The 144,179-nt window shown below is 48.4% G+C and overlaps 1 protein-coding gene and 1 pseudogene across 1 annotated transcript; both read left to right on the forward strand.

Moving 5' to 3' along the window:
* Positions 1-18,213: 18,213 nt before the first annotated feature.
* LOC142458102 (large ribosomal subunit protein eL21 pseudogene) lies at positions 18,214-18,687 on the forward strand (annotated as a pseudogene).
* Positions 18,688-31,813: 13,126 nt separating this feature from the next.
* TSPAN14 (tetraspanin 14) lies at positions 31,814-111,457 on the forward strand. Its single transcript, XM_075560987.1, has 9 exons — positions 31,814-31,914; positions 68,358-68,455; positions 100,742-100,792; positions 102,238-102,384; positions 103,328-103,498; positions 105,611-105,736; positions 106,451-106,495; positions 107,697-107,816; positions 110,020-111,457. The coding sequence occupies exons 2-9, from the start codon at positions 68,375-68,377 to the stop codon at positions 110,089-110,091; spliced, it is 813 nt and encodes a 270-aa protein (XP_075417102.1). The 5' UTR covers positions 31,814-31,914; positions 68,358-68,374; the 3' UTR covers positions 110,092-111,457.
* Positions 111,458-144,179: the final 32,722 nt, after the last annotated feature.

Consider the following 144,179-nt stretch of genomic DNA (forward strand, 5'->3'; position numbering starts at 1 on the left):
TGTGAATGTATTAACTAATCAACATTTTTAGCAAAATAATAAAATTAGCATGTACATTTGTGTATAAGCTGGGTTTTTCCAGCACATATTTAATGTAGTTTTTGTGGTAAAATTAGGTGCCTTGGCTGAGATTGGGGTTGGCTTATACTCGAGTATATACAGTAATCCCTCTAACATCCCAGATGACAATAATAAGCATCTGTAATACTTATACAACTTCACTTCCACAAGTCATCCCTCTGAGGTTGAACATAAAATGTTCATTTACTAATAAATGTTAATTTACTAAGTCTACTTTTGTCATACAGTGGCAACCTCTCAAACGTCTAGGAAGACTAGATGTTGTAAAATTAGGACTCATCCTGTGTATACACGTTTACACAGCAAAGTTATACAACGACACACCGAACACATGGGACTATGGTTCAACTTGCCGGAGTCCTCATTGCCTGTAGAATAAAGTTAGCTTGCTGACACCTCCAAATATTAATACTACTACTACTACTACCACATGTTATGCTTTGTACAAGAATCAAGAGGCAGTTGTGCAAACAACTTAAAAATCAAGAAATCTGCGGGGAGGGAGGGGAAATAAAAAAGAGGAGCTGATACCAAGGGCTTAAGTGGAGAGCAAATGTTTTGAGAATGATGAGGGCAATGAATGTACAGATGTGCTTCACACAATTGATGTATGTATGGGTTGTGATAAGAGTTGTGTGAGCCCTTAATAAAACATTTTAAAAAATCAAGAAATCTGTGTGTGTTATGACTGTATCCTCTCACCATATTTACTCACCCTCTATGTTGAGCAAGTAACCAGAGAAGCTGGATTATATGAAGAATAATGAAGCATCAGAATTGGTGGAAGGCTTAACAATCCTCTCTATGCAGATGACACAACCTGCTTGCTGAACGCGAGGAGGACTTGAAGCACTTACTGGTGATGATCAAGGATCGCAGCCTTTAGTATTAATTGCAACTCAATGTAAAAAATAAAATAAAAATCATCACAACTGGACCAGTAGGTGACATCATGATGAACCAGGAAAAGATTGAAGTTGTCAAGGATCTCCTCTTGCTTGGATCCACAATCAGTGCTCACGGAAGCAGCAGTGGAGAGATTAAAGGACACACCGCACTGGGTAAATCTGCTGCACACAAAGTCTTTAAAGTGCAGAAAAGCAAAGCTGTTACCTTGAGGACTAAGGTGCCCCTGGCCCAAGTCATTGTATTTTCACTTGCCTGCTGTCCAGGTGCAAGTTAGACTTTGAATAAGGAAGACTGAAGAAGAATCGATGTATATGAATGATGGCTTCGGCAGAGAACACCAAAAGTACCACGGACTACCAGAGGGACAAACAAATCGGTCTTGAAAGAAGGACAGCCGGAGTGCTCCTTGGAGACCAGCATGGTGAGATCTGTCTGGCGTACTGTGGACATGTTGTCGAGAAAGCCCAGTCCCTGGAGAAGGGGGTCATGCTGGGTAACGTCGAGGGCCAGCAGAAACAGAGGAAGGTCTTCCACAAGCTGGATTGACACGGTCACTGCTACAGTGAGTTCCAATGTAAGACAAATCGCAAGGATGGCACAGCACCAGGCAGCCTTTTGTTCCGTTGTACAGAGGGTCGCTATGAGTTAGAACTGACTTAACAACAACCACCACAACAAATGCTTACTAAACCTCCCCTGCCAGCCCAGTGGCCGGTTCTTGCGTCCTCACTCCCCTCGACCGCGAGAGAAGGTAGTGTTAGAGACAGGCCCAAGGTAGTGTTAGAGACAGGCCCATGTAACTCAGGCCCCATCGAACTATAGACAGTCCATATGGTGGGCCTCATGGGCCGCTGAGCCTGGGAAGGGAAGTGACTCCAGCACTTCTTGAGCCCGTGGATCCCTCCTGACTCTGGGTCCCTGTCTTGAGAGGAAGGCAGTTATGCTGCCGGACTCTTGCTCAGCACCAGTCACCAGCAGCAGCAGCAGGAGAAGGAGGCTCTCACCCCCTCTGACAGGAAGAGCTGGGGAAGGAGACAGAGCCTTGCAGTGAAGCAGGAAGCCTTTGAAGCCGGAGCCAGGGTTCTGGGCTGCCCTTATCTGGCTCTCATCACTTCCCCAGCCTTTGTGACTCAAGAAAACATGGGAGCAATCTTGGCTAGCAATGAACCTTTCACTTCAATGGGCTGGAGGGGTTTGAGACACCGGGCCCTGCCAGGCTCTCCTCAAGCTCCCCCTCTCTCACAGCCCGTCTTAAGAGGGAAGGAAAAGGCCCACTGGCTCTGTGGGGGGTCTGGATGCCCATCCAGGGGTGTGCGGGGCCTGTAAGTGACACTGGAAAGAGCGCCAGCCTGTAGACGGTGAGACTTCCACACCAGGATCTCTCCTTTACCTACAACTGAACAAATCATTGAACCAGTTAACACCATCTCCGGCCCGGGGGTTGCTTTCTGTGCAAAGTGGCTTGAGGTCTGAAGTCATTCGAATGGCGGATCCACTGGAGTGCTTCCTTGCTGGGAGAAAGGGGACGGGCAGTACCAGCATCTAGAACACGCCCCCTCCCAGCACGAGCCCAGCCGGGGCAGTACACGTGGTTAGTGTAGTGTGCAAAGGACAGCGTACTTAGGAGAAGCACAGGGCCCTGTGTCAGGGAGTGACACTTCTCAAAGAAGCATGGGAAGCCCTGGCCGGTCTGGAGGCAGGGAGGGTCTGCAAACAACCAGGCACGAGCTAGAGGGAGGAGTGATGGGGCTCTAGAGGGCTGGCAATTCTGGGATCAAGTCCCTTCCACTCTGTCTTTCCAAGGGGATCCTTGAACCCCAAGAAGGCAAGGGACGGCTCAAATGGCAGAGCACAGAGTGGTAGAAGTCAAGTCATGCCAGCACCCACTCAGGAGGTCTGGATTAAGGCCCGAGGCCCGCCTGCTGGGCGGTCCCCTCAGGCTGTTCCTCCCCTCAGGAGAAGGGTGGCTTTCAGAGGACATTGGTTCCCTCAGCTCATCTCATTATGTACGAAGTAACTCTTTTATTCCACCCCCTAAAAGAAAGTTCCTGAAGCCCTTCCTGTGCTGGATATAAAGGGACTTGGGAAAACCCCCTTCTGGAGCATGGTTCTGGCCTTTGGAGCAGCTCACTCACTCTCCAGAAGCCCTCTAGGCAAGGGCGGACTCACTGGGAAGCAAAGGACCATCTAAACCATGGACCTGCCCTTGAACACACCTTTACATATGTCTTAGGTGTCTGCTCTGTGCTTGGCAAGACCTGTCCAGTGTCAGCAGTGACCTTCCTTTGATGCATACCCTCTTTGAATCCAGCTTGTGTTTCTGACTGGGACTGTCAAGGGACTGCTGGAGCTATTTAAAAATTATCTTTCAGGATAATTTTACTTTCATGTGCAATGAATGGTATTGTTTGAATAATTCTATTGGTTTCTTAAATATGCACAATATGGATCTCTTATTGGCCAAGTAGGCACTTTCTGAATTTCTTGGTATAAACCAGTGAATCCTTCCAGTGCCTCATCAGCCTGTTGAAACATTTCAAGTGACGTTCTGTCACATTTCGGAGTCTTGATTTTGCCTACTGCCTTCAGGGCAGCTTGGATGGTTTCCCTCAATATTATGGGTCCTCTAATGGTTTTTGTCCTAAATAATTCTTCTTTTTAAAAATGTATTTTCTTGTGAATTGGGTGAAGGTTTACAGAATCGATCATCCAGTTCATCAGTTCTACAAGCAAAAATTCATACATATTTGGCTTCCACTCATCCATTTTTAATCCCGCTTCCAGGAGCCCTGGTGATGTAATGGTTACATTACATTGGAAAGACCAGCAGTTTGAAATGGAAAGATTGAGGGATGAGGGAGAGAGGGGGTTGTCTGAGATTGAGGGATGAGGGAGAGAGGGGGTTGTCTGAGATTGAGGGATGAGGGAGAGAGGGGGTTTTCTGAGATTGAGGGATGAGGGAGAGAGGGGGTTGTCTGAGATTGAGGGATGAGGGAGAGAGGGGATTGTCTGAGACTGAGGGATGAGGGAGAGAGGGGGTTGTCTGAGACTGAGGGATGAGGGAGAGAGGGGATTGTCGCCACCGAATGCCAATGCTAAACGAAAATTAGCTGGTCATGCCACAGTAAAGGGGTTGCAAAGAAATCAAGCACACGTTAGACACCTATGGGGATGATCCAAAGCTGGGGATGCTCTGACCAAGGTCACCTAGACACAGGTGAAAGTCAGCCTGGGCACACACACTAGGCACCAGCAATATCACGTCACAGGTGTGTCTGAACTCAGCCACTAAGAATGGTCAATAGGCTCAACCAATGCCCTCCACCCCCGCCAAGTAGGTGGGGATAGGAGGGGGTAGATGGCACAGAGAGGGCAGGTCCCTCTCTTGCAGGTGGGAGGGCAGGATCCCTCCTGTGTGCTTGACTTTCAGGAGTGTCACCCCAGGGTCCCCACACTCTCTCCTCTTTTCAGCCATTTTTCCCTCTCCCTTGAAGCAGTCATTTTTGGTTGTAAACTTTCCCACGTCCCCCCCACCCTGACCCCCCGACTGCCTTGCATGCTTTCCAGGGACAGTGTGTACTAGCGGAGACTATACTTCCCGAAACGTCCCTTTCCCTCGTAAAAGTGACTTGGATTACACAAGTGCTTCTGCCGCAGGAATTCTTTCAGCATTGAGAACCAAGAACTGAGGCAAACCATCCCACAAACCGAACTGAACCAGCAGCCACTGCTCTGGAGAAAGACGGGCTTTGTGTTCCATTAAAGCTGGGTGTCAAACTGGAGGCCCGCGGGCCACATGCGGCCCCAGAGGTAATGTTTTCTGGCCCACGATGCTCTGAAATAAAATGAAAATAGAAAAAAATGTTATGAAGAAAATAGCGCTTAGGGGAGATAGAGGCAATACCATACACACAATTCCCTTGTTACATTTTATTTCAGAGCATCGTTGGGCCACAAAAATTATCTCAGGGGCCGCATGCGGCCGCGAGCCACCAGTTTGACACCCCTGCCTTCAAGAATAATGGTCTTAGGCAGTTAGTTCTACTCTGTCCTGTAGGGTCGCTATGAATCGGCATCAACTTGATGGCAGTGAGTTCAGTTCATCCCATTTCCTTTCTGTGTTTCCCGTTTATATTCCTTCTCCTTTCCTGAACCCCTGAACAAAGTCCAGGGTATATGCTGTCCACTTGATATTAAACGGTTGCTTATTCTAGCAGCAGTGAGTTTAGTTCCAAACTGGAAGGGTGCCTAACAGCCATACTCAGGAATCCGTCTCAATACAACCAGTAGGCCTGATCTCCCTAATGACCTTGAACCCACATTTCTATCCCATTCTACACAGGACCTTCGAATGCGAGCTTTCTCAGTGGTTGATAGTGGTAGCCAGGCTCCATGCACCATTTCCAATCTCGGGCTTGGGGAGGCTGATGTTTGCAGGGTCTCTATTGGGATCATAGTGCCCGTGTGTGGTTTGACATGCATCCCTCTCCTTTCCTCTGAACAAGAAAAGACCACTAGTTGTGGGAGGGGTCTCAGGTGGGTACTACCTCCGTTCTTGGCTTCTCACGAGAAAGAATTCACACCGAAGCCTGGTTTGTAATCCAACTGAGTTTTTGTGAAGGACGGGAGACGGTTCAGGTTTTACAGTCTCAACACGCTTTCAGGGAAGCACGCCAAATCACGTGCAAGCTGCGCTGGGGCGCACAACTGAACATGGCCAACCGTGTGGGACTGCGCGCCCACACGTGGTGTACAGAGGCCAGAGGGAGCGCAGGAGCAGGGTCAAGGGAGAGAAGGGCCGCCTGACCTACCCAGGGTATTTCAAACCTCTGACTGGGAGGGGTGGTTGAAAGTACTGGTTGACCCCATTGGCTGAATTAAGCCCACCTGGGCCTCGTTTGCGCTGTCCAGGTGTACCGCCCACCTGGCTTCAGGCCTGAATTTGAGCATGCCCAGTTAAGGTCTTCATAGGTGCCTAATGCTCTCCTGATTCTTTCTCAACCTTCTCCTTGGGAGCCTTGTAGGTATGGGGGCTGGGGGGGGGGGCAGGGAACCTATACCTAACAGTTGCAATAATCAGTTCCTGAATGTATGCGACCTCTTGAAATGGTTGAATGTATGCGACCTCTTGAAATGGTTGACTGTCTAACCAATTCTTTTTGGTACAGTGACTGTGTATTCCTTGCACCTTCATCTTTTCATGCAGCATCCATCGTTCAATATTTTGTCAATAGTGTTATTTAATATTAATATTTAGTATTATTTAAATTATTTAATATTTCCAACTCACGGCTTGACTTCTTCCTTTAGTTCTTTCAACTTGAGATATTCAGATAGAGTTTTTCCTTTTGGTTTTTAAGCTCTAGGTGTTTGCTCGTGCCATTATAATGCTTTATATAATTTATCATTTTAAATCATTTGATTAGGGGCTCAGACAACTCTTATCACAATCCATACATACATCAACTGTGTAAAGCACATGTGTACATTCGTTTTCCTCATCATTCTCAAAATATCCTCTCTCCACCCAAGCCCCTGGCATCAGCTCCTCATTTTTGCCCCTCCATCCCCACTCCCCCTCCCTCATGAACCCTTGATAACTTACAAATTATTATTTTGTCATACCTTGCCCTGTCCAATGTCTCGCTTTGCTTTGTTTTCTTGAGTTGCCCTTTGAAATTTTCGGTACAGTTCTTTTACTTCATCATTGGTTCCATTCACATTAGCTCCCCTTAGGTTCGAAAGCAAGTTTAAGAGTCTACGTTGACATTTCTTTCTTTCCTGTCTGCTTAACGGCATTTTGTTCTCTTTATGAGGGCGTATTTCATCATCCCACAACTCAACTACTCTTTGGCCGTCAGTGTCACTCAGTCACATCTGTTTCTGATGGAAGGAATTTGACAGAAGGCCTCAATGGCAAGAGATGTTAGAGAAGTTCACCATCATCAGTCAGTAGAAGTCAGGGGCAGACAGTGGAACAAACCACCAGTTGCTCGTCTGCAATCTACGTTGTCCAAAAAAAAGAAAAGTATTTTCAATGAAGAAGTCGTTTGGTCTTGCAAAATTCTATCGTGTGATGTCTAGCTTTCTTTCTACTGTCATGGCTGTATATTCCAACTTCTGTTCCGTCTTCTTTGTTTCTAACTTTTGCGTTCCAATCGCCAATAATTATCAATGCATCTTGATGGCATGCATGGTCAGTAAGACTAAAGACAGTGCTAGGATTCTTCAGTTTCTTCATCATCGGCTTTAGTGGTTGGTTCATACATGTGAACAAGAGGTGTATTAACTGGACATCCTTGTGGGCATATAAATATTATCCTGTATATTTTTATAATAAGTACATACATATTTATATAATAAGTATAGCATTATACTTCCAGATAGATCTTGAAATATTCTTTTGGATAACATGATGCCATTGCTCTTGAATTTGTCACTCTTTGAATAGTAAACCAGATGATTGTCCATTTCCAAATTGTCAATACCAGTACATGGCAGCTCACTAAGGTATCAATCTGCGTCTTCCCATTTCACTTTCGACGATTTCCTAGATTCATTCTTTGTACATTCCTCAGTTCAAGTTATTAATGTGGCCCTGCAGCTGTTTCTTCTCAGTTTGATTTGTGCCCATCAGCAAACGAAGGCCCGGACGGCCTGGCTGCCTCCATGTCATCAAGCTGACTCTACCCCGAGGAGGCAGATTTCCCATTGTATTTTGAGTACTTTCCAACCCAAGGGGCTGGTCTTCTGGCACCGCATCAGAGAAGATTCTGTAGCTATTTTTAAGGTTTCAGTGGCTAATTTTTCAGAAGTGGACGGCTTCTTCTTCTTTTTTTTCCCCCCTCCCTAGTCTGTTCTTATTTTAGAAGCTCCACTGAAACCTGTTCACATGGGTGACCCTGCTGGAATTTCAAGTATTGCTGGCATAGGTCCCAGCCTCACAGCAAACTGGAAGCCCCCACGGTATAACAAACTGACCGAAGAGTGGGGAATTCCACTTTTAGGGTACCACAAAATTGAAAACAGACACTCATGGAAATCAGGTGCACAAATGTTCATAGTAACACCATACACAACAGCCAAAGGTGGAGGCAGTCCAAATGTCCATCAACAGATGAGTGGATAAACCGTGTTATATCCATCCAAAAGAATAATAGACAGCCACAAAAAGCATGAACAAATCCTGTAATGTGGAAGAACCTCCAAAATGCTGAGTGAAAGGAGCCAAACACAAAATGTCCCAGATTGTATGACCCTGTGAAGATTAATTTTACATGTCAGCTTGGCTATGGGTTAGTTCCCAGTGGTTTGGTCAAGCAGTACACTACATGCTGTTAATGTAATCATCTTTCATAATGTAATTTATTTCAATCAATTAATTGAAAGGGTGGTTTGTTTAGGATGTGGTCTGTCTCCTGACTATAAATGATTATTTGGGCAAATTTTACACGTGCATAATTCTGCACTCTTGTCATGCAGGGACACTAGCCTGCAGAATTCTCTAGACTGTCGTTGACCTACCGATTTGGGACTTGCTTCTCATTCCTTACCACAGTGCTGAGTTAATTCCAACTCACAATGACTCTGTGTCACTCAGTAGAGGTGCTCCATAGGTTTCCAAGGGTTTAAATCTTTACAGAAGCAGCCTGCCTCACACCCAATGGCGAGTGAATTTCAACAGTTGACCTCTCAGCTGCCTAATGCTTAATTCACTGTGCAACTAAAGGTTCTTTTGAATTTGTCAGCTCCCACAATCCTGTGAGCCAGTACCTGTTGCCTCATCTCCTGATTTTGGACTTTCTGGTTCCTACATTCATGTGAGCCAGGCCCTTAAAGTTGTTGTTCAACTCACTGCCTTAGGGTTGATGCTGACTCATAGTCACCCTCTAGGACAGAGAGGGCTGCCCCCTGTGAGTTCCTGAGACTGTAACTCTTTAGGGGAAGAGAAAGCCCCGTCTTTCTCCTGTGGAGCGGCTGGTGTTTACAAATTGCTGACCTGGCAGTAAGCAGCCCACCAGGTAACCACCAGGGCTTCTAAAGCTAGTTCTCACCCAATTGGCTCCAACTCATCGCCGCCTATCTCTAATGGAAGGCAATGTGGCCTGGCCCCAGGCCATCCTCACAATTTCTCATCTTTGGGGCCACGGCTGCACTGCTGTGGTCAAGGCACCTCATGCAGTGCTTCCCTCGTTTTCCCTGACCCTGTACCAAACACGAGGTGCTTTCCTACCGACTGATCTTCCCTGACAATGTAGGATGCTGTCCAAAACAAGCAGGGGGACGGCTCCAGCCAAGCTTGGAAGGAACCTTCTGGTTACGTTTCTTCTAAGACCCATTTGTCTGGTCTCTGGCAGTCCAGGCTATATTCCTTACTTTTGTCACTTTGACTACATCGCTTGAATGTTTAAATATCAAATGTTAAATATTGAAATGTTAAATATTTCTCTCTACACACATCTCGCTGGTTGTGTTTTTCTTTATTTAAAAAAAATCATTTTTATTGGCACCTCATCCGCATATCATACAATAGTTTAATGATTCAATCATATCAAGAAGAATTGTACCATCATGACCACACTAATTTTAGAAAACTTCCCCCTCCCCCACCCACCCCAATTGGTTAAGTCGCCTTATGGAGCCTCTTTTTCTAAAGAACACTGACTAATTCCATTCATGTATGATATGCTCAGAGGATCAGAGGTAGACAAAAGGCACATGAGGTTTGGGGAGAAGGGTGAAATCGGGAGTGATTGCTTAATGGCTAGGAAGAGCATTTCGAAACTAAAGCTCTTGAGCTGACAGAAAAGGCTGGCTGAAGTTGAACTCAAATCTGTGTCACAAGTAACTTCATTTGTGACCGCCTTGTTATACAATGAAGCCTGGCATCTCCGGAAAGAGTTCCCGTTGCTCCCTCAACCCAGGAATAAACACCTGCTATTGAAAAACGTGGCATCCTTATTTCTCTTTACCCGCCCTTATTCTCCCTGCTTATTTCAAGTCTATGCTAAAAAGATGATGCGAAGAGATTCAGCATCAACAAATGTTAGACATGGGGTCAAAGCAGATCACATGGCTAACCTGGGTCCTAAGACACCCCCATCTTTCAAATTATTTTTTGCATATACAATCTTCAAGTTGTGTAATTGGCTCTATCTATTCTTTTCCAATTTTTTTTGCCACCCCTGCACCCAACCTTCTTATCTAACCTTTGACATGCCATGGTCACCTTGACCCCACAATGCTCAAGGCAGACATACTTTACTACTTAAGCTAGTGTGTGGTTAAGAGCTGACTTCCAGGGAAATGTTTTGGTTTGAGGTTTAAGGTTTAAAGATTACCTCAGAACAAGAGTTTTGCATGTTCATCCAGCCTCAGTGGCTCCAGAATTCCAGGTTTCTACAGAGAATGAAAGTCTGTTCTTTTCCCTTTTTTTTGGATTAGAATTCTCCTACAGGTTTAAGTCAAACCAGGCAGAAGTCGTAGGTTTTGGTTTCATGGCAGAAGAGGCAGAGATTCACAGTGGCAACATTTTCATCACAAATTTCTGGCCCTCTTTCTTCCTCTGTTACTGGGGATAAACGGAGGCCGACTGTTGGAACTTGGACGGATGCCAGGAAGTTTTAAAGACTCAGGCAGGATGGACAAACAAAACAAAACAAAACAAAACAAAACCCTAGGAGGTAGAAATACTGAAAAACAGTATTGGGCCAATTGATGTGGAGATTCTGCAAGTACATGGCCCTAAATCTCCGAGCCCAAGCTAACAAATCTCTCCAGCAAAGGGTGGAGAGCAACAGGCTTGTCGTTTTCACTCTGCTTATTTGTGTGACCTGTGTTGACTTGCCAGGCATGGTCCTGCCTTTGTAAACAAATGTTGCTCAAAGTATTGCTTTATCTCCTCCCCTTCTGGTTTGTGCATTTAGTGTTTCAATGTTGTACAAGTTAACAATTCATGCATTGTAGTCTAAAAGTATGTCCCACAGAAATAGAAATTTCTTTCCTCAACAGTGGTTTAAATTCTATACCATTGACTAAAGTAATGACATTATCAATGAAATTGTCTTAATGCCCTACAGGGATAATTTATGATATATGCCAATAAAATAATAAAGATGTTACTAAAGAGAACCAGGGACATATATAAACCATGGACGTATGAATTTTGAGCTCCCGTTTCATTGTAGCCCTAATATAAGAACAGTTAGTTCTTGGGAACATGGCCCTGCTCAGTACTAGCCTTCAAGAGATCACTGAAATGAGGGTGCTATTGCAAAGTGTGGGGAAGAAATCAGAGGGTACACATTAGAAAAAATAGTGTCAGGGGTCTTAAAAGCTTGTCTTAAGACAGCAACCATCTAAATGAGGAGTCTGCCAAGTCCGCATGGAAGCTCAGCAGCCTGTGTGATCCAAAGATTGTAAAGAACAAAATCCAAATCCAGAGGAGGGAGTGGTACCTAAACCCTAAATACCCCGTTTGGGGAGGGTTGATGACAGTGGAAGTCTCAAATCCATTTGTCTGGGTCCCCACGTGATCGGCGCTTCAGTAAGTTCCCACCCACCACAGTCTAGGAGTGTGAACGGCCTGAATATGAGACAAAGAGCGCAGCAGATTTTAGCAGCTGTGGTTAGGTTGGAATGTAACACTTTGTCAGAGCTATCCCTTTGGACCCGTATTTAATGTAGTCTGAGTTTTTAGTCTTTTCTGCTTTCTTTTTGATTGAGGTTTTTCTGTTTTATTTGGTCATTGTTGCTGGGTCCTATTTTTTTCTTCTTTCTGTTTTATTTTTTCCGTATATGGAAGTCAGGATGGGTGGGTCTATGAAGACAGCAACAATGTTATTAATAATTACCTGGGGACACAGAGGGGAAGTGGAATGGGGAATGAATAGCAATGGGTAGAAGAAGGAATAAATGTTCCAAAGTTGATTGTGGTAATGAATACACAAACCCTTTTAATATGATTGTACTATTAAACTGTATGATATGTAATATATTGCAATAAAACTATTTTTTAAAAGAAAGAAAAAGAAAACAAATCTCAATGGTTTGCTTTTGGTATAGTTTTTAATTGAATTATAACATTTATAAAATAAAATTTTAAAAAACCTTAAGTATATATTTTGATGAGCTCTGGTGGCATAGTGGATTATGTGTTGGGCTGTTAACCCCAAGGTCACCAGTTTGAACTCACCAGTCACTCTATGGGTGAAAGGTGAGGCTTTTCTGCTCCTAAACATATTTACAGCCTAGGAAACCTTGACTTTGTCCTATAGGGTTCCTATGAGTCAGAATAACTTGAAGGCAGTGAGAGGGCCACATCAATTGAAGAAACAGATTTTTTAAAAAAAGAAACAGATTTTATAACCCTTGAAAGATCACTCATCCCTACCCCAAGTCAACCATGTCCCTACCATCACCCCCAAGGTAGGCACAATTCTTATCTTGTATGGATTAGTGTTTCCTGATTTTGCATTTTATATGCAAAGGAAATAAGCCCATTTGCTTTACTTACATATCCATGCTTATCCCTTTTGGAAGCAAAGAGGACTTGAAGCACTTGCTGGTGAAGGATCAGTGACTTCAGCCTTCAGTAAAGAAATCAAGAGCACTCACAGTGGACCAACATGCGATATTGTAATACATGGAGGAAGGACTGAGTATGTGAAGGGTGTCATTTCACTTGGGCTCACAGTCCATGCCCATGAAAGCAGGCGTCAAAAGTTTGAATGACTAACTGAACTTGGCAAATCTGCTGTAGAAGGCCTCTTTTTAAAAAATGTAAAAAGCAAAGTTGTCACTTGGTGGATTAATGAATGCCTGATCCAAGCCACGATATATACGCATGCAAAAGTTGGGACAACGAATAAGGAAGATGGAAGAACTGGTGCATTTGAATTATGGTGTTTGTGAAGACTATACCATGGACTGACAGAAGAACAAACAAATCTGTCTTGGAAGAAATACAGCCAGAATGGTTCTGAGAAGCGAGAGGATTGTGAGATTTCATCTCACATACTGCGGACATTATATTAGGAGGCATCAGTCCTGGAGAAGGACTTCATGCTTTGTAAACAAAATGGATTGACACGGTGCCGGTCGGTAACAATGGGCTCAAACATAATCAACAATTTTTAAGGTGGTGCACGACTGGGCCATGGTTCCTTCTGCTGTCCATACAGAAACCAAACAAGCACCACCATTGGGTCAGTTATGACTCAGTGACCCTACCAGACAGAGCAGAGCTACCCTGGTGGGTTTGAGACTGTAACTCTTTATGGGGGTAGAAAGCCTCATCTTTCTCCCGAGGAGCGGCTGGTGGTTTTGAACTGCTGCTGACCTTGTGGTTAGAACGTAACCCACTGTGCCACCAGAGCTCCTGTGTTGAACATAGGGGTTGCCAATATAACACACACACACACACACAAACGGAATCACAAAGTATGAACTCTTGGGCCCGGCTTCTTTTGCTCAAAATACATACTGTTTCATATTCGTTCTCACTGCTTCCCATTATTTCATCGGATATCCCTCAATTTCTTTATCTCTTCTACTGTTCACGGATTTTGGGGTTATTTCCAGGTTTTTATTTTATTTATTTTTTAAACATTTTATTAGGGGCTCATACAACTCATCACAATCCTTACATACGTCAATTGTGTAAAGTACATCTGTACATTCTTTGCCCTCATAGTTTTCAAAGCATTTGCTCTCCACGTAAGCCCTTTGCATCAGGTCCTTTTCCCCCCCTCCCTATCCTCATGAGCCCTTGATAATTTATAGATTATTATTTTGTCATATCTTGCCCAGTCCGACGTCTCCCTTCACCCCCTTTTCTGTTGTCCATCCCCAGGGAGGAGGTCATATGGAGATCCTTGTAATCAGTTCCCTTCCAGGTTTTTATTTTACCAAAATACTTCCAGGATCACTCTTGTCTATATCTTTGATGATCAAGTTGATATGTTCCACAATCCAAAGTGGAATCGCAGGACCAGAGAGGGTGGGCATACTTTAGTTTTATTAGATATTTCCAGTTTTCCAAAATGGTAGTGCCAATTCCTACACCTGCCTGCAGCATGTGACCATGCTGGCTGCTCCGCATAGTCTCTGGTGCTCTGTTTTCCACATTTCACCTGTAAGTCTTCAGAAAGGTGTGTAGGGATAGCTCATTGCGCAGCTCAAGGTGTAATTTACACGACAAATCACCCCAAATCGTATACAATTTTTTTTAAGCAAATTTAGAGCTGCAAAGCCATTGCCCCACCCAGTTTTAGAAACATTCCATTGTCTCGAAATGATCCCCTGCCTCATGGCCATTCTATTTCTGGCGCTAGGTTAGATTAGAACCACTAATCATCTTTCTGTGTCTGTAGATTAGCTGATCATAGGCATTCCATATTCAAGGACTTCAAAATGGTTCATGGAAAAAAGGAAATGACAGGATAAGAGAATTTTCCCACAAATTTTAATGCTCTCTTATCGATGGAATCTTACAGTATGGGATCATAATGACTGGCTTCTGTTATTTAGCCATATGTTTTTTGAGGTCTGTCTGTCGTTCCTTTTGTCAATTGCATGCACATACCACAGTTCATTTTCTCAACCACCAGTTGATGGACATCTGGATTTTTAAAATTTTTCTGTCTACGATGGATAACAGTGCTGTGAACTTGAATTCAAGTTTTTGTATAGACGCATTCTCATGTCTATTAAGTAGATCCCGTTAAAGCAACTGCGGAGCTGTCGTGTAAACTTAGGTTTAACAGTTTGAGAAACTGCCCAACTTGTCCAGAGCAGCTTTGCCACTTACATTCCTTTAAGCCATCTGTGCAAGCACAAGTTGTTCTGCATCCCTGACAATGCTTGTGCAGTGCAGTGAACTATTTTATCCAACTTTTCTAGACGAAGTCTTTGTAACTCTCACTAAACAACTGGATGGGGTCATGCCGATTGGGCGCAGTATCTGTTTTCCTGGTGGATCTCACTGGGTAAGAGAAGGTAGGGAAGATGCTGATAGGTATGACTCAGTTGTAATGATTACCGGGGCTAATTGTGATGGTAAAAACTTGGAACTCTGATCTGTGGATTGATCAGTTTTACCACCCTGCTTGGTATAAAATGAGTCATCACAGAAGCGGGAGGGGGTGGGGATCTCACTACCACCAAAGAGAGAAGCTGGGAGGGGAGTGTGTCCTTTGAGCGGCACCCCAACAGAGACATGGCTGGGGAGTGGCCACAGCAGAACCAAGAGCACGTAACAGAGTAGTGTTTCCTGCTGAAACGTCTGAGGTTGAGGATGGGGCATGCCTGATTTTTGCTCATAGGAGTGGCTTGGGCTGGTCTCGAGTTTGATTCTCCTTCCCCCGGGCGAAGGCAGAAGTCTGCTTTTCCGCACTATTTTTACAACTTTTTAAATCACATCGATTGTTGTGGGTGTGTCGTGGCGCTTCATGTAGTGGTGCTTCATTTGGGTTTTAACTTGCATTTCCCTAGAAGCAAGGTTGCATTCCCTGGACACAATCCCTTGAAAACTATGTTTGGAAAGATCTTCTCATCACTTGGTTTTCATTTCTCAGTCTTTGAATAGTGTCATTAATCAAAGTGACTACTTTATTGTTTACGTCGTCGAATTTATCGCTTCTTTTATAGTTGGTGCTTTGTACGTCTGTGCGTGGGAAAGCTATCACTACTTCTCAATTATAGAGATTGCCTCCCGTTTGCCTCTAGAAGCTTCTTTGTTTTTGCTTTCTACTTTAGATCTATGACCTGCCTAAAATTAACTTCTGTGCATGATATGAGGGCAGGATAGATGTAGTTTCCTAATTGGATATCTAATTGGTCCAGCACCATATGTAGAGAATGTCCACGCTTCCGATCTTCTTTGTTTAAAACCTTTTTATGGTGAATTGGGTGAAGGTTTACAGAGCAACTGTGTTTCCCAGTCACTAATTCATGCATGGTGTCTCATGTCATTGACTGTAATCTCCACCAATATGACGTCACTTACCCCCGCTTCTTCCTGGTGTTTCGCATTTCCTGCCCCCTCCCCTCTGAGCTTTGTTCACCGGTAACTGCTGCCCTGGTGATCTCAAATGGCCGGTTAGTCTCAGGAGCACCACCTCTGTATTATGACAGTTTCCTGTCAGGATGATGACTGAGTCAGGAGGCGCCCTGGGGAACCGGAAGTTCAGCGGTTTGAAACCAATAGCAACTCCGGGGGAGAAAGACGAGGCTTTCCCTCTGGTCGAGTTACACGGGCAGCTTCCACTCCGGCAGTTTGCCTGTCCTATAGGTTATCTATGGCCCCTTATCGTCTGTGGTTGAAAATTGCACCACGGGGGTGAGTTCAGTCCCAGACCTGAAAGGCCTTAGTCTGCGGAGCGCTTTCCGCGTTCTTATCACCCGTTGTCTCAGTTCATCACCAATAAAACCAAGCAGCTGCCTTCACTCTGGCTCTGACTCATGGGGGCCCCATGTACGTCAGACCAGAGCTGAGCTCCCTGGGGTTTTCAATGGCTGATTGTGGGACTCGCCCAGGCTTTCCTTGGGGGTGCCTTATTTCTTTTTTTTTTTTTAATTTTAACAATTTATTAGGGGCTCATACAATTCTTATCACAGTTCATACATATACATACATCAATTGTATAAATCACATCTGTACAGTCTTTGCCCTAATCATTTTTTTCTCCTCTTTTATTTTTTTACATTTTATTAGGGACTCATACAACTCTTATCACCATCCATACATATACATACATCAATTGTATAAAGCACATCCATACATTCCCTGCCCCAATCATTCTCAAGGCATTTGCTCTCCACTTAAGCCCCTTGCATCAGGTCCTCTTTTTTTTTCCCCTCCCTCCCCTTTCCCCCCTCCCTCATGTGCCCTTGGTAATTTATACCTCGTTATTTTGTCAGGGGGTGCCTTATTTCACCGCAAGCCCCCACCCCTTTGGTTAGCAGCCAAGCACATGAACCGTTGGTACCACCTGGTGACTCTACTTTCCCAAAGGATCCTGGTTGAAAGGAGCTGCAACGGCACCTGTCACAGGTGAGTCCTCACTGGGCCTGGCCCTGACTGTCCTGACCCTTGAACTCTCATGACCCTCAAAGCAGATCTTATCCTAAGAATATCCTGCACAAAGAACCAGACACGTGGGGCACAGTGGAGGCTGTGGGAAAGAGTTTAGCAAGGGCTCCGAGACAGCCTGGTCATTCACTCCGGGAGTCCAGAGCAGAGATTGGCAACCTTCGAAGGGAGATGGCTCTTACTACTTCTTCAGGAGACCCTGACCCTCCTCTGACCCAAGTATGGCTGTAGAGCAGAGAACAGGTGAGCCTCTCCCCCAGGGCCTCGGTCACATTAAGTACTGCTCTCTCAACTGGCTCCTGCAGTTCATCAGGCCAGCAGGGCTTGGTAACTGGGCTGGGGCGGTGGTGCCCTGTGCATAGAAAGAAACAGGGCAGCTCAGTACCCTGTATAACGTTCAAGTCAGTAAGTTCAAACAAATGAAAAGGTCTCTAAGTGAGCGCCATCCCTTTGTCACCCTGTGGTGGCTTTGCATGCTACGGTGATGCTGAACTATGCCACAGGTGTACCAACGCCAGCGGGGTCATACATGGCCAACTCCTTTCAGCAGAGCTTCCAGACTCAGACACGCTAGGGAAAAAAAGGCCTAGCAATCTACTACGAAAGACTAGCCAACGGGAAACCTTAGGGATTTAGCAGGACCTGCTGTGAGCACATCCTGAGGAGGGGCTGTAGGACATCAGGGGGCCTGGCAAGGGTGTGAGCCTCCCTCGCCAAGGGGTGGAAAACAAAGTCACTCTGGAAACCGCCGCCCATCTGACAATGAGAAGTGTTTTTAATATCGGAAGCACGGCTTTTTCCATGTGACACAACAGCGAACATCCAGCACCAGTGAACTCAAACACACCAGGGACAGAGAGGACGGTGTGAGGCTGGGCAACACCTTGTTCTACATACACAAGGCTGCCAGTGGTCAGGATTAACTTGGTGGTTGTTGTCATCTAAATATTCAAAAATCACACCTATAATGAATAAATCACAATAATTCGCCCAAACTTCCCAGTACAATACACCTGCTTAGACTCTTTTTTTTAACGGTTTAGTTGGCACATAATGTACATATCATACAATTCAATAGTTCAATTGTCCACTCATGTCAAGAATTGTGAAATCGCTTTTCGGCCGGAACCGCCATCTTGCAGTGACCTGCCAAAATGACGAACACCAAGGTAAAGAGGAGGGGCACCCGCTACATATTCTCCAGGCCCTCAGGAAGCATGGCGTTGTTCCCCTGGCCACGAACAAGAAAGGTGACATTGTGGACATCAAGGGCATGGGCACTGTTCAGAAGGGGATGCTGCACAAATGCTACCACGGCAAAACCGGACGCGTCTACAACGTGACCCAGCACGCTGTCGGCATTATCGTGAACAAGCAAGTCAAGGGCAAGATCCTCGCCAAGAGAATCAACATGCACATTGAGCACATTAAGCACTCTAAGAGCCAGGACAGCTTCCTGAAGCGTGTGAAGGAGAATGACCAGAAGAAGGAGGCCAAGGAGAAGGGCACCTGGGTGCAGCTGACGCGCCAGCCTGCCCTTTGTGCGGACCAATAGGAAGGAGCCTGAGCTGCTGCAGCCCATCCCCTATGAGTTCATGGCCTAGTCTGAAACAAAGCTGTCCTGGAAAAATAAAAAATAAAAAAAGAATTGTGAAATCATTACTATATCAATTTTAGAACACCCCCCATGGTTAAATAGCCTTTAAAATAAGTTGTGCAGTCAGTCAGTTCTAGTGCTCTCTCCCCCCACTCCTACCTTCATTTTTTTATTCCTGAAATCTCCTTTCCCTCCCTATCTCCTAGCCCCACCCCTGCGTGCCCTGTCACCCCTTGTCTCAGTTGTTATCACTATGCATCCACTCCCCCGGTGCGTCACAAACTGGGAAACCCAACAGAAACAATAAAAGGCAAAATGGAAATAAGGTGGTAAGGATAAAATAATACCATACTGACAAACTCTTCCCAGTTCCAAAATGTTGCAGGATTTCACGTTTCAAGCACCTTAAAAAGAAATCTACAATAACGATATAATCAGTACAAACTGAATTGGAATACGCATGCTAAAACGGGTTACTAAAATGGTAATGCGTGGATCTAAATTTGCTGCTTCACTATTTCTATCAGCAGTCCTGGGAGCACGCAGGACAGGCAGTGGGCTTCATCTATGTGCACCACTGACCCCTGCTGGACACCACGGGGAACTACTAGCCTCTCCTAGCACCTCTGAATATAAACATCCTGCTCTGAGCAGAACTGAACTTTGTGGGTGTTGGACCCCAACTCCGGCCCTCGCAGACCAACCAGAAGCATAAAGACCTGTCACAGAAGTTCTGCCCAAGAAGGGATGTGGATGGTGATGCTGCTCAGAGTCACCAGAAGCTTGCTGTCTGAATCAAGAGGGAAGTTGGGGTAACCTCCATTGTGGAACCTTGAGTGGGAGCAAATTGGCTAGAAGTGGGAGCGATGACCGGGGGGCAAGCCTGCAGCTCTGTCCTCCTCAAGTTTTCCACTGCACGTGGTTTTGTATGGCCTGTGTGTCCACATAAGGGTACAAGGCAGGGCCAAGGGGATGCTCAGGCGAAGCCAGCACCTATGCAGAGCAGAAGTGCAAAGGAAAGAGTAGCTGACCAAGAGGGGTGTGTAGGAAGGAGGTCGTGGGAGAAATTGAAGCCACTAAGACCATGGCTAGGAGGTCTCAGCTGACCCCACAGGGAGCGCTGGTGCAGGACCATTCTTCTGTTGTCAGGAAGAGAGTGAGGCAAGGCAGCCCTGTCTGCTATCAGGCTACCCCCCAGCACGCCCACCTTGATGGGCAGGGTGGGGCAGGGCTTTGGGCCGGCAGCTTCCTTCTATCCTGAGCACTCCTTCTGAAGGTCTGTGAGGCACCACTTCTTTGAAGGGCCGCCAAATGCGTTGGAGGCCTGTGGTCAGAGGTGTAGTTGCTGAGTGGTTAGGTTCTCTGCAGAAGCCGGAAAGGAGTTTGCATCCAATGAACCAACCTCCAAGGGTTGGTGAAGGGGGGGGTGATGTGATCAGATTTTCGTTCTAGATGGGCTGGGACTTCTGAGCGATCTAGGCTGGCAATAGGGACGGTGTGGTCAGTACATTAGGAAGGACTCTTCCACGCAGGAGTTGTTGAGACCTCGAGGGGGAGCTCAAGGGAATTTAGCAAAGAAATAAGGAGGGGCAATGGCACTGGCAGGGAGATCTGGAGAGCAAGCTAGCGGGGGTGGGGGAGAAGCTAGGTACACAGCAGGTGGTTCCGGGTGGGTGAGTAGGACAGGAAGTGGTAGAGCAGAGGGCGCTACAGTAAGAGGAAAGCAGCAGTCACAAAAAGGCAGAAAACCACCCCAAACACCCACCCACTCACCCACCCACCTATTGGCCTGATAAGCTCAGTATTTCAGCAGACTGCTGCACAAGACCTTTAGAACACTGAAAAGGAAGGATGCTACTTTGAAATTTAAGGTGTGCCTGACCCAAGCCAAGCCATGGTATTTTCCATGGCCTCATATGCACGTGAAAAGTTGGATGGAAGAATCAATGCATTGGAATGGTGGGGCTGGAGAAGAATATTGGAAGTACCATGGACTGCTAAAGGCCAAAGCAGTCTCTCTTGGAAGAAGTATGACCAGAGTGCTCCTAGAGGCAAGGCTGGCCAGGGTTGGTCTTACAGACTTCGGACATGTCAGAAACCTGTTTGGTAAAGTGGAGGGGCAGTGGAGGAGAGGAAGGGCCTCAAGGAGATGGAGTGCCACAGCGGCTTCAACAGTGGACTCGGGCATGGGAGCAACTGTGAGGATGGGGCAGGACTAGGCCGTATTTCATTCTGTGGTGCATAAGGTCACTATGGGTCAGAACCGACTCAAAGGTGCTTAACAACAGCAGCCCCTAGGTGGCACTGTGTGCCTGTGGGTCCAGCTCAAGGTCCCCAGAGCTGCAAGAGGACCAGAGGCAGCTGTGAAGCCTACGGCATTCACCTGTGCGCAGCAGTGCCTCAGGTAGGTCGGGATGGGGCTCTTTTCATCTCTTAGGGTGACATCTTTTAGGAAGGCTCTGAGCCTAGAGTCCCAGGGGCTCAGCCTACCCAAGGATCCCTAGGCTCATGGCTCTCGAGGGACACCGTTTGGGGCTGAGATCCAGAGAAGCAGGCGACTCAGGTCTGCACCTGGAGCAGACTGTCCTGGCCCGGGTGACTCCCGGAAGCCCGTTTCCTCATTGCTTTTGAATGCCTGTTTTGTGGAGGTCAGCTCACATGAGATTATCCCAGAAGGCTGTACACACTGTGAGGGGCCTTTCACATCCAAGGTTCCCCCAGAGCTCCTATCCCAAGCAGACATGAGCAGTTTTCCAACCGAGTGGTCCAGGCAGCGTCTCAGCCAGACTGGCTGACTCCAGAGCCCATGCTCTCTCAACCCCTTTGATCTGCTCCTTCCCTGCAAGGTCTGATTTGTTCCCATCTGGGCTTCCTTCTTTGGTTTGTCTCTGGTTAGAATAACTCAAAAGCTTTCTCCATGACTCACAAGCATTTAGGGCTCCGAGGGCCCTGGAGACCACACTGGACACGTTTGCACTCTCCCCCACCTGCATTGTCTGAGGGGGACACCGAGGTTAGAGAAAGGACAGTGGCCCTGGTCACTGCTAACAGCGACTGATCCTCAGGAATGTTCTCCCCTATGCTGGCTGTTCACACAGCCTCCCATCACAGGGCGGAATCTGAACAGGCGTGGACTGGATGTCGTCTGCAGGCAAGGGGGCCATGGCAGGGGCTACAGAGGTCAAACAATTAGAGACCCATGGTAGTTCCCAGTGTAACCTGATCGCTACACTCTGACCATACATGTTCTCTGCCCTTATCAAGGCCCTCCAGTCTCACCTCCATCTCACCTTATCTTCTAGAATCTTCTCCATGTGTCAATTTCCACCCTGCCAACCAGGTCTCATTTTAGAGCACTTCAAACGGTTTCTCCCCGACATGCTAGAATCCACTGTTCTTCTATCACGCCCTCCCTGCAAAACCTCTAACGTGTCCGCTGCACCCAGCCCAGCGTACAAGCCCAGATGAAGACAGTCATGCGCCTGACAGGGTTGTGACTGTGACTCTGGATTCCATTCTCAGCGAGGCTTTCAACTCCTGCTCCTATCCCGCCATCCCTCACTATCTCCCAAGTCTGGAATCCCGCCAACTCCTGGACAGCTACTAACTTCCACCTGCCTTACACAGACAGGCCATTACGCCACATTCCTGAGAAAAGACAGCCTTCGCCTAGAAAGCCCTATCACGCCCACAAGCAGCACCACCAGTTAATCTCTCCTCCTTTTTTCCTGTCTTCATGGGATCCCAGCGCTCCTTCAGTTTCGCCCTGGCTCAGAACCTTCTCCTTCAGTAATGTTCACTCTCTCCCCTTCCACGGTTTCTTCCTGCCAGGCATCATCCTCGATCTCTCCCTTGTTCATAAACCAGACCAAGAAAACAAGCATTCCCCTTGAAGCCCTCTCCATCTCCCAGTGAACACCTTCTTCGTTCTCAGTTTGGCTTTTAAAATCCCCCACCCTGCCACCCACTGAAGCTGCCTCTGAAGCTGCAGCCACCTCCAATGGTCACTGTGGGTGCACTTCTCGCTGGTGACCACACCTTCTTAGCACTTCCTTCCCTGACTTCCTTCTGTGTCACCCTTGGCCTTTCCCTTACTTCACTGACCACCTGCCTAGTCTCCCTGCTCCCTCTCCTTTCTCAGCCTGCCTTTCTTAAAATTTGGAGGATTCTGCCCTGAGTCCTTTTCCCATCTCATCTCCCATCCCGAGAGAATCCCTCCGTTATTTGCACCCCCTGGGGTGCTACTCCTTGCTCTTCTTTCTTTCAACAGGCCCAGGGTCCCCATTCTGGGGCAGCTTTGCTTCCGGAGCACAGGCCCCGCTCCTTTGTCCTTCCTCCTCTCGCTGAGAAAGTAGGTGGAGGCTGAGGCTTGAGCAGCTTTGTAGGGCCACAAGCCACGTGAGGATGAAAGTTACGCAGGAAGAAGAGTCAGAACAGACAGACAGACAAGGTCTGGGAGCCAAGGACCCTGTGGAGGTGCAGACCCGCCTTGCCCTGCATTGTCTTCTTGTTAAAGGAGAGCTTTCTCAACCGCTGGCAGCAACAAAGCCAACTGGCTTCAGGAAATGGATTGGCCTGCCACTGCAAAAAGCTGACTGGGACCCCAAATGCAGAGCTTCTGATTGGATGCCATTCCTGAATGCCAAAGGGCACACGGAGGGCTCCCTTCTGCTCTGGAGCCCTAGGGGATCTGGAGCGAATAGTCTGCCTGGTACCGTTGGAAGCCAGTGGCTGATCCGTGTGAGAAAGACGGGGGAATCTTGCTTCTATACAGATTTATAGCCTTGGCAACCTTTGGGTCAGTTCTACCCTGTCCTACTGGGTTGCTATGAGTCCAAATGGACTCTACAGCACACAGCGGCCACCTCCGACAGGGCACTTTAGAGAGGGACAAGTCGTCACCCTTCACAAGACAGACACAGGGCTGCACGGTATCCTTGATCATATCTTCCTGATATCAGTTACAACTAATATCAACTCTACTTCCTAAATGTGTCTTGGATCTGTCCCTCTCTCTCCCATTCCATCTTTTTACTGGACCAGCACAAACGCTTCCTTCTTAACTCAAGTCTGCCCTTCTCATTGCAGCCAACAGGGTCTTTATGAAACACACTTGCAACAATGCTACCATTCTACCTTGATTCCTTTCAGGCTTAAACCTGGACACCTGGAATAGCTGGCATTCAAGAGTCTGCTAAGAGAGAAGATCCCCTACGTCCACCAGGAAGAGAACGAGTGAGCTGCTAACACCAGAAATGGGGCAGGATGGCTAACAACACTGGCAGAGAAATGGCAGCAAAAGGACCAGCTTCCAAACCTAAAGGGCAAGGAGGTTACACAGTTCAGTGACTTCAGGCAGGGGTAGGGTATCCCCAGGCATTTGTCAGTGAAACTAGATTTGTGACCCCGAAGTGTGTGAGAGGCGAGCACCTTTGCGCTGAGGCGTACTGGTGGAATAGCATGCCCCTGGTCATTTATTGGCAGCACCAAAGAGCTCTGGAACACCTGAGGCCAAGAGCTAGGAAAAGGTCTATCTGTGAGCATGGCTGAGAGGCTGTTCTGACCAAAGAATTTTATCCTGAGCCATACCTGATCCTGAATTAAAACATGCTATGTCTCTGATAACCCCCATATACGTGTACATTGTATGCCAGTTCTGTGTGGTCACGTAATACATTATAGAGCCCAAAAGAGAAGGACATGTCATGGGGGTAACTGCTGGTGTCAGAATTGACTAAGTTTGGAGAGAGGAGGTACACTTGACCTTGTCAGCATGGGAATCAGCCTTGAGCTGTTGATGCGGATCCTCCTCACTGCCCTTATGATTTTGGGAGGTTCGACACTGCCATTGTACAACAGAGTGACAGAGGGAGAAGCTTCTAGTCTGGGTGACCCCTAGTTCCCAGGATCTCACCCCCGCCCCCAGTTTCCAGAGTCACTCTATAAAAATAGCAAGAGGGAAGGCAGTCTATGCTCTCCTCTGGCTTTGCTATTGCCACAAGGCATACCTTCATGCCCCATCTTTCTTTACTCTATCCAAACACCATCTGTTCCTCCTAGAGCATCCTATTTTTCTGTGGGGTTCAATGATGAACTCTAATGGCCACTGTGTTAGGCCAGGTTGACTAGAGAAACAAATCCAGAGACACTCACACAATTAAGAGCTTTATATCAAGAAGTAATTGTATATAAAGAAAACATCTCAGTCCAATCCAACTCAAGTCCGTAAGTCCAATACCAGTCCATAGATCCCTCATCAGACTCACAGAGCCACGATGCAGGAAGATCACAGGCAGGTGGGTGCAAAGTCTTGTGGACCCAAGGGTGGTGTCCATGCATCTCCAGGGCTTGCGCAGGTCTCAGCATGACTCATCCAAAGGAAGGTGAAGCAGACAGAGGGAGGGCTCCAGGACCCTGATTGACAGGCTAGACTCCGCCCCTACACTTCAAGTTGACGCGAAGTTCTGTCACTACCACAGTCACACAGAACTCACGGACAGTGCTCACAATGTAGGGGTTGATTAGGCAAGTTAATGGGGTACAAGTCAGGATCAGTCAACACGAAGGTTAACTCATTGGTTAAGTCTTCCCCGTCAGCATCCAAGTCTCTCGTAGTCAGTCTCTCAGCCATGGGTGCAGAGAGGAGGGTTCTGCGCCCATGGGCCAGGAAGCCAGCCTGCTGCTCTGCCTCACCATCTCAGAGTCTTGGTGCTGTGCCCCTGTTGTCTCACGGTTTCCTGGCCTCAGCCTCCGGTCTCAGCCTGGGTCCCCTGGTGTGCCCCATGGTCTCTGTGCTGCAGCATCTGGTGCTTCTGGTCTTGGCCTCCGTCGCTTCCACACAGAGATCTGGAAAGTGCTCCACTGGGGGCTCTTTCCCTGATGGTCCTGGGCTCCCCCTGTCTTCGTGTTCTGCTTACACATCACGGAGTGGCTTTGATGGAGGTGTGGTTTTGCCTTTCATGTCCCAAAGGAAACGAAGGGTAGTGCCTTGGTTCAGGCTACTTTACCGCTCTCCACCAGCATAGAAGATCTCTCCCTCCAAAACGGGATTAGAACTACAGGCAGGGAGGCTAGAATTTATAATACATCCCACCCGGGATGATGGCCAGAAGGGCCGTATTCATTGACTTTATCTCACTGGGGCTGTAAACTCATTCAATTCTGTGAGCAACCCCAGCATCCTTCAGTAATTCCACCCCGTCCTTCCTTTGGGCCAAGCTCCTTCGAGTGTAGATTGCTCCAATGTAAATATCCATGGCAGCCTGCCCCTTCCGGAGCTATCATTTGGCAGTTAAAAAACCATCTCATTGATTCTTGCTCCAAGCTCGTGAGTGGGTTTTATGTCTGTTTCTCTGGCTTTACAAAGGAGTAAACCAGGGCTCAGAGATAAAGTGGTTTGCTTAAGATCAAGCCACTGAAAACAAGGAGAGTGGAGGCACTGTATGCCTCCCAACACACGCGGTGCTTCCCAACCACTGAGGTGGGGAAGATGGCATACCAGCATGGGGTCAGGCTTGGGTGCTGTGGAGTACAGTCCAGGGTGAGAGCGCAGTGCGTTTGGGAGCCAGGAGAAAGCCAGAAAGAAGGTAAAGACAGAGTTCTTCATTTCAAATTTCAGCCAAACTCCAGGTCGGCCAGCTTCTTTCTCTCCCTACCCTGGGTAGAGTTTTGTTCCTACTATCTATCTGCCTTGCATTGTCTGAGTTACACTTCAATTACGTTCTTTGCAAATGCAGTTCCATGGGCTAGCCTAGAAACTCACCCACTCACTGACCATAATAAAATCGATGTCAATTGTTTTTTAAAGCAAAATAAAAACAGACCTATTATGCTTTTGAATATCACCCATGTCCTAAAAATCCACCCTACTTTGGTAGAAAAGGGGGGCGGGGTCAGAAAAAGCCTCCCGGGTCTCATAAAGCTAAGTGGCCATGGCAGATGGGTGTCACAGGTGGGTCAAAGGCCGCTGGGGTGCAGGGTAGAGAAGGCAGGGCTGGGCTTGGACTATCTGCTGCCCACCCTTCAAGCCCTACAGTAGTGTGCTCGTGGTCCCTTAGGTGTCACATGGGCTTGCAGGATCTAGGACATCACCTAGTTCACAGGTTGTATCAATGGCCTCCTTTGTTCCAAGAACTTGACTTTCCTCCCACCCGGAGTGAAGGACACATCATTATCATTTCCCCACCCATCTCCAGCTCTCACTGGAAACCGCCTGTCTCCACACCCTCTGCCTCTTCTATCCTATTAGTGCCCATTTGCCTTCCTTCCTGAATCATTCTGATCACTGGGCCTATTTTCATCCAGCCCTCAGTAGGCATTGGCATTGGAGGCGGCTCTGAGTGCCTTGGTGGTGCTGGGCTGTGATCCCCGAGGTCAGCAGTCCCAAACCACCAGCTGCTTCACAGGGGAAAGATGGGGCTTTCTACTTCCATTAAGACTTACAGCCTGGGAAACTCATGGCGGGCAGTTCTCCCCTTTCCTTCGGGGGTGCTGTAGGTCAGCATCGACCCGATGGCAGAAAGTTACTTTAAAAAAAAAATCATTTTATTGGGGGCTCGTACAATTCTTACCACAATCCATCCATCCAACTATTGTGTCAAGCATACTTGTACATTTGTTGCCATCATCATTCTTTAAACATTTGCTTTTTTTGGTATTTTGAATCATTTTATTGGGGGCTCATACAACTCTTATCGCAATCCATACATACATCAATTGTGTAAAGCACATTTGTACATTCATTGCCCTAATCTATCTCAAAACATTTGCTCTCCACCTAAGCCCCTGGCATCAGCTCCTCATTTTACCCCTCCCTCCCTGCTCCCCCTCCCTCATGAACCCTTGATAATTTATAAATTAGTTATAGCTTACACTGTCTAACATCTCCCTTCACCTACTTTTCTGTTGTCCATCCCCCAGAGAGGAGGTTATATGTAGATCCTTGTAATTGGTTCCCCCTTTCTACCCCACCTTCCCTCCACTCTCCAGGTATCGACACTCTCACCACTGGTTCTGAAGGGGTCATTTGTCCTGGATTCCCAGTTCCTACCCGTACCAATGTACATCCTCTGGTCTAGCCAGATTTGTAAGGTAGTATTGGGATCATGATAGTGGGGGGAAGAAGCATTTAAGAAGTAAAGTTGTATGTTTCATCGTTGTTACCCTGCAACCTGACTGGCTGATTTCCTCCCCGTGACCCTTCAGTAAGGGGGTGTCCAGTTGCCTACAGGTGGGCTTTGGGTCTCCATTCTGCACACACCCTCATTTATATGATTTTTTGTTGTTTGATGCCTGATACCTGATCCCTTTGACACCTCATGATCACACAAGCTGGTGTGCTTCTTCCATGTGGGCTTTGTTGCTTCTGAGCTAAATGGCCACTTGTTTATCTTCATGCCTTTAAGACCCCAGATGATATATCTTTTGATAGCCGGGCACTATCAGCTATCTTCACCACATTTGCTTATGCACACATTTGTCTTCAGCGATCTTGTCTGGAAGGTGTGCATCATGGAATGCCAATTTAATAGAACAAAGTGTTCTTGCATTGAGTAAGTACTTGAGTGGAGGTCCAATGTCCATCTGCTGCCTTAATACTAAACCTATAAATATATGCATATAGATCTAGTTCCCCATCCTATATAAATATATTTACATATGTAAATGCCTCTATTTAGACCTCAATAAATATCCTTTATCTCCTAGTTCTTTCCTCTTGTACCATTATCATGCTCAGCCTTCATTTGGGTTTCAGTAATTTCTCTCGGTTACATTGCCCTTACCAGGCCTCTCACAGCCTCCTAGCTACTAATTTTGGATCACTTGTTGCTCCCTTGCCTCTGGGTCAGTCAACACCACCTCCTTACGTCCACCTCCCCCTCTCCCATGTCCCCCCAGAACCATCGGTCCCGTTGTTTTCTCCTCCAAACTGTTCATCCAGCCTATCTTATAATAATAATAAGCACCCCAAAAACAAGGCACCCCATATTATTATCTTATAATAATAATATGCACCCCAAAAACAAGGCATAGCAAGACAAAGCGACAAAAGTGAACACAATGATGACAACAAAGAAAACCAATGACCCAGAAAAGAATAACTTAAAAAAATTTAAAAATAAAGAAAAACCTGTAAATAGATCAAGGTCTGATTTTGAACTCTAGGCGTGTCCTCCAGTCAAGTCTGATGGGTTCTCACAGTCTGCCCCCCGAGTCCATCCTTTGCACTCCCTCAGGAGCTCCTGGCTCTGCCCCTACCCCCACTTGCTCATGCCTTTAGTGTTTTGCCTCAGTGTTGTTTTTTTTAACTGATACACAGTCACAGGGTAAGCGCCCAGGACAAGTGTGGTGGCTTCCCTAACATTAGGGATCCAGGCTCATTCTCACATGTTATTCTAACACCCAGACACATAGTTTCTACTTTGAGGTCCAATATTGCTGCTTGAGGGCCAACCACGTCTCATCTCTCTATGTTAGTGAGCATCACAGAGGACTGGGTGAGGAAAGCATCTCCCTTCCCTTTCAAAACACCCCCAGGGCAGCACGTTGTTGTCCGTGGCCAGAGCTGAGTCCCAGGACCAGATTTAGCTACAGGGAAGGCTGAGAAACCACTCCCATTGTTCTGGGAGGCCGTGTCACTGGCTAGAATTGGAATGTCTAATTTGAAGGAAAAAGAGGATGGACAATTAGGAGCGACTGGGAACCTCTACTAAATCCAGTGGCGAGTCCATTCTGACTCACAGCAGTCTTATAGTTTTCGAGACTGTGACATTTTATAGGCGCAGACCTCAAGATTCTCCCATGGAGCTGCTGGTCGGTTTCAACCTCCACACCTGTCATTAGCAGCCCAAATGCTTAACCTACTGTGCTACCAGGGATCCTCATCTGAAGCATGCCTCCCACTATTCCACAACCTATTCTGTGTCTCATTTCCCCGTCCCCTTGTTAAACATTCGGTTCAAATATGAGACGTTCCACCAGGGCCTGTCGCCAGGGACACCGCTCTATCATGACCATCATTGATTCTCCAGTGTTAGAGTCAGTAAGTCTTCCCTGATTTCTGAGCAGCACCGAACACAGCTGATTGACCACTCCTTTCCGGAAACGCTCTTTTCTCAGTCTCTGGGGTCTGGCTTGCCCTGGTTCTCCTCCTGCCTTCCCAGTTGCTCTTTCTTCCTTTTCTTGTCTGGTCTGGTTTTCCTGTCAATTCCCCAGGTTCCTTCTCAACCTAGGTAACCTCTTCAAGGTTAATCATGACCATTGTCGCAAGGTGCCCCCCAAAGCATCCACCTCCCGTTCAGGCCTCTCTCCTGAGTATCCAGTAACTGGACAACCCAGATTCTCTGACCAGCACCTTCAACTCAGCCTGGTCAAACACAACTCCTGATGTTCCCCCTCGAGATGTGATTTCTTTTAACCTCGTTACCCCACCCAGTAAGTGAGAATTTATTGCACATGGTTGTCCATGTGAAAACCCGAGCCCTCTTTGGTTTTCTGTTCCTCCCATGTCCACTATCCACGTGTCCAATGGAGCCCATGTCTAAATTAGCATCTCTCATCTCAGCATAGCCACCTCTTGTGTCCAAGCCACCCGACCCATCTAACTGACCCCATTGATTCTTGCCTACCGCCCACCTAGCAATATTATTTCCTTCACCTAGCAATAAATCAGTACGTGGTACTCTGCTTTGCAAAAAAACTTGTCAATATCTTAAATCAAAACTCTGCATCCCTTGGCATGTATACCAGGGCCTCGGGGTACCACCCACCTCTGCCCACCTCCCCACTTTGTCTTGGGCCTCTCCTCTACACATCGTTTGATATAGCCAGACCGTTGCCCTTTTTCTAGGCCTCAGCACTTAATTGCTTTCTGGACCAGGCATGTCTCTGCCCTCCTTGCCTAAGGTGAACTCCTCACTCTTTTTGGACATTGCCATGTTGCCTCCTCCAAGCAGCTTTCCCTGACCTCTCCAACCGAAGGATTTCCTAGTCTGTCCCAGCCACTTGCTTTTGTCGCCCCATTTACTTCGGTGTTGTTAGAGGGCCTTGAGTCAGTCCCAACCCAGAGACCCCGAGTTCAACAGAAAGGAAACGCTGCCTGGCCTATTGCCATCCTCACAACCATCCCTATGCTGGTGCCCGCTGCTGCAGCCACAGGGTCAATCCATCATCACGGTGAGGGTTTTCCTCGCCTAGTTTGTGATCATTTGATTTGCTTGTCTATTCTCGATTGATAATAAGTTTAATGGAAAAAAAATAGTAGCCTCAGATTCAAGTTTCCCAGGGAGGCTCTTAACTAACTGGGGTGCTGCAGACAGGCAGGCTGGAGCTGGGAACAGGCCGCACTGTGTCTTTAAATTGTCCTCACTGCCATCGGGCTTAACTAAACTGTGGGACAACCAGCCGCACAGCTCTTTGGTGGAACCGATCCATGTTTTCTGTTACTCAGCAGGACCACGTTTTTCACCCCGAATCCAGCCCTCACCTCAAGATGTGTGCCAGGCACAGATCTCAGCAGGTAGTGCCAACAACGCTCCGTATTTTCCGAACCAAGACTGGAAGGGAATTCTTACCTTGCCATTTGCTGCGAAAAGAAAAATCTTAAATGCCAACTCCCTCCTCTCCCCTCTCCCCACCAGCCTGCAGGCACCACCGGAACGCCTTCTATTTTCAACACAGCCATTTTCCCAAACTCCTCCGCCCACTCTACTCCAGAAGCCTCCGAGGATGTGGCAGCCCTCGGGCCCCACGCTCTACCCCTGCCTGGCAGGGCACTGGGCGCCGAGTGGCATCCACGCAGCACACCTCCGCCGGTGGACGAGGGCACCAGGGGGCCACAAGCGCCCGCTGGATCCCGTCCTCGGCCCGTGTTGCACGCGCGCTGGCACGGCGCTCAGCCCCGGGCTCCGGAGTCGCGCCCAGGGGGGACAAAGGCGGCGGCGGCGGCGGCGAGCGGGCCTCGGAGCGCTGTGGGCGCGAGCGCGAAGGCGGGGCGGCGGGGGAGGGGCCCCAGGAAGGGCAGGGGCGGGGCCGGGGCGCGTGGGCAGCGCCAGCGACGCCGGGCAGAGGCGCCCCTCGCTCGCAGCCCCGCGCCGCGTCCCCGCCCCGCGCCCGCGCGCCCCGCCCCGCCCCGCCCCGCCGCCCGGACGCTCCGAGTCGCGCCCTCTGCCCCCCGCCGCCCAACTTACTCCAACTTCTCCGCCGCAGCCGCGCCGCGCCGCGCCTCCCGACCCGGGTGAGTGGCTTCGGCGCCCCGCGGCAGCGCGGGGCCCTGCGCCCTCATTGTCCGCCGCCGGCCTCCCGAGCCCCTTTGGGCGTCGGGGCGGTAGCCGGCTCCCGGGCTCGGCCCTCGGACGCCTTCCGTCCAGCCCGGGGTGGGCGCCGGCTTTGTCTGCCCGCCAGGGGCTGGAGGCCTCGGCGCTGAGCCGGCGGAGCCCAACTCTTGGGGCGCGCGGCGGAGTGGGCGCCGCCGGCTTCGGGGCGGGCGCCCGGATCGCACTCGCGCCGGGGCCGGAGGGGCCGGCCGCCCTGCGCCCGCCCCGGCCCCGGCCCTCGCCCTGCCCTCGCCCGGAGCCCGCTTCCCCGGCGTGTGCGCGTTTTCCGGCTGGGTCACAGGCCGAGCGAGGCCCTGGCACGGTGCGCGCCCGCGCCGCCGCCCCTGGGCCCTAGGCCGCCCGCCGCGGGAGCTTGGGACGGCCGCCCCGTGGGCCTGCCGCGCACGCCCGGGCGCGCTCCGGGCCCCGTCCGCGGGCGGCTGTGCCTCCGTGCCGCGCGAGTTTGGGGCGGTCGGAGTTGGAGTGGGTCGTGACCTACCCGCTGCTTCGGCCGCGTTGGGTGCCCGGTTGGCTACGGAGTTGGCTGGTCCCGGGCCATCGCTGCTCCCTGAGATAAGTGGGTCTGCGGTGCGTGAGTGGAGGGGGCCTTCGACTCCAGGTTTAGGGCACACTCAACTGAGATCTAAAGTCGATCTGCCCATAGCGGCCCGGGCTGGGGGAGTCGAGGAAGTCGGGAAGTCGCCGCTTGAGCGCTGGCCTGGTGGGTGTGGGGCTCCGGGAGAGCTGTGGGGTGGGCACCCCTCACCTGCCCCTGGCGCTGGAGTCTGGGGAGTCTCAGGTCTCCAGGCAGTGCCTGCAGAGGAACTTGTGGGGGTCTCGCTCTCTTAAGATGCGATGCGGACACCCACTCGGGCGTCCTGGGGGTGTGGGAGTGAGTCCAGCCGCCTGCCAAGCCGTCAAAAAAAGCCTTGACCTCTGACTCCCAGGAGAAACCTGGGGTGTAGGCTGCCGGGCATCTCTGCACAGCAGTGCCGCGCTACCCCGCGAACATTAAAGAACTCACTGCCATCGGTCAATTCCGACTCCTAACGACCCTAAGGACAGACTAGAACAGCCTCTGTGGGTTTGAGACATCAATTCTTTATGGGACTATTTTTTCCCACAGAGCAGCTGGTGGTTTTGAATTCTTGACCTTGCAGTGTGCAGCTTGCAGCCCAGGCCAGAACCACTGCGCCACCAAGGCCCCCCCCCCCCCCCCCCCCCCCCCGGTAATCCCCAAGGAGATCCTTAATTCGTGTCAGAAACCCTGATGGAGCTTCCCTATGGTGCCAGGCTTGATTGGCTTAGCTTCCAGGGGTTGCAAGCGTAGCCTGGGTGTGTGGTAGGGAGGCAGGTGCTTAGTCACGTTTATGGTCTTGGCTTAGCAGCATTGCTCAGGTCATAGGAGTCTGGAGGCTTGTGGCCGTCTCTAGGAATAAATGGTACTGAGACGAAAGGGGTTCTGGAAAGGTCCGTTACTACCTTTACCAGCTAAGTGACGATAGTCTTTGGGGACAGGTGAGTGCATCTCGTTTGGGGGTAGGCGGGTGCAGGGTGGGGTGGGGTTTGGTGTGTGTGTGTCACTTGTTGGTAGTGAAGTTCTTTTGGAGACCAGGGGGAGCCCTGGGGTCTCAAAACATTTTCCCAGGTCTCTCTCTCTCTCTCTCTCACTGGCCACCTTGTACTCAGGAATTTGACATTTTTTAACTTCCTGTGGGTTAAGCTCTCAGTTTGGCAATGTTTACAATATGCCATTGTGCTACTTCTGGGCACCCTTTGCTGGGCTTACAGTCGAGAGAAGGTTTTGGATAAGGTTATAGAAATACCACTTTGGGTAGGCTTACTAATGTAGAAGGGAGTGGCAGAAAAGCCAAGCACTGTTGTGGGAACTTTACTTGCATGACTTCATTTAATCTGTTGGAGCAGCCCTGCATGGCCCCCTGTTGCAGGTGAGGAAACTGGACCAGGGGTTTCTGAAACAGCCTGCGACTTCCTCCCAGAGATGGCTAAAGATGATAAGTGTTGTGAACACACTTGACCCGAGTGAAAGGAAGTTATCCTCAGGGCAGGAGTTCTTATCCCCTGCTTCTGAGCATCTTCATCCTCCTCAGGGCTCAGGCTCAGGCTGGACATACAGTAGGGGGCACCCCTGGTGATCATTGTCTGTTTCTCTAAACTCCTCTGCATAGAAGATGGGGGAGATTGGAGAGTCACAGCCAGACTGGGCAGATTAAAGTTGACCGCGGTGACAGCAATCTCAAATTTCCAAGGCTTAGAGCAAGAAATCTCACTCACACCACACACCCGTTTTTTACATTGTTATTATATATGTCTTTGCCCTCACTGTGGGGTCCAGGCGGACTAATTGGAACTTTGCTGGTCACCTGAGAAGAGGGACAGAGCAAAGCCTATCTGGACCTAATTCTTTTTTTAAAAATCATTTTATTGGGACTCATACAACTCTTATCACAATCCATACATACATCAATTGAGTCAAGCACTCCTGGAGCTGATTCTTAAAAATTTCCACCTGGAAGTGTCGTTTCATTGGTCAAAGCCAGTCACATGGCCAGACTGAACCTCTAAGGGCAAAGAAAGAGGATGGAAGGGGGGCAATACATGTTCCCCCTCACCCCCACCCCACTGCCTCTGTGACCTCTGCCCAGGGTTGGCATACTGGTGCCATTGTTCGCAATGTATCCGTCTGTGCTGACTAGAACAATGATCATGAGCTAGTATTGTGTTAAAGAAGGGCTGAGGTGACACATTTTGGGGATGAACAAGAGTGCTTATTAGGGAGGTCAGAGATGGACAGAAGTAGCATTCTCAGTCTCCGGCTGTGGACAAGTGATGTTCCCTGGGTCTCCTGCTCATTCATTCATTCATTCTTGAGCCCAGACGTAGCGGCAGATTTCTTGCTTGGAATTCTTAAATTGTGATCATATATATATATATATATCTTAAAACTGACCATTGTATCCATTTTTAAGAGTACAATTTTATGGCCTCAGTTACTTTCTGAATACTGTGTAACCATCACTATTTTCCAAACATTTTATCACCCAAATACAAATATTATGCCCATTTAGTAATAACTCTGCAGCCCCCTCCTCCCTTCTCTGCCCCTGCCCCTGGTAGTCTTCTGTTTACTTTTGTCTCTGAGTTTCAGACTAAGAACTCTAGCTAGGGTTGTGTGCAGCTCAGACCCTGTGCTTTAGGGGTTGTGACCTTGGGTAGTGATCCCTGCTCCCCTTCCCTGCTGCTGGGTCTTGGTGACCTTTAAAGAAGGGTGTTAGTGCCCATGGAGAGGGAAGGTGGGCTCCTGCCTGTGGGATCCAGCCTACATCCGGATGGGTCCTAAAGGATCATTGTGTAATTGAGGGGAAGAAATTTAGAGACAAAAGTTTTGGGGTGTTCACCTCCTCTATGGTATCAAGAACCAGGTCAGGCGTGGGAAGGGCAGAGGTGGGAGAATGTATTCTTAAATCATTGTATATAGTTTCTTTAACCCTGAAGGTCCCTGAGTTCTTTGGAGGAGTAACCTAACACCAGTGCTGGGAGCAGATAAGGGGGACTGACTGTCCCCTGAGCAGGGAGAGCAATAGCAACATGTCTGCTCCTGTAGATAGAGCTGGAGGCCAGATAGCAATCAGCTATGTGCTTTGTAAGAGGTAACTTTAAGGTAGCACTATGATGGGAGGATATTGTGGGAATGATTTTTAATTATGAGAATGTGACTGGGGCTCATCTCCAACTCACAAGTGTGGCGGCCTCTCTGCACCCAGAATTCTGGCCTCCCAGGCTTCTTAAATATGAGAATAAAGAATTTGCCCGCATACACTCTGTTCCTGTTTCTCAGTTCCCCACACCTGCCTTCCCCTTCATTAACTACTCTGGCATCTTATCTTTTCTCAGCTGCATGCTCTTCAGTGCAGGCTGCCACCTTCCTGAAACGTGTGGATGCACCTTAGCAGCCCCTGCCTCTTGGCCATCCCTTTTCTGGGATCTGGGGCTGAGCCTGCCCGCCTGGTGTGTGGAATGTAGAGGTGGTGAGAGTTCCTGAAGGATGGACTCACCTCCTCTGGTTAATCAGATTCCCCTCCTCTTTCAACTCTGCTCTTCTTCCCTCCTGGGTTTCTGATGGCTCCCAGCAGGACCAGCAGGCAGTGGTGAAGGGGTGAGATGGTAGGTTCCTGTGCCTAGTGTTGGCTCTTTTTTCTTGGCCTATTTCCTCCTCTTTCCCATCTGTGGAGTGGAGGGCTTGATGGTGGTGTCCACAAGAGAGTCCCCAGGGAGGCCTAGGTGAGTGTTTGTGTTTCTGCTTGGCCTCTATCATTCAGTGTGTGGAATGTCTACATGCCTGGTGTCTCCTCTGTGTGTTTTCTTGGGTTTAGACAGCCCGGGGCCTGAACGGGGAAAGTGTGTTTCTGCTACACCACAAGGGTAAATAGCATGCTTAGACTCAAGAGTGGAGAGGCCAGCTCGGGCTGTGGCTCATTTCCAGCTGAGCGGCCTAGCATGCCTTCTGACTTCTTTGCCTTCCTTCTGGACTTGGTTTTTGCATCAGTGCGGCTGTCTCGCAGAGTTGCTGTGAGCTGAAGAGCCAGCTTTGGGTTTGACAAGCAGGAACCCAAAGCCACCAGGTTTGGGCCCACCAACTCTCAGCAGAGTTCAGCAAACCCTACCTCTTCCCTTCTGTGGGCCTCAAGGGAGTTGGGTGGGGCAAAACTCTTGATGGAGGCTGGCAGGCTGGCCTGGTCATCTGAGTGGGACTGAGAAAGCAGAAGGTAGAGCCCCCCCCCCCCCCCCCCCCCCCCCGTGCCTGCGCTATTTAGCAACCTTGGCGATTGGCAGTGTTGCCTCTGGGGTACACTCCTGGACTGCCCCAGACTCTGTGTCCCCTGGAATTGGGAGTCACAGTTCTGATTCCCAATTCATGAGATTGATGTGGTTGCCATGAGTGTCCTGTCCCAGACTCAGGTACAGCAGGAAGTGAGGGCACTGGACCCTTCCTTCCACCGTCAGATGTTGTGCAGAACCATGTTGCACATGTGGGAGGCTTGGTGAGCCAGCCGGAAGCAGAGGGTGAGATCAGGGTGAGCCAGAGAGGAGGAGGCCTCGGGCTGTGCCTGGCCGAGACCTGACTGCTGGATGGTGAGGTTTGGAGGAGGGCAGGACAGAAGTCCCGGGTGGAGATGCTTACAGACTTACGCTAGGCTTCCTTCAGTGTGTCAGCTAGCTGCACTGCAGGAACTGGAGTAGATGTGGCTGTTAGGAATGGAGCAACCTGTTGCCTAGGAGAGAGCCAGCTGTAACTGCCGGAATCTTTCTCCTACAGAGGCCCTGCTCTTCTCCAGGGACTCCCTGATGTTTTCCCCCCTGGCCTGTGATTGGCTGTCTGATGCCAACCTTTCAGCTCCAGTCAAACCTTTCAGTGCTGTTCATCGGCCCAGCCCCAGCCCAGGAAGACTTGGGGGCATCCCTGCTCCCATGCTGGACCTTGTACAGGTCCGAGTTCATCCCCACTCAGAGCATTGTACGTTCTTGAGGACATGCATCGCGTCCTCGTTTCCCGAAGCTGGGTACACTTTTTCTATTCGCCTCTATCTCTTGCCTCCTTGTCCCTGGGCACCCCCAGGGAATAGCGCTGGGCCTGCACCAGTGCTCTGCAGCTGTTGTCTGTGAGACCAAAGCACCATTGGTCCCTGATACTCTTGCTGTGCCTGCTTCCCACTTGACTTTCTTTCTGGTTGCCAAACCGGTCTGATGACTTTGTGAACACCTCCCTCTCCTCCATCTGTCTAGGGACTGCTGTCTCACTGCCCGACTAAGCTCGGGGAAGTACGCTCCTTCCACGGCAGGGGCCTCTAGGCTGGAGCTCCTGGCTGAGGCCTTGAGATCCCTGTTCCCAATCAGTCCATTCTCAGTGCCCTCTCTGCCTCTCTTCTCTACGTGCTTAGCCCCTCCAGCCTCTCCCACGGCCCTCTCTCAGCACCTAGGAACCTGTGGGACCCTCCTGTCTCAGCCATCTTTTCAGAAACCTGGGAACCCATTGTTGTGAGCAAAAAAGAGGCTACGAAGAGAACTTTTGGGTCCATGGAGGTCTTGCCTTACCTCTTACAGGGAAAGAGTTGTGCTCTGTACTACCTGTCTCTTAGTCATGTCTCCTGTCTCAGGTGTTTCCTGTGAAACAAGGAACACAAGTGCATTTGAGGTGGCTGCTCAGAACAGAGCCAGAGGTGGTGTGGGTGTTGCTGCCAAGACCTCTGAGATAATGAGGGAAGTGCAGTGTGAGTGAGTGAATGAGTGTGTGTGTGTGTGTGTGTGTGTGTGTGTGTGTGGATGAGGCATATGTATCGCTATAGTAAGCAGGGTGTGCAGTTTCTATCCAGGGACTCTTGGAGTAGGTAGTCCTAAAGCTGGTCTCAGGAGGACAGCTGGGCTGGTAGGGCAGTCATTACTAGAGGCGACTACCTGGTTTCTGAGGGCTTGGTCTTGGTCTGATGAGATGATGGGGCTCCGAGCAAGAGATACTGAGAGCTGGTGCTGGCTGTACAGAGAGGAAGAGACTTCTTTTCTGTTAAGTACTTATATTACTTGGGAACTCTCATGTGTGCGCCTTAATTTCGAGGCTGGTGGCTCTGTGGGATAAACTCGAGGTCTACGATTCATACCCCCCTCCCCCCACTCTGGTTCCAGGGAGAACGATCTCAAAGACTCTATGTGGGGCCACTATGAGTTGGAATCAACTTGGCAATGGGTTTTAGGTTTTGTTGACCATTATACCAGCCATTAAAAGGCATGTCCTACACTCACAGGGGCAGTTCTGCCCGGCTCTAGAGAGTCACTGAGTTATCACTGACTTGATGGCAGTGGAGGTGATGTTCCAGGGGCATGAGTGGTCATGTTCTATAACATAAAATGACAATGATGTCTGTAAGGGGAACCAGAGACATATAAACCCCGTAGATGCAGGAATGGATTTTGGGCTTCCACTTAATTCTGGCACCAATCTTAAGAATAATTCGATCTTATGACATGGGTACTAGAACAGAATGAGGCAACTAAGAACTAGATCAATTATCAGACAGAATAACGTCTGGCGTCTTAAAGGCTTGTTTTCAAACAAGCAGCCATCCTAAGTGAGACATCAACTAAGTCCACGCAGAAGAAGCACATCAGCCTGTGTGATCCAAGGATGGTAAATAATAAAATTCAAATCTAGACGAGGGAATGGTAGCAGAGCTTAAATTGTGAACATTTGTTTTGCAGAAGACTGGATAACAGGGGGAAGCCCAAATTTCATTTGCATGGATTAAGCCCCTGGTCAGAGTTGAGGGATGTGTATAGACCTGTTATCGGACAGCATTGTAAAGTCTATTATGGCAGATGTGGTTACGTCAAAATATAGGACCTTTTCATTTGGTCTCCCTTTTGACTTTAAAGCTGTTTCAGTTAGAAAACAGAGTGAAGGCGAAATACACGTGGAATAAGCTCATGAATCCTTTCTTACCATGAACCAGGGATGTAAATTTAGCCTTGCTAAATTCAGAATGCTTTGGAAAGTGGATTGTCGCAGATGCAGTTAGGTTAAAATACAGCACCCTATCATTTGATCTCCCTTATAATCCATTTAAATGTGTTCTAGTTTTTAAATATTTTCTGCTTCCTTTTGGATTGAAATTTATAACTATTTTACTGTGTCATTCTTATAGCTTCTTTTGTCTATGTTTAAAACTGTTTTCCTGAATATGAAATCCAGGATAGGTAAATCTGTAGAGACAGGAACTGGATTCATGGTTCCTTGCGGGTGTGGTAGGGGAAGTTGGCAGGAAACAACAGTGGGTACAAGGATTGAGGTGATGATTGTGTAACACTTTTTGATGTGTTTGAACTGTTGAATGGTATGCTATATTAATTATATGCCAATAAAACTATTGAACCAAAAAAAGAGAGAAAGAAATCACACCCTACAATAGAGGCAACAGACAAGTAAAAAAGTGTTGGTGCTAGGTTCTAGTCCATACATGCATGGGCTTATTCCAAACAAAATGTGTTTACACATGATTGTGGGTGGCTGCAGGCAAGTTCTCTCAATAATACACTTGGTCTCATGAGGAATGCCTTAAGAAACAAAAGTCCGTGAAAAGAGTCACTTCTGAAACTACCTGGGCCAGATCCAGTCAAGGCACAGGGTCGGCTCAGAAGGTTACGAGGACAATTTTCTGGAACTCCAAAGAGGTTATCCTGATAGATTCTCTCAAAGGACACAGGATGGTGATTGGAGGCTTACGATGAAGAAGTTTTAAGAAAATTGAAAACTGAATTGGGGAGAGAAAGGTGAGGAAAGTTGTACCAAGCCCCTCCCTCCCCCATCCTTTTCACAGCGCCCTTGATCCTTCTTCTGGACTAGCAAGGGGGCTGTCCTCTGAAAACTTTGTTAGGAATCCTGACCCCAGCCACCCTAGAGCCCAGTTCTTGTCCCTGAGTTTTTTTTTGTTCCCTAAACTCAAAGGGCATTGAAAAGGATCAGTTTGAGGCCGGGGAAGACAGTGTATTGTAAGTTGAAGAGGGCAGATTTTTTTTTTGGAAACGGTTGAGAGATGGGAAACGCTGCCTTCAGAAATGTATAGGCCCAGGTGGGAGGATATGTTGAGAAACAGTGGCTTCACATTTTGAAAAACATTGAATCGAGATGTGTATGATTTGTAACAATAATTTCTTATGTTCACCTTGGATTTCTTCTTTCTTTGTCACCTGGGTGTGTCCACTGTGGTGACCTTGAGGGAGGAATTTTGTCCAGGAAGAGCTGGGACTACCTCCCCAGCCCTCACCTCCATTCTCTCACCCAGATGGTCTGGTCAGTTCTCCTTTGTAATGGGCAGAGCAGGGCGGATCTGAGACCTTCCTCAGGGGGAACATTGTTGCTTGGTAGGACCTGCTCATTGCTCTGAGTGCAGAGACTTTATTGATGTGCTGCAGAAGGGAGGCTTTTAAGCAACATCTTCGCATCCCTTCAGTAAGGAAACAGTACACAAATGCATTGCACAACCCTGTCTTGCTACTTCTACTTCCTGAAAGATATATGGAGTTGAGTGGTTAAGGGATTAGGGCTTGAGCTAGGAGTTTGGAGAAACTGTTTTTAGCTTGTCTTTGGACTTGAGCCAGGCCTAGAAATCTGTTGATACAGCTTCCCTTAGCTGCTAAAATTGGGATCTATTCATAACATTGGGACCTTAAACCTTGCTGATACTGGGGAGGGCCGAGAGATGGTACTGCTGGCTGACCAGTCCACGGGCTGGCTAGTGGGGTGCTGGTGGGGTGGCATTTGGGAATGTAGAGTTTTACACGGAGGGGGTTGGGCTTGGTTTCACAGTCCGCACTCATGGTCTTCCTGGAAAACTACTTTCTTTCTGCTGCGGGACGTAGGGTGGAGTTACAAGCTTGAGATCTCTAAGCCTTTCTTTATCCGGGAGGCTGGCAAACCCTTCCGCCTTCCACTCTCCTCCTTCATTCCCGTGCCCACCCCCTCCCTTCTCCCCTCCATTCCTCCTACTCTTTGTTCTGGGGAGCCATGAGGAGCTGCTTGTAGACTCTTGTGCCGCTAGCCACAAGCATCAGGAGTTTCAGATATTAATTTAGGTATAACTTATTTGGAAAACTATTATCATGACTTAAAAATAATCAGAAAAACGTCAGGCAGTAACAGTGAAGTATTTCCATCCCGGGCCCCTTCAGCTTGGCTCTCCAGAGGCCCCAGCCAGCAGGGGGTCAGTGTCTAGTTCCGCGTCTGCACACCCCGCGTGCGGGTCCCAGAGGTGTGCACTGACTGCTCCTCACGCCACAGTTCATCTGGGGGTCGTTCCGTTTTCGAACACACAGCCCGGCCTCTCTCACATGGCACGCCGCCCTCTGTGAGCCTCCGCCGATGTGTGGCCTCAGCTCCGGACAGTGCCTTGTTCATGTTGATGCCCCGTGGAGTAGGGGCATCAGGCGCCTGGCAGGAAAAGAAGCGCAGTTTGATGCAGACAGGAAGAGGAGTGTCTGAGGTTTTCTTCTGGAAGGATCTTGTATTTCCACCCTGGGGGCAGCTAGAGCTGGGCGGACACACCGTGGGGTGGGGCTGGTGTGCTGGTCCAGTGGGCCCACCTGTCTCACGAGCGCCCTTGGCACCTGTTGTTTGCAGCCCTGGCTGTGCCCCGTGGGTCACAGCGCCTGTGCACTGGGGCGGATGTGCGTGTGAGGAGGCAGTGGAGTCTGCAGAGGCAGGCAGGTGGGCTTCTTTGAGCAAGCAGTGAGCTGCCCCCCAGGGGGGTGCAGAGCTTGGGCACCCTGAGGCTGAAGAGCAGGCTGGGAATGGCACGGGCTTTCAGAAGTCAGGTTCTCCTGGGTGTGGTCCCTGTCCCGTGAAATCTGGCTGCTCTGAGGTGTCCCATCTGTAGCTCAACTTCTGGCCACATTGGGCTCGCCTACCATTCTGTGACTTTCAAAGATCATCAGAGGCACCTGACCTAAATAATAGATGTTTTTTCTGTTTTGAGCAGGCAGCTTGCATTCAGTACAGAAACATAGCGTAAGACCAGGTGAGGGATTTCTCCCTTTATCTTGTGCCTCCTGGGACGGACGAGGAGGGAGATGTTTCTAGACTAGGAGGAGGGTGCACTTGGGAGCCATCCACTTTCTCCCCGTGGTTCCCCCCTTCTGTGGCCACTGTGTATTCCAGACTTGTGGCTCTGGCTGGCAGATGCGCCCTAAATGGAAAGGGGGCTACCATGCCCCTGGCATTGTGACGCTCAGACCGGTTTGCGACCTGTCCCCTCCCCCACACATAGAGAATTTCCAGGCACTACAGTGCACGCAGGCGCTGAGAGGTGCAGGGCGCGTCATGCCTATAGCTTTGTTTTAGCCAGGCGTGGGCCTCTTCAACAGGACTCTATTGTAGCCCTGGCAGCTAGGACTGAACTGGGAGGCAGAGGGGTTGGGGGCTGGGTGTGGATAGTGAAGATATTCATGGGCTCTGCCCTGGTGGGGCCATCTAACCTCTAACTTCACCAGAGGGGAGAATGACCATCTGCAGATCAGCTCAAGGGTGATTCCTATGAAGAAATCGGATATGTCTCCTCCCTATCATTTTTGCCAATTTTGACACCAACTGGTCCTAGCACTGTCTACTTCTTTGTTGGGTTCATTAACACCTTGCAGTGCCCACACAGAACTCTCAGACCACACTCATTATGATGTGATTGATGAGGGAAGTAACAGGTTACAGTTCAGGATCAGGAAAGACTCAGGATACAGTTCTTCAGTCAGGATAGCCATGCCTGAGCCCCAAGGAAAGCCTCCCCCTGGTTTTCTGGCCTCTTGGGCTGGTCTACCCTCTGACCACCTTGGGTGAGTGTTACAGAGCTCTTGAGCTCCACTGATAACGTGCCTAGGGGCACCCTGCACTCCCAGCAGACTTCTTGCTCAGAGATACCCAGCATTTTCATTCTGTGGGCCAGAAAACCCTCGGTGTCGTTTCATACTCGCTTCCTGGTTCTGTTGCTTCAGTGCAGTTTCTCTGCTGGCGTTCCCTCACCTCGCTCCTTCTCTGGTGTCACTGTGCTCTCTCCTGAGTCTAGGAGGCTCCCAGAAAACAGACCCTGGCTCCCAAGGATGTGCTCCACTCCTGCCTGGCTCTTCTTGGTGGTAGGAGCCCCGCTGTGCGCTGGGATTGAGTCTCTTCTAAACCAGCAGGATGACAGAAGTGATCTGTATACCCTCATGAAGCGTTTCATACACCTAAATGACCTTGTTCTCGCCCCCCCAAGGGTGCCATGAACCTTATGTACGTTATTGGCAAACTAGGCACTCTCCTTGGTGGACCTTAGGTACCTCATTTGCACAGCCCCACCCAGTCATTTGGTGGGATGTACAATGGTTGCAAATTAGGTTGCTAACAGTTCCTAACCACCTGCAGCTGTCCAGGAGAACGATGGGGCTTTCTATGCATCTCCAGTGTTTTTTGATGGCTCTGTGGGCCATAAAAGTAATTCACTCTGCTGCAGATGGCTACCATGCTCCTGCTCTTCACTCCCACCCCACCCCCCTACATACATGTAGAGAATTGCTCCTCTCACTGCATGCAGCCCCTGAGAATTCCAGAACTTCCCATGCTCACGGCTTTCTTGTGCGGGCTTGGGGCCTCTGAAATACACTGTTCTATTGTGGCAGTGGCAGCTAGGGCTGACCTGAGGGCGGAGGGGGTGGGGCCTGGGATGTAGAGTGGAGCTATTCAGGGGCTCTGTCCTGGTTTCCTGCTGTCTCCCATTGTGCGATTTTGGGGGGCAGGGTGGCTAGTTTTGCTATTGTTGCTGAATCCGGAGCCCATTATGCTTAATAGAAGCCTGTCCTGGCCCCTCCTTTGTTCTGTGGTGCTTAGTGAGCTGCCCAGCTCTTGCTCAGCCTCCTGGGCTGGCTCTTTCCCTTGCCATCATGCCTTGTGGGTATCTCTGCTAATCTCCCCTGTCCCCATCCCTGGCATGCCACCCCTTCCCCCCCCTCCCCCAGTTTACAGTGCCTACCCCTGCCCCTGTGTCCAGAGCCCCCTATGAGCAGCTGCATAGTGAGTGGAGTGTCAGGTGCCCTGCTTGTTGGCCAGCTGCCCACTACCCTCCGAGTGGGTTCTGTTTGGACTCTCCTGGCCCAGCTGTATCCTTGGGTGAGGGCCAGGCATGTGGCTGGGTTGCTGTAAGTCTCACAAGTCCCCTCTTTGTGCCTTGGTGTACAGTCTGGGGTGTCTCAGCCCTGACAGCTATGCTTCTTTGTTCTGCACCTCGGGGCTCTTAAGCCTCTGGGGATAGCAGGAGGCTCAGCTCTGGTGGAAGCTCTTAGGACATGAATCTTCCCACCCGGAAAAGGCCCGGTGGTGTACCTCTAGCGTCCTTTTAGGAAAGAGCTTCCCCCCCTCCCCCCTGCTCTGGCAGGGCCCTCTGTCATTGCATCAGTGGCCCTGACTCTGCAGGGGACCTGACAGCCATCCACATGGGTCTGTGGCCTCTGAGGGTGTGGTGTACTCTGCATGTGTGTGTTTATGTGAAAGAGGCTATGTGTGGATACTTGAGCTCTCACTTGGTAGAAAAAGCTGCTTCCAGCCAAAAGTTCCATCTTCCTCCACGCCTGGTCCTAACTGAAAATGGTGTAGGAATTAGCCTCCGATGGTCGAGAAACCATGTCTTTTTGAAAATTTTGGTCTGGGCTGGTTGCGGGAACTTTTTCACAGCTAAGGGATACCAATCTTTATCCTTTCAGATCTCAGTGCTCTCCCCCAAATCCCCCACATCTATATGAGCCTGCTGAGGTCACCTAGAGAGCTAAAAAAGCCCCTTTGGGCCCACCTTCTGATACCTCTCTCTGGAGCTGTGTCCACCTCTCACCCAAACTGTCCCGCTTCCAAACCCCAGCACTAATCAGAGCCACTTGCCTCCGACCTGCCGAGATGTTTTGCGTAGGAACCGGGAGCTCCCGCACGTCTCAGGTTTTGCATTTTGTTCTCTGTTCGCCAGTGCCCTCTCCTCTTGAGGCTGTTTTACCGCATCTCTTCGTCTTCGTCAGCCACAGACTGCAAGGTAGGAGGTAGTCCCTCTCTGGCCAGGCTGACAGCTTGGGCTGCCCTCATTTATTTGAGCAAATGATGGAACATCTTTAGCTCAAAGCAAGAGCTCAGTGGGCACTGAAGCCCTGATATCCCTTTGAGGGTCCATGGACCCAGGCGAGCTTGAGTAAGCACATGCATGAGACACCCAAGTTCTGGGGAAGGCCAAGGGGGCAGAAGGATGGGGTTTTGTGCCCCAGCTTTGCTTGCGACTGCTACACGTGAATTAGCGAGGCCGTTCGTTTCCTCCAGCGGAAGTCACTGACTAGGGAATGGGAGAGTTGTCCTGATAAATTTGGGAGGCCTTTTAGCTATAATCTTAATCTGTGATTCTCACTCCAAGATGGGTGGTGGCTCAGTGGAATCTCTCTTGCCAACTCAGACCTACCAGAAGCAAAGGTCATCACGTGGAATTAGCAAAGGGTGTTCCCGGGAGCATTTCTTCTGGCGGTTCTTCCTGGTGGGAGTGACTATCCCAAAGCTCCCTTGGGGGCCCACTGAACCTGAGCCTGACCCCACCCCAGGGCCGGGTGTGGCATGGACTTCCACTGATAATGATAAAATAGCCTTGCTTCAGCCTTGGAATTCAGACTTACTTATTTTGGAAATGACATCTTACGGGGGGGTGGGGGGGGGGGTGGGGGGGGTGGGGGGGGGGTGTATATGTGTGTGTTTTAACATGTTCTTTTATAAAAGCCACCAATATGAAAAGAACGTAAACACTTGTTTTATGCTTGAATAGCTAGTTAACATCCAAGGAATCATAACTTTTGAACTTACAAATCTGGCACCACACTATGTGAAAACACTACAGTGCCGCATAGAAAAACGAAAATAATAAAACTACCAGTGTAGAGCCTAAATTCCAGTAATAATTACACTCCCTGTATTCTTTTATAATCTAAAATTTCAAAGCCCCCCATCTTCCTCAGTGCTTTGAGGGAGCAATCAAAATATTCATATTCATTTTTAAAATTAAAAATGTCTTTCAAAGCTGATGGTGCCCGGCTATCAAAAGATATAGAGTCTGGGGTCTTAAAGGCTTGCAGGTAAACAAGCGGCCATCCAGCTCTGAAACAACAAAGCCCACATGGAAGAAGCACATTAGCCTGTGTGATCATGAGGTGTCTATGGGATCAGGTATCAGACACCTCAGACCCAGAACAAAACCATACCCAAGGTGAATTGGGTGGGGGAGGGTGCATGGGGGAGAGGCATGGAAGACCCACTGCCCATCTATAGACGATTGGACATCCCCTCACAGAGGGGTCACAGGGCAGGAATGAGGCAGTCAGGGTGCAGTATAGCATCGATGAAACACACAACTTTCCTCTAGCTCTTTGTTGCTTCCTTCCCACACTATCATGACCTCAGTTCTGTACAAATTTAGCTTAGACCAGAACATGCACACTGCTACAGATAAGAGCCCGCAACACAGGAAATTCAGGATAGATAAACCCCTCAGGGCCAACAAGGAGAATAGAGATCCAGGAGGATTAGGGGAGGGTGGGGGGAGAAAGGGGGAATTGATCACCAGGATCCACCTAAACCCCCCCCTCCCAGGGGGACAGATAATGGAAAGTGGGTGAGGGGCGACAGTGGACGATGTAAGATATGGAAATAATCTATAACTTATCAAGGGTTCATGAGAGAAGAGGGAGCGGGAAGAAATGGGGAGCTGATATCAGGGGCTCAGGTGGGAAGAGAATGCTTTAAAATGATGATGGCGGTATATGTGCAAATATGCTTGACACTGGATGAATGTATGGATTGTGATAAAAGATATAAGAGTCCCCAGTAAAAGTATTTACAAATTTTTCTTTTTTCAATATGGGGGCATAGATGGAATATTAAAAAAATTGTCCAACTCCTCAACACATGTGAAAAGTTGACAGAATGATCTCCTGATGTCTTCATTGATGCCCTTGTTCCCCAGGCGCACCCTGGGAAAAGGGAAGGTCTTTAAGCATCTCAGCCAACTTTGTGTCTTAGGTTAGCACCCCCCTCACCCCCACCCCCACTCCCATTGTGGTGAATGAAGCTGAGCCCGAGGTGAGGAAAGTAAATTTGCTTTCTATTTAACCTCTCACCAAAGTGAGTTCAGACTATTAAAAAGGCAAAAATATAATAAAATAGAGATACCGTGAATGCGAAAGACTGAAGAAGAATCATGCATTGAATTACGTGCCCGTGAAAAATCTTGAAAGTACTGTGGACAGCAGATCTATCATGAAAGAAGCACAGCAGGATGTTTCTTAGAGGCGAGGATGGCAAGACTTGGTCTTAAGCACTTTGGATCTCTTGTCAGGAGAGATTGGTCCCTGGAGTAGGAGCATCATGCTTGGTACAGTGGAGGGGCAACGGGAGAGAGGAAGGCCCTGGACAAGTTAGAATGGCACAGTGACTGCAATGGTGGTGCTCAGACGTAAGGATGTTGCAAGACTGTGGTGTTTCATCCCGTTCTACACCAGGTCGTCATGAGTCGGAACCGGCTGGATAGCACCTAACTTAAAACTCTACTGAAATTCCCTCTTCGGGGAAGGACCTGGGTTTAATATTAAGCTTATTTTGCTATTTATTTCTCCAGACAAAGCCTTTTTTCCTGGCTTTTTGCCTTCGGGTGATTTCTGGTTTCCAGGGCAGCACCCAGCCTCTATTCTTTACCCCTGCATCCCCCCCCCCCCTGCCTCCTGCCCGCACAGCTGCTTTCCTCCCATTGTCTGTGCTGGGCCAGGGTCAGCCAAGCCACTGACCACGAGCCTTGTGGAGCACTGGAGCACAGGACAGGAAGCCTGTGGTCTCCGAGGAAGCCCAGGGGCCAGTGGTCAGACTTCGCTAATCATTTGATAAGAGTGACTTCCACAGCTGTGTGGTAGGAATACAAATACGAGGGGGTCTCCATTGGGATGTGGTGAGAAATACTGACTTACAAAATGAAAGTATTCCACTGGAGAAATATGTATAACTTGATCACCCTCCAGAGATATGCGTAACGATGGCTGGGTGGACTTTTCTCCAAGCACTTGCTAAATACTTGTTTTCTTTCTGTGTATCAAAAACATTTTTTTCCCTCTTGGTATTTGGTGCGTAAAAGAAATTACAATCCAATAACAGGAATTGATTCATGGTTATATAATATATGATTTGCGAACGGGTGACCAGGGAGTCAAAAATGTTCTGAAGATGAAAAGAACATCCCAAATTTTTATACCACATCTTACTGGCGTTGCCATGGGAACGGGGCCCGAGCTGTGTTTAAAAAATCACAGTGGACCCCGAAAAACCACTTCTAGCGCCGGTGGTGCTTTGGAGTAGGGGCTGGACTTTAACCAGCAAGCCATCAGTTCAAACTCATCAGCTGCTCCAAGAGAAAAGATGAGGCTGTCAGCTCCCAGGAAGATGTATCATCTCAGAAACCCTAAATAGGGTCTCTGTATATTGGAATCGATTGGTAATGGGTGGATGGTTTTAGGCTGACCTTGGCATTTCTGTTCCTTGATACTGCATTTAGATAATTCTTTACAAGGCCCCCAAGGAATATTCTTATACAAATTAAGCTACGCTTTCATTTGACCTGGTGGTACAGTGCTTAAGTGCTCCGCAGCCAACCTGAAGGCCTGCTGCTCCTTGGGAGAAAGGTGTGACATTCTGTTTCCATGAAGGTTTATAGCCTTGGAAAGCCCGTGGAAAGTTCTCCTCTTCCCTAATAGAGCCTGTTTATCAGTAGCATCTACTCTAGGGGAATGGGCTTGGCGGTTTGGGATTCCTTTGACCTAGAGGTTACATGAGGAAGATTCACTTTGTCAAACTTTTGTGTACAAAAGATTTTGGAGTGATGACTTGGGTTGGTCATCCCATCTCCGTGGACCCCAGACATCTGGATTCCCGGAGAATGAGAACTTGTTTCTCAGATGCTGTAGGATTGGCTGTGACTCATGGTGACTTTGTGTGTAGCAGAGTGAAATGTCTGTTCCTGTCCATCTTCTGGCTCGTTGGGATGCTGGAGTGTCCAATGTTATGGCCATTGTATCAATCCATCTCACTGAGGAATTACCCTCATTTTTGCTGTTGTCCACATGGTGCCGTTTGCCTCTCCAAAGTTAGGGAGCTAAGATCCTGGACAATATTCCGTGACTTGTAGGGTTTTCACTGGCAACGTTTCAAAAGATTCTTCGTCCTTGCTTCTTTGCTTCTTCTCACTCTCCTGAGTGCTGTCACAGACCCAGGGGGGTGGGGGCAGTGTAGGTGTCACCGGGGCTCCACCTACATCCACACTGCTGAGCAGCGTTGGCAAGATTTCCAGGCGATGCCCCTGAGCCAGAAAGTTAGAGAGGCCCAAGCGGATGCTTCTTTGTCCTGTTTACTCTGGCTCCTTCCCCGTCCTGTCCGCAGAGTTGTGCCTGGCAGTCTGAAATCTGTGGTTCTTGCCTAAGGGGCCTGCCATGTGCCCTAGTGGGCAGAACTGGGACTCAGAAAGGTTTGGAAGCCTGCGGGTAAGGGCATGTTTATGGAACAGGGACAGGGAGGGTGCCCCTCTACCATCTGGTACACACCCCTCCCTGTCCCAGCTGGACAACAGGATCTAAATCAGGCTGGACAAGTTTGTTTGTTTGCTTTTCCCTTTAGAGCAGTGGAACTGTTTTGGTTTGTATTAAAGTTCAAATAAATAGTCCAGAAGGGGGACTATAAATTTACATTTTGTATGGAAGAAGTTGGAGGTCACTCCTGGTTTTGCTTGGCTCCTCCGTCTTGTTTTGCAGGGCTGGGGAGGCTGGCTAGTGAGGACTGGCTGCCGCTTCTGCTGCTGCCAGCTACAGGGCCCTGTTGTGCTGGGCTTTGTTCTCCCACCTGGGAACCTCTGAACTCAGCTAGGCCAGGCTCCTCCCAGCTGGTCTACCGTTGTTGGAAAGCTCTGCCCTTCCCCCTCTACTTCCTTATTCTGGACTTCTTTTTTATTTTACCCCAGAGGGCTTCCCTTTTCTTAGCTTCTTTGGGAAGTCTGTCTAATGCCTATAGTTCTCCCTGGGAACCTTTCCCCCAGGGTGTCTGCCTGACTTGGAGGAGGCCAGAAAGCTAGGCTCTGCCTTGGGTTGGGGAGAGACTCTGCCCTGTTGTTGGGTACCTGTGCTCCTGTTCTTGTTTACAGTGACTGCGCACAGTGTGAGGACGTGCTATCTGGCCCTCCACCATCCTCACAATCCTCGGCACATTTGAGCTCATTGTTGCAGCTGCTCTGCTAATCCAGCTCATTGAGGGCTTTCCACCTTTTCCACCGACCCTCTACTTTACCAAGCATGCTGTCCGTATCCAGGGACTGCTTCCCCTTGGTCACATGTCCAAAGCCCTTCTAAGTAGTGTCCTAGCTGCACCTCTTCCAAGACAGATTTGTTCTTTTCTCTCAGCAGTCCACAGTAGATTCTGTATTTCCTTTGCAAACACCATTATTCAAATGCATCCACTCTTGTCCAGTGTTCCGCATTCATTGTCCGGCTTTTGCATGCAGATGGGGCGACTGAGAATGCCATGGCTTGGGTCCCGTGAACCTTACCCCCGGAGTGACCTTTAAAAGGTCCTGTGCAGCAGATTTGCCCCGTGGGATATGTGAACATGCAATTTGATTGCTTGACTGCTGCTTCTGTTACCAGGACGCTGTACCATAGCCAACTCCGTTCAAGAGCGATCTTATCTCTTAATGACTCAAAAGTTGTCAGGGCAAGGAAAGTTTTTCTACCTGAGCAAGTTTGTTGAGAAATAGGCTGCAGGTGGATGGATCTAGAGAGGGCCCTTGCCTAGCTTCATCCCCATCTACCCCAACGAAAGTGTTACTGGGTTTTCTAAAGGTTTGGGTATTCTGCTTATTAGGGAGGCAGGGACTCTCAGGAAATAGCCTCGTTAGGCAAGGCCGTGTTAATAAAGTGCACACGCACTAGTCCTTTCAAGATGGGTCCCCTCACAAAGGCTCGTGGTATTGATGAACAAGACTTATTCTGGAATGGCTTGCCAGTGTGGTTGGGCCAATTGAACAGCAGGAGAGCGAGGAAGCTCTGAGTCCCTGCGGTTGTTACTTTTTATGTAGGTAGGCGCTGATTCCCTTGAAACCAGAGGGCACGTCAGCAGGAAAGTCTGCCTGCATTCCTCAGTGCCGGTCAGTAGAGGCCTTCATTTTCACAGGCGGCCGCGTTTCCCATCTGTACCCGGCACAGGGAATGAGCAAGGGAGAGGGGCGTGTGCCACCCTTCTAACCTTGCCCCGAGCGTAACAAGAAGAGATTTCCCAATGTTAAAGTGTGTGTGCTCCCTGAATGTCACCTGCTTTTTAATTAACCTGCATAGAAAATCACAGCAGTGTCGTGGCCAGTCCCACTGTCCTTACTTCCATGGGTGCTGATTGTGGATCCAAGGAAAATTAAATTCTTGACCATCCTAACCTTTTCCGCGTTTATCCCCCTGTTTATTGGCACAGGTGTGAGGGCTTTAGTTTTCTTTCGGCTCAGGTGTAGTAAATGTTGAAATATATAGGGCTTGATATTCATCAGTTAGCCCTTCGGGTTCTCCCTCTTCACTTACAGCCAGCTAAGTTGTGTCCTCTGTTAATCTTCCTCCAGACTCCTAGACCAGGGAATGCTCTTCTTCTGGGGAGGAAAGTGACCTGATTATCCGTTAACCACAGCATACAGCCACTGACTAAACTTCAGACAAGGCGTTTTAAACATATTAGCTAGCGCCACACTCAATTTTTCAGAAATGGAGAAACGAGTGAAAGAAGTACAAGGGGGCACCCCCCAACCCAGAATTATTATTTTTAAACCTACGTGTTTAATTTTTTTTTACAAAACACCTTTATCACCTTCACAGTGCTATTACGTTAACACATATGCCAAATCTGCAATTCCATTCTTGGAAACATTTTTCAAACTCATCTGTTTGGGGAGCTGACAGCACCTCCCTTTTTTTTCCCGTCACCTCTTTTACTTCATCAAATCGTTGTTCTTTCATGTCCCTCTTCATTTTCCAAAACAAAAAGGTCTCATGGAGCAGGGTCAGGTGAGTAAGGTGCATGGGGCAAGAGAGGCATGCTGTTTCTTGCCAAAAACTGGCGCACTGAGATGGCGCGAGAGGAGGTACATTGTCATGATGGCAAAACCAGTCTCCCGTCTGCTACCAATCAGGTCTTTTTTGTTTCATACTGTGTGTGACTCAATCTTTTCAGAACCTCTAAATAGAAAGCTTGATTTACAGTCTGACCTGGTGGAACAAACTCCAAATGCACTATCCCCCTCACATCAAAAAAGCAAATGAGCATCGTCTTTACCTTTGATTTCACTGGACGAGCTTTTTTGGGGTGAGATGATAATGCTGTTTTGCACTGACTTGATTGATGCTTGCTTTTGGTGTTGTCAGAATAACCCCATGTTCCCTGACCAGCAATGACCTTGGACAAAACGTTTGGGTCACTTCAAAGCACAGCATGTTTCCACTAGACATTCTTTTTCCTGGTCAGTCAGAACCCAAGGCACAAATTTTGCAGCCACCCATCTCATTACCAAATCTTCTGTTAAAATTTACTGAACCGAGCTCCAAGGTAGTCCAGGTAATCGCCCAATCTCTTCAATGGTCCGTCGTTGTTGGTCTTTAAGCCCAAGTGCACAAATTTTGTCAACATTTTCGTCTGTTCAGGAAGTAAGTTGATGGATGTCCAGAACGAGGTTTGTCCTCAATCGATATTTTATCCTTTTTCAAAGGAGAAAACCATTCACATACTTGAGTTTTTCCAATAGTGCTGTCCCTGTAAGCTGTGTTCAACATCACAACAGTTTCTGTGGCATGTTTCCCGAGCAAGAAACAAAATTTCATAGCCACCTGCTGTTCTCTTAAATTGGCCATCACCAAATACACGATTTTAGTGAAATAGCTTTTACAAAAAAAATTCACTGTGACCAGAGAACCGTCCACTGGGTGCACTAACTCTGTGCAAGTTGCTCAGTGCTCGCCTAGCAAGAGGAGCTAGGCTGAGCTTTCTTCTTTTTTTCCCTCTGTTTTTTGGGGTACCCCTTGTAAGTATGTCTAATTCTAAATTGTCCAATGTGTCCATTTGTGCCAGGGAAGAGGAGGACGCTGTGGGAGAACATCCCTTACAGAGAGGACATTCCGGGTCTGCCTAGGCAACTCTTTGAGGCCACCCAGGCTCTAGTTACTGGAGCGGTTTGTTTCTCCCTAAGAATTATCACCTGACCCACATGGGAGAAACACACCAGCCTGTGTGATCACCAGGGGTTTAAGGGATCATGTATCAGGCATCAAAGAACACAACATCGTATCATTGGGAATGAGGGGGAGTGCAGATTTGGAACCCAAAGCCCATCTGTAGGCAACTGGACATCCTCTTCTTACAGAAGGGTCACGGGGGAGGAGACAAGCCAGTCAGGGTGCAGGGTAGCAATGATGAAACATACAACTTTCCTCTAGGTCTCAAATGCTCCCCCCACACCCCCATGATCCCAATTCTACCTTACAAATCTGGCTACACCAGAGGATGTGCACTGGTGCAGATAGGAGTGGATGATCCCTTCAGGACCAGTGGTGAGAGTGGCGATACCTGGAGGGTGGGGTGGAAAAGGGGAACCGATTACAAGGATCTACATATAGCCTCCTTCCTGGGGGATGGACAGCAGAAAAGTGGGTGAAGGGAGATGTCACACAGTGTAAGGTATGACAAAATAATAATTTATAAATTATCAAGGGTTCACGAGGAAGGGAGGGTTAGCAGGGAGGGAGGGGAAAAATGAGCTAATACCAAGGGCTCAAGTGGAAAGAAAATGTTTTGAGAATGGTGATTGCAACAAATGTACAAATGACACATGGAAGGATGTATGGATTGTGATAAGAGCTGTACAAGCCCCCAATAAAATGATTTAAAAAAACAAGAATTGTTGCCTGAAATACAGGTATTTTAATCTGAAGTGTGGAAGCCCGTTTACTTATTGATGTTGGAGGAAGAAATAGGAGTTAGCATAAGAATGTGCATCACCATCAAGGAGACTGACAGTAAAGTTTTTAGGCTGTCTTTATGGCGCCCTGTTTGAAATCTGAATACATAGAGAATAGATACCTTTACTTTGGAATTTATGCTTCGGGGAATCATGTGTTGATACTTTACAGTAACTCAGGTTTCAGGGTAATCATGAGAAACAGCTGTTGACCATGAAGAAGCAATCAGAGCAATGAGGTTCTGTAAGTCTTAGGCCGGTCTCGGCATGTCTCTGGATTAACTAGATAGCAGGGCCCAGCGTTTAATCTCTGTAACAGGGAAGTAAATGACTGACTGAGCTATCTAGCCCGTCTAGTTGACGTTTGCACACAACCTGTTTGTCTTTGAACAATGTATATAAGTATCCCATCGAGGATGCATTAAGTGCCTTAGGGTAACTGCATTTATTAAGGGATATCCTCCCCGCCCCAACTACATTAAATAAAATAAAACAAACTTCCATCAAGTAAATTTTGACCCATAGTGGACCCTGTAGGACAGGGTAGAACTGTTTCTGAGACTGTAACTCTTGGAAAAAATTTTTATTTTTTACGTTGTATTGGGAGCTCCTATAGATATTATAACAATCCATAGTTCAATTACATCAAGCGTAATTAGTCTCAAAACATTTTCTTCCTTCTTGAACTTTTTTATGTCAGCTCCCCGAGACTGTAACTCATTAAGGGAGTAGAAAACTTCCCGTTTCTCCTAAGGAGTAGCTGGTGGTTTCAAACTGCTGACCTTGTGGTTAGCAACCCAGTACATAACCACTGTGCCATTGGGGCTCCTTAGATTCACTCTAAGTTGTAACCGTCTTGATGGCAGTGGTTTTGGTTGGTTTGGGTCAGAGCTCTCTCACCCACTCCTTGCACCCAGCATCTGTCTGGGGTATTGAGATTTGACACCCCCTGTGGGGTAAACCCTGCATACCCCAGCATGCCAGTGCTGGTTTCTTTGGACCCATCCCAGAGTTTGCCTGAGCTGGGGTGGTCTTTGGGATTCTGCTGGTAAACCATGTCTGAAACTATTGTGGAGGTGGTCGCAGGTTCCATTCCAGGACCATCCAGCATCCAGGTATGGATGACTCAGCTGGTCCAGGATTTAGGCTCCTGCTTTGTAGAATCGCTCCTTGCTTTTTCTTTATTGGCTTCTGACAATCTGCTTGACTCAGCGTTCAGTTGAGAGCCCTGTGCCCTAGCCTTTTGCTCGCTCCTGTCAGGTCTGGTCTTCACATGGTGCTTCTACAACCTGCCCAGTGCCCTGCCCGTAGCAGGGGCCTGATCCTGTAGAAACACGCCCTGAGCGGGTGACACCCACCACGAAGCCTCTCCCCTGGGACTCATGGACTGAGCGCACACCCAGGAGCTGCTGGGCTAGTCACAGTGAACAGAGGTCTTCCGTGGTCAGGCTGTCCACGTGGCAGGTGTCACGCTATCCCCTGGCCCAGGGTCGACATGCCTGTGTGTGCATTTGGCCAAGGAGGAGGCTTTTTCTGTGCGTGCTTTTGTCCTGGGGGCAAAAGCACCTCGAAGTTATAGTACTGAAGAAATGAGATTTTATTCAGGACACACAGCAAGAGAAAGAATTGTGAGACGTGGACCGAATGTGCATTGTGATCGGGGCACTTATTTATTCCTGTGCATTCCTGTGATCATCAGTGGGTGGGGATGTATTGCTGTCACTTTGCTGATGTGGCTCTGTTTTACACAGTGGTTTTGCCAAGTTCGTCTTGTTGGGATTTCTTGTCATTTTGTTTATTGCTGTTTTGAGTTTTTACAAAATAGTATTTCCCTCCTTTTAGCCTTTTGTTTCATAATTTTTAAAAGTAAGCATTGTGCAGTATTTCTTTAATTTTCAGACAGGGTGATGTAGTAGTTAAACTAATCCAAAATCCACGGGTATCAAGTAGATTCCAACTCTAAGTGGTGCCTGCTGAGCCTGTTCATCTTGTTTTTTTGATGAGGCTTATTAATTTTCTTTGAGATTATATCATACTGTAATTTATTAATTTTTCTCAAGGTTGGAACCGTTTAGTCTACCTTGAAGTCTACTTGTGTTTTTTTTCCCTGTTGGGGAATTCTGTAACTGCACTATTCCCTCTTGTGACTTTGTCATTGGCTTCCCCACAGAAGGATGTCTCTGGTTCCCTGTGCTCAGTTTTGCAGGTTTGTTTCACGTTGTATCGTCCGGGCTGACTTCTGCATGGCGTGGTTGTGTATGTTAATCTCAGGTTCCCCTATGTGGAGCACGGTGGACGGCAGCTCTGACTGGGCTCTCTGCTGGGGTATCGGCTGTCTGTAGTTAGGTGATGCAGGAGCAGCATTACCGGAGGTAAGGAAGAGTGTGGCTGGGACTGGTGGGCCAGCTGCTTCCTACTCAGGGAGAGGGCAAGAAAGGGAAAACAGAAACAGCAGCAAATAATAAAATAATAAAAAATTAAACGAGGGAAATTGCACAAACAGCAAGAAAAAAAATAATTTAATAGCTAATCAGAAAAAAAGAGGATAGGAACCTTATTGATCGCTTCCTCCTTTCTACCCTCACTTTTCCCTTACCCTCCAGGTGTCAATATTCTCATGATTGGTCCTGAGGGGTTTATCTGTATTATATGCTCTTATCTGTAGCAGTGTGCAATTTCTGGTCTAGTCAGATTGGTAAAGGATCAACATATAACCCCATCCCATGGGGACGAACAACAGAAAAGTAGGTGAGGGGAGACAGCGGATGATGTAAGATATGAAAATAATAATATATAATTTATCAAGGGTGGATTAGGGAAGGAGGGTGGGGAAAATGAGCTGATACCAAGGTCTCAAGTAGAAAGAAAATGTTTTGAAAATGATGATGGCAACATATGTACAAATGTGCTTGACACAATGGATGTATGGACTGTGATAAGAGCTGAAGGGGCCCCAATAAAATTATTTAAGTAGAAGCCAAAGCGGGTGAACAAGTAAATATGGTGAAGAAAGCTGATGGTGCCCGGCTATCAAAAGAGTTAGTGACTAGGGTCTTAAAGGCTTGAAGATAAACAAGCGGCCATCTAGCTGAGAAGCAACAAAGCCCACATGGAAGAACACACCAGCCTGTGTGATCACGTGGTCCTGAAGGGATCAGGTATCAGGCATCAAAGAACAAAAAAATCATATCATTGGCTGCACACCTCCATGATACGATTGCCGAAGACAAATGGGTGCATAAGCAAATGTGGCAAAGAAAGCTGATGGTGCCCGGCTATCGAAAGAGTGTATGGGGTCTTAAAGGCTTGAAGGTGAACAAGCGGCCATCTAGCTCAGAAGCAATAAAGCCCACATGGAAGAAGTACACCAGCCTGTGTGGTCACGAGGTGCCAAAGGGACCAGGTATAAGGCATCATGCAAAAAAAAAAATATGTGTATGTGTGTGTATATATATATATATATACACATATATATATACACATACATACACACATAGTGAATGTAGGGGGAAGTGCAGAGTGGAGACCCAGGGCCCAAGTGTCGGCCACTGGAGATCCCCTCATAGAGGGGTTTAGGAGAGGAGAAGGGTCAGTCAGGGTGCGATGTAATACCGATGAAGAATACAGCTTTCTCCCAGATCCTGGATGCTTCCTCCCCCCAACTACCATGATCTGAATTCTACCTTGCAGGACTGGATAGGGCAGAGATTGTACACTGGTGCATATGGGAGCTGGAGGCACAGGGAATCCAGGGTGGACGATACCTTCAGGACCAGGGGTGTGAGGGGTGAGGCTGGGAGAGTGGAGGGTGAGTGGGTTGGAAAGGGGGAACTGATTACAAGGATCCACATGTGACCTCCTTCCTGGGAGATGGACGGCAGAGAAGTTGGGGAGGGGAGACTCCGGATAGGGCAAGATATGACAAAATAGCAATCTGTGGATTATCAAGGGCTCATGAGGGAGCGGGGAGCGGGAAGGGAGGGGAAAAAAAAGAGGACCTGATGCAGAGGGCTTAAGTGGAGAGCAAATGCTTTGAGAGTGATTAGGGGAAAGAATGTACAGGTGTGTTTTATACAATTGATGTATGTATATGCATGGACTGTGATAAGAGTTGTATGAGCCCCTAATAAAATGTAAAAAAAAGAAAAGAAAATGATTAGGGCAAAGAATATACAGATGTGCTTTATACAATTGATGCTTGTAATGTATGTATATGAATGGATTGTGATAAGAGTTGTATGAGCCCCTAATAAAATGTTTTAAATGGGAAGACAAAGAGAATAGTAAATTAAAAGAACTGAGAAAAGAAAAATTTTGTGATCGAAGAAGAGAAGCGTGGGTGGGGAGAGACTGACGTTGGAATTCTTGTTTTCTTGGGTTAAGGCACCAGATGCCAAAGTAGCTTGTGCCATCTCAGAGGGTGGCTGAGGCCAAGGTGCATGTTTTTGGAAAGAACTTTTGGAGTCCCAGAAGGAGGCTGGTGACCTCACACTGCACGTTCCTCTAGTCTGAAGAGGCAGGATTCATGCACCTCTCGCCTTGGTCTAGAGGTGATCCATGAAGAGCCTGGTTCCCCCAAGGGAGAGGCTCTGACCTAAGGCAGAGCTGGGACTGTGTGGGTGGTGGGCTGTCACTGGGTGAGGATGGTGGTCGTCAGATGGTGTGAGGAACATTGCCAGTCACTAGTGTGCATGTGTGTTGTCCGATCACAGTCCTGATCAACTACTGCTTTTTAAGAAGGCCACGATGTAGTCTGCTGACAGGTCACCCATTTTTGTCTCATTGCACACTGCTTCGTCCCGCTGCTTCTAGTTCAGTGTTTAATCTGCTTCTCAGACCTGTCCTCTGAAACTCGGGCTCCAGGATCTCCATCACTATCTGTTTTATTCGATGTCTTGAGTCTTTGTTGTAGGAGCCCTGGTGGCATCATGGCTGGGGTTAGACCTCAGCTGCTAACCCCAAGGTCACCAGTTTGAAACTACCAGCTGCTCTCCAGGCAAAAAATGAGACTTTCTACGCCAGACCGTTCTCCCCTGTCCAATAGGGTCGCTATGGTTGGAAACAACTTGATGGCATTGAGTCTTGGTTGTGAAGTAGGGGCAGGGAATTTGTTTCCTGCCAAGGGCCACTTGGATATTTACGATATCATTTTCGGGCCATACAAAGTCATCACCCCGAAAATGAGGTCAAAGGCGCCCTAGTGGTGTAGTAGTTATGAGTTGGCTGCGAACCGAAAGATCCGCAGTGCAAAAAACCACCAGCTGCTTCTTGAGATAAGGACAGGGTTTTCTACTCCCGTAGTAGTTACAGTGTCTGAACTCCTGGGGGCAGTTCTGCCCGGTCCTGTAGGGTTGCTTTGAGTTGGCACCAGACGGAGGGAGACCATGCACATAGCCTGCTTCAAATCAAACGTTCACCCACGAGATTTTGGATCGCCAAGTGATTCTTCCCTTCTTTGTTGGTGGACAAGTGGCAGTTTTGAATTGTCTTAGTCCATACTTCCCTCCTCACTTGGGATCCGACTGCAAAGAAGGGCTTTCCTACGCCCCCTTCCTTTATTTATATATGTTAGGTTGACTCATGAATCTTTGTTTAATGAGTTTAAATACACTACGAGTATTTATTTTCATGCTCAGAATTGTTCTATGTTTGGCCAGGGATGGGCAGCTTTAAAAGTGTGCCTCTCCAGGTGCACCACCGTTCTGTGGAGTAGTCCCTACTTGTAGTTTTACACAAGTGTCTTGAGTGATTCTGGTGTTCTGTGGCGTTCAGGATCTGACCTGGTCCATTTCATGGAGCTGCCATCCTCTCCCCCTGTGGTCCCTTCCCTAGTTACCCATCATCCCCCAAGTCCCTGAAGAGAAAGGGTGACCTACTCTGCCCGCTCCACCCTGCATTTTTTGTGCCAGACTTCCTCTGAACAAAAGTTCTTACAGCTTAAAAAAGAATAAAAATAGCAATTTTGAAAATCATTGGGTGAGATGACCTCCATTCCAAGCCTGCCATTTTTCCTGCCGAGCCCTGCCACCCCAGACCTCTCACGTGACTCACATCCACCCTGCATCGGATCTTTTCCGGATGGCAGCTCTGAGGTCCAGCACTGTCCCTTCTAAGCAGATTAGTAAGGAGGCCGCTCTGTGTTCCTGAAGCAGGGTTGGGGTGGTGGAAACACAGAGGTCTGTTATAAGGGGCATAAGGGCCCTAAATTCACACATATGGAGACCCCTGTCTGAAACCTTGGGCTGCGAACTGCAAGGTCGGAGGTTGAAATGCAACGGCATATGAGAAAAATGAGGCTGCCTCTGACCCCTTAAGGAGCTTTAACCAGGACTGACACAGACAAAGCAAGACCAATCCCCTGGATGAGGGAGACCTACAGCCGGAGGCCATCTGGTCTCCAAAGGACCCACAGCCAGGCGGGTACTTACAGATGGGCGAAAACAGGGACAGTGCCATGAAATCAAGACTGGAGGATGGTCAGTTCATCACTGCTGCAGGCATGGCTGGAGAAATGCAAAGGACCATGACTGGGATACATACACAGGTACAGCTACATGTGCAGATTACGTATGAAGGGGTGTCCCCCAAAAGATGGAATTTTTCCCCAAAGCTGTGTATTGAAAACTTTTTTACGAAACAACCTTATCACCTTCAAAGTACTCTCCATTGACACTGAATACATTGATCAAATCTGAAATACCATTCTTGGAAATATTTTCAGGCTCATCTGTTTGGATGGCTGACAGCACCTGCGTTGTTTTTTTCTTCACCTCTTCTGTGTCCTCAAATCGCTGTCCTTTTTATGCCCCTCTTCGTTTACAGAAACGAAAAAGTCTCACACAACGAAGTCAGGTGAGTAAGGTACGTGGGCAAGAGAGCCATGCTGTTTTTGCCCAAAACTAGTACACTGACAGAGATGGCTACGTGAGCAGGTGCATTGTTGTGGTGGCAAAACCACAACACACACACACACACTTATACGCTATCTTTTCAGAATCTCTAAATAGAAAACTTGGTTAACAATCTGACCTGTGGAACGAACTCCAAATGCACTACAAGTCGGCATTTTCATCTGTTCAGGAAGTTGGCTGACATCCAGAATTGAGGTTTGTCGTCAATCAACATTTCATCTTTTCTGAAACAAGAAAACCACTCATACACGAGTTTTTCTCATAGTGCTGCCCTTGTAAGCTGTGTTCAACATCCCAACAGTTTCTGTTTCATTTTTTCCCAACCAGGTAACAAAATTTCATCAGCTATCATGAAAATAAAGGTTTGAGCGAAACTGCTTTTTGTTTGTTTTTAATTTTATGTATGTATTTACTTATTGCTTAACTGCTTTTATGAAAATACTGTGACCAGAGAGAATCTTCCCAGGATATGCCACTGGGTGCACTAACTCAGAGTGAGTTGCTTGATGCTCACCTGACAGGAAAAAAATGCCTACTACGAAGCTCCTCCCAGTGGAGCATTTTTTGCTTTGGGGGGTACCCCCTCGTATACATTACAGATACATATACAGTTGCAGATTAGAAATGCTCACAGGACTAGTGCTAGGGCTCCTGGACCACCTGTCCACTTAATGGTCAGGGTATGCCACAGTGGATCTAGCACCCCAACTTTCTAGGTGGCTCACTCCCTGTCATGGAGTCAGTTCTGACTCCCAGGGACCCTCTGGGACAGAGTAGAATTGCCTCTCTGAGTTTCTGACTGTAACTCTTTTCAGGAGTAGAAAGCCTCGTCTTTCTCCCGCCTGGGGGTTTCAAACTGCTGACCTTGCAGTGAGTAACCAAGTGTGTAAGACCAGTGGCAGCAAGGCTTCCCTTCCAGGTGATCAGCATCTCTAAATCATCAGGTCCAGGCAGGCCCCCTGAAGACTAAGCCTGCCCTTCCTGGGCTAGCTGAGGAAGTGGGCATCTGTTTTTCAAGTAGACTGCTCGAGGACAGACCTGTCACTTGTTGTTAATGCTTAGAAAGAACTCAGCTGCAGGGTGAACTCACTATAAAATTTGGGCCCGCCATGTAAACCGCAGCCCACCTCAAAAGTTACTTTAGAGTTTACGCATGAATACAGCCTAATTCCTTCCATTCCAATTTTAGGTTAGAAGTTAAGCTGGGAAAGGTTGGAGCTCGGGGAGAGACTAGATGGTCTAAGGCCCTTTGCACAGCCTGATGGTGTTCAGGGCCAGGGCCAAGGATGTGCCAAAGCTAATGACCTTGGATCTCTGGGCGCCTTTTACTCCCTCCCCCGAGGGCCAGGGACAGGGCTTTTGGCTCTGGTGGGGCCTCCCTTGGTAAAAGAGTCTGTAACTTCTGCGTCCCCAGGAGTGACAGCTACCACCATATGTCCAACACCACACTGCTTCCAGCAAAGCTTGTGTCTGGAAGTAGAGACAGCATAGTAAGACACTTTATGACTGTGAGGGGTGATCTCGAGAGAATGGTGTCAGGAGTCTGAGTTGCTCCTTTCTGTGTCATAGCTTGACGGTTCCTCTGGGGGAGATCTTTGTGGGCAGTGAGGCAGCTATACTGGGCTTGCTCTGGCGTGTGAGTAATCCTCTCTTCTAATGAAACCCATTCTTTCCCCCTCATTTACCGTTCCCCCCCCCCCCTTAGGTCCTGGCCCTTTGTCCTGGACCTATGAATGTTGCCTGATGACCCCGTGGGCTCTGAGGACAATCCCTCTGCTCCGATGGCAGGACTTTTCCAGGGCTCACGGTGTCTGAGGACTCCCAGTGCAAGCCAAACTCACGGCCACCGAATCCATTCTGACTCATAGTGACCCTAACACAACCCCCGTTCTACCTCTGTGGGTTTCTGAGACTAAGTCTGTAGAGGAGTAGAAAACCTTGGGGTGGCTGGTGGTTTTGAACTGCTGACCTTGTGGTGTATAGCAAACTCATAACCACCGTGCCACCAGGAATCCCAGGGTGGTACATACAGTCAAAAGGGCAGTTAGAACCTACCCCAAGGTGACTCAGGAGACAGGTCCGGCGATTTACTTCCAAATGATCGTGGCCTTGGAAGCCCTGTGGAATGGTTGCTACTCACTGCCCAGGGGTGGCCAAGAGTTGGAGTGGACTTGATACCAACTAACCCCCCACTCCCCACCACAAAGATGTCTTCTTTGAAGCTACACTCTTCCTTGGTCTGGGCTTGTGAAGAGGTCAGGTGCCAGTACTAGGGACCTTGAAGGCCAGCTGGCAAGGTTGAATCTCGGTGAGTGACTAGGTAATGAGGAAGAGGACAGAGCTAGGATGACGGGAGGGGCTGGGGCTGGGGCTTGGGATGTGGTTGCAGGGTGTCGCGGAGTTCACATTGGTTCTAAAGAAAAGAGGGCGAGGGACTTTTTAGAGGACCGGTTAAGCGACACCTGCCAACGTTCCTGGTGAGGCGCTGAGGAACTGACCTGTGGCCACAGAAGGAAGAGAAGGAGTCAGGGCTAACTCCTGAGTAGATTAAATGCTTGGGAAGTTGGAGGTGCCCTTGGGGTGCACTGGGGGTGAGAGTGAGCTCAATTCGTGCTGTACTGGGATGTAGGTACCTGAGGGATTTCCAATTACAGGACTGCTTGGGCCACTGGCGGGTTTTTGTGCTGAGCTTGGGAGTAAGATGAGTGGAAAGATGTAGATCCGCAATCACCCCCCCCCCCCCCGCACCCTCTCTACCCTCCGTAACCTACCTTGTATTAATTGATAGGAGTTGCAGAAAGAGAAGTGAAGAACAAAGGCAGACGAGGAAACCAGGAAAAAACCACTTGATGGACATTGATGACATGAGCTTCATATTAAACTGAGTATTCAACCCTGCGGATTGAGACAGATTTAGGGCAGCGCTTGGAGCTCTGGGAATGCAGTGGGTTCCGAGTTAGGCTGCTCACCTTAACGTCAGCAGGCGGAAACCACCAGCTGCGCCAAAGGAGTAGAAGGAGGTTTTCTGCTCCAGTAAAGATTTGATGGTCTGGGAAACCTATTTACCCTGTGAGTCGGCATCCAGGGTACTGTGACTCGGAGAGTTCACTGGACTGCTGGGAGACAGGGAAGATTCCACAGGTGTACCGATGCAAACAGCAGGCACGGTACTCCCACAGGCTTCTTCTCATCATTCTCCTGGCATTCAGTTCGCAACTTAAACTCTACACGGCTGAGCTTTCACTCAAGAGCGAGGGGGGCATCACGCTGTTGGGACTTCATTCAGGGTGTGAAAAGTTGCCTTCGGTATGGAAAGTCCTGCAGACTGTGTCCCTGATGAGCCAGAGGGAGTTCCTGAGGTGGAGTAGTGAAGGAGGCTATTGAGTGGCTCCAGAGGTGATGTCTTCTGGAAGAAGACAGAGAACATTCGAGAGGAAGGATTTTACCGAGAGAAGATTTAGACAACTCACAGTGAATTTGGGTGTCATACTGATAAGCTCATTAAGTATGCAGAGATAATAAAACTAATTCCAGAGAAAGCAGAACAATGTCTCTCTTTTTTTTTAAGAGAGAGAGAAACAAAATAGGAAAATACAAGTGGTGTTGGTTGACCTGGCTCACTGTCAGTGGTCCGTCCGCATGCCCCACTCTGAGAGTAAAGCTGACCTGGGGCCACAGTGGAACTCTAAGCTGTGAGTGGAGACCTGGCAAGCTACAAGTGCTGGCATGGTTGGGTTGAGTGCTGGTAGCATTGAGTCTGCACACTGACCCACTGATCCCCGTCATCTGTGCCTTGAACCCACCAGTCACTCTGGGGGCGGGGCGGGGGGGGGGCGAAGATGAGGCTGTCTACTCCCATAAAGATCTGAAGTCTCAGGAACCCAAAAGGGCCATTAATTCTACTCTAAACTAAAGCTTGCTGTGTGTCAGAATTGGCATGCTGGCAGGTAAGCTGGGTTTGGATTTTTGGTTTTGAGCCACTTTGTCCGTCTGTTTCATTGAGCGTCTTCCTCTTCTTCACGGACCTTCCGTTTTACCAAGCATGATGTTTCTCCAGGTTTGGGCTCTTCTGACAATGTGTCCACAGTGCCGTCCTCACTTCTAAGGAGCATCCTTGGCTGTACTTTCAGGACAGATGTATTTGTTCTTCTGGCAATCCATGTACCATTAGCATTCTTCACAGTGGGGGGCGGGTTGGTTTTTTTTTTTTTAGACTAAGTGAAAGATTGGTAGTTTGAATCTTCACAACTGGACTAATAAAACAACATCACGATAAACAGCGAAAAGATCGGACTTACAGAGGATTCCATTTTACTTCGATCCAGTCAGCGCTTATGGAAGCAATCAGGTGACACACTGTATTCAGCAAATCCGTTGCGAAGGCCCTTTTTAAAGTATTAGAAAGCAGAGATGTCCCTTTGAGGATGGAGGTGAAGGTGTGTCTGACCCAGCCCAGACTGTTTCTAGTTGCATCACCTGTGTGCAGACGCCAGACAATGACTAAAGAAGACTGAAGGAAAACGGATGTGGGTAACAGATAAAATCACCATAGACTGCCAGAAGAATCAGCAAAACTCTGTCTTGGAAGAAGTAGTCTCAGTGCTCCTTAGAAACACGGGTAGATGAAGGGGGACGTCGGACAGGGCAAGATATGACAAAATAATGATTTATAAATTATCAAGGGCTCATGAGGGAGGGGGGAGTGGGGAGGGAGGGGAAGAAATGAGCTGATGCCGGGGGCTCAGGTGGAGAGCAGATGTTTGGAGAATGATGAGGGCAATGAATGTATAAATGTGCTGGACACAATTGATGTATGTGTGGATGGTGATGAGAGTGGTATGAGCCCCTAATCAAACGATAACAAACAAACCCGGATAGAGAGGCTTCATCTTGTTAATTTGGGCACATTCTCAGGAGGACCAGCTGCTGGCAAAGATGTCAAGGGTCAGCGGTGAAGAGGCCGACCTGCAGCGAGATTAATTAGACACAGCAGCGACTGTGAGCCAGCACCCTTTAGCCTGCACTTTAACAACAGGAACAACGTACATCATACCGTTTTGGCTTAAAAATGGTTGTGTGAGTTCAGCCCTACTGCTCCCATGTCACTTGCTGTTGGGTGCCATTGACTTCCAGCAGAACTCCCCGCCCCCAGTGGGGCCCCAAGGTGGACCACGCGGTCTCGCTCCCTTGGAAGGTGCAGCGTGGGTTGAAACTGTCAGCCTTTTATTTGGGAGCACGTAACTTGCCTGTAGAGGGTCACGTAACTAACTCAAGGGTCACCAGGGGTCAGCATTGACTCGATGGAAGTGAGTTTGAGCTTTGAACTGTTGCATATTCGTTTGCTCATTTATTTTCCGAAGGCAAATTCTTTGTAGTATGTTGAATTAAGGGTAGACAGTTTGTGGTTTTAAAATGACTGGCCGTGGTGATTCTCGAATGGTGGCAGCAGTGACAAGTGGGTCAGCCATGGCCTGCCAGCTGCAGTTGATTTGTTGTTCCCAAGAGCGAAGGAGTATATCTAGGTTGTCTTTAATGCTTGCGTCTAGTGAAAGGGAATGCTTCCCCATACGTTATCTGTTGCACTTCCCTTTCTCTGCGCCTATTGTTCATGTCCTGTGTCCACTTACGTCCTGTGTCCACTTTCGTCCTGTGTCCACTTGCGTCAAAGCAGTCTTTTGCTTTATTACGTTTGACACCTGACATGTAAATAGCTACCCTCGTTGTAGTTGCTATGGCTGCAGATAACCTCTCTTTTAAATTTTTGATGCTGGTTTTAATTGCATATAAAACTTAACACGTTTTCATCTCTTTCGCATGGTAATATTTTCCCATCTCTCCTCCCTCTTCCCTCTGTGCCTCAAAAGTGAAGGAGCTCCTGGTCTAAAACACTCTACTGAGTGTGTGTTTGGCATATGTGTACCCTGGAAAGATCTAAAGTTAATTTTAGTCGATTTAGCTCCCCTGAGATTGCTAGCCAGCTGTCTCAACACTAGTACTTATTCTACGTTTTCCCTTTGTTTTTAGAAGTTGATGTTTCGACTAACATTTGCCAAATAAAATGCTTTATTATTAGTAAGTTCTTGGACTTGAAACGATGTGAAGGCTTGGAATTAAGTTTCTTGGGCACTTGGTTTCTGTGAACAGAATCGCTCGGGAGTCTTCTCTGCTGGCCTGGTAACCTAGCTAGGGAAAAGTTTCTCTCTCACTTCTGTTGCTGTCAGCTGGTGTGGGGGTGGCCATCTGGGACTGCACCATTGTGCCCTGTAGGGTCCTAATTGGCTGGATTTTGTAAGCAGATAGACTTTTCTTACTCTTAGTTTGGAAACCCCACTGAAACAAGCCCCCATTCTTTGATTTAGGCTCCTGGCTGTTCTGCCCCACTAAGAGTGAGTGGAAAAAATATATAGACTGTGGACTCTGTGCTTGGTTCAGTGTTTGGGCACTGTCCTGACTCTCTTGTCCTTAAGAAGTCGCTTGACCTTTCAGGTCTCCAGTTCCCTCAAGCGCATGTGGAAATAATATTCAGTCAGCAGGTTGCGAGATAATATGTGCATTTAGAAAGATTCCAAGCAGAATTCCTGGTTCTGGGGAGACATTCTCCCTTCTTTCCCTTCCCTCTCATTCTTTGGGCTGTGCTCGGGAACTTTCCTTAGCCTGATTTTTGCTTAACTTAGAACTGGTGTGATAATCAACCTGGATTTTTGTGCGTGGGTTTCTGTGGATTTTCTGGAGTTTATGAGTGAACTTCACCTTGGCTCAGGGTGCCGGAAGCCGTTTTCGAGAAATGTCCTTAAACCGACCCCGTGTCTCATCACTGCTTTTGTCTCTCTGCAGATCCCGCTTTTCAGAAGATGCACTATTATAGATACTCTAATGCTGAGGTCAGCTGCTGGTACAAGTACCTTCTCTTCAGTTACAACATCGTTTTCTGGGTGAGTGAATGCCTGTCGTTCCACAAATCCCGCTTTGCTTTTACTTTGCCGCTACAGACGCTGTGTGGAGTGTGGTGGACAGGGTTGATGTGGCACCTGCTTTCCTGGAATAAGTAAATAAGTTATGAAATAGATCATGAAGTGTTCTGATGGGACGGCCTAAGTGATCGGAAACTTGCAAGAAGGCCACTAACCTAGCCTCGAGGGCTTGAAGTACTGGCCCAGATGTTTGCCTCTCCAGTTCTCCCTCTCCACCCACTGCTCCCCCAGGAGGCTCTAATGGACATCAGCTGCAGTGTGCTCTGGGCACACTTGACTGTGTCCAGGCCCTGGGTAGCAGGAGATACTGGCGGAGGCTGGGATGGCTCCACTGCCATGGTGCTTAGTGTGGAGTCAGGGCCTGAGATCGCCAAGAATAACACAGCTCTGACACAGGTATTGGATGGAACAAGGCCTCATTCACAGGGAGAGAGCAAGGTCCGCTACAGTTGTGGGTGCTGGAGACCCATGGCCAGTGGATCACTCCCCTCAGCTGATGGAGGCCCAGTGCTCTGTGTGTACCCTTCTTGTGTCTTGGGTGAAGGGGCCCTGCCCCTTCCTTATTGGGATCAGAGAGAGCCAGGGCTTGGCCAGTTGCCATGTAATGCACAGACATATAGGTAAGCAGTTCCTAGGAATCCTGACATGTTAACCGAGGTGACGGATGTGCTAATAGCCTAGCACCTGCGATGGGATATGTTTGGGGCCACGTGCCCCAGAACGGGGGAGCCAGCACACACGACGCTCTTATTCCATCAAAGATACCGGGCTGACACAACTGGTCCTAAGCACAGCTTCGTTTATAGACCATAGGGAAAGGTGGCATGCTATGCTTGGGTGCCCCCTTCCACATTTATGTTCAACCAAATGCAGTCTTCTTAGCTCGCTGAGTGATGGAGAGCAGGGAGGCAGACACTCCTTGACTGGGGTGGTCAAGGAAGGTCTTACTGAAGAGGTGACTTGTGAGTTGAGACCCGAGGAAAAGGAAATCTAGCAGAGGGACTAGCAGATGTAAAGGCCTTGAGACAGGCTTGACCTTGACATGTGTGCTAGAGGCAAAGGATTGCCACATGGCTGGAGCAGAGTAAGTAAGGGGTGGAGAGGACACAGGTGGACATCTGGTAGGCACCCAGTCATGTCGGACTGACCCCATAAGTCACCCCAAGGGATGGTTGTGGGTACAACAGTAGCGTTGATTTCCAACCACAGAAAGATTCTGCAGAGTGAGGGTACAGTCTGGGGGCAGAAGTTAAGTTTCGTTGGTCTCTCAGCTGGCTACTTGTTTGGTGCTGCTCATGATTGTCCTAGAGATGAAGGGCAAACAGAAAGGGTGGACTTGATAGGCTCATTGAAGGAGACCATCCTGATTGAGCAGAAGAGAGGTCTGATGATTGAGTTCTGGGGCGCTAGAGGTTGGGTTGAGGAGGCAGAGAGTGGCTTGGGGTAACAAAAAGGCCAGGCAACTTGGGTGTTGCGGAGCCTAGAGAGGAATCCTTCAAGGGGAAAAGGACAGCTCTGCCAGGGGCCAGAGAGCAGCGCAGATAATCAGGGCTGGAGGCGGAGGCAGTGAGGACAGAACGCGGCACCTGGCTTTACAGCGTGGAAGCTGTTGGTGACCTTGACTACAGCAGCCGTGTGCTCTAACGGTGGAGTTGGTTGAGCCAGTGGGCGGTGAGGAGGTGGAGACATCAGTAAGGCAAGGGCCTTACAGAAGAGCAGAGAAATCGGGGACTGACTGGTGGTGGTCACGGGGTTGAGGGGCTGGTAGAACGTGTATATTGCCAGAGGGATCAATCCCCCGGGAGAATCGATTCTGTGCAGGAAGACGAGGGGGCATGCTTGGGCACAGGAGCTTTGAGGACCATTAAGCAAGCCTGCTTTATTGTCCGGAGAAGGAGAAAGATAGAGGAGAAGGACACATCACCAGGAGGGTCTTTCGAGAACAGAACCTGGTATTCTCACCGTTCTGGTGCCTAAGGATCGGCAGCAGGGCCTTGTCTGTGCCAACTCCTTGTTGGTAGCCCTGGGCAGTTCGTTCCCTGGCTTTTGCTGGGCAGTTGGCCATTTACGCAGCATCTTTTACCCCCGTGTGCGTCTTTGTTGTCTTTGTCTGTTGTGGCCTTTATGAGACTCAAAAGGAAGCAGGATTCGGATCCAGCCTCAGCTTACTGGGAGGAATCCCAATGAGAGTCTTGTAGGACAGCCCTTGCAGCTCTTGAGCAGGTGCTTTGTCGTGGTGGCAAAAGACTCCAGGGTGGGGCTTTCCTGGTCTTTTTCTCACCTGTGCTGCGTTGGATTTTCTTAAATCTTCGCAATAAGCCCCTGTGATCATCTTGCGTTAGAAAATCTCTCAAGATGACTCCTTTGGCAGCCTGGGGCTTGCGTCTCCATTGCTCACTGTCCTTCTGAATGTGGCAGCCGAGTAAAACCCACCGCTGCTCTGGCCAAGGGCCCAGGAAGACCCTCAGCAGCTTTCCAAACAATGACGTGCTCCTAGGGAGCTCAAGTCCCCGGTGCATTTGCAGCTTCACGTTGAAATGGCGGGATTTGTCTGTCTGGAATTGTGACTAGTCAGCCGGCTGCGGGATTGGTTCTGCAGCGCCATCAAGCTTTGCATAATTGGCAGGCTGTGTGGCCTAGAGTGAATCATCGTTTAGGTAGTGTGGGTGATAAACCGTCAGGAAAAGGAGCTCTGGAGGAAATGAGAGTAGGTGACCGTAAGGCCTTCCTTCCTTAAGGGAGGCTACTAGCCCTCCTCCTGAGTTCTTCGTGCGATGGAGCTGGGGTGTTGCAGGTAGCCTGAGCTAGGGGCACCAGCCCTCGAGAGCAGTGAAATGTGCAACCTGACCGACACCTACACATGGGTGCCCGCCTGGACTCACCCAAATGGGGTGACTGAAAGCCTGCCAACGGCCTCAAGAGTTTGCCGGTGATGTAAGAAGAATATGATCATGCTTAAGCTCCTCAGAGATTGCCCTTTCGAGTGGACCCAAACACCAAACTCATGGACATCTAGTTGATTCCAATTCACAAGACCCGATAGGATGGGGTGAACTGCCACCGTGGGTTTCCAAGACTAATTCTTGATGTTCGTTTCCGCACAGAGCAGCTAGTGTGTTTGAACTGCTGACCTTACATTTCGCAGTTCAACGTGTAACCATTATGCTACCGGGGCTCCTGATTTTTGTAGTGGATAGAATACAGAAACAGGATCATATATGGTCCCCATCCTAGGGGGACGGCCAGCAGAAAAGTGGGTGAAATGAGCTACCAGTTGGTGTAAAACATGAAAAAAATATAAATTCTCAAGGGGGTTGGGTGGGAGCAGAATGAGGAGCTGATGCCAGGGGCTCAAGTAGAAAGACAATGTTTTGAAACAGATGATGACAGCACATGTAAAGATGTGTTTGACAAAATGGATATATGTATGGATTTTGATAAGAGCAGTAAGAGCCTCTGTAAAATAAAATTAAAAAATAGGATCGTAATAAGCCCCATGTTCCTTTCATCTAGGAACTCGGACTGGTCTTATTTTATTTATATTCCGTCCCTTGAAACTCTGGGGTGTTTCAGCAAATAGGTCCAGAGTTTGGTTCCTTACAGAGGGCGGGAGAGCAGCTCTGCCCAGGGAAGCCTTGGGAGCAAGGCGTGGTGAGCTAGCAGCCACTGAAAGCCTTAGGGAGCAGAGTTCTGCTTTGAAACAGCCATCGAGGTAGAATTAATTAGAAAGTAGCTGGTCTCGTTTGATTCCACCCCTGGGTTGATCTTGAAGCAAATCCTGCTGGATCATGTCCTTTAGCAAGTTAATGCGAGACTTTCTTTTTTTGAACTAATGATGAGTTACACGAAGCAGTAGGGTTATCTATATAAATGGTGGATCCTGAGCTCAGCAGGCATGCGTGAACACCGGTGACTCGGGTACTGGCCTGTGCAGAAGACAACCAGTCGTTTCTAGGTGCTGGAGCAAACACAGCGTTGATTCCGTTTGTCCCTCTTGGAATTATTGTCACAGTCGACATTCCTTAGAGACAAATACCTGTTGCTTCCTTAACAAAATCGTTACGTATTTTATTGTCGTCTTGTGACATGGAGTTGGTGTGGGCGCAGAGCCGCGCCGTGCACAACAGAACCAAACCCTGCCCTGTCCTGTGCCGTCCTTAGAGCCGCTGCCACGGCCACGGCGTCAGTCCGTGTTGGGAAGGGCCTTCCTGGTTTTCACGGATGCTCCATGGAGAAGACACGCAATTCAGTGACATTGATTGTGCCCTTTTAGGTTGGGCTGCATTTCTCTGAGTTTTCCCACCCCCTCTGACTGTCCCTGATGTTCCCATCTCATCTTTACAGTTGCTGTCGTCACTTTGATCCCAAATACCAAACCACACCCACTACCACTGAGTTCTGACTAATGTGGACCCTCTAGCAGAAAGTAGAACTGCCCCATTGGGTTCCCTAAGCTGTAATTTTTTAGATTTGTTTGTTTGTGTGTGTGTGTGTTCTAAGCTATAATTTTTATGGCAAGAAACCACCAGGCCTTTTCTCCCAGTGAGTGAGCTTGAATGGCTAACCCTTCGTTGGGCGGCTGAGTACGTAACCCCACTGCCACAGGACCTCGTTATAAGGGTGTTGGGAAGAGAAGCCCTTGGAGAGCACTGCCTGTGTTCTTGAGCCTTTATTGTGAGTGGGTGAAGTTTTACAGAACGTGTTCTCCTCGTGGTCTGGGCACCATGACTCACTCCACTTCCTCCCTTTGTATTCGGCTTCCATGCCTTCTGAGCTTTGTCCTCTGCTGCCGCTGCCCTCGTGCTTTGAGACGTTGGAAATCTCACTAGTGCAGTTGTCCCCTTGACAGGCTTGTCTGTTGTTCAGTTGAAGGTGGAGCCCTGTTGGGTGAGTTGTATTCTAAGGCCAAGGGCTGTAGTCTCGGGGAATCTTCCAGTCTCTCTGACCAGCAAGCCTGGCCTGATTCTGAGTTTTATTCCACATGTGTTTTCCACTCTCCCCAGGGCTTTCTGACATAATTCCTTTCAGAGAAGTTGGTAGCAGTAGCTGGCTGTTCTTCCGGTCTCAGGGTAGTGGAGACTGATGTTCACACGGTCCATTCATCCACTGGACTCATTGTTTCCATGCGTCTTCCATGTTTATCACTCCTTTTTCCTCCAGATGGGGAGAGACCAAGAGTTGCACCTTACATGGCTGCCCATGGGCTTCTAAGACCCCATTTGCTACCAATCAACGTAGGACGAAGAACATTGTCTTTGTGAGCTGTATTATGCCAGGTGACCTTGGAGTCTCCAAGATTATGGCCCTGAACTCCCAGAGCCGACAGCTCATTCATTCCCCAAGGTTATGGCTAAGAAGTTTTCATAACATGTTTTGTGGTGAGAAACCGGTTTCCATTATTGGTAGCTGCCATTGGCTCTGCCCACAGTCTTGGTGATTCCCATGCACAGGGCGAAGAAACTTCTGAAATGTCCTCTGAAACTGCTTGGCCTCACTGCAACATACAGCTTCCTCTGACAGGTGGGTGATGGCTGTGCTTGGGTGCACAGTGGAGAATCAAACCTCAGAAGGAAGCATGGACCGACAGGCTCACTCACATGCTCACTCGCTGCCATCTAGTTGATTGCGACTTGTAGTGACCTAATAGGATAGGGTAGAGCTGCCTCAGTGGGTTTCTGAGACCATAACTTTATAGAAGTAGAAAGCCTCATCTTTCTCCTGAGGAATGGCTGGTGGATTTGAACTGCTGACCTTGCAGTTAGCAGCCCAGTGTGTAACCATTACTCTACCAGGGCTCCATTGCTTGATCTTCAGTGGTTTGGACAAAGCTCCTGCCCGAATCCAATTCTATGGCCTCAGAAGAGACACCCCTACCCCCACCCATAGCTAAACTTTCTTTCATTTTTTTTGTTTTTAAAGGCAAAGCTCTGCCATCATCTCTCTCTCTCTCTCTCTCTCTCTCTCTCTCTCTCTCTCTCTCTCTCTCTCTCTCTCAGTGGTGTGGGCACATCTTGCTTACAGCTTCCCTGCTGATAGAACCCAGGAGTTCACTTCAGAGCCTGTTTCGGGGCAAGATGAGGTCATGGGCAGAGAGGTTCTGTGCTGTGTGACCTGCATGGCTGGAAGCCCCTTACTTCAAAACTACAGATGCCTCCCTGAAATGAGGGCATACAATTGATGGTCAAAGTCAGAACACTTAGGAGGGAAAGGTAGAGATGAGGAATGACTTACCTGGTCATCCTCCTCAAGAGTGACATGGAAAATCTGAGGTGGGAGAGCTTACAAGTCTTCCCCGGTTCCCTGTCATCTTTTATAGCATCTTTGTGGGTGTGGAAAGTCTGGCCTTTGGTTATACTCCCCCCACTGGTAGAGAAATCACCACCTCCCACAGGTAGCTGTTCCAGAACTGAAAGGGGAGCCAGCCCCTAACACATCATCACAGGTCCGGTAGGTGCAATTGTACAGCGATAATAAGTAAAGATTATAGTAAAGTCTTAGAGAGCATGAGAGCTAGAAGAGAGAGTGTAATAATGGAGTCAGATGCACTTAATGGCAGCATGCTCACCTCAGCCTCACGTGGAGGGAGGGAGGGAGGGAGGGAGAGGGAGGGGAGCGGAGGGAAGGGGAGGGAGATTTATTGCTAACCAAGGCTTATATATTCTCTGGGGATGTGCAAGCCCCCTAATTACAGGTGAAGACATACGTCACAGGAAAGGGTTGTGCTATAGGTAATACAGGAATGGGAGGGGGACAGTCTAGGGGTTCATATGCTATTGGAAGAGGAGGGAATAAGGGTACACATGTGACATGTACAAGATGACTAGATTCATGATGGCAGCCTAACTTTGGATGTCACTGCACAGGTTTGACCTGTTCTCTGCATCTCCATAGAAACCATTATCAGTAGGGTGTGAACCCCACCTACAGGAACCAGACTGATGGCTGGGAGCCTTTAGGGAGAAGTAGTACATTGTCATTAACAGCAGGGAGCAGGCCCTACCTTGGTGGGACCAGACAGTAGTCTGGCAAGGGAGGGTGTCTCTAAGCATCTGACCTCACACCATATGCTGGCAAATAGCCTCTAATGTTTGGCATGTCTTTTGGGGAGACAACGCTGAGGAAAAGTCTCTTTATAATCCCACACAGAACCTCTCTTGACTGATGGAGAATTGCCCTTCCTTGAGCTGAACTCTGTCCATGTGATTTAACCCCAAGGTTAAATCTATACGTCTGACCTATGTGCAAATGGCCCCTCTCCTTCTATCTCTTGGTAATTACTGTAGTCAAAAGGGAGAAGTCTAGTAATTAATAATATGTATCATGTTTCTTCATCTTCACTGCTGAAAGGAGGGCACTATCTGGAGTCTCTGGGTCATAGTTATTGTACTTGATGTTTGACTGCCAACCGAAAACTTGGGTTTCGAGTGTATCCAAGCCTGGTGGTCTACTTCTAAGAAATCAGCCATTCAAAACCCCGTGTAGCACATTTTCACTTTGGCACATGGGTCACCGTGTGTCAGAATCAGCTTGATGGCTATTGGTAATGATTGCATGGAAATCACTGTCGGCTACACAGGACAGCCCACTTGGACTGGGCTCCCTTCCGGGCTCCCACTGCGCTACCTGCAGTCACATGTGGTTTCAAGTACTGGCGAGCCACATGCTAGTGTTCTTGAGGTCTGTGTTTTCGCATCAGCATCACTTAAGTATCAAGCATTAAGGTTGTTACATAGGTCTTTCTGATACTGTTCTTAAAAATTCCTTTATTGTTCGTTCGGGTGTTTCAATTTTTTACAATTTTTACTATCTAATGAGCCCTGGTGGTGCAGTCGTCTGCATATTGAGCTATCAACAGCAAGGTTAGTGGTTCAAATCCATCAGCCACTCTGTGGGAGAAAGATGAGGTTTTCAGCTTCTATAAATATTTAAGGTCTCAGAAACCTGGAAGGGGCAGTTCTAATTTGTCTTATCGGGTCATTGTGAATGCTGTTTGACTCATTGGCAGTGAGGTTAGTTGGTTGATTTTTCTGTTGGGGCAAGGATGTGCTGAATAGTTTGGTGTGGTACAGATTCTCCCCTTTGTGGGGACAGATGCCCAAGAATTAGAGTGAGTGGGCCAGAAGGTGTGTACATTGTTTAAACATGGCAATGTCGATGTATTCAAAATCGTTGCCCTGGAAGGACTGTTCTCACTCATAGACATAGATACGTTATCTTGATGCAGGTGTAGATGCGAGCATGTGTGTGTGTCTCCGTATCTAGGTTTCCAGGACAGAGGGCAAGGGCTACTTAAGAGTTTTCACTAGGACTTCAGTTACCTGTGGTGTCAGTCCCTGCAGGGTCCTCCCCCGACGCGTCATCCCACCCACGCAGGCATCATTGAGGGAGGGACCGCTAGTTGTGATAAGGTGCCACAGTTTCAGATTCTAAAATAGTTGAACTTGCCTACACCGTTGTTATTTTTTATTTATTACAGCGAGGAATGCATGCAGAGTTTGGAACAGGTCCTATGACATTCATATTGCTATTAGTAATTTCCGCACCAGCAGTACTCAGACATTTTCCACCCATTAAAATAAGAGTTCCGTGCAAGAAGTCCCTTCTGATTCATTATGATTTAGAAAGCAAGTTAGTTTGGGGATTGTCCTTAGGGATCCTCAAATCCTTCTCTTTTCACTTTTTTTTTTAACATTTTATTAGGGGCTCATACAATTCTTATCACAATCCATACATGTACATACATCAATTGTATAAAGCACATCTGTACATTCTTTGCCCTAATCACTCTCAAAGCATTTGCTCTCCACTTAAGCCCTCTGCATCAGGTCCTCTTTTGTTTTTTCCCCCTCCCACCCCGCTCCCCTCTCTCCCCTCTCCCCCCTCCCCCCTCCCTCCCCCCTCCCCCTCACTCATGAGCCCTTGATGATCCACAGATGGTTATTTCACCTTTTCTGAGCTTTTGTTTTTATGCCCTTAGTTGTTGTCGCTGCCACTTCATTTTCTTAGATATAAGGCTATGTTTCTTCTTAAGTTTGGGTCCACTCTAGCAAATCACTTTAAATGAGTGGGGAAAAAATTCCAAATAGTGAAGTTTATAAAATGACATTTATATTCAAATTTGAATACTATTTGAATACATTACATTCATATTGGAAAAATATGAAAATTTGAAAACTAGTAATCAACAAAAGTTGATGTAATCTTGTTCTTCAGATTTGAAATCATGAAAAAATGTAGTACTTAAAAGGCATGTATCTCTTTGCTGTGCATACGATGTCTGCTGGCAGACACTTCTTAGAACTCCGTAAGTATTTTTTTTAATCATTTTATTTGGGGCTAGAACTCCCTAAGTTTTTAAACAATTTTATTTTGTCTTGAACTAGTGCTTTATTTTGTCTTAAAAAGTTATGCACTCACGCTGCCCTTTGGTGATCTGCCTTCACAGTTCATTGGCCTACTGCAGCAGGGTGTGCTTAATCGCAAAGGGCAGGCTGCAGGTACAGGTTATGTTTTTGATTTCCCCGTGCTCGGGCAAGGCACATTGTTATGTGACTGACAGAAGATAAGTGAATGCGAGGTTACAGCTGATTAATCTGAAAGGAGAAGGAAAATGATTGTTATTACGTGCAAAATTTGTTGTGTTTTTTGGTGTGGCGTTGTTCGGCTCCCATGTTTGTTGATAGAGACTAGTCGCTGTAACAATAGCAGCACATATTGATGAGCAAGTTGTTTTTCAAGTCATAACAATATCAGCCAGTGTTTTTAAAAAGAAAATGAGTGAAGAGAAATGGGAGATAAAATACATTTGCATAACTTCTCATTTCAGTATTCATTTAATTAATTTCCTTGAGGTAGGATTCACTTTCTACAAGGATACAAAAGTATCCTGATAAAATGCAAATAAAGGGTATTGTTCTGGGGAAAAAGTCTTTTGTTGCTTTCTTGGAAGGCGCATTTAGAAACACACTCATTGGAAAATAATAAATAAGTAAATAATGCTTGTCAATTACAGTCGGGCCTGCTGACCACAGGGCTGACTGTTCAAACCCACCAACTGCTCCATAGGAGGAAGAGGAGACTGTCTGCCCCTGAAAAGATTTACAAAGCCTCAGAGACCCTCTTAAGTCGACGGTTCTCAACCTGTGGGTCTCAACCCCTTTGGGGTTGGAACAACCCTTTCACAGGGGTCACCCAATTCATAACAGTAGCAAAATTTACAGTTGTGAAGTAGCAGTGAAAATGATTTTATGGTTGGGGGTCACCACAACATGAACTATATTAAAGGGTAATGGCATTAGGAAGGTTGAGAACCTCAAACTTTTTAAACAGGGGGTCAATTCACTGTCCCTCAGACCCGTTGGAGGGCCGGACTAAAGTTTTAAAAAAATATACGAACAAATTCTTATGCACACTGCACATATCTTATTTTGAAGTAAAAAAAAAAAAACCAAACGGGACTGAAACACCTGGTGAGCCAGATCCATGTCCTCGGCGGCTGCAGTTTGAGGACACCTGCTCTAAGTGGTCACTGAGTTGGCATTACTCGTGGATCTGGTTTTATTCATGTGCCAGATTACCTTGTTTGTTGGCATATGGCGTGTAAGATCAAGCATTGTGTGCCATATAATAGACCAGTGTTTCTCAAAGTGAGTCATACCACTGCCTGGGGGGCACTGGCATGATGGCGGGCAGTGCTGAAAAAGTCGATACCCACAATTCATGCGGGACTATGGGCTGTGTGGAGTACAAAGGTTTTTAATTTTGGTGGTGAGGGAGCATTGAATTTTTTTTTTTTCTGTAAAAGGGGACAGTAGGCCAAATAAGTTTGGGAATCTATATAGTAGACAATGAAAAATGCAACTTAATTGATCCACAAATTGAACATTTTTGTGTTATGTGGGGGAAAGCCAGTCCCCCACAACTAATCATGGGTTTGATAGGTGCAGTTGTATGGTTAAGATATATATAAATATTATAGTAAAGTCATAGCATGAGAGATAGAGATTGAAATAATGGAGTCAGGCACATTTCATAGTAGCATGCTCACCTCAGCCCTGCTTGGTGGTCCATGTGGAGATGGGAGACCAGAGGGCAGGAGAGGGGGAAGGGAGGGAGGACAAGGGGAAAGGGGCAGGGGAGTGAGGATGGGGGCGGGGAGGATGGGAAGAGCTGAGCTTCTTTATTGCTAGACAAGGCTTATATATCTTTGGGGGTGTGTGAAAGCCCCCTAATTACAGGTAAAGACATACATCACAGGAAGGTGTGGGACTATAGGTAATAGAGTAATGGCCTATCCACACAATAGGAAGAAGAGGGATTGGGGTACACATTTGACAAGATGGGCAGATCCTAGATTCAGGATGGCAGCCTAACTTTGGATGTCACTGAGCAGGTTTGGCCTGTTCTCTGGCTCTCCATGGAAACCATTATCAATAGGATGTGAACCCCACCTATGGGACCAGACTGATGGTTGCTAGCCTTTAGGGAGAAGTAGCCCATTGTCCTTAACAGCAGGGAGAGGGGCCCTACCTGTGGTGGGACCAGACAGAAATCTGGGGACTGACTGTCTTCAGGGAGGCTATCTCTAAGCATTTGACCTCCCACCATGTGCTGGCAAACAGCCTCTAAGGTTTGGCATATCTTTGGGGGAGACAAAGCTGGGGAAAAGTGTCTTTATAATCCCACAGTGCTAGAGAAGAATTAATACACTCAGTAATTTTTGAGCATCTGGTTATGTCAGTATTGTGTTAAATTATAACCCATGTATGCTAGGCTAGAGTGCAGCGATGGGGATGCATCCTGACCAGGAAGCCTGGCAGGACCATTCTTTCTAACTAGGAATGTGGGGGAGGGAGCACTAGGACTGATGGTGATGATGTAGAAACAACTCTTATTTTAATAAATCACTTTATTGGGGCTCTTATAACAATCTATACATCAATTGTATCAAGCACATTTGTACATATGTTGCCATCATCCTTTTCAAAACATTTTCTTTATATCAGCTTTTTTCCCTCCCCCACTTTCCCACCCTCGTTCCCTTTGATAAATTACAAATTATTATTATTTTTATATCTTACACCGTCTGCTGACTCCCTTCACCCACGTTGTGTTCATCCCCTGGAGTGGAGGGTGGGAGGGAGATTATATGTATTTTATTGCAATCGGTTCCCCCTACTTCCCCCCACATTCCCCCTATCTTCATGGCATTGCTATGTGCATCATTGTTCCTGAGGGGTTTATCTGTCCTGGATTCTTTGTTTGGAGCGCTCTTTTGTGTACCAGTGTATATGTTATTGTCTATCCGGATTTGTAAGGTAGAACTGGGTCATGATAGTGGTGGGAGGAAGCATTAAAGAGCTAGAGGAATGGTGTGTGTTTTTGTGTGTTTTGTTGGTGCTATACTGCACCCTGGCTGGCTTGTCCTTTCCTTGTGACCCTAATGGGCTTTAGGTCTCCACTCCGACCCACCTCGTTCATATTGATATGATTGTTTTGGGTCATCTAATGCCTTATATGTGATCCCGTCAACACCTTGTGATCACACAGGTGGGTGTGCTTGTTCCATGGGCGCTTTGTTGCTTACCTGCTAAATGGCCACTTGTTTAACTTCAAACCTTTAAGACCCCAGATGCTATATCTTCTAATAGCTGGGCACCATCAGCTTTCTTTACCACATTTGCTAATGCACCCACGTTGACTTCAGCAATTGTGTTGAGAAGGTGAGCATCACAGATTGCCAGGCCATTAGAACAAAGTGTTCTTGTGTTGAGGGAAGACTTGAATAGAGGCCCAATGTCTGTCTGCTACCTTAATACTTACCATATGTACATCAACCTATATCCCTGTCATATATTGACATATTTACATGCCTATATTTATACCTCTATCAATGTCTTTTACCTTCTGGTTCTTTCTCTTGTTTCCTTTTACTTTCTTCCTGTCCCACTCTCATGTTCGACCTTCATTTCTCGGCTCTTGTAATTCCTCTTGGCTACATTGCACATGATCAAACCCCACCAGGCGTTCTACACCTTCCTCGCCATCAATTTTAGATTTCTTGTTGTTCACTGTCCCTGGGTTTGTTGCCCCTTCCTTTCCCTCACCTACCCCCTTTCCCCTGTTCCCTGCCTCTCTGCCCCCCTAACCATCAGTCTGTTGTTTTCTCCTTGGGATTGTTTATCTTGCCTATTTTATATAGATAGACATGAAAAGAAGAAGGAGGAGGGGGAGGGAGGAGGAGGACCACCTATAAATAGTTCCAAGTCTGTATGCTGATCCTTTTTTTAAAAAACATTTTATTAGGGACTCATACAACTTTTATCACAATCCATACATATACATATATCAGTTGTATAAAGCACATCTGTACATTCTTTGCCCTCATCATTTTCAAAGCATTTGCTCTCCATATAAGCCCTTTGCATCAAGTCTTTTTTCCCCTCCCTCCCCGCTCCCTGCTCCCTCATGAACCCTTGATAATCCTTTTGTATGTTTTCTGATCGAGTCTGATGAGGTGCCAAGTCCTGCCCTCCATGTCTGAAGTCTACTTTTGGGATTCCTGGGAGACTTTGTTGCTTTGCTCCCCTTGTTATTCTGTTGAGCTCCCTTTGTGTTTTGCCCTGGTGTGTGTGTGTGTGTGTGTGTGTGTGTGTGTGTGTGTGTGTGTGTGTGTGTGTGTGTGTGTGTGTGTGTATGTAGGGGGGATGTCAGACTGGGCCCAATTTCCACGCAGTGTCTCCAGTGCTGTCCCCTGCAGTGCTGTGGGTCTGTGAGGGGATGTCTGTCTCATGGTGGGGCTGTCCGTACAACGAGCCCTCTCTGTGCCCTTGGCTGCTCTGAGCAGGAGTGTCGTCCTGGGGTTTGGTGGGCCAGAGTGCAGCCCTCTCTATCTTTTTCTGTCCCGCTTGGTTTGCTCCCGTGTGGTCCGGGCAGACCTGCCTCTCTTCCTGGGCTGTAGCTTCAGAGCTGTCCTCTGTGGTGCATTCTTGTAGAGAGGCCAGACTTAGCTGCTTCATGCCAGCATGTTGCCCTCAAGGTTTGGCGTACCAGGTTGATGTCTGGTCCCTCTCCCTTTCCTGTGGAGACATAAACAGTACCCTCCCCGTGAATGGTTTACTGCCCTGTTGCCCCCCTGTCCACTTTGTCATTTGTATCTTCTTTCCTTTTGAGTGGGCTGCCGTATGTACCCCTGGGTTGGGTCTGACCCCTGCCAGAGGGCCTGGGTCTCGCCTCAGGAATTTCTGCATCGAGCAGCGTGTCCCCGGTGTTCCTTGAGCTTTTAAAGTTTACCTCAGTGGACTCATGTTTATACAACTCTTTCTAAAAGTGACTTAATGATGGAAGTTTGTGATACGTGAATGTTTTATCAAGAAAACGACTAAAACATAAAATAAACCAAAGTTGACCAGTGGTTATCATGGGTGAAGGAGGAAGAATTTTTGCTTAGAGGCCACTGAGTTTATTTGAAAGGTTGTGGAATAATTTGGAAAAATATATCAAAGATTTCACAGCATGGAGACTATAATCATTGGCACTGAATTATACTTGTAGAAGTTGTTGAATTGGAGAGTACTTTGTTATGTATATTTTTGCTAAAATTTAAAAAGTTACACTCATGACCATGAGTACAGGGAAGAAGAAAATGTTCTAAAATTGATTATGGTAATGATTGCACAACTCTTCTGGATATGATTAAGCTATTGAACTTGTTTTAATTTTAAATTAAACTTACATATTAGCTAATTGGTACATGTGTGTCCTCTCTGTGCCATTTTAAAATATTTTTATAACAAAATACTCATGTTGAAATTTAGGTAAATTGTCACAGGTTTTCATACATAATTGACCCAAAGGAAATGTAACCAAAGCTTTAACATTTATATGAGTTTGATAAGAACATGTCAAGTATAGGTTTGAGAGATCTGTCCTTGTGCTATAAAAGTGGCTAAAATATTTTTATATGAAAGATTGTCTTTCTTCCATTTATTTACTAAATAAAAAGTTTGAGTCTCTATTTGACATTTCAATGTCATGCTTCCTTTTAGCATGAAGCATGACCCAAATGGTTAAGCTTGCAGAAATAAGGGAGATTTTAACCGAATGCCTTTCTATTTTCTTTGGTGGATCCATAAGAAAGCTGTGGTGTCTACTTACTCAATCCTTCACAGTGAAAAAGTTACATAAACAAATCCTCAAGTTACTGTGGTAAAAACAACGTTAATGGACTTTCAACTTAAGAATTACATTTAAAAAATTTTTTGCTAAAACAGATGCTGAGTAGGATGGATGAAATTAATTCTACTCAGTGTAAAAAGTTTAAGTGGGGGAGGATGTCTCATATTAGTTCAACCAGTTCACCTGAAGCATCACAGAAAAACTAAAAAATGAAGTGCCTGGATAATTTGCGATCTAGAATTCTAGAATTGCTGAGATTTAAAGATATTTTTATTTATGTTTCTTAAGAAGTCCAATTCAAAACATAATTCCCAGAATCCCAACTTCTCCAAAAAAAAAGAGTATGTATTTTCTGAAATTTTCCAACTCCTAAGAACATAAATTAATAGAATAAAAGTGTGTATAGATGAAAAGTGATACAACTCTTGATTTTGAAAGGTACTATAAATATGTAGTATGTGCATATATAATAAAATGATACTGTCTTTGAGACACTTTCCACATTTTATTTACATTTTTTAAGACTTTCACTTCAAAACCACGTGTCCATACACCTATTTCTTTTTGTGTTGGTTTCTCTTAAATGCATGGTTTGTTAAACAAAGGCTATAAACAAATATTTACCATGTCTGTTACATGTAACACACAGAAGTGACTTTTAACAGAAATTCATCAATGTTCCCCACTTTTTAAATTTATAAATACAGGTATCAAAACAACCCTGAACATATTTTTGAAAATAATAGTAGACAGCACCCACACGACTTCAAAATTTAACACAATTGCAGCAATCTTCTTTGTACCTACTACTTTAAATAATTTCACTGTAGCTCTTACATTAAACAAGATGGAAAGAAGCATGCCCTTGATGGTTTCCTCCTGGAGACTGGTTTTCTTTTCTTTTTTTATCATTTTATTAGGGGCTCACATAACTCTTGTCACAATCCATACATACATCAATTGTGTAGAGCACATTTGTACATTCATTGCCCTCATCATTCTCAAAACATTTGCTCTCCACCTAAGACCCTGGCATCAGCTCCTCATTTTTCCCCTCCCTTCCCATTCCCTTCTCCCCACTCCCTCATGAACCCTTGATAATTTATAAATTATTATTTTGTTATGTCTTGCCCCGTGTGACCTCTTCCCTCAGCCACACTTTTGTTGTCCGTCCCCCAGGGAGGAGGTCACATGTAGATCCTTGTTACCGGTTCCCCCTTTCCAACCCACCTTCCCTCCACCACCACCCCAGTATCGCAACTCACACCACTGGTCCTGAAGGGATCATCCGCCCTGGATTCCCTGTGTTTCCAGTTCCTATCTGTACCAGTGTACATCCTCTGGTCTAGCCAGACTTGCGAGGTAGAATTGGGATCATGATAGTTGAGGGAGGAGGGAACATTTAGGAACTAGAGGAAAGTTGGATATTTCATAGTTGCTACATCGTACCCTGACTGGCTCGTCTCCTCCCCAGGACCCTTCTGTAAGGGGATGTCCAGTGGCCTACACATGGACTTTGGGTTTGCACTCCGCACTCCCCCCCTCATTCACAGTGATATAATTTTTTGTTCTGATGATGCCTGATAACTGATCCCTTCGACACCTTGTGATCGCACAGGCTGGTGTGCTTCTTCCATGTGCGCTTTGTTTCTTCTGAGCTCCATGGCCTCTTGTTTACCTTCAAGCCTTTAAGACTCCAGATGCCATATCTTTTGATAGCTGGGTACCATCAGCTTTCTTTGCCACATTTGCTTACTCACTCGCTTTGGCTTCAGTGATCATGTCATGGAGATGAGCACACAATGATATGAATTTTTGTTCTTTGATGCCTGATAACTGATCCCTTCGGCACTTCGTGATCACACAGGCTGGTGTACTTTCTCCATGTGGGCTTTGTTGCTTCTGAGGTGAAGACTGATTTTCACAAACATGAGTATATCCGTCCACAGCCACCTGACACTTGTCCAGCCAGCTTTCATCTTGTACACCTGAATGGTTCTCAGCACTCCAGGTTTATGCTTAGGTGGCAGTGCTTTGATAAGGAAGAAGTGCTGTATTTTCCTCCTGTGACTTGAAAACACAACGGGTATACATAGATTAAGTGTTCTTACAAATGTCTAGGTCATGTTTACCAGCTGGAATTCTTTGACTTAATGTGTGGGTATTTTGCATTGTGAAACTTAATCAAGACATTAACATGAGTAGAAGGTTGTTGATTTAAGACAAGGGTGAGATCTACTAAAATCAGTTGTATGTTTGTCGACAGTCCTGGTGGAAGTTTCATGTTTTTGGGGACATCATGAGTCCTTTTACCTCTTAAGGTTCACTTTTAATGCTGGAGGAATTTTGCCACTTTGCTAATACTGGTATACTGCGTGCATTCACCACTCCGCTGGAATTATTTATTCCATTCATATTTTTGTTACCGGTCTAACCGATGGAGGTGCTTCTGGATAGTTAGGTCCACATTCTACTCTCAGGTTAAATATTCTGTGTTCATCATTTGTCCTTGGTGGCCCAATAATCATGTCTGTCCACCTGGTAAGTGTCACATCTTCGTCATCGTCAAGGCCCCAGCTAACTTACCATCGCCCACTCCTTTTTGTTCTCCTTCAAGTTCTTCCAACACAGTGAAAATTACGAGGAACTTTTACTTTTGTGAAGACTGCCATCTTCTCCTGTCGCCCGACGCAGCCGCCTAAGCTATTGAATCGTATGCTAGGTGGATGAAGTGCCAATAAAACTGTTTTTAGAAAAGAATTTTAAAAATGCACCAGAGGCTTATTATCTATGTGTATACTCTGCCCTTGCCCAATAACCATTCATGTTGGACCCAGTTGCACAGTGGGTGAATGTAATGATCATTAGCTTTGACAGCCTACTCCCGCCTCTTGTTTAGTAGGAAGAAATCGAATACTCCCAAGAGTACCTGCTGAGATAAAGGAGTTTCCGTTACAAACCCAGGAGAACACAGATGTCACTGAAGGTGTTGAAGTGATAGGGACCTCAGAGCTTAAACTGCTTTGCTCAGGGGCATCCCTCTGGCCCAGGGTGGCACATTTTTGAGAAGTGGGACCGGTGGCAGTTTCATTTTGTGTCCTGGCAGCTTCCTTACCGTGGCGCTTACTGCGCCTCGTGCCCTGTCTGCTTGGCGTTGGCACAGAGGCGGCACTGAGCCTCACATTTCATCTCCTCCGGTTTTTGACTCTCCCTCTTCCTCGGTTGTTCCAGGCGACTTGAGACCGTTAGTTGCATCTTCTATGGCTTTTTGAAAGCTTTCAAAACCCAAGGCTCTGTACAGTGAAGTAAAAGGTAGAGCCGAAACACTACACATGATCTTCGGCCAGTTAACAGAGCTGCCCCTTGAAACCAGGGCCCTCAAACTCCAAACCGAGAAACCAAATCCCAAGAGCCCCCAATAAAATAAAATAAAATAAAATAAAAATTACCCCAAAAATACTTAGGAAAGAAAGAAAGAGACGGCATCCCATTCTGTATTTGGCTGGGCATCAGCTGCCGCAGCAGCTGCTCCCTGTTGTCCTTGTAACTATTGTCACGCACTGTTTGCCAATTCAAGTTTTTGTAAGTGTACAACTTAATGACCATAGTTACAGGGAGTCCCTGATTTATAGTTGTCCAACTTACATACAACCTACAGTTAAAATTATTTATTTATTTTTAATCGTTTTATTAGGGGCTCATACAACTCTTATCACAATCCATACACGTACATCAATTGTGTAAAACACATTTATACATTCATTGCCCTCATCATTCTCAAAACATTTGCTCTCCACTTAAGCCCCTGGCATCAGGTCCTCATTTTTTCCCCTCCTTCTCTGCTTCCCCTCCCTCATGAACCCTTGATAATGATTGTTTGTTCAGGATCTTCTGATGCCTGAAACCTGATCCCATTGACACCTCATGATCACACAGGCTGGTGTACATCTTCTGTGTGGGCTTTGTTGCTTCCCTACTGGATGGCTGCTTGTTTACCTTTAAGCCTTTAAAACCCCAGATGCTATATCTTTTGATAGCTGGGCACCATCAGCTTTTTTCACCACATTTGCTTATGCACCCAATACATTTTAAAAATAATGTTTTGTTATGTTTCAGGTATAACTTTACACAGCAGATTAGGTTCCCCTTTAACGATTTCTATAAAGTATATATTTTTTAATGCCCATGGCTAGTTTTCACAGTGTGTCAGCATTCTTATTGCTTCCATTCTGTGTGCTCTGTTTTTGTTGTTCTAACTTCCCTTTGCCCTCCTTGCAGTCTCACCTCTGCTTTCGGGTAACTATTGACCCTTTTGGTCTCATACAGTTAATTGTTAAAAAGAGAACATTACTCACTACTCACGATGATATTTATTTTATAAGCCATTCTTTTATTTAATTGAATGGTGACCTGCAGAAATAACTTCATTTTCAAGTTCAAATAATCTTTGGGCAGTAATTTTGAGGGTTCCTCTAATCTCTGTTGTTCTAGGACATGTGACCTTTTTAAAGACATTTAAATTTTGTCCTTGGTTACAGTCAGTTAATATGGCCTGTCCATCCTTAATCTGATATGCGATATAAGTTTTGAGCTTCCTAAGCCTGTGGCTATGGTCCCATTTTAGAGATCATTATCTGCTAAGGAACAAAGACTAGGATGAGATTAAGATATGGCTTAGTAGAGGATGTGACTCAGCCACACTCTTGTTTAATGCTTACCTCGGTTAATGCTACTTGTCATCAAGGAATGGAAGGAATGATATGCTGATAGCTGAGAGGAGGAAAACTGCTTCTGGAATGGCCTGGGAAAAAGACTGCCTGAATCAGATCAGTAGGAGACCTTTGCCCACTGGAAACATCCTCCCAGAGGCCCACGCCGTATGTGCATAAATAAGATACAGTCCAGGGGTGGAGAATAGATTATTATAGAATTAAAAAGTTAAAGGGGGTTATATGTTAATTTGATTGTACTATTGATACTCATGTAACCCACCAAACGTCCTATTAACCTGCATGAGTCTGGGAAGAAGGTGGGAGATGATCCTGATAGGATTCACCTGTGAGTAATTGTGAGTAGGCTTTCCTGCAGTACCATCCTGCTGCCTCTAAAGCAAACCCTTTGAGAAACAGACGGTGTAATATCATTGGTGAGATCCAAGAGCGGTGTGTGCCCTCAGCACCCAGCATCTGGCTTCCCCTGGCCTGACTTTCACATTTGGACTCAGTAACACCCACCGCCACCTGAGTAATTCCCCCAGCTCCGGCGAGTTTCCGTGGGACGCCGCAGTGAGTCACAGAGCCCCGGAATGTGAGGGAGTGCACTTGAGGGAGGAGTGGAGGGAACAGAGCAGAGCAGCGTCGTGCAGGAGTTGGACATTTGGTGCGTCTTCTGTCCCCACCTTCTTGCAACTCGTCCTGAATCAGTTCTCCAAAAAGAGATTATTAGCACAGTTCTACTTTATTTTTCCCATTCTTTCCGGGGCCCTCTATTGTATTCTTCGTCAGAATGGTTGGTAACGGTAGCCAGGTACCACCTTGTTCTCTCTGGTATCAGGTAAGAGTCTAGTGCAGCCGCTTAGGCCCATGGGCTAGTTGCTCCTTTGATTTCCTTCCTTCTCTTCCGCTCCTCAGGAATAGGGACCGCGAGTTTTCTAGATGGCTGCTCCTAAACGTTTGCCACCCCAGATTTTCCTCATCGGACTCAGCTATAGAGCATTATCTTTGTTGAACAGCGTTATGCCGATTGACTAGGTTGTCCTCCAAGACCAGGGGTCCTCAAACTTTTTAAATGTGGCAGTTCACTGTCCCTCAGACCCATTGGAGGGCCGGACTATACTTTAAAAAAAAACAACTGAACAAATTCCTATGCACACTGCACATTATATTATTTTGAAGTAAAAAAACAAACGGGGCAAAAAACACCTAGCGGTGCCGGATAAATGTCTTCGTTGGGCCGCATGTGGCCCGCAGGCCGCAGTTTGAGGACGCCAGTCCAAGACTAACGGTGCCCTATTTGTGGGCTATTGCGTATTTATGTGGATATATGCACCATACACAGACATGTGTACACATGCTTAAAGATGCACAAATGGACCTATACTCACACATGCTTTCCTACGCACCTAGGTGCATCTGTGTCTACCTGCGTAACCAGACGCTGTTTTTCGGTTGTCCTTACTGTTGTTGCACAGTTGTGCGTGTTATTGCATATACTGAAATTGTGCCTTCTTCCAGGACCTTTCCCCCTGCTTCTGTTTAACTTTTTAAACTTTTATCGTGAATTGGGTGAAGGTTTCCAGTGCGCATCGTTAGTTTTCTAGTCAACAGTTCATACACGTTTTTGTTTCATGTTCCTTGATTGCACTTCTCACAGTGTAACGCCACTTGGTCTCACTGCCTCCTTGTAGTTCCCGTTTCCATTCCTCCTTTCCTAACCGCCCTGAACTTGGTCCTTGGGTAAGTGCTCCCCTTTATCTCCAAGGGCTGATTCTTCTGTGATACTTGTACTCCTCGCGTGACCGTTTCCCTCAGTGCCCCCTCCGCACGCTCTCGGACAACGTTCTGCTTCCATTCCCTACACCTTCAGTGTCTGACGATGTTTCCAAGCCGTGCAGAAGGTTTTCAACAGCTACTTCCTCCTCCTTTGTCTGTTCCTGGTCTGGAAGCTCCTCCGAAACCTTTTCACTTTGGATGACCCTGCTGCATGTGAGAGACAGTAACACAGCTTCCAGCCTCACAGAAGCCCCACAGTGTGGTACACTGGCAGAGAAGTAGTGGAGTATACAAAAGGGGTGTGTGTGTGTGTGTGTGTGTGTGTGTGTGTGCGCGCGCGCACTAAGAGATAATGAGTTTTTTTTTTTCATTAAGATAGACCTTGCTTTTTTCAAATGACAATTTTTGCACCTTACCTGGAGTGCCTAGATCACTTACACTTAATAATTCTTCTGACAGTTGAATTTAAACCTGCTATCTCCTTCTGGGTTTAAGTGTACCATCTGGCCTTTGCGCCTGCTTCCAGTGTGATTGGGGAGTTGCATTGCCTCCTTTTATTCCACTTCCTTTTGTTTCATTTTGTTCCTTCTCCCGGCTTGTTCACTTCTATCTCTTAAATGGAAAAATATTTTTATTGTAAAACTCACGTAACAGAATTTGTTCCTTTAATTATTTTAAGTATATAATTGAATCACACCCTAGTGACAGTTACTGTCCTATTCTGTCATTACTGTATCATTTTCAAATGTTTATTATGATCACCCCAAAGAAGCACTCAGTTCTCCTTTGAAGAAAATGGCATGGCGCCATTATCTGATCTCCTCTGGCCACAGAGGGACAAGGAAAATGCATTGCCACACCGGCCCGAGGCCGACTGCCACAGGCAGGGGTTAGACATGCCTCCACCTCCATCCTTCTTTCTCCCTATTCTGACTCCACCAACCCTTCCTCCCACGGCACTCCACTGCTCTGTAGCTTTCAAAGCTGTTACAGGGGTCACACAGGACCCCCACAGTATTCATGATTAGGGGGGTTTGTTAGGGAGGCTAACAGATTACCACCAGTCGGGATCACAAAGCATTAAATATATAGTCCACAGCAGAACTTCTCAGCTAGCAGTCAAATCAAATCTTTTGGTCCTCAGCGGTTTAGCCACATGGTCCCTTGGCCTCTGCCTTGTTCTGTGTGCCAGGAAGCCAGCCCACTGCTCTGTTCCATGGCCTTGATGTTGCTCCTCTGCTCTGTGGTACCTCTGGTCTCTGTGTGGCATGCTCTGCTGTCTCCAGTCAAGCAAGGATCTTGAATATGCTTCTCTGGTGGCACCTCTTCCTTGATGGTCCCCCAAATTCTTTCTTCTGGCTACTGGAAGGTGCTCTCACATGCAACCAAAACTAATCAATCCCTTCCATTTGCAAATCCCACCTAATCACTTGTTGGAAGTTAGACATGGATAGAAGAACTTTGTTAAGACACTTCACTTCAGTACCCCCGTTGGCAATCATGTATTAACTCCACCCCAGCCCTTGGTAACCCTTATTAAATTTTGGTCCCAATGCAATATCTAAGTAGGATCATGCAATATTTGTCGTTCCATGACTGACTTTTTCCCTCTCAGCAGGATAATATTCACAGCTCATGTATGTTGTAGCATTTATCAGGACTGTTTTTCCTTATTGGTACTTCATCAGAGGCCCCAACTCATTAGACAGCATGCACAATGTCATGAACTTTTGCCCAGCTCTTTGTTAGCTCCACGATTGGTTGTAGATTGGACTATTTACTACGTAGGATTTTTCACTGGCAGCTTTTTGGAAGCAACCATTAGACCGTTCTTAATCCATCTTAATGTGGACGTTCCCCTGAAACCATTTCCCGTGCTACTGCATGGCACCTGGATTCCACTGGCTGGGCATGAACTCAAGTCTCCTGCATAGAAGGGAGTAATCCTATCCCTAAACTACCAGTGCCTCGTTCTGTTTCTTCTTGTACGTATCTACTGTTAGAAAGAGCACATTTTCTTACCCATTCACCTTTTCATGCCTTTACTTAGGCAGTTTCTACCTTTGGGCTATTGTGAGTCATCTGCAGTGAATATTGGTGAATGATGTCTGTTTCAAGTCCCACTTTCAAGGTTTTTGGATGTGTACCCAAGAGTGGAATTGCTGCATCACAATAATTTTAATTTGACATGTCTAATTTTATGGTGCACTTCTCAACTCTTCCATAGTGACTGAATCATTTTACACTCCCACCAGCAATTCATGAGTGTGTGCTTCGTGCCAACTCTCGTTCCTTTGTGTTTTCCTAATTACAATGATCCTATTGAGTGTGAAGCTGTGTCTTGTGATTCTTAATGCTAATGACGTGGAACTTCTTTTCCTGTGCTTACTGGCCATCTGTCTGTCTCTCTGGAGAAGTTTCTGTTCAATCCTTTGCCCATTTTTAATTGGTTTGTCTTATTTATTTATTTTTGGTGGGGTGGTGGTGGTGGTGGTGGTGTGGGGAATTGGTTTGTCTTTTGTTGAGTTCTCAGAGTTCTTTATATTCTAGGTATTAAACCCATATCAGGTATGTGGTTACCACACATTTTCTCCTGTTCTCTGGGTTGTGCTGTTTCTTTCTTGATAAAGTCATTTGAAACGCAAGCAAGCATTTTAAAAACCCCTGTGTTAGTCTGGGTACTTTTGAGAAACAAATCCTCAGAAACTCAGGTAGAAGAGAGAGTTTTATAGAAAGGGTAAGTGCGCATCAATAAAACATCCCAACCCAGTGCTGCCCAAGCCCACAAGTCCAACATTAACCCATTAACCCAAATGTCCAACACCAATCCACAAAGCCCTCCTCCATCTCACAAAACAGATGCAATGATGCCGACTGCAGGGGCTCCACACGGCTGCTCCAGCACCTAGGGCTGCATCGGGGTAGGTCCATGTGGCTTCTCCTTGGGAATATCTTGCAGGAAGTGAGCCTTGCCAGCTAAAACAGGGAACTGGCTAAGGCAGCTGCACCCTGGTCCGACCACGAGAAAGCAAGAGACCCGAGAACTCCAAAGGTGAGGCTCACTGAGCCGTTTATCTCTCCGTCCTTCAATTATCCCCACATGTGTTTATTGGCCAGGCTGGCACAATAAACTAACTCAGCCCAATTTACCTATATTCCGTTGCAGATTTGTGCTTTTAGTACTGTATCCAAGAATCCATTGTCAAGCATAAAAACTTGAAGCTTGACCATTACATATTTTACCTGTACAGTTTTGGTTCTTATCTTTCAGTCATTGATCCATTTTAGTTTTTACATATAGTATGAAGTGTGGATACGGTTTTATTCCTTTGCGTGTGAAGGTCCAGTTGTGTCAGCACCATTTATTGAAGAGACTATTCTTTCCCTATTGAGTGGACTCAGTACCTTGGTTGAAATCCATTGATCATGTTTTAATGGTTGTATGTGTGTGTGTGTGTAGGGGGGGGGTTGTGTGTTAACATGTGCCATGCACCTGGTATATGCATGCATGTGCCCCATGCATCTTTAACTTGAGTCTCATTTGACATTTCATATACACTTTATGTATTATCTAAGAACTTTGAAATGATCTACTTCCCTTTCCCACTCAACATTCTTTTTTTCCTACATCTTTACTTTTATAAGTTAAAAATTCCACAAATGCATCTTTATATTTGCTTTTAAATTCATTTTAAAGAAGAAGTTGAAAAAAGGGGATGTCTTTGAATATGAGTGACATACTATTTTCCTCCATCAACATTGTGTGTGGCTCTGGGTCTGTCAGTGCCCATTATTAATATGCCTGAGTTGTAGATCTGTTGCCTTTGGATTCCTAGTTTTTAAATTTTTTTTGAGAAATACTTCATTTCATCATCTTTGGAGGATATATTTGCTAAATACAGAATCTAATTTCATAGCCTTTGCTTTTCCTCTTTTTGTTTTTTAAGTGTGTCATTCCACTTCTCCTGGCTCGAGTAAGTGCCACGAGAATCCTGTATGGTTTTTATCTTGTTCTTTGGCCGGAGATGCTTTTTCCCCTCAGCTCACTTCAAGATTTTCTCTTTATTACTGGATCTTAGGAATTTTGTTATGGGAGGGGCTTCAAAAAATGTGGAACCATTCCATCACTCCTTAATCCATTGTTTCCGCAAACGTTTTGAAGCCCTCTCATATGCATGGGTGCAATTTTTCTTTGTGCTTCCCCTGCTTGAGGCCCCTTGAGCATCTTGAGTGGGTGGATTTATAGTTTCATCAAATTTGCACTCTTTAAAAATTATTTGACATATACCTTCCCCCATGTCAGTTCCCCCACATAAACATTTTTCCTAGAAGTCCAGTAAGTTACAGGTTGAATGGCTCGTTGTCGGCTCTCCCTCTTCGGAGCCCTGGTAGCACCTTGGTCAAGTGCTCAGCTGCTAACCGCCTGGCAGTTCAAACTCACCAACTGCCCCGTGGGAGAAATATTGGCAGTGTGCGTCCATGAGGATTCAAAATAAAAAACTAAACCCACTGCCATTGAGTCAATGCTGACTCATAGTCACCCCTGTGGGTTTCTGAGACTGTCATTGTTTACGGGAGTAGAAAGCCCAGTCTTTCTCCAGGCAGCTGTAGGTGGCTTTGAACTACCAACCATGGATATCGCAGCCTAATGCATAACCACTACAGGAAGAGTACAGCTTCGCAACGCTTGAAGGGCAATTCTACGTTGTCTTGTAGGGTTACTGAGTTGAATTGACTTGGCACTAATGGATTTACCCTTTAGTTTGTGAAGTTACTCTTGCTTTGTCTTCACATTCTCTGATCTCTTCTTCTGCAGCGCCTAATTGTTAATCTCACCTGGTGAATTCTTCGCTTCTGTTGCGTTTTCCATTTGGGTTTTTCTTATGTCTTCTACTTTTGTCTGCGAATTCTGTCTTCTCTGTCATTTCTGGGTCTATTTACGGGAGTATTCCTTATTATGAGCCTCCCTCACCCCCCCCCCCCCCGGCCTGTGTAGTAACCTTTGACTGAATGTCTCGATACAGTTCCTCTGGCTAAGTGTACTTCTCTAAGAATAGAAAGCCTTTTGTGTCTCACATGACATTTTTGGTTAGCTATTGTGTTATGAGATTCACTCTCAATGTGGTTGTAGATAATTTATTCTCACTGTTCTGTACTGTTCCATTGTAGGAATATATCATTTGGATTGCTTAGCAGATTTAAGCGCTTAGGGCCTCTCAAAGTGATGCAAAAAATATACCAGTGTTTCTCCGATGTTGGAGACCTGAATTGCCAGATTAGCCTGGGGTTTGTGCAGCTGAGCTGAGGGACTCTGGACTTCGGCCTCTGGATCCAGATGGTTTCTGTGTGATGGTTTTGCAGGGTTACCAGTGGACCACATTTGGCTCGCCACCTGGTTTTGGATGTGTGCTTATCCTGGAACCTATGATAGACATTTCTGGACCTATCCCCTAGGGCAGCTTTCACTGGAGGAGTTGAGGCAGCCCATCTGGCACACGAAGAGAGCCGCTCTGTAGCCCTTACCATAAGTCCCAGCGCCTGGTTTAGGGGGTTTCTTCTCTGCTTTGTTAATCTTTGTGCGTTGTTTCGGTGGTGGCAGAGACTGGGTAGGAAGGAGAGCTGTGCCTGAGGATTGTTCTCTCTGTTGTTTGGGCAGCGACCAGTAACCACCTTGGATGACACCCCCCCCACCCCCAACTGCCCTTCATTTCACAGTCCTGACATTGCTGGTCCCCTGTGGGGTGGGGGGTGGGTGGGATGGCTGCTATCTGGGACATAGCATAGAGGCCATGGCCCCTCCCCTCGCTGTTCTGGGAGAAGTCTGAGAATTGCTCTGCTGGCAGGGAAAAAACAGGGCGTGCAATAACTGGGTGACCTTGCGCCAGTTCCCCCTGCCCAGGGACAGGGGAACATTTCTCTCTGTACAGAGGAAGCTGGGCCCCACCATCCCTTCTGTGTCCAGACCATCTAAACTCCTGCTGGGTCACGGCTTGGTTCAGACAGTTATTCCAGGGGCTGTCATGAGAGGAACCGTCTTTGCTCTGTGTAGGATTGGGAGTTTAGGGCTCCTCTGGCCTGCAGCATGTGGGGGGGGGGCAGGGCATATCTAGGGCTTGTGCTCTGTGACCTCGTTTCTGAACTCCCATTCGGTTGAATTGTTGACAAATCAGGTGGCTGTACCGAAGCTGCTACTCTGCACTCAAGAGGCCTGGCACCAGGAGGGTTCCCTGTTCTGACGGGGGTGCCAGGACTGCGTGGGGTCCACACACCATGGTTCGTGATGGCGGAACTCTGGGAGTCCCAAGATGTCCTTCCTCTTCTGCAGCTACTTGTTTTACAGATGGTCAGTCTGAGGCCCAAGAGAGCTGGGCGTCCCCAGGGTCACGGGGTACGGTTAGATGCAGAGCTGAGGCTGTTCCGTCTCCTATTCCACTGCCTAGACAGATAGATAGATAGATAGATAGATAGATAGATAGATAGATAGATAGATAGATAGATCTAGACACTGTTCAGGTGACCCCGATTTGTGGTGACCTCATGTGTGTCGGAGTAGAACTGTGTTAGGCCGGGCTGACTAGAGAAACAAATCCAGTGACACTCATAAATTGGTAAGAGAGGGCTTTATATCAAGGAGTAATTGTGTATCAGGAAAACGTCACAGCCCATAAAACGGATACTAGTCCCGAAGTCCAATTCTAGTCCATAAATCCCTCTTCAGACTCGCGGAGCCACATGCAGTCATACGGGAAGATCACAGGCTGGTGGGTGCAAAGTCTTGTGGATCTAATGGAGGTGGATCATCTCCAGGGCTTGCACAGGGCTCAGCGTGGCTCCATGCCAGCATGAAGGTGAAGGTGGGATGGGGAGGTTCCCAGGACCCTCCTTATGAGGAGGTCACACCCACAAGGAGGCACCATCAGGCTGTGACCTGGTTGTCAGGCTGAACTCCACCCCTGCACTTTAAGTTGACTTGAAATTATGTTACTCCCACAAGAACCGTGTTCCGTAGGGTTTTCATCTAGGGTTTTCATCGGATGATTTGGGGGAAGTAGATCACCAGGCCTTTCTTCCAAGGCCCCTCTAAGTAGACGCGAACCGTCAGCATTTTGGTTAGCCATTGAGGGTGTGAATCTCGGGGACTCCCAATCCTCTTGACTCCGGTCAGTCAGTATTATCTCCAGAGTAAAACAGATGCCCCAGAAAAGAGAAGCTTGACCTGGGACAAAGCGTGATGCAGGTGGTGGGGTTCAGAGAAGGACCTGGGGTGGAGAGAAGGGGTGCAGAGAGCATGAGCCATCTGTAGGTCTACCTGTGTCTGCGCTACAGCAGATACTGCGGAGTCTCCTCTACAGGGCTCTGCCCCCAGCCTTGGAGGACCAGCCTCCATGTCCCGGGACCTGTCACAGGCAGTATCGTTCCTCCCACATTTGCTCAGCCCTCCCGTGTGTCCAGGCAGCGCCAGCCAGCCCGCTTTGTAGAGGACAGCCAGGATCCGAGGGGCTCCCAGACCTGCAAGTACAAGGTTTTCTTGCTAGGACTTGGTCAGTGGAGATTGGAACCAGGCACTGGGCGCCCCCCCCCCCAAAAACCTCCCTACTTGCCGTATCCCAGACTGTCACAATTCAGTGTCCCATGCCTGGGTAGTCTTCTCCATGCTGGCATAGCTGAGGCTCCTCTGCACAGCCAGCCTGGAGAAGGGCCTCCGAACATCGGCTGGACCTGGCCAGGAGCCAGTGGGCAAGTCTGGAAATGGGGCTTTGCTGGTGGGCGCCCGCCTTGAGATTGCTTGCAGAAAGGCCCCGGGCCTGGGAGGGTGGCTCCAGTGCCTTGCCCAGAGGTCACTGCGATCTTACTAGGGGCCGGCCCACCATGTGGGGAGTGAGAGGCCGCTTGGGGGGGGGGGTCTTTTCCTCAGTTCAGGGAGGCCTTGCTCACGCTTGGCTGAAGTGCCATGGGCTCACTCAGCTGTGAGCACACTGACGGTGTGGTTAACACAAGGTAGGGCAGGGCCACAGGACTTGGCTTGAGGCGGAGATGTGGCACGCGCACCCCGCCCCACCCCTAGAGAGGCCCTATCCACTTGCCCTGACCTTGCTATCCCTCTGCTTTGCCTCCACCAAGGCCCCGTGGCAGAGGGCTCAGTCTGCTCCTTCCCCTTTCAGGCCTGCTGACTGGTCCTGACGTGTGGGGGGAGATAAAACGTGGTCAGGATGTTGAGACACAGCCTGCCCCACCCAGCCGTGGGACCTCAGGCAGAGGCCCTCTTGCTCCACATCAGAGGCCTGCACCCCCACCCCATAAACAGGGCGTGGTAGTTAGCCTGTATCCCCTCAGCTCCATTGAGGGTGTTGTTAGGATGTGGTAATCAGGAAGTTTGCTTCCTTGATGGTAGGAGGGGACTGAAGCATGGCCTCTCCCTGGGCGTGGCAGAAGGTTGGTCTGCTGCTTCTGGGGAAAGCTGATTCAGGAGGGTTCCTGGAGGCTGACCTCCAAGTCTGAACAGGCACCATGGCTGGTGGCCAGGGGATGGGTCATTGCCACCAGATGCCTCCGAGAATTCCATGGAAAGGGCCTATGATGACAAGTTCTCCAAAAATGCGTTGACATCTTGGCCTCCGTGCTGGTAACGAGTAGAGGTCGGTGATGGTTCCACGTGGGAGGCCGGGTTTGACTCCAGGCAGTGCGGCTCAGGCTTACTTATCATGAGCTTGTCAGTGAAAGCGTCCAGGATGCTCCATAGGTCGCAGTGGCATTTCCAAACTGAAACAGACTTGGGAGAAAGGCCTGGTGACCTCCTGCTAGAAATAAGCCAGTGAAAAGCCCGTGGATTGCAGTGGGCTGGTTGCCCATCCAGCAAGGGGATGTTGGAGGTATGGGTGGCTTGGGATCTGTGCCAGGCCGGCTTGACTAGAGAAACGAATTCAGTGGCACTCATATATGTATAATACATAGCTTTATACCAAGAAGTATCCTTATATGTGTGAGTGTCTCAAGTAATTATATATCGAGAAAGCAGCCCAGCCCGGTCCAGCTCAAGTCCATCAGTCCCTCTTCAGACTCACGCAGCCACCTGCAGTGATGCAGAAACATCACAGGCCAGTGGGTACAAAGTTATGTGGTCCGGGGCGGTGGCCGCAATCAGGGTCAGCCAGCAGGAAGGTGAAGGCAGAGAGAGGCGGGGAAGGTTCCCAGGTCCTTGTGAAAAAGGCCACGACCACAAGAAGGTGTCATCAGGCTGTGGCCCGATGGACAGGCTAGACTCCACCTCAAACACTTTCATAGATCACGTTGACGGGAAATTATGTTCCATTGTGCATTGGGGTTACCATGAGCTGGGCATCAGCTTGCCAGCTATAAAGAGGACCCTTCTTGGAAGTCAGGTTTTCTTTGTTATGTTAGGTCATTCCCAAGTAGGGTGAGTCCTAAACCTGATCACTTCTGGGTTGTGAGAGAACCGGAATGGGTGCAGAGACGGTAGTCACAGACACGCACGCACACTGAGGAGGAGAGAATGTGTGGATTGTCTCTCAGCCCAGGACCGCCACGGAGCCCCTGGGGCTGTGGCCAAGGCACTCATCAGCGTGGCCAACCCTGATTTGGACTTGCAGCCTCCAGACTAGAAGGAGATAAGCATGTGTTCTTTAAAGCCCGGACTTGTGAGGTCTGTGTGTTCGTAGCGCACATTAATGAAACACGTGAGGCTGCCTGCCTGCCGGCCCCATCCTGTGGGCACCCAGGCCAGCCACGGCTCCCTCTGCTCCGCCTCTGTTTCTTCATCTCATAACGGATGTTTCCCAGGGCCCCTCCAGGCGAGTGTTCCTGGGACCAATGGTACATGTGATTACCCCTCCCCCAAGTTCCTGTCTTTGGTGTGAGTTATATTTAGTTCTTCCTGTAAGACAGTGGGGACAAACAAGAGCCCTTACCCTCAGTGCTCAGCCCCTGTGAGAGGAGGGGGCCGGCGCTGCTGCAGTGGGCAGCGGACTTCTGAAGTGACCCCGGGCAGCATGAGCTGTCAGGCGGGCGGAGGGAATGGTGAAGTGAACCGCAGGGCGTGTGTATGTGGGCAGAGTGTCGCCCAGAAAACCAACTCTCTGCCATCGAGTCGATGCCGACTCATAGGGGCCCGATAGGACATGGAAGAACTGCCCCCATGAGTGTCCCCAGGGCTCTCTCATTGGAGATGGGGCTACTGGTGAGGGATGAGATCAGTCGGACCAGACTGAAGTGGACTACAGAAAGTCAGTAAGAAGGGGGTGGCAGACGCATTGTGTCTTTTGAAGGCCAGAACCACGAAGGGTCTTGCATGTGTGGTTGGCAGGAAGGGGTGCCCAGGATGGGGTGTAGGTTTCTTGAGCCTGGGGTGAGCTGTGGGGAAGCCAGGTTGGGAGAACAAGATCCCACTGGGGGCATGTGAAGTATGAAAAGTCCTTTGCTATCAGGTGGACATGCCCAGTGTTTGTTGCTGCCCCACCCTGCTGGATATGAGCCAGACCCCCCCCCCCAGTGTGGACTCTCGAGAGGAACCAGGGAGCCTGGGGTCTGACCTAGTTCTCTCTCTTTCTCCCCATCCTGCCAGCTGGCCGGAGTGGTCTTCCTGGGCGTCGGACTGTGGGCATGGAGCGAAAAGGTAGGTGCGACTGTGGCTAGGACCCTCTCAGGTTCAGCTAGTTTTAACTGCCCCACCCCCACCCTTTCACGGCTGCTCCCCCGCAAGTCCTTTTTCCGCATCCCCACCTTGGAATTATTCTCTACAGAGCTAGTTTCCAGAGTAGTTGTGGAACTTCTGGGGACCCCACGGCGCCTGAGCCCTGCTCTGCTCCCTAGCCTAGGGCCAGTTAGTAGAGGTTGGTGACAGGACCACCACCTGGGGCTTTCAGCTTTGTGAAGGGGGAGAGCCTTCTTCTCCCCTCCCCCCCCCCACCTTGAACACAGCTCTGTTGGTTCCTGAAGCACCTTTGTCCACAGAACCCCTGTAAACAGAGAGGGGCTTCCATCCTTCACACCTGCCCCGCCCCCGCCCCCACTGGTGCCCCCTGGTTAGAAAGGCCTGCTCTTGAAGCAGAGGCAGGTCTGTAAGCACTTGAAGCCCCCCTGCACAGCCCTCAGGAGTGCGGGCCAGCTCTGATGGACCAGAGGATGTGATGTGGGGCGGGGGAGCCCAGGGACTGCCTCTAGCACTGTGAGTGGATATTGGGAGGTGGCTCAGTAATGCACCCTTCCTGTATTCTCAGAAGACGGGTCCGCCGGACCTGCCATTAAGGTCTGCAGGGTTTCCTCCCTTGCCCTGGGGAGATAGGAAGGGCTGCCTTCGGGTTGTGGTACATTTTGTTTGGCCTGTAAACCACCAGAGGACAAGGGCCAGGCGGCCATCTGCTGCTCTGCCCCAGTGACCTACAAGCCATTGTGCTTGGTGCCTTATAGTGCCACCGTGTGGCTATCTCTGGGATTGCAGTAACCCTACAGGGTGGAGCCTGGCATGTGGCTAAGGAAGGGCAGCTTTAACCTGCTCTGTCCTTCCTGCCGGCTCCTAGCCACAAGGGCCCCTTTGTATTTCAACTTCACAGAAATGGTTTAGGATTGCATTATCCAGGCCTCGAGTGTGCTTGGTAGCCCCTGTGTGTGTGTAGTGCGAGTGTCCACCTCACAGAATGCTCTGCGAGATGCCGCCCTGCCTGGCTGCCCCTGTTGGCCACGCTCTGCACCAGAGTGCTTACACAGAAGGCCTGTTCATCTTTGGAGAGCCCATGAGTTGGCTGCAGCCTCAAGGGATTCATGAAGTCAGGTGCCCGGATGGCTAGTGTTCAGGTTGTAATCCCAGGTCTCGTTCGGAGACCCCAGGTGCCCCCCACCCTCTCACCTAGCCAGTGTACCCTGCAGACTGCAAAGGAAGCCTGGGTCTGCTGGAGGCAGGGGTGGAGGGGCTTGAGGAAGGTGGAACACTGGGCCTGGCTTTCAGGACAGCGTCAGCAGGCAGGCTCCTGTCCTTAGTACTGGGTGCAACCTACCCATCAGGCCACCCTGACCCTACCCTCCACCCCACCTCCAGGCTGCTCGGTTTTCTGCCTCTTTCAGGGTGTGCTGTCCGACCTCACCAAAGTGACGAGGCTGCATGGGATTGACCCTGTGGTGCTGGTGCTGCTGGTGGGTGTGGTGATGTTCACCCTGGGCTTTGCTGGCTGCGTGGGGGCCCTCCGAGAGAACATCTGCCTGCTCAAGTTTGTGAGTACCATCTGGGGCTGGGGTGTGGACTCTGTTGGGCAGATTGTGCCCACTTGGGCGGAGGGGTGGCGGCTCAGAACCATGCCCAGGGCCAGCGGTGGAGGAGGCGGCGGCTTGCTGAGCACAGGGCGATTCAAGAGAAGTCCAGCTGCATGCCGCTCCGTCCCAGGAGAGGGTGGGCCCTGGGTTTCGGCCACCGGAGAGGAGTTGGAGCTCAGTGGTAGCTCCGCTCTCTGTTCTTTCTTGTTTTTCTTTCTTTTTGTCCTCAGTCTCTCTCTGAAGTTCTAAAAGAGTTATGTGTCTGCTCCTCACCTTTGCCCTTCCTGATGAGGATAAAACCGGGTGGATGGGCAGCAGTAAGGCTTAGCTAGTCATTTCCCTCCCGCGGGCCGTGTGTGTACAGAATCCAGGATTTCCTGGAAGAGCCGCCAGTTTATATTTAGATGCGGAGCCATTTGTTTGGAAGCGCATGCAGTTAAAATGAAATAGCATGGGGGGGGGTGGAGATGGGACAGGACGTATTTCTGATAGGAAAAAAAGTATTGATTATTTGTTGTATTGATCGGCTCAAACTCCTCCTTCTTTGTTGGTCTTAATTTAAAAAGTGAAGGAAATGGCTGTTTTCTACTTGTCGCCTAAAACAGTGCTGTGCTTTGGAGTTTCCATGTTTGTCTGCCGGGGCACAGCTGCTAAACTCCCTGTGGGACTGATGGCAGCACTGTGACCGTGCACTGGTCCCTGCGGAGGTTGGCATCCCCACGATTTTGATGGCCACGTTGTGGGTCGGGATTCATGCCCCCATTTTACACATCACGCAGCTAATGGCGTGGGGCTCCCAGGCCCTCGTGGAGGGCCCTCGGGTGCCGAGAGAGCCCACGATCCTCACGGCACATCGAGCAGTGCTTGCAGGTGGGTGACCCCTGCTTGTCCTTTTCCCATGCAGTTCTGTGGGGCCATCGTATTCATCTTCTTCCTGGAGCTGGCCGTGGCCGTGCTAGCCTTCTTGTTCCAGGACTGGGTGAGAGACCGGTTCCGGGAGTTCTTTGAGAATAACATCATATCCTACCGGGATGACATCGACCTGCAGAACCTCATCGACTCTCTCCAGAAAGCTGTAAGCCACCCACAGAGGGCCCCCTGGGAGAGCGCACACCTCCCTAGCATGTGCCGTGGGAAGTTGAGCCTAATGGTGGAGTCCTGGGGCTCCTTCTTCCTTAGTGGCTGCAGATGCAGGGAAGGCTGTGGGAGGTACCGCTCCTGGTTGCTGGGCTCCAGGTCCGCTCTGGCTGTGGAGGCGTTGGGCAGGCAGGTCTAGCTGCATCCATGACCACCGTCTCTCAGAGTCCACTCCTCCTGTTCCTGTTGGGCCCCGATCTTCCAGAGTGCTGGTAGCCAACCGTGGTCCTCCCCAGCCTGGCCCTGCAGCCACCCAAACAGGCTTCCCTTCTCCCTGGACTCCTGCTCATGTAGGGCCCGAGGGGAGAGCTTCTCCTCCTTCTACTCAGGAGTCACCATCTCAGGCTATTCCGGCCCTTCCCCTGTGCTCCGACTGGGCCCTTACTGATTGAAAGGGCAGAGCTGACGTAGAGGAAGCCTCTCCAGATGGAGAGGGATGTATCCTCCCTGGAAAATCTCCTGGAGCAGTGTCCACAGTGCCTGGCCGGGCGTTTTCCGCCTCTGGCCTCTGGCCCCCCTGTGTTAGCTGTGCCTGGCCGCCTGTGTCCCAGCTGCTCCCCCTGGGGAGAAGTGCCTCCTGACTGGAAGCTGCACAGGGCTCTGGTTGGATCCGTGCTCTCCTCGCTGTGCCAGAAACCTAGCTTCATCTAGACCTTTCTGTACAGGGACTTGGTTCTAGGAAGGAAATGAATGAGAGAGTGTTACATGTGGCCGCAATCCACTCTCAGTATTAACTTATTTGAAACTCTTAGAGCTGGTGTGATAGGGTCCCCCAGAGCCCATTATGAACAGAATGTTCCGCTTGTGTCTGTGGTTAGTGACCGGCTTGTGGAAAGGAGCCCTGGTGACACCGTCAGGTAAACATTGGACTGCTCCCTGTAAGGGCAGCAGTTCAAACCCACCAGCTGCCCCTCGGGAGAAAGATGAGGTCGTCTGCGCCCCTAAAGATTGACAGTCTTAAAAACCCCATATAGTGTGTCCTTAAGTAGGTGCCCCTAGTGGTGGCGGCAGTGGCAGGGTGGTGGGGTAACCCAGCGGTGCTGCTGACGCATGTACCCACACTTGACCCTGGGTTTTGAACTGTAGTCCTAAAGTCTTCCATTGCCAGGGAGCATTGAGTAATTTTTATTTCTGAGAAGGTGGCGCTCGGCCAAATTGGTTTGGGCACCTGGGGATCAAGTCGGCAGGCAGGGGGCTCTGAGTGCTTTCCTCTATGAAAGCTCCTGCCGTCATCCCCCCACACCGCTGCGTCCCACCCTGGGCGCTCTCCCCTTTCCATCTTCACGGGTCCCAGGCTTGTGCTCCACTGCAGGCTGGGGAGCGGCTCCTCCCTGCTGGCCCCAGAGACACGATGCTTCCTCTCCTGCTGGCCTGCCTTTTCACCTGTCCAGAAGGCTTGAGGTAGCGGAGCTGCAGCTGGCTGAAATACTAGCCACCCTAAAAAGCACTGGAGTTTAGAGCTTTTTAAGGGAAAAGGGGGTCCCATCGTATGTCAGCAGTGAGGGCAAGCGGACAACACAACCCGCCACAGGCAGCAGCCCTTGTGCTCGCAAGGTTTCTAGCCAGCCGGGCACTTGATTGGCAGCTGCCGCTGATAATGGTGTTAGGACGCAGGGGAGGACGGAGGCCTGCTGAGGGCAGCGGTCTCACTGCTGGCAGTGACCCTCACCCCAAACCTTGCCTTGTGGCAGCTGCTTTTTGGTAGAGTCCAAAAAGAGAGTTAGGACAGCCCTGGGAGTTCTCAGAGGGGACGCGTGGTGTGAGGGGGACTGCTCTCCTTAGAGCCAGTTGAGGTGCAGGGGCGTCTCAAAGGAGAGACAGGTCATCTCAGTGCTGGAGGGCAGTAGAGGAAGAGCCGTGCGCACGCTGCGTCTTGGGTGCACTCCAGCTCAGGGTCACCCCCACCCCCACCAGGTGGGCAGCACCGGGCACCTCTGAGTGAGGAGGACTTATTTTCTTTGTGTATGGGGTTGGGGTTGGGGTGGGGGAGCAACTAGAATGAAGCCCCGCTGCTCTGTCCCCTGACTGCCCCCGGATCTGGTGATCGTAGAACCAGTGCTGCGGAGCGTACAACCCTGAAGACTGGGACCTCAATGCCTACTTCAACTGCAGCGGCTCTAGCTACAGCCGGGAGAAGTGCGGGGTGCCCTTTTCCTGCTGTGTGCCAGATCCCGCGGTGAGTCCTCCTGCTCGGCTGAGACCTGTGGGCCTCCGGAGGCTGAGCTGCCCCCTGCCCAGGCTCTGGGCTGCTACTCTCTCCTGGGACCATTGGTCAGTGGGGATTTGGGTGCCGCCACGCTGCTGAACAGGTTTCAGCAAGGCTTTCAGACAAGGGTGGACCAGGAGAAAAGGGACCTGGTGGTTAACCTCCGAAAACCATCTGGTGAAATCCCTGTGGATTGCAATGGTCTCGTCCACAAGGATTGTGGAGATGGCACAGGGCCTGGCAGCGCTTCGTTCTACTGTGTTACAGGTCGGCTAGGAGTCAGAGCCACCGTGGGCCTGAACCAGCCGTAGTCTCTTTTGAATGGGTCACCAGCCACCGAGAGTGGATTTTATGCTTGTAAATGGTCGGAATTAGATTGGGAGCTTAATATCTTGTGAGATATGAAGGTATACGAAATTCCAGTTTCCGTGTCAAAAACAAAGTGGTCTTGGGGTTCAGCCATGCCCGTCCACGACATCCAGGGTGTGACTGCTGTGGAAAGCGTGGCTGGTACAGCCCAGCTAGCGCTTCGCAGAGGAAAGCCTGTTGGCAGCATCCTGGGAGGGTGCCAGGCTGTCATGACTTTGCTTGGGTGTTTTGCCGGGGTTGGGGTGGGAGGTGCTGGAGGCACCTTTAAAAAAATCATGAAAATCACTTCAATCTTTGCCCCGGTTTTTCTTACAGCAAAAAGTTATCAACACTCAGTGTGGATATGATGTCAGGACCCAGGTGAGAACCCTTATGTGCGCCTCTAACAGTTTCATTCCCGTGGCCCCGCTTCCTGATTCAGCACCATTGCAAAGTGGAGCGGAACATCAGGGTAGGGAGGGCCTGGACACGCTCAGCCTGGCTGGCGACAAGACCCTCGGAAATGGTGATTTGTAATTGCAAACCTGTGAACGAGTCTCAAAAGCCCGAAGTCGCTGTGCCAGCAGGAAGGGGTTGGCTGAACGTTTCACGGAGCACCACTACACTTCCGAGGCCCCTAGATCCTCCGAAGGGCCACATCGTGTGGAGGGTCCAGAATGAAACCTGGATGCCTCCCGTGGAGGCGGTGGTGACCACAAAGGGATGGATGTAGGGCAAAGCCAGCCTTCCCGGGGAAAGATGGGCTCTAGATATGGGAATGTGCACTTGGCTGGAAAGAGAAACAAGACCGTTTCCCCAAAGACCCGGGCACGCATGCAGTCCCACCCCGGTTCTTCTGGTAACCTTTGAATGGCTTATGAGTGGCTGCTGTTTTGAGGGGCAGGGTCTCAGGGAATCAGCACAAGGCGCCCTCCCTCTGGGCAGAGATCTATGCACTGGCTTAGGAAACTCCAGCCCTGCAGTGGCTTCACTTGGCTGGATGGCCTGTGTCCACGTTTGGTGACCCTTGTATGATTTTCCAAGCCAGCCTTGAAAATGAATTGATGTTCCTTCAGTGTCGCCACAGAGGAAGCTGGTGGCTGAGTGACTCCATGGGTGATGGGTGGGGTGTGCCCGTCTACTGAGCAAACACTGCACTTCGAGGGAGCCCGCCTGCTGATGACTTCATCTACGACCTTAGGTTCCCCAGGGCTCAGCTTACCTGTGCTCCTGGTATGGGGAGCTCCTCCCATCTTCGTCCTGGAGACATACTGAGTCCCCTCCCCCAGTTCCCCTTGCTTTAAAAGCAGCTCCTTTTCTAAGCCCCTCCCCTCTGTGAGTCCATCTGCAGGCCCACCCAGAGACGGGGAGGGCCAGGGGAATAGCCAGGAAGCCTTTGGTTAGACGGTAATGGCATCCAATCCAGGGGGAGGCGTGGGCCTTCTGGAGAAACCAGGGCAGTAGACATGTTTCTTCTGCAAGTTCAGCGGATCCAAGGCACCCACCTCCCAGTGCCCAGCCTGGCACAGACCAGGTGTGGAGACCTGTGAGGCGAAGGCTAAGCTGACATGCTTCCCTGCAGCCGAAGAACAAGTGGGATGAGTCCATCTTCACGAAAGGCTGTATCCAGGCCCTGGAGGGCTGGCTCCCCAGGAACATCTACATCGTGGCTGGCATCTTCATCGCCATCTCACTGCTGCAGGTTCGTTCCAGGCAGCCCCTCCCCCGTCCTTTCACTCTAGGAGTTGGCCTTCCCACGGAAAGCGCTTGCTCAGCTTGGGTGTGCTTGGCCTTCAGGCACCTGGTGGACCAACAAAGGGGTTCTGGTGGATGCTCCAGGCTGTGTGTGCATGAAGGCCGTGCTGGGCTGCACCATCGCGGCTCCTGTAAGAGTCACATACTCAGGGTTGGGCTGGGACCATGATGTCAAATCCCCCTCCTGGGTCTGCTACCTGAAGGTGGGAGGCACTTCATGTCTGGGGGGCTGCCAGGAGGGTACCTTGGCCTTGTATGTGTCTAGGGGGTCCAGTAAGCTACATAAGGAGGCATTGCCTTCTAGAGGTTGGAGCCTGTTACTTGCTTTTGGGGGTCCCCTCCCTCCCCCTTTGCTGGTGGAGAGTGGTAGGAAATAAGGAGGCATCAGGAACTGCAGAGACCCACGGATGTGTCTGAGGGAGGTCTGTGCATAGGAGTGTGCAGGTACACCAGGGCCCCATCTGCTCTGGCCCTGGCACTTGAGCTGGGTGCTCATACTGGGCGTCCACTGCCCTTTGCAGCCACCTTGGTCCTCTCATTCATTTGAACCCCATGTGTCGTGCAGAAGAACTTTGGTCACATGAAGCTGTTCAAGTCTGTGGCAGAGGGGCTGGAAGGCCTCAGTGGGGAGCAGAGACCGGAGCTTGCCCAGGGCTGGTGAGCAGTGCCTGCAAGACTGATACGGTTCTTTCCCAGCAAATGCACCCTTAGAAAAAGTATCACCTGGTGCATGCAGGGTAGCAACAAAGAAACATGCAACTCTCCTCTAGTTCCTAAATGCTTCCTCCCCTTCTAACTATCATGATCCCAATTCTACCTTACAAATCTGGCTAGAGGATGTACACTGGTACAGAGAGGAACTGGAAACACAGGGAATCCAGGACAGATGATCCCTTCAGGACCAGTGGTGAGAGTGGCGATTCCGGGAGTGTGGAGGGAAGGTGGGGTAGAAAGAGGGATCCGATCACAAGGATCTACATATACCTTCCTGCCTGGGGGATGGACAACAGAAAAGTGCATGAAGGGAGTGGGTAAGATATGACAAAATAATAATTTATAAATTACCAAGGGTTCATGAGGGAGTGGGGTGCAGGGAGGGAGGGGAAAAAGGAGCTGATACCAAGGGCTGGCTCAAGCAGAAAGCAAATGTTTTGAGAATGATGATGGCAACAAATGTGTTTGACACAATGGATGGATGTATGGATTGTGATAAGAGTTGTACAAGCCCCCCAAAAAATGATTAAAAAAGAAAAAATATCACCCGGACTTAACCTTGAAGTGAGTGGCATGGGCCTGGGGTCAACACACACACACACACACACACACACACACACACACACACACACACGCGCGTAGAAGAATCTATAAAACACAAGCCCAAAGTACTTGTAAAATGGGCAAGAGAAGCCAACGAAAGGACTAACTCATCCGGTATGAACCCCAATAAGAGTCTAAAAGAAACCAACACCCCAGCGTAGATTTCATGTTGACATTGGTCTAGTGGTGGTGGGAAGCCAGGATCGCCAGTGGGTATCATGTCCCCCAAAGTGAGGCAGAACTTCAGGCATCACAATAGCAAATCTCCAAAGTGCAGGCTGATGGGGAACATCTGAGGCACAGTCTTGGGAATCAGGGCCACGTGGGGCAGCCTGTCACTTTTGTCTAAGCCCGGGACACTGAATGCCTCCCACCCTGTAGTAAGTATGTGATGAGTTGGAGCCTAAGCAGAGCATCTCTCTGCACCCAGGAACCATGTTGGTTGTTGTAGCCCCAGAGATGCAGCCTTAGACTGCACGGTACCCACATTAGTGGGTGGGAAGCTTGTTGCTGGTGACCAAGTGTTCGCATCCTGGTGGTGCTGTTAGTGCACATGCTGGGCTGCTAACTGAAAGTTTAGAGGTTCGATTCTGCCTACGAGCACCCCAGAAAAGATCATTTTAAAATCCCAGGGAGCAGAGTTCTACTCCGGGGCACATGGGGCTGGTGTTGTGTTGACGTTGACTACATGGCAGTGGTCTGTTTGTGTTTCTCCTTCAAGGGCTTCCATCTCTGCACCCTTATTCCTGGAAATGGGTGGTGGCAGGGCTGTGCCCGCATCCTTGGGCACGCCCCCCCTTGCCCCCAGCTGCTGACTGTTGGCTTTCTTTCAGATCTTCGGCATCTTTCTGGCAAGGACCCTGATCTCGGACATCGAGGCAGTGAAGGCAGGCCACCACTTCTGAACAGCGGAGGTGGGTGAGGAACCAAGCCCCGCGGTTGAGGCAAAGCTGCCCGCGTCTCTGACTTTTACCGTAGAGAGAGCCAGTGCCCTGCCTCTGCACCAGCGTGACCTGCTGCCGCCGCCGCAGCACGGGGTCCTTCCTGCCTATGTGGACGCGTGACTGTGTCCCACTGGGGTCAGCTCAAACAGGGTCAGACCTCCTTGAGGTCAGGTGCCACCCAGCTCCCACCCTGGAGGCTGCCTGCTCCCTCTGTGCCGACCTCGTGCGGTGAGCGGGGCTGAGCTGGGGGTGCTCACAGAGTGGACCAACCAGTGGCCAAGGGGCCTCATCTGAAGTCTGGTGTGTTTGCGGGCGGGAAAAGCAAGCAGAACTCCGGCCTCGGCCACTGGGCTGTTGGCAGGACCCTCGACCATGCCGCTGTGAAGTAAGCCTGAGCCCGCGTGTGGCCCGTGCCACCGGAAAGCCTCATCACTGCCCTCCAGGCCCCCTCCCCAGGCAAGCCCCGCTTTGGTTTCTGCAGCATTAGGCACTGGGGGCGTGGTCTCACAGTGTACATAGTTTATTTATAGTGGTAACAATGTTCTCACCACCTTTCTTCCCGCCCTCTTCTTTCCGTGGCATCCTCTTCTAAGCAGCCTTACTTGGTGTCCTGGATTGAAGTCCTTCTTATCCGTGCCCCCAGCAGCCCCTCCTTCGTCCCCAGTGACCTTGGTGCCATGTGTCCTTATCCCATGCTCCCCAGACACCCCCCTCCCACCCCCGATTGGCCTCCTGTCTGTTATGGTCTTTGTGCTACTGACTGTCCCTAGAACTTGAATCCCCTTCCTTCCCCCTGTAGAGCCAGGGCCCCTATGGTGGCCACATGCCAGGGCTGGTCAGCCTGGTACACCTTATCCTGGAAGAGGGCCTCTGTGGTCTGGGGCTCCTTTGCAGAGTCTCGACCCCAGGCTGGAGCTGTTCCGAAGCCCAGGGCGTTTTGTTTTGCTCTCGTGTTCAGTGCCCCACTGGGATACCTGGTCCCCATGCCCAGCTTCCTGTCAGGGCCTGTTTGAGAGATGCTGTCTGTCTTGTGTCCTGAGTAACCCCTGGGGGAGCCATGGGGCTGGGCTCTCTCCAAACGCTTCCCCATAGCTGGACCAGTGCTACCCCCGTCGTTCAGGGATCGCCTCTACCTTTACGTACTTGCCCAAGTGTACATTCCAGACTGGTGCATACTGGTGGGTGTTTGTGGACAATGTTATTTCTTTTGACTTTGATAATTTTCCTCTCAGTAGACTAGGGAAAGGATACTCGTGTTTTTAGGAAATGTGATACTTTTCTTTGCCTGCTGCCAAAACTCTTTTATGGAATATATCTTTATATTAAAGTTGCTGTTCTTGTTGTCCTTATTTGGGGTCGCTCTCAAGATGACTGGGAACATGTCCGTAGAAAGCCAGGCTGCTGGCGGTGCCCGTGGCCAGGCTGTGATGAGACGGGGCCGGGATGGAGAGGAGAAAAAAGGCCTTTCTTTGGCACAGTCTGAAATAAGTCTGAGCATCTTTCCAGACTGTGTGTGCACCATCTGAAGTGTCCTTGGACTGAGAGCTTTGCCTGAAGTGGGCTTGAGGCTCAGCTATAAACTGTGGAACTGGGATGACCCTGAGAGCTTGGACTATGGAGGAGCAGACTCTGGTGATGTAACAGGGAAGCACCTGGCTGCTAACGGAAGAGCTGGAGCTTTGAGCCCACCCCGAGGAGCCCCGGCACAAAGGCCTGGGGAGATTGTGGAGCACACCTGGACGCCAACCAGCACGGGCTTGCCAGGAGTCAGGAGAGCGGCGCCCAGTGAAGACCTGGAGGAAAACCCTCAGGTGCTGCGGCCGCGGGAAGGACAGAGCTGGGAGGAGCTGGCTTGGGGCCCTGGGTGAGCCCTGAGGCCCTGAGGCCCCTGTGAAGTAGGGGCCAGTGGCAGCGCTAATCTCGCCAGGCCTTGGGCCCAGCTTGTTACAGAATGGTGGGGCTGGGGGAAGGTGGGACCTGCAGCTCCTGGTCTCTCTCCGGGCCCCTCCCTGGTTATACAGCCTGCTCCAATCTGAAGGCCCACCGTTGGCTTCTTCGTGGGATCTGACATCCGCATTATTTGCCCTGTCATCTGGCTCTGAAGGGTGGGGAGAGAAGAGACAAGGCACATTGCTGGGGAGCCACCAGCAGACACACACAATTCCCCCACTGAGGACATCCAGCACGGCTTGCCCCCATCCTCATGCCTGCAACTGCAGAGGCCAGCACGTGACCCTGTGTACCCTCCAGCTCAGTGCACGTGCACACATGCATACATGCATGCAGACACACATGCACGTGCCCATGTGTGCATGTGGGTGCGCGCGCACACGCTTTAAGGTTTCTGCCTTCTGTAGGGATTCTTAAGCTCCTCCCTCCTGTAAAGACTGGGCTGCCTTATTATCCCTTCTCCTGGCTCCCCCCATCTTTACTTTCTTCTGAAAACCTTACTGTGGCCCTTGGACCTGCTTTCCTCCTCAGCAAGCCACATGAACCTCTATGATCTACCATATCCCCAGATACAAGCACCTCTATGCTCTATCATATCCTGAGACACATGAACCTCTATGATCTACCGTATCCTGAGACATGAACCTCTGTGATCTACCATATCCTGAGACACATGAACCTCCAGATCATAGTTGTTTTCATACTCCATGAAGCAGTTGTCCTGAGCCACATGAACCTTCATGAGACACAATTTGCTGAAACAGTTGACTGTCCATGAGGCACCGTTGTCCTGAGACATATGAACCTCCATGATACAGGTTTTATGAGGCACACGTACTTCCTTGAGGCACAGCTGTCTTGAGATATGAATACTGTACCTCTGTTTAGCACAGTGTTCCTCATGTACCCGAATCTCTATGATAGAGTTTTCCTGAGACACATGAACCTCTGTGACGTCCAGTTGTGCTGACACTCCTGGACCTCTGTGGTCACCGTTTGTCCTGTGAGATATCAAGCCTTCATGAGGCACGGTTATCCTGAGACACATGCCTATGAGGCTACAGTTCTGAGACACTTGAACCTCCACGGTGCACCGTTGTCCTTGGGAACAGTAACCACTGAGGCACAGTTGTCCTGAAACAAATGAACTTCCATGATACAGTTGTCCTGAGACACATTTAACCTCATTGAGATACCATTGAAGTGGGACGAATGAGCCTCCATGACACAGCATTTCCTCAGATACACGAACTTCCAAGAACAGTTTTCCCAAGACTCACGAACCCCCATGAGGCACAGTTGTCATGAGACGAATGAACCTCTGTTTAGCTCAGTTGTCCTCAGACACCTGAACCTCCATGAAGCACCATTGTTCTGAGACATAAAAACCTTCATAATACAGTTTTTCTGAGAGACCAGAACCTCTGTGAGGTGCCATTGCCCTGAGATGCATGCACTTCCATGACACATCACTGTCCCGAGACCCACGAAACTCCATGAGGCACAGTTGTCCTGAAAAAACTCCATGAGATACCGTTGTCTTGAGATATATGAACATCCACAAGGCACAGTATTCCTGAGACATGAACCCATATGGTGTACACTGTCCTGGGACACATCAACCTGTATGGTGTACCGTGTCCTGAGACATGAACCTGTACGGTATACCGTGTCCTGAGACACATGAACCTGTATGGTGTCCTGAGACACATGAATCTGTATGGTGTACCGTGTCCTGCGACACGTGAACCTGTATGGTGTCCTGAGACACATGAATCTGTATGGTGTACCGTGTCCCGAGACACATGAACCTCCTGTGGCACAGTTGTGCTCAGGCCCCAGAAATAGGTATCTCCGTGATATAGTTTTCCAGGACCACAGGTACCTGCATGGGGCATAGTTGTCCTGAGATGCCTTGAACCTCATTGAGGCACTATTGAAGCGAACCACATGAGGCTTCCTGACACCATTTCCTGAGAAACATGAACCTCCATGAAGCACTGTTGTGCTGAGAAAAATGAACCTCCATTTAGCTCAGTTGTACTGACACAACTGGACCCCATGAGGCATTGTTGCTTTGAGACATAAGAACCTCCATGATACCGCTTTTCTTATACACAAGAACCTCTGTGAGGCACAGTTATCCTGGCACATAGGAACCTCTAGGAGGGACCATTGTCCTGAGACACATGAACCTTCATGATAACAGGTGTCAACCAATTGTAGAACCTCATTGAAGCGCCGTTGAAGTGTGACAAGTTCACAAGTGTGAACTTCCATGACCCATCATTTCTTTATACACATGAACCACCATGAGACAGTTATTCCTGAGATTAATGGACCGCCACAAGGCACAGTTGTCATGACACTAATGGACCCTACATGAGACACAGTTGGCCTGAGACACACGAACCTCTGAAGTACCATTGTGCTGAGACAAATGAACCTCCATGTGGTATAGTTGTCCTGAAATAAATGAACCTCCACCTGTCACCATTGCCCTGTGACCACTGAACCTCCATGAGGCACAGTTGTCCTGAGAGCCACATGAACCTCCACCCGGCACCATTGCCCTGTGACCACTGAACCTCCATGAGGCACAGTTGTCCTGAGCCACATGAACCTCCACCCGGCACCATTGCCCTGTGACCACTGAACCTCCATGAGACACAGTTGTCCTGGGACCCCAGAACCTCATGAGGCACAGTCGTTCTGAGACCTATGAACCTACAAGAGCCACCATTGTCCTGAGACACTTGAGCCACCATGAGACAGAGTTGGCCTGAGACACCTGAACCTCCATGAGGCAACATTGTCCTGAGACCCAAGACCCGCTATGAGGCACCATTGTCACGAGACCCATGAAACTGAGGCACTATTGTTCTCAGGAGCATGGAATCTCCATGAGGCATAGTTGTCCTGATTCTCATGAACTCGCACGAGGCACAGTTGTCCTGACACACATCTGCCTTCCATGCATCACAGGTATCCTGAGACACATGCTATCTCCATGAGACAAAGGTGTCCCAAGACACAGGAACCTTCATGAGGCATCATTGTCCTGAGACATATGGTGCCTCCATGACAGTTTTCCTGAGACATGTGTACCTCTATGTGCTCTTGTTGTCCTGAGCACATGAACCTCCGTTTAGCACAGTTGTCCTCAGACACGTTTTCCTCCATGTGGCACAGTTGTCCTGAGACACATCAACCCCCAGGGCACAGTTTCCTGAGACACATGAACCTCCAAGATGCCCAGTTGTCTTGACACATAGGAACTTCACTGGTCACCGTTGTCCTGAGACACACGAACCTCCTTGAGATACAGCTGTGCTAGTCTGAGACACATCTTGTCAACGTGAATTGAGGACCACACAACTACTACTATGTTTTCTTCTTTTCAGGTTTTTTGAGTTGGGGAGACCTGGTTGCCCTTCAAGAGCTAGTGCTTCTTGAAATGTGGGTTCATTCTCAAAAAGCTTTGGGGTCCCTCAGCGTCCCCCAGGCAGATGCAAAATTGACGTTGGAGAATTACAACTGCAGTTGAATTGAAATACTACAAGATGCAGTTTAGTTGCTGTTTTTTGGGACATGCTTGCCAGGGTTGGGAGTCCCTGGGTAGCGCACACAGTGGGCAGCTGGCCTCAGTTACCAGCTGTGTTATTGGTGGTTCAAACCCATCCAGAGGCAGCTGAGAGGACAGGGTCTTGGGAATCCTACCGAGCACTTGGGACCCCCACTCAGTGCAACCAACAAAAGCCACAGCTGCAGGAGGAGGCAGTGTTCTTTACCAAAGCCTGAGGAAATGGCTTCTTCCCACCACTAGTATTTCCCTGGAACTTTGAAAGCATGGTTCCATAACTACCCAAAAAATGATTACCAAGGAAACCGAGGAAAGAACTAGGAGGCAAAAGACATTTATAGAGTTATAAATATAGACATGCATATCTGTTAATATATTAATATATAATGATAGGGGTATAGGTCTGTGTACATATGTTTGTATGTTAAGTATCAAGGTAGCAGACAGGCATTGGGCTTCTACTCAAGTCCTCCCTCAACGCAAGAACACTGTTCTAATAACCTGGTATTGTGTGATGCTTACCTTCCTGACTGACATGTTTGCTGAAGTAAAAATGGGTGCATAAGCAAATGTGGTGAAAGCAGATGGTGCCTGGCTATTGAAAGATACAATATCTTGGGTCTTAAAAGGGTTGAAGTTAAGTGACCATTTAGCAGGGAAGCAACAAAGCCCACATGGAAGAAGCCTGTGTGATCACGAGGTGTCAGCGGGATCAGAAATCAGGCATCAGAAGAACCAAAACAAATATATTGATGCGAACGGGTTGGGTCAGAGTGGCGACTTAAAGCCCATCTGTAGACAATTGGACATCCCTTCGTAGAAGGGTCACAAAGAAGGGACGAACCAGTCCTGGTGCAGTATAGCACTGATAAAACATACAACATTCCTCTAGTTTTTTTTTAATGCTTCTAACCCTGCCCCCCCCCAACTATCATGACCCCAGTTCTACCTTACAAATCTGACTAGATCATAGCATGTACACTGGTATAGATAAGAAACCTTGACACACGGAACCCAGGAAAGATAAACTCCTCAAGAACAATAATGGGAGTTGTGGTTGGATAGGGTGCCAACCCCCACCACTAATCACGGGTTCAGTAAGCACAATTGTATGGTTGATTTTATATATAATTATATCTTCTATCTCTCATGCTCTCTTTCTGATATATAGAAGAGAGTCAAATAATGCTACATTTCATGGTAGCATGCTCACCTTCTGGATGGCCATGATCTTACCGGCCAGGCCCGCACACAGCATGGACCGAGGCGAGGTGGGGTAGAGATCCAGCAGGATGCTTGAGGACCAGGGAGGAGGCTGGAGGACCCCGTTTATTGCTAACCAAGGGTTATATCTAAGTGGGGGGGGGGCGTGATTGCAGGTAACTGCACGTCACAGGAAGGGGCAGTACCATAGGCAAAGGAAGGGGATGAGCTAGGCTGTACACATGATAGGAAGGGGAGGAACTAGAGTTATACATACCACAAGATGGGCGGACCCTAGATTCATGATGGCAGCCTAACCTTGGTCACTCTTGGGTGGACTTGACCTCTCTGGGGTCACCTACAAGGAAAGACACAACTATAATCCTTATCAGAAGGGAGTGGGCCCTACTTGTGGGATAAACAGTGGTGACTGGTTGGCCTAGATGGCTGATAGCTCTTAGGGAGAATGACCCCTGACCTACTTCTGATGACCTCCTGCAAGTGTATAGTCATTCACAAGCAGCTAAGTTTGGCATATATTTGGGGGAGACAACTTGGGAGAGACCCTTAGGTTTCCCACAGGGAGTAGCGATACCTTGAGGGTCGGGGGAAGGTCAGGAGAGAAGGGGAGAAAGGGGCACCGATTGCAGTGATTGACATAGCACCCCTACTCCAGGGGAACGAACAACGGAAATGTGTCTGAAGGAGATAGTGGATGGTGTAAGATATGAAAATAACAATTTATCCAGGGTTCATAGGCTGTGGGGGATGGGAAGAGTAGCGGATACCAAGGGCTCAAGTAGAAAGAAAATGCTTTGAAAATGATGATGGCAACATATGTCCAAATGTGCTTGATACAATTGATGTATGGGTTGTTGTAAGAGCCCCCAATAAAATGATTTACAAAAATAAATACATGATTACCTGGTACAGAAATGTTATCACCTTAAACTTTAAAAAAAAATGAAAGTAATCTAAATATAGCGTATAAAGTAAAAAGTATGTCTCTTGCTCTCCAGAGCCAATCACTGGTACTCTTACATATCTGTCACACAAAGGGAGCTCATTTTACTTCAGTTAATGGTAGTGTATCAGAAGTGCCCTCCTCAGCACACCCGGGCCCATTTGTCTCTCCCTGGTCATGCAGGCCGAGCAGGGCTGCCATAAGTGATTGAGCCTGGTCTTTGTACCTGGGGAGTCTGTTTACAGTCCCAGGTAATAGAAAACCCATTGGAACTGGTTTAAACAATGAGGGGAGGTTTTTGGTTCCAGAAACTGGAAAGTCCAGAGGTGGGGTGACTTTCAGCTAGGTTTGATCCAAGTGGCTCAGCGATGTCAGCGAGGATCTGGTTTCTTTCTCCTCTCTGCCATCCACAGTGTCCTATTTGTCTGTGGCGGACGGACCAGCCTCCCTCATGGGCAGCATGGTGTTGAACCCTGAGGGGGTGCCCCAAGTTTGCGGAACAAGTGGAGTGAGAGGAAATGTCAGGTGCTGCCAACCATTTCCCGTGTGCCTCGATGCATATTTTGGTTGCGTGCGGCTTTTTATTCTCACAAGGGCTTTAAAAAATTCTGTACTATTTATTCCTGGAATTATTTCACCAGAGATTTTATAAGAAAGCATATGCTTAAAAAGACTTTCTGGGGAGCTGGGCTGGCGGCTTCACTAGTGATTGTTTTGTATTGGGGCCTGCCTGTTGCTATCAACTACCCTTTGCTGGTGTGTATGGAGGCAGTGAGAGGACCGAGCAGCGATGCACATTCAACTCAGGGAACCAGGGGTCAGGTTGGTGGAGAAAGGGCTGTGCCCAAGGACTCCCACCCAGGCAGCTGTCACCCCGGGCCCACAACAACTTGGGGGCCATAAATTAAGCAAGATGCACAAGGTAGCCAGGGCTGGTGATCCCCAGCAGTCTGCCTGTGCCTCGGAAGGGTGACCCATTCTCTGAACATGCAGCCTGTCTTTTTGATCAAATGTATATGATTGACGCAGTCCTTGCCGGATTCACATGGTCTTTTTAGTTGCCTGCCTACATGGGACTTCACATTTGCATGGCCGGGTTAGCTCAGACTGTGAAAGAAATACACTCTAAGAAGGGAATACTGACGCAGCTGGGCATTTTGCTTTTGGTTTTAATAAAGTGGGTCCAAGAAATATTTCTTCGTGACAAGGATGTAATAGGGTTGGTTTTGTAAGAGTTAAAGCTGGCCTTGTCTGGCGTGTCCTGGACAACTGACAGGTTTTGTCTTTAACAAGCTGTTTCAGGGCGATGGCGTCTGAGTGCCAAGATGCTGTTGGATGATTCTTGAGACAACTGGCTAAAGCAGCTCAAACGTCAACCCAGTGATGCTTTATGATGTTATGCGAAAGCTGTGTGATTCTGATGTAAACCCTTTGTAATTTGCTCCTGAAATCCATCACGAGAACTCCCTGCACCCAGTTTATCCAGTAGGAGTGCATTCCCTTCCAGCACATCTTCCTTGTGACCTCGGCCAAAGACATCCAACCAGACGCCGGTTTCCCTGGGCGATACTGTACCTACAGTTTCTTTGTTCCCTGGGATATACAGTATCTGTCTTTGTTAGGTGTCCTTCAATTGGAGGCATTTAGTCTGTCGGCTAGAGACAGAAGCCCTGCTGGTGGGAAGTGGGTTTTGAGGTGGGCTGCTAACCACAAGATCAGAAATTTGAACCCACCAGTTCTTCGGCAGGAGAAACACAAGGCTCTTGCTCCCATGAAGATGTACAGCCTTGGAAGGTAGGGAGCAGTTCTACTCTGTCTGATAGGGTTTCTGTGAATTGAACTTGACTCTGTGGCAGTGGGCTCGGGTTTTTTCTGGCTGGTGAATGCCTTCCTCCATTCTAAGGTACTTTCCCCTACTCCAAGTCAAACCTGTTAAGATCTGAAATTTCCCCCCCATATGGCAGCGCGATTCCCTCTCTGTGTAGAAGATACAGTCATGGGCACAACTGAGCTCTTGAGTTTGTATCCGCCCTACACAAGAGAGCAGCATGCTGTCATTGGGGAAGGATCTGCAGAGCCTGGGCAGCCAAGAGAGGGACAAAGCTTTTAAGGTCCATAAGGGGCCTTCACGGGCATTGGGAGCTCCATGTCTGCATTTGTGTTGGGGACAGTGGTGGAGGGCGGACTGCTGCTCATCTGGGTTGTGGGAATTAGAACAGAACTGTTCCTGAGAACAGACCTGTTCCTGAGAACAGGCTTCCCCTGGAGCGAGGTGAAGAGTGGATTTTTACCACCAGGCTCAGGTCCAGTGGCAACCTGAGGGACAGAATAGGGGTCAGGGACAGTGTTGGTCAGAGGGTCTTGAACATTGGAAGACGTGGTGTGATCAGCCTCATCAATTGTGAGAAGGTATGCACTGAAAAATCACAGGACAGCAAGTTCTGATGGGTCTTGGGTCTCCCCAGTCCCCATTCCTTTCAGGATCAGAGGACAGCTGGGTCCTGGGAAGGTGCTGGGGCCCTTGCAGGGCTCAGTTTGCTGCCGGTGTGGCCAAGAGGCTGTGTCCTGCTTGTCTCCCACAGGATCACAGTGGCTGTTCTGGGGGAGCAGGACTGGGGAGAGGGGTTGCCCTCATGAGAGCCAGGGAGATGGTATGTGAGGTGGGTGCTCTCACCTGTCTGCAGGAGCCCAGTGCTTGGGGGAGAAAAACTGAAAACTGCATGGGGGTCAGGAGGCAGCCAGGTAAATGGGTGTGTTCCTCCCTGCCCCGGTTTAAGACACCATCAACCCAACACCGTCCTGGGAGCCACTCTCCTCGACTCCTGCCCTACCATTTCGGACTTGCTGAGGTTGACACTCATGCCTGGTATGAAAGGTTGGAGGCTTGGGTGCACCCAGAGATGCCTCAGAAGAAAGGCATGGCGCTCTACTTTAGGAGCAAAGGCCACAGCCGTGAAAATCCAGTGGGTCTCACCTCTCTATTTTGATGCAAGTGGATGCCAGGAGTGAGAACCATCTTGAAGCCAACTGGTGCCTGAGCTGGGGGATCCTATGGGCCCCGGATAGTCACTCAGCTGCCATGAGGTAGGTGCCTTTCCATTGCTCTTTCTTTCTTGTTATATATTAACGTCAGCACCCCTGGGGTGCAATGTGAGGAAAACCAAAGTGACCTTGAAGAGGGACTGAGCCCCATCCCTGGAGCGATGCCAGCCCAGGGCAAATCACCTCCCATCCAGGTGAGTGGGTGGGTTTTGCCCTGGCAAGTCTCAGTCTCGGAGAGGCAGTAGTCCATACTGCAGCCTCGATTCAAGATCGTTTTTGTAAAAGGCACACTCCTGACTCATAGCCCATACTGTTTGCTGAGGGTGCTGTGGTTGGGGGCCACTGCATCGGTTCCTACCCACAGCGATCCTGTGCACAAAGAACAAGCACTGCCCCGTCCTGCGTCATCCTCCCAGTGGTTCCCACGCGGGAGCCTATTATTGCAGCCACTGACCGTGTCAGTCCCTCTCCTTGCTGTGCCAAGCGTGCTGTCCTCCTCTAGAGACCGGTCTTCCTGACAGCATGTCCCGAGTACATGAGAGCAAGTATTGGCATCTTTGCCTCCATGGAGCACTCTGGCTGTACTACTTCCAAGACAGTCACTGAGTCCAAGAATATGGATAGTCTTGGGCCTGAGGACCAGAATCACCCCAGTCCTAGTCAACAGAATGCCTTGCCACTTACTGTAAGGTGAAGTTTATGATCTAACCAAGAGATATTTAACTCCCATGAGCAACAAGGACAGACTTTTAGTGTCATTCTGCCTTGCTTCCTTTGGACACACCCCTTGTTTGCAACGTGCACATCAAATCACTTAAAAAAATCATTTTATTAGGGGCTCACAACTCATCACAGTCCATACATAAATCAATTGGGTAAAGTACATTTGTACATTCATTGTCCTCATCATTCTCAAAACATTTGCTCGCCATTTAAGCCCCTGGCATCAGCTCCTCATTTTTCCCCTCCCTCCCCGCTCTGCCCTCCCTCATGAGCCCTAGATAATTTGTAAATTATTATCTTGTCATATCTTGCACTGTCTATGTCTCCCTTCACTCATTTTTCTGTTGTCCGTCCCCCAGGAAGGAGGTCATATGTAGACCCTTGTAATTGGTTCCCCCTTTCTACCACACCCTCTCTCCACCTTCCTGGTATCGTCACTCCAAATCACTGTTGTAGCTCAATTTTAACAATACTGTGTTGTTCAGTGTGCGATCAAGGAACGCAGGACACAGCCATTTCTTTGATACTGGCTGCATCACTGACAGCCTAGGACAAAATGTAAAGGTCATTTAAGGGACTGGCTTAGGCCTTTCCAGATGGTTGACTTTGGGAGGCATTCATTTCAGCAATGGGGTTTCCATCTTCTAAATGTTTCTTGAAATAATATGAAAGTTCAGTAAAGGTTTTTCAGGTAGGTGCGTACATAGGTAAGTAAAGGGGAGCGACTGCTGGGCGTGGGGAGTAAAATGCCCAGTTAGAGGATGTTCCATGCTGAAAGCTGGGGAGAACCCCGAGCCCTGGCGACATTGTAATGCTGAATTGGCTTGGCTTGTTTTCACATGGCCTCCTGCAGGAGGCAACTTTACCATTCCGTTTTCTTTTGGCAGCTTCCAGCTACCAGTGACAAAGGCATTTCGTTGCTTTGGTTTTATCAAGGAGCCTTTGGTCTCTAATTTGCTGTGCAGGAAGGTTAGGTAAATCAAATGACTTGCCTGCTAGCCGTCTGCATACCAGTCTAGCCAGGCCACATCATGATTACATAATCTGCAAGAGCAGCACACGCGCTCCTGCTTCAATCCTGGATGTGACAGTTGCCGTCCTGACTGACGTGTGTGTGTGTGTGTGTGTGTGTGTGTGTTAAAGCCCCACATGTACACAGGAGCCTCGTGGTGCACCAGGAAGGAAAGTGTGATCAGTGAAACGACTGGCCTCTGGATGGCTGGCCTACGAAAACAGAAGTTGGCTGTGAACCCAGCAAGGTGCTGGAGGTGAGCAGTGAAAAGATGGAGAGTACATTTCCCAAGAGTCCTATTCACAGTGCAGCCGGGGGCTCAGTAATCGAAAGGGCTTCACTGAAGTGGTCTCTCAGATTCTACAGAGGCAGCTTGAGAGTCAGGGGCCTGTTCTTGCTACTTAAGACCAGGATGTCTGCAGAACACAACCGATAACTGCTTCTTGTCTTCCTGAGTATGCCGCAGGGGATCATAGAATCACACGTCATGCAGTGTTTAAAATTAAATCAAGGGATTTCTTGAAAGTAGAGAGACAACCTCAGCCAGGAAGAGACCGGATTCACAGAATGAGCGCAAATTCTTCAAAACGGCAAAATCACCAGGACTTCTTAGAGGGGAAGAAAAAAGATCCGCAAGTATTGACATGATTGTTCATTGCCCACTTAGATCATTGCTAAGGGAAGCCGAAGCACATCACGTGATTAGTACTTACAAGTTTAGGTTCTTGTAAGACGGGACTTCCTCACAAGGGCTTGGAAGGCAGACTGGCTGACATGGGTTGTCTGTCTGTCTTACATTGGATACTGTGCAGTAACTGCAAGGGAGCCTGGGCAGAGAGGTGGTCCTGGGTAATTAACATCTAAATCTCGGGACATTTCTTCCTTAGAAAGTAAGACCTTTCCCTCTGGCTCTTTAAAGGCATCCTCCCCCAGATTTCCTCTTAGAAATATCGCTTGGACTTCTTCACATTTACTGAGTAGAAAAACAGGTCTCCAGCTGCAGCACCAAGCCTGTAGCTAAGATAGCTGTCGTTAGAGTACCAGCCTAAGGAACAAAAATAAGTTGATCCAGACGTCAAGCCAGCCACTTCAGATTTTATTAGGAATCGCCATTTTAAATTCCCTTATACAACCCCACGGAGCTGTTACAGTTAAGCAACCTTCCCAAGAACAGGAATACTCATCCAAGACCCCTGGGTATCTTATTCAGTATTACTCTGAACTCTCTAAGCTCGTTCACCCTCAAGAATGCCCCTCCCCACTATTTCCCTTACGGGCCATGTTCATTTTGAAGTAACAGATGGTCGGTGTTTAACCTAAGAGGTTCTGTTTCCCAAGGTCTGTGTTGCTAGGATTGTGTGGATACCGTATGCTTTGTTCTCCTGCACTCCAAAGACCAAATGACACCTTCTTTCTCTTAGCACAAAATTGTCAGTGGGTGGCACAGAAGCGAAGAACCACTTTCCAATAGCCCCAACACTTCCCCTATGAAGGGCTGCCCATTTGCAGCCATCTATTTTTATTCTGTCTCTCATTCCTAATAATTAATCTCTTCAGTTGTCAAAGTCTTGTAAATCTTAACTATTTGTAAAGCATGCATGGAGGCACCATGAGTCCAGTTTGCCTCTCTAGGAAATGGACTTGATTAGACCCAAATTCCAATACCATTGGGTCAGTGGTTCTCCAAGTGTGATACCAAGTCCACCAGCAGCAGAATCACCCTGGTAGTTATTAGATGGCTCTGACCGTCTTTGGCCCAAGGACTCAAACTATAGGGATGAGGGCTTTTCCAGCCATCGGGATTCTTATGCTCTGAAGTTTGAGACTCATTGTAGAGTTAGAAGAGGCTAACACTATAACAGACAGTCCTTAACCATTGATGGCCTAAGACAGCGGTTCTCAACCTGTGGGTCGTGACCCCTTTGGGGATCAAACAACCCTTTCACAGGGGTCGCCCGATTCATCACAGTAGCAAAATGACAGTGATGAAGTAGCAACGAAAATAATTTTATGGTTGGGGGGGTCCTACAACATGAGGAACTGTATGAAAGGGTCATGGCATTAGGAAGGTGGAGAACCACTGGTCTGAGAGAAAAGAAATACTCTTTTCTTGCTCATACCATAGTCTCTGGTGTATTGTTGGTTGAGGAGTTTGGCAGGGGCTGGGGGGCGGGGTGTGTGTGTGCTCTGCTGCATAATTTGGTCATGGATCCAGGCTCCTATTGCAGTGTCACCACTGCTCTTCCCCCCCCCGCCCCAATACTCTTGCCCGAGTCCTTGGAGTTATATCCCTGGTGTGTTAGGCCAGGCTGACTAGAGAAACACATCTAGTAAAACTCATATGTATGTGTAAGGAAGAGCTTTCTATCAAAGAGTAATTATATATCATGAAAACACCCAAGCCCAGTCCAACTCAGGTCCGTAAATCTGATACTAGTCCATAAGTCCCATTTTAGACTCGTGCAGCCACATGCAATGATGCAGAATGCAGGAAGCTCACAGGCCTGTGGGTGCAAAGCCATGTGGATCCAATGGGAGCATCGCAGGGCTTCAGCAGCTCTCAGGGTGGCCAGCAAGCAGGAAGGTGAAGGTGAAGGAGAAGGTGAAAGCAGAGAGAAGCCGGCCTCCAGAGAGCCATATTTCTCCATCACACCTCAAAACTAGGTCATCAGGCTGTGACCTGATTGACAGCTAAACTCCACCCCTATACTTCAATATGTTTTCAAATTGACACGAAATTATGTAACTACCACACCTAGTTCTTGAAGAATTAGGCGAGAATCCAGACTTGGATGGTGTAGATATCATTTCTCACTTCTACTCACATACCAACAACCAACCTCAAAAGCTCCATTGAACTATGGAGGCTGGGTTTCCAAGAGGAGGGGCGGTGAGGTGCTAGAGAAGGCTGCGGACTCAGCAAAGACTGGTTGAAGAACAGGCAAACGCAGTGAAATGGAAACGAGCCTTTTCGCATGCAGTCACTCTGGATGCATCATTTCATTCTAAAACCAAGTGACTCACGGTTACAATTGTTAAAGATACATCTTTGAATTAGCTCGAAACAGTATTCAATTTTTAATAATTTAATAAATAGCTTGCAAATTATTGTGAGAGTGTCCCACACATGAATTAAAAAAGTAAAAGACGTGCTCCTGAGGCCAGGGGACCTTACAGAAGTTAAAATAAAATTTATTTTTTCCTTTAATGACTACAAGTTTCCATGACGGTGATTGTGTTCTTTAGGGACTACCAAGTCAGCTCTGACTCTTAGCAGCTCCATGTGCCAAAGAAGGACCCCTGCCTAGTCTTGTCCCACCTTCGCAGCTGTGCCAGAGTGTAAATCCTGTGCACCAAGTGTGCAAGCCGCTGCTGCTTACAGTGGGAGCCTTAACTACAGTTGGAGTGTTTCTCTCGATCAGCGGTCTCAACCTGTGGGTCACGACCCCTTTGAGGGTAGAATGATCCTTTCACAGGGGTTGCCCAATTCATAACAGTAGCAAAATGACAGTGATGAAGTAGAATGAAAATAATTTTATGGTTTTGGGGTCACCACAGCATGAACTGTATTAAACGGTCACACATTAGGAAGGCTGAGAACCACTGCGATAGATGGAGTCTCCATTGAGTTCTTTCTGACCATTGACCACCAATGTCAAAGGCTCTACTCCGAGGCAATGGCTTTGCTACCACTCTGCTAAGCCGTCCAGGGAGAGGCATGCCCCAAAGTGGATGCAGGTCTCATCTGCTTCTCCCACTCCCAATCAGTTTCATATCAACCTTATATAGGGTTCTTCAAGCTGTAAAGCTTTTACTGGGACAGATTGCCTCAACTTTCTCCCTTTGAGCACCTGATGGATTTGAATCGCCAACCTTTTAGTTAGCACTCCATTGCTTATTTGACAGCACCACCAGGGCTTTTTAGCCAAATCAAAAAGCTTGCTGGGACTCAATCAAGATGACTTACCCTTGTTCTGGGCCAGCAGTGTTTTTGGGTGGTAACTGGAATCTGATTGGTGTTCATCACTAGCAACTTACCCAGTCCTCTGTGCTTGCTCAGTAGGAAACAAAGAAACCAAACTCGCTGCCATCAAATGGTTTCTGACTCATAGTGACCCCCTAGAACAGGGTTGAACTGTCCATGTGGGTTTCTAAGACTATAAGCCTTTATGGGAGTAGAAAGCCTCATCTTTCTCCCACAGAGCAGCTGGTGGTTTCAAACTGCCAATATTGTAGTTAGCAGCACAATGCATAACCACTACCCCCCTCCCCAGTGCTCCTCAGTTGAGAAGGGGCAAGGCGATAGGTTTATTGTGCCACCTAGGCTCCTGTAGGAACATGTGGGTTACAGCTTGATTGGAGGGTGACTGAGATAAATAGCTCTGTTAAGCCAGCCTCTTCCTTTCTCCCTGGTGATCAGACAAGTGTGCTGTTGCTTGCGCTAGTCCTTTGCCTCAATTGTGTGCTTCGCTACCTGTGGGCTGAGCCAACCTGTGATTCGCGTTGACTTGCTGTGCATTGCTAGCTTGTGGCTTCATTGGGACCTGCTTCACTATGCTACCTCATTACTGGCCTTTGCTACACCTCAATTTCTCTTCTTCCTGTAGTTGCTGGCCACCCTGCTCTCTGCTGCCTGCAGGCTGATTCTGCTTGTCTCGCCTGTGGGCAGATTCTACTGCTTGCTTCCTTGACCTTTGACCAACAGCCAGCGGGAGTTGAAGGACCTTCAATCTATTAACTGTTCCATGAAAGTGAGTTGAGCTGAGCCCTCTACTGCTGTGTGGACTACATAGCTGTTGTAGTCCTCTGGCTGTAAAAACCTATCCTTTTTATATATGTAAAATCATAGGTGTGCTGGCTTTATTTCTCTAGAGAACCCTGCCTAACACAGGAGATCAGAAAGATTATTGACTAGAGGTGTAGACTGTGCCCCCAGGAAACCAAGACTAGTACTGACTCAAGTCAGACACTCTAGTGGGGTGGGACTTCACGGTATCTCAGTTTAATAATCCTGTCTCATTAGCATAACAGAGGACTCTTTAAAAAGTAGGATTATAACCTCAAGTTAGAGGCCAGATTTTACATACACCCCAAAAGAGACCACGTTAGACCAGATGGCTAGAATTACCATGTTAAGTGACTCCATCTCGGTAGTATATGCTGTACCTAGATAAAAGCTGCATCTTCAGCACAACATGAAAAGATTGCTTCAAAAAACGCAAGGTTTTTCGCACCTGCTGCCATAGCTGCAATGATGGTTTCACAAGTTTCCTTTTAGTGAGGATTCTTTATTCTCCAGGCGGCAGGAACCGCAGTTGCAGGCCTCAATCCGTGGTTCGTATCAAGCAACTTAACTGTTTCTGGAAATGGCATGGCTTTTCTCTGCTTCTTGGAAGCATTTCCAGCACCACCAGTGGCACTTCACATGGGCCTCGTGATGTTATTTAAAGTTTATGGTTATTATACTAAACAAGATGAAAAAGACGCGATAATCACGAAAGATCACTTTTTACTGTGATAGGCAATTCACTGAAAAACAAACTGCTTGTGTAGCATTAAAAACCCACATCCAGGAGAGCCCAAGGCCAATTGGCATAGCACAGTCCACAAGGAAAGTGTTCGACTCTTTGCTTTGGCCACTATCTTAGAGCTCATGAGTGACCAGCAATTACTGATCTCTATTGTCTGGTACAATTACTGATCTCTATTGTCTGGAGGAAAGATGAGTCATGAAAATTGAAAACACATAGAAACAGTACAATGACTAATGGACCATATTCATATCCTCCACTCTGAGTCCAGAAGACCCAGATGGTACCTGCTGACTCCTACCAGTTGCTCCTTAAAGAGTTCATGTTGGAAGCCCTGGACAGAGAAGGAGAAAAATACAGAGAAACAACAAGAAGAAATACCTGGCTAACTGGTCTGAGAGACTGGCGGAATCCTGGATACTAGAAATGAATTCATTTCTATGACTCAATTTCCAGCCAAAAAATATAGACCGTCTATAACACTAGTGAAGTACTCACACCTGATTCAAATGAATCATCAGCCACTTGAGACCCAAAGGGCAGCACTTACCAAGCACAAAGGTCAGAATGGTTAGGAAAGGAGGGATGGAAACAGGAAGTAGGATGAAACAACATGTGTCTGAATTGTTGAATGAAAAACTGCTCTCTAAATCACTGCTGCTGGCGAACTCTGATCTGCTCTGTAAGTGTGTTAGTCTGGGTTGACTAGAGAAATCCAGGGAGACTCAAATGTATAGGAAAGCGCTTTATATCAAAGAGTAATTTTATATTTAGAAAATATCCCAGCCTAGTCCAGGTCAAGTCCATAAGTTCGATATTATTCCATAAGTCTGATGTTAACCCGTGAATTCCTCTTCAGACTCACACAGCACACGCAATGACAGTGAATGCAGGAAGATCACAGGACAGTGGGTGGAAAGTCCTGTGGGCCCAGTGGCGGTGGAAGCATCTCCAGGGCTCTGGATGCTATCAGCATAGTTCCATGTGGCTTGTCAACAGGAATGTAAAGCAGAGAGTGTGTGACCCGCCTTCAGGGAGGAAGACAGGAGTTCCCAGAATCCTCAGGAGAAGGGCATTGCCCACACAGAGGCATCATTGGCTATAGACTCATTAACAGGCTAGACTCCACCCCTTCACTCAAGTTGACAGGAGATTATGTAACTGCCACAGAAAGGCACTCCACTCACTTACAGTGAAAAGTGTAAAGACACCAAGCCGTCCATGCAGAAGTGGACCTGCGGTTCAAACGCAAGGCTCAGTTATAGTTGACTTGTCGTCCTGAGCCATCCTTGGAAATCTTCAGCTGTTTGCATCATTTCTTTAGTCTATTCCGACCCTCATTTTGGTCTTGTCTTTCTTTTTTAGAAACCGTTTTATTGGCACATAAGTCACATATCGTGCAATTCAATAGTTCAATCACAGTAATAAGAGTTGTACAATCTTCACTACAATTCATTCTAGAACATGTTATTCTTTCTTGTAATCCCTCGTTATTAGCTCCGTATTCTCCCCGCAACCTCCTCTGCCACACCCCCCAAGAAATCATTACTCAATTACTGCCCCTGCTGATTACTTAGCCTGGATTTCACACACAGAAAAACATACAAACAACAACAAACCCCAAACAATAACAAAACAGAAAAACCTCAATCGAAAAGAGAGACAATATGATCTTTCCTGTTTTTAAAAATAACCTGCTGATTTCTTTTATGATAATCTTGATATCATCCCAGAACCCATCTAACCTTTGGTGATTAATGCTCAATGAATTGAATCTTTTCTTGAAATGGTCACCAAACTCAGTTGGGACACACTCAGTGTCCTGTTTTGTGTACTTGTTTTCGTTTTCTTCAGCTCCAACACGACCTTGAATATGAGCAATTGAGGGTTTGCCTCACAGTTGACCCTTGATCTTGTTATGACTGATCACATTGAACTTTCCATGGTCGCTTTCTGCAGACACAGTCAATTTGATTCCTGTGTGTTCAGTGTGGGAGCCTCAAACTGTCGGGGATGATGGCTGTACTCGCTGGCACTAGTGCTTACTCGGTGTTTAAAATGTATGGACCTGGAAACAGTGCCTTCATATGAATATGAACTTTTCAATTAGATAAATCACTTCATTTGTGAAGTGCATTATGGGAAAATGGGAACTTTAATTAAACAAAGAGGATGGGATGCTTATTTTAATTGGTATGCTAAGTCTTTAAAGAGATTTCAGGACTCCAAATAGCCCCATTAAAAGATTTGTTACAAAAAAGCAAATGGAAAACGGAAAACCCAGGAAGTTTTAAGACCCAATCACCGATGTAACTGCCTTTTCAGCTCCTCTTTATCCACATTTTCTCAAATGTTCTTTTTCTGCTAAAAAAGATGTGGATCACAAATGCCTCTTTATCAACAGGAAACAGTTATGCAGTTGCCTTTTCAAATCCGACCACTGAAGGATGAGTTAGAAGCCCAGTGAATCACTATACCCCTGATCCAAACATGAATTAAGGTCTGTCGCTACGGGATTGCTCAAATGTAGAGAAGATCTCCCAAAATATTATGAAGAGTTTAGAATGTTGATGGGTCCTTAAGGACTCAGCCTGTCAGGTCTGTTCAGCTAGTGCACAGGTTAGTAAGACCGGGGGACATGCACAACTGGATGCAAGAAGCAGAATCAAATAAATCAGAAGACATTAGGGATTCTCAATCCCCTAGGTCAGCACATAGCCCTCCAGATAAAAATATCAGATGTCCTGTTAAAGGCCATAACTAGGTTGTTTCTGCCAGGACAGGTTGCAGACTACGAAAGGACAAAACAGTGGGTTTTAAGACCTGCTTAGAAGTTTTTTTCCCTTAGGCATTCTGTATTAAAGATCACAGATGAGACCACCAGGCTGTTGTGGCCTATGCTATTCACGTGGCCTCTCAACAATGTTAGCAAGCTAATGAAAAGGCAAAAGATAGAATGGGAATGTATTGGGGTTCCTGATCTTACATCAGCGACTGAGCATTTTAAATAGAACGTTAGAGCAAGACCAAAAACAAAAGGCCAACCCACTGGTGGCTTCTCAATGAGAGTAACTATAGGGGACAAGATCTGAGGCAGCTAGTAAACACTATCTGTTCCCAAAGAAAACAGTTAGGGAGCCATGGCACACGCATTGGGGCAGAGACCGTGCTTTATTTGTAACCAACCAGGTCAAGCGATTCCAGCAGAGACACTCCTGCCCACCTTTGAGTTCTCGCATGAGCTCCATCAGAGTTTGCTGAAACTCTGATGGAGCTCTGAAAAATCCTTTGGTAATCTACTGCTAGTTATTTTCTGAACTAAAGTGAATGGCAAGACGTGTAATACCTTAATAAATACCAGATAATGTTATAAATCACTGTCACGCCTCCCTCATGGCCCAGGAAAATCAATCCCAGTGCTTAGGGAATTTGACCTGAGCATCATCAAGGAAGAAGAGCCAGGCATGGACTGATTCCTTGGGACCCAGGTTTCCTGCACTGAGAACCTTGTATACCCAGGAGAAGATCAATGCCAAGACACATGGAGATCCCCAAGAAATGGGGCCCATGGATATTGAAGTGATCCAATGACCGTCCTCCTAAACCGTGAGCTCACAGAGAGAGGGAAAACTGGTGCTGTACACAGTGAGGGAGTGAACTTGTGTGTTAATGCCACGATGTAGTCATTTTTCTGTAGCAGCGCTAGGTAACTAAGGATTTTGTGAGGGTTTAGAAGGAAGGAAGGGGAGTGGTAGCACCGAGATGGCACAGAGGGTGAGAAGCAGTGGAAGAGAAGTGGTAGCAGCAGGACCAGGAGACCAGCAAAAGATGGCACAGCAGTTGACCCAGCGGACAAACTGAGAACGGAGCGTCATTGGGCAGGAGGCTTCTGGAAGAGTAGGGCACCATTGGGTGCTTGTTGGTGGAGCTAGGCTTGCCCACTCAAAAAGCCACAGAGCTGAGCACCTCAGGGTGAGGCTTACTCAGGGAGTGAGGTGTCTCTGGGCACTAATTGGTAGTGCTAATGAGTTTTGTAACACTAATTTGAGCAGACCAGAGACTGGGTTATCCTAAGAGGTCTTAGGGGTCAGGATCTCAAGGGACCAGGAAGCAGAAGGTGCTGCCTCAATCCTAAATGGTAGGGCCCCAGCCTTGGGGTCTCAAAGAGTATGACCACAGCCTGCTGATTCCCAAAGTGGGGGGCCCTGATCTTCTAGGTTTCAAAGAGTCAGGTCTTCACTAACTCAATTCTGGAATGGAGGCTGCCATTCAGGAGTGCCAGGGGCATGGGGTTAGATCCACTTCCCACCGAGGAAATTATAGTTAAGGGACAGAAGAACAGGGTCTTCAGGAGCTAATGAAGGGAGATTGCCATTCGTTTGGATTGGAAGAACGAGGCCACTCAAAGGTGAAGGTGAAGGTCACTCAAAGGTGATGGAGCAGAGTTACCATTTGAGTGGACCTGGAAAGCAGAACTGAAGCCCAAGACTGAGGGACTTCCACCCAGAATCCAGAGAGTGTAGCTATTGCCTGAACAAGGGGTGGGGAACATCCGACCTATGGGCCGTCTAAGGCCTGTGAAATCGTCAATATCAGCCAACATCACACACTTCCAAAGAGAAGTAGTCCCGCCATCACATTAGAGGTGGATTAATTACATGTTTGACCAATGTGGTTGTCTCTTGGGTATGTCTGTCCACTGGAGACTTAAAAATCAAACAAAGCAGGAAGAGAAGTTGTTGAAGTCATGTTTCTTCCCCTGCCCTCAAGGTCACGGATAAAGAACCTAGGAGCTTTCCTTCCCCTATTCCAACTTTACTCTTCTTACAATTTTACATTGCCCATTTGTCACTATGAAAACCCTCCTTTGCTCTGACAGATGAAGATTACTCTCTGTTTATAACCCCCAGGTCACTGCACGAGAAGGAAGCATCAGCAGTTTGCTGAGTTTGTCACTATAAACCCCATTCTCTTCACAATTCCCAAGAACCACCAGCCCTTCCTGCAACCCATTTTTCCAGTTCCCAATGCAAGTGTAGATGGCAACAAGACCAGTGCTTCAGCGGTTACTTGGGATTCAACTCTTTTCAAGAAACAGCATTTTCTTTTTGCAGTTTTGTGCTATGTAGTTTGTAAGTCTGGTTATTTGAGCCGGGCTCTCAGACTGGTGCATCTTTGTGATTCTTGTTTTATTGTATTGAGAGCTTGTCTATCGTCTAGAGCAGTGCGTTGGAATTGCTTGTGTCTTGCCTCTGGTTGTAGGTAGTGGCTGGGAGTTGCCAGTTTCTCATAAAGGTATTTCATGTCTTAATTATTTCTTCTTTCAGAAAAATAGTTTCTGTGATGTGTATACTTACATGTACACATAGCATAATTCCACTAAGGGAGATTTGGCTACTTTGAGAAACTTTTAAATAAATTAATCTATTTTGATGTTATTGGGATTTTTTTAAGTGGCTAGGTCTATTCCTTCTTGTGTTATAGATCTGGTAAGGCCTTATCTATCCATCTGTATTAATGTAGATAGGTAGTGTGTTTCTGTAAATTTGCCCATTTCTTCAAGGTTTTCAAGTCCACTGGAGTACAGTCTTTTGCAATATTCAGTAATTATCTTTTAAAATTTTGGTTGCTTCTGTTAGGATGTCACCCATTTAATTTCTTATTCATAATAATTACCTTTTCTATATCTTTCCCTTAATTAGGTATTTCAGTAGCTTATCAATTTTGCTAAAATTGGATCTCCATTTGCAAAGAGTGAAACAGTTCCATATCTCACACCATATACAAGAACCAACTCAACGTGGATTAAAAACTTAGATACGAACCCTAGAACTATAGAGATCATCAATGAAAAATTAGGGGAAAACTTAAGGGCCCTCATACAAATCAGAAATGCCAAATACAATGAAAAACACGCACGAAATGGAAGATAAAATAGAGGACTGGAACCTCCTAAAATATGACAATTTAGTACATTAAAATACTTCATTCAAGAGATTCAATAGAAAATCCATAAATTGGGGCAAAGTTTTTGGCAGTGATATATCAGATATGGGGCTAATCTTAAAAATATATAGAAAATTACATCACTTCGGTAGGAAAAACACACATGATGCAATCAAAACTGGGCAGAAGAAAGGGGATCAGGTATAAGGCATCATCAAAAAAAAAATACCATAGTGAATGAAGGGGGAAGTGCAGAGTGGAGACCCAAAGCCCATTTGTCGGCCACTGGAGATTCCCTCACAGAGGGGTCTAGGGAAGGAGATGAGTCAGTCAGGGTGTGATGTAGTACCGATGAAGAATACAGGTTTCCCCCAGATCCTGGATGCTTCCTCCCCCCAACGACCATGATCCGAATTCTGCCTTGCAAGACTGGATAGGGCAGAGGTTGTACACTGGTGCATACAGGAGCTGAAGGCACAGGGAATCCAGGGTGGATGATACCTTCAGGACCAGCGGTGTGAGGGGCGATACTGGGAGAGTAGAGGGTGAGTGGGTTGGAAAGGGGGAACTGATTATAAGGATCTACATGTGACCTCCTCCCTGGAATACGGACAACAGAGAAGGGGGTGAAGGGAGACACCGGATAGGGAAAGATATGACAAAATAATAATCTAAAATTATCAAGGGCTCATGAGGGAGGGGGGTGTGGGGAGGGAGGGCAAAAGAAAAGAGGACCTGATGCAAAGGGCTTAAGTGGAGAGCAAATGCTTTGAAAATGATTAGGGCAAAGAATGTGCGGATGTGCTTTATAAAATTGATGTATGTATATGTATGGATTGTGATAAGAGTTGTATGAACCCCTAATAAAATGTTTAAAAAAATAAACAAATTCCATTATCTTAAAAAATACTTTAAAAAAATTTTTAAAAACTGGGCAGAAGATATGAATAGATCTTTCAGTAAATATGACATCCAGGTAGCCAACTATCATATAGATAATTTATCATGATCATTAGCTATACGAGAAATACAAATTAATACAACAATGAGGTGCCACCACACCCTGGCACTACTAGCAAACAAACAAACAAACCCCCCCAAAACAAACAGAAAATCAGTTCTGGAGAGGATGTAGAGGTGGGAATCCCCATGCATGGGTGGTGGGATGTGTGCAGCAGGTATCCCAACAGTGTGGCATTTTCTTAAGCAAATGAGAATAGAAATACCATACGATCCTGCAGCCACTCTACCTGGGATGTACGCCGAGGAAATAACAAATACAACCAGATGTGTGCACGACGATGTTTATTGCAGCACTATCTATGATAGCAAAAAGATGGAAACATCCCACAAACTCGGGCTTATGCATCAAATGGAGTGTTATGCATCTCTGAAAAACAGCAGCGGAGCTGTCAAACACCTCTGCTCAGATTAGGGAGGCATTATGCAGTTAGTCAAGCTCATAAATATCGCAGGGCACCAATATTATAAAAAACAAGAACACCCAAAGAAACAGACTCTGAAGTCTATGGCAAGACTGGGGGGAAATGGGGAGGAGCAGGGAGGAGTTAAGAAAAGCAGGGCTGCCTGCAACGGGGCTTTGCTGGGGGACTGGGAGTGCTCTGATGAGCCTGGCGCTGCGGCTGTGTCTTACATGTGTCTTCCTGCACGTTGTTCTCCCCAATAAAACATTTTTGAAAAGCCCGAAATCATGTGCAGGTACTCATCCTGGTCTTCCCTACTGTTTTAGGGAAAGGGCTGCACCAGTCCTGTTTTCTCGAGGCGTCCTGGGATGCTGTGCATCAGGCGTCCTGGGTGCTGTGCATCAGGCGTCCTGGGTGCTGTGCATCAGGCGTTCAGATCCACTAGCTACCACCATGGGGGAAAGACGATGCTGTCTGTCCCAGGACAGACTTTTAAGTCTCTGAAACCCAATATGGGGCTGCTATGAGCTGGAAATGACTTCGCAGCAGATTTGGTTTTGAGGTAGCCATGATTTTGTGACAATTTCCTTTGATTTCCGTCATAGGTAAGCCCAGGGCTATGAGCTGGCAGACGCCATTTGGCCTCGGTATTTTGTGTGCGATCATGGTTTCCCTCCTCTGAGATGATTATGTTTGATTTGCCTTTGTCCTGTTTAAGGTTTAGTAAAACCTCCTCAGTATCGTGTATTTTAATCTGGGTTTTTCCCCTCTAGCACAATGCTGTTGGTCATGTGGACAAGCAGGGGACCCTGTACCTGCTCAGGCGCCTCAAGGCCTGCTGTGGACTTCCTGCTGGCACAGGAAGCCACGGCCCATTTGAATTCTTTAACATTGCAGAGAACCCCAAGGGATGAGATGCCTTCTTCAATGTTCATCCAACATGACCTCTTCTTTCCCTGGGAGGAGAAAATGAGGCAGTGAGAGGTCCAGCTATGGTGTAGGTCCACACTCCCTTCTTCACCTCTTATCTTTTTAATTGAACAACATACCTGGCTATAGAGAAGACCCAGAGAACACAAGAGACCTTTTTACCTGTATAGTTTTTTACTACCAGTGGCTCTGATTAGGCAGCTGTTTTTCTGACATTGAAGGGGAGATGCCTGGTCCTTAAAAAAAAACAAAAAGCCAACAGATGTCACCTGGAAAATGCTGGCATTCATCCAGCAAAGAGGAACTCCCTGGGACAGAGCCCCAGTGGGGGCTAATATTTCTGAAGACCACACTAGACACTGGACTACCATTACCAAGACTGCATCTGGTGAGTTTGAAAAATGGATTCCCTGAATAAAGAGCATCAATGAAGTGGATGGCGTCCATTAAAAGACAGGGGAAGACTCCCCAATCTGTCTAGAAACGATTTACAATGCTTTCTGGTAGTATCCTGATTTAGATCCTGAAATCCCAGAAACGTTGTGAATGATCAGCCTGCTTTTCATTGGGCCAAGCACCTCCAACATTAGAAAGAAGCTACAAAAATTAGATAATGGGGTTGGGATGAATCTGTCCAAATGCGTTGAGCCTGCCTTTGCAGTTTATTCTAAGTGCGACCAAGTCTAGGAAAAGAGACTGAGGACAAAGCAACAGGCCGCATCGTTGGTGGCAGCCATCAGCAGACCGGGACCCCTTAGACAAAAACTCCAACCTCAGCTTGGCAAAAATCAGTGTGCTTGGTGTCAGCAGGAAGGGCACTGGAGAAGAGGCTTGAAGGGCAGACCCATAAGATCATGGTCCAGTAAGTAGTGGGAGAAAGCCAGACTGATGGGCTCAGGCCGTAATCACTGCTTCCCCCCCCTCCCCCCCCAGCCTCTGGTTAAAATCAAAGGAAGTAGGGGAAGAACTGATTAGCATCCTTGCTGATACGAAAGCTGCCTTTTCTGCTGACAACAACCTGAAAGGCCCACTACCATAAAACCCGCCCCAAGATAAGGGTGACAGGGAAGCCTGTTACTCAGACTTTGTGCAGCTCCTGGAAAGCGCTGTTGGAGTCTTCGTATTGATTCGATCCTCTGTGTACATGCCTGAGTGCCCGATCCCACTGCTGGGTCAGGAACTTGTGGCCAACATTTTCGCCTAATTCACCATTAATTAAATAAAATATGTTTTTTTAATTTAACAAGGGACTTCTGGCCAACATTTGTCAATCATATTTCACAACTGTGGAGGTGCACTTTGGGTGCCTACGAAGCAAAGGTGAGGAGTGAATTCCCACCTGATGGGTTCTATCTTAGGGAAGTCCTGGTGTCTCACCTAGGGAAGGAGAGAGATTCAGTTGCTCTGTGAATATGTGGCCCAGTGGAAAAGTGTCCTTACTGTGAAAATCGATGTCATCCTGGAATTGAATCCCCCACAGGTGCACCATATCCCCTTAGGCTAGAGGCAAAGAAAAGTCTCCAACCTCTCATCACGAGTTATTGGGTAAACCATAGATGCAGTCATCAACCAGGCTGTAAAAACCGGCCCAGTCTGCCTTACTATGCCCAACGCCACGGCGACCCCAGGCAACACATAGTAATAGTCCCTGAGATCTCACCACAGTGCCACGGGCATCGGAAAATTTAAGGTACTTACTAGTATTTCTCAAGACTTTCTTCAGTTGGACTGAAAAGACACGAGAACCAGTCAAACATCTGAAAAATGTTATTATTCCTGGAATACTCAGGTGAATAGGAAACAACATTGGTCCACTGATATGATACATTATTGCTGATGTCATACATTAAGTAGCCGAAATCCTAGACATGAAGTGGATGCTTCATACAGCCCAGAGACCTCAGTCAAGCAGAAAAGTTGAAAGGGTGAGCCAGATTTTAAAGCGACAGGTTGCCAAGTTCTGTCACGAAACTAAACTCATTTGAACAGACGCAAGGCCCAAGGCTTTGCTAAGCGTTGAGGCAGTCTCAGGAAGTAAGTTTAAAATGAGGTCATTTGAGCGTATGTCTGGCAAAAACCTGCTGAACAGCCTCCGTGTGGCAAATAGGTGTTTTGCATAATTCTTTAACTTTGTTTAATGGTGACGGATGGCAAGAATTAGAATTATCAGAGTGTGTTAGTCTGGATACTTTAGAGAAGCAAATCCACAGAAACCCATGTATAAGAGAGAGTCTTATATAAGGGTTAAGTGCACATCAAGAAAACATCCCAACCCAGTGTTGCCCAAGCCCACAAGTCCAACATTAACCCATATGCCCGACACCAATCCACAAAGTCCTCCTCCATCTCACAAAACAGATGCAATGATGCTGACTGCAGGAGGAAAGCCGAGTCAGTGAATGTGTAAGTATCTCAGTGCTGGCAGGGGTCTCTACACAGCTGCTCCAGCACCCAGGGCTGCATCAGGGTAGGTCCATGCTGCTTCTCCTCAGAGATGTCTTGCAGGAAGTAAGCCTTGTAAGTTGAAGCAGGGAACTGGTTAAAGCAGCTGCACCCTGGTCCAACCATCACAAAGCAAGAGACCCGAGAACTCGAAAGGTGAGGCTCACCGAGCCATTTATCTCTCTGCTCTTCAATTAACCCCACATGTGTTTATCGGCCAGGTTGGCACAATAACTACCTCACAGAGTGAACACTTATCGGCAGTCTCTGCTGGGCTGTGAATGTTCTCTCCACAGTGGGACCACCGTTGTGGGGTCCTTGTCCACCCCTTCCAGCCAGGAGACACCAAAAAACCCCAAACAAACAAGCAAAACAAACCCACTGCTATCCGGTCGTTTTTAACTGATAGCAACCCTACCAGGGTTTCTGAGGTCTTGTGAATCTTTACGGGAGAAGACAGCCTCGTGTTTCTCCGGAAGAGGGGTTGCTGGGTTTGAATCTCCAACCTTGCATCTGGCCAGTCGTCCAGTGCTTACTGGACAGCACCACCAGGGCCCATTAGCCAGCAATTTGATCCTGTGTAAGCCCAGGCAAAGGGTCCTCTTAGAAGAAAAGAGGACAGGGCCCTACAAGGTACTGCTTACTATGCACTCAGATGCCCAAACCAACAATCTCCCATCCTGGGTTCACCGCGTTCATCTCAAGGCTGTTCCAGTGACCCACTGGTGCCCATCTAGGTGGTGGCCTCCACTTGAGACCAATCAGCTGCCCGGTTTGGGGCACACACCAACTCTTAATAAAACCCGCAAACGTGGCCCACAACTGATTTCAGGCAGGACCAAGATGGGCAGAAAGGAATGAAACTGTTGACGCATTGCCGTACCCCATGAACACGCTGGTCAGAGCAGTTTAAAGGGGGCCGGAAGTAGACCGGCCCTCAGGAAGGCCTCCCTGCTTATAAAGATCTCCACCCCTGGCAGGGCTTATCCACCTCGACAGGACGCCCTCCACAGGCCGCTGCAACGTTCCCGGAGTTTTTCGTGGACATTGAGTTTTGCACGAACGTATTAGACACACAGGTATGTATCAGTTCTTGATTTTACCTGACTGGAGAGTGATGGGCAGGAGCTCTCAGCTCCTCACCTGACCGGAATAATGAACATTGTTTTTCTTGCCCTCGGGGAGAACCATCACAAAATGAGAATGGCGAGGAAAAACAAGAGGATAAGGTTGAGGAGAAACAAAATTTTATTTGGCACATGCAGTAAGAAGAAATGAGAGGTGAGATGTGATCTGGTCCTTTATTAGAGCTTAAATTCAGAGCGCCCCACTTGCAGAAGGCTGTGGGTGACAGTGAAAACCCCAAAAACATTTGCAGATTCCCACGTGGATGAAGCTCAGGCACCTCTGAGGGGTGGATGCGGGCGCTGTATAATTCTATAAACATCTCTTACTCATTATGGCAAAACAATTGTCTAAAGCAGTCCTCAACCTGTGGGTTGTGGCCCCTTTGGGAGTCAAACGGCCCTTTCACAGGGGTTGCCTGATTCATAACATTAGCAAAATGACAGTTGTGAAGTAGCAACAAAAATAATTTTGTGGTTGGTGTCACCACAACATGAGGAACTGTATTAAAGGGTCATGGCATTAGGAAGGTTGAGAACCACTGGTCTAAAGCTTGCCCCCCTCCCAAGAAGACATACCAGAGACTGTCTTAAACAGCCCTACCCCAAATCCGGCCCGTGACCTGGGCCCAGAGGGCAGATGCTAAGTTCTAGGCAGGGGGCAGCATGAACCAGGTTTGGAGGTTCCACACCTTTGCTGGCCCCCCCAAACCCACATCTTTCTGGAAACCAGATCTGGCCACCTGCTCGTCCCCAGGGTTCAGTATCTCTTGGCCTTTTGCCAGAGAGCAGCCCTCCCCTCCTGTGTCCCCAGGAGGCAGCTGAGGGGTAAACTAAGCTTGCATCCTTCAGGCCTGTCACTCCTGCCTTGCTGCCGCCATCCTCCACCGCCACGCAGCCAGGAGATTGGGCTTCTACTTTCACGGAGACTTGCATATTCCTGGTCCCCTGCACAGGATTTCTCTGTCCCCACCTTCTTGGAGGCGTCTGGGGTCCCAGAAAGAAGGTTGCTGTCACCAGGAGGTCAGGTCCTTTTGTGGCTTCCTTTGTCTCCTCTGGATTCTGGGGCCCCTTCCCAGTCCCAGGTAGGAAGAGGAAGAATGATTGTGCTCTGAGTGTTAGGATTCAGGGAAAAGCTGGGGAAGACACAACTCCCGAGGGTCTAGCCACGCGCCAGTCCAGAGGAGATGAAAGGATGCAGACAGGGAAAGGAGAGGGCTAGGAGGCTGGGAATTCAGGGACAAATCTATGTCCAACAGGAGCGTGGAGACTAGACCTACAAAGATTCCCGTAATGGAGGAGGGGGTGTCACTGGGACCGCCAAGTGGACCAGTGGAGAGCAGCGTGACCGTCCACACTTCTCTGACCCTGTGGGCTCAGTGCCCGGAACGCACTAATCTCGTGTGTGTATGTGTGTGTGTTTCTTGCAGGGAAGAGACTGCATTCGCTTACTCCCATTCCAACCTTCTTGGTTATCTGACCCACCTTCAGTCAATGCCAGGAGGAAAAGGTAATAGAGGTCACCGATCCAAGCAAACGTCGTGCCAAATCCCACTGGCTTGTTTGTTTTACCTTCCCCGACTGGGTTACACTTTCAAACAACCCACAGATTCATCGCTGTCAATAAGATTCACATATGAAGATTGGCCGGCGTCCTTGCCGACACGGTGGGTAGCCAAAGACATGTCACCTACCTTTTCTGAGGCCCCATTTCCTTGTTCGAAGAACAGGGCAGCTGCCAGTGGCTTGGAGCACACACAGGGAGAGCGGCTGGTCTCAGCAACAGGGCGCTTCACCGTCTTCTCGCCTCAAAGGGGCGGGGGTCCACTCCTCTTGAAGGGGGCCGAAAAAACCCCCTTTCATTCTCTTTTCTGCTGAACTCCAGACACCTGCAACCACAGACCAGGAACAATGACCGTCAACAGGGACCGGTCCCCAAGAGACTGAATCTGCCAGCACCTCCTTAGCTTTAGACACTCATGGTAAGGACAGGGGTCTGTCTGCATCAGGCTCCTGGATTATGTGACTAAGGCCCCGGCAGTCTCCCCTTTGATTCCGTTTTATTTTCTTCCTTGGCTGTCGCAGGTGGGATGAAGATCTTTTCTTCCCCACAGACAGCACACCTCTGTGCGCCAGCCTTCGTGGGAAAGAGCATGATTGGCAGCGGGGGTAGGTGGAACCAGGACCAGGGAGCCCCAAGCAGCTAGCCTGCTCCTCTGGCTTCTGTCTGAAATGTACTCAAAAGACATGGAATTTGCAGGCAAAGCCTCCTCCTCCTCTTATCTGCAGGGGAGGGATCGGTTCCCGTCTGGCTGGGGTCGTGTCACCGATACAGCTGGTGTCATCGTTACCTTCCACTAACAGATCATCCGACACCTGCAGTCCCTGGCAGGGCAGGCTCGAGCATGGCCCTGCTGGGCAAGAGGCTGCCGCTCACCCGCCCTCCCGGAGCCCTGGGTGGGACTACCGGGCCGATGACCCGCCAGATGGGCTAGCGAGTCACTGCTGCCTGCTGCGCTCACAGGGTCCCTGCTGCCTGCCCCTTGTTGCTGTCCCGGGCTAAGGGGGTGAGTGTGTAGTTGTCAGGTAACCGAGGCTGGGTGACGATGCCGCACTGAGAAGGGACGTTGGAAGTGGCTTTGGAGCGAGCGTGGCTGCCCACCCAGCTGCTCCTGGTCGGGCGCTGTCTGGAAGCACCATGCTGCAGCAGATCCTGCAGGACACGTATGTCGACCCGGAACTGCTCGCTGAGCTCAGCGACGTGCAGAGGCACATCCTCTTCTACAAAATTCGCGAGGAGCAGCTGAGGCGCTGGAAGGAGTTCGAGGCCCGCGGAGCTCTGGTTCAGGCGGAGGGCTGCAGCCCGCGCAAGACCAAGAGAGGTAGGTGGTCTGGGAAGTGGGGAAGCTGAGGGCGGTAGACGTCTTCCAGATGTGAACAATAATGAGCTTGGAACCGGATCCTGGGAGCATTTAGCCCTATGAAGCAGGCCTCTTCCTGTTGACCCAAACTATAAGATGCCAAGGGTGCTTCCAGGATTCCGGGGGGACTGGGAAGCAGCGGCTGGCCTTATCTTTGTGAGGGCAAGTTCTGAGAAGACACTAGTGGAACCTCAAGTAGTGCCCAGCACACAGTGGATGGGAATGAAGAAGGCATGCCCTTGACTGCCCCTGAGTGGTTCTGGGCCAAGGGTCGGTGGGGGGGCATGAAGGGAGGCAGTTTGAGCCCTCCTCCCCTCCCCCCACCCTACATTGTGTACAACACACAAGGATTCTCTGTTCTTGGCCGAGCCAGTGCTGAACACCTGGGCAAGTGCGCTGGGTGGGATGTGCTCAGACCCCCCCATGGGAGCTGCGGGGACATGCCAGGGTACGTCTTGCCTAAGGAGTAAGCACCTCCCGATGACAGTAGCAGCCGTAGACAGGCTACTAGGGCCCCAACCCGTGTGCCAATCAAGCTAGTGGACTCCTGCACCCGTGTGAAGAGAGTGCTGTTTCAGAACGTGGGCCCAAGGCTGATGATCCTGCCAGAGGAGGTGCACGTAAATCCATGCTCCTGAACGGTTTCCAGGGACTGGGTAGGTGGGGGCAAGTGAAGGCCTCCCTAGGGAGTGGTCACTTGTTGCCTATTGCAGTGGGGACGGCGGCACAGCATGACTAACATAGGGGAGGTGAAATAAGTTGTACATAGGGAGAAGGGATAGCCGGGCAGACGCTACAGTGTGGATGGTTCTGTACAATAGCAACACCCGCTCCCCCCTCCCAAATGGAGGTACAGGTGTTCATGCCAATTAGCCATAACCAGTCCCCTCGCGGGATTGTTTTTCTTGGCGTGGGAATGAAGGGCTGTGGTCTCCATGGGACAGTCCTGTCAATTAGCATACTATCGTTCTGAAAGTTAATGCTTGATCTCTGTATGGTGAGTAGCGTCTGGGGTCCGAAAACATCCGAGCAGCCATCTAGAACTTTTCACCTGCACCAGCAGAGAGCAGGAAACCACAGCTCCAAGAAGGGGCTGGACGGCAGGTCTGATGGTCTCCGTGAACTCCTGCCTCCTCCACCATTGGACCAGAAGAGCCCAAGAGCGGTAGCTCACAGCCGCAACCACCAATGAGTCTGATCAGGAATTCCAAAGAGGAAATCTGATAAAGAGGGAGAAAAGCATGGAAGAGAAGT

The sequence above is a fragment of the Tenrec ecaudatus genome, chromosome 10, assembly GCF_050624435.1.
Source record: "Tenrec ecaudatus isolate mTenEca1 chromosome 10, mTenEca1.hap1, whole genome shotgun sequence".
NCBI classification, from domain to species: Eukaryota; Metazoa; Chordata; class Mammalia; order Afrosoricida; family Tenrecidae; genus Tenrec; species Tenrec ecaudatus.

What these genes read in the sequence shown, in the direction of transcription:
- TSPAN14 (XM_075560987.1), top strand. Translation starts at nt 68,375, where the DNA reads ATGCACTATTATAGATACTCTAATGCTGAGGTCAGCTGCTGGTACAAG. An exon ending in TCGACTCTCTCCAGAAAGCT is followed by an intron (nt 103,499 to 105,610) that starts GTAAGCCACCCA and finishes TGGTGATCGTAG; the next exon opens with AACCAGTGCTGCGGAGCGTA. An exon ending in TCGCCATCTCACTGCTGCAG is followed by an intron (nt 107,817 to 110,019) that starts GTTCGTTCCAGG and finishes GCTTTCTTTCAG; the next exon opens with ATCTTCGGCATCTTTCTGGC.